The sequence below is a fragment of the Rattus rattus genome, chromosome 4 (genome assembly GCF_011064425.1).
Source record: "Rattus rattus isolate New Zealand chromosome 4, Rrattus_CSIRO_v1, whole genome shotgun sequence".
In the NCBI taxonomy this organism is placed as follows: domain Eukaryota; kingdom Metazoa; phylum Chordata; class Mammalia; order Rodentia; family Muridae; genus Rattus; species Rattus rattus.
In genome coordinates, this window is record NC_046157.1 from 138,393,309 (window position 1) to 138,537,487 (window position 144,179).

At 41.1% G+C, this 144,179-nt stretch overlaps 2 protein-coding genes across 9 annotated transcripts; one reads left to right on the top strand and one right to left on the bottom strand.

The window, feature by feature from the left end:
- The first annotated feature begins 15,469 nt into the window (after positions 1–15,469).
- On the top strand, positions 15,470–83,806 carry Creb1 (cAMP responsive element binding protein 1). 6 transcript variants are annotated; one of them, XR_004387729.1, is made up of 10 exons: positions 15,470–15,580; positions 33,114–33,235; positions 39,654–39,800; positions 40,507–40,548; positions 47,048–47,148; positions 50,244–50,386; positions 54,178–54,360; positions 56,261–56,411; positions 78,036–78,442; positions 79,786–83,806. XR_004387729.1 is itself a non-coding variant. In XM_032901223.1 (9 exons), exons 2-9 carry the CDS (start codon positions 33,122–33,124, stop codon positions 78,178–78,180), a joined length of 1,026 nt encoding a protein of 341 aa, XP_032757114.1. In that variant the 5' UTR covers positions 15,470–15,580; positions 33,114–33,121; the 3' UTR covers positions 78,181–83,806. The 6 variants fall into 6 exon arrangements, 5 of the variants coding, with proteins under 5 accessions (XP_032757114.1, XP_032757115.1, XP_032757117.1 ...); XM_032901223.1 differs by having other exon boundaries at positions 78,036–83,806; XM_032901224.1 differs by lacking the exon at positions 40,507–40,548 and having other exon boundaries at positions 78,036–83,806.
- Positions 83,807–88,548: 4,742 nt separating this feature from the next.
- On the bottom strand, positions 88,549–97,357 carry Mettl21a (methyltransferase like 21A). Of its 3 annotated transcripts, XM_032901229.1 has the most exons (4): positions 97,169–97,357; positions 96,657–96,824; positions 95,477–95,588; positions 88,566–89,349 (listed from the first exon to the last, which is right to left on the bottom strand). In XM_032901229.1, exons 2-4 carry the CDS (start codon positions 96,801–96,803, stop codon positions 88,952–88,954), a joined length of 657 nt encoding a protein of 218 aa, XP_032757120.1. In that variant the 5' UTR covers positions 96,804–96,824; positions 97,169–97,357; the 3' UTR covers positions 88,566–88,951. The 3 variants fall into 3 exon arrangements, with proteins under 3 accessions (XP_032757121.1, XP_032757120.1, XP_032757119.1); XM_032901230.1 differs by having other exon boundaries at positions 88,549–89,410; positions 95,460–95,588; positions 96,657–97,357; XM_032901228.1 differs by having other exon boundaries at positions 96,657–97,357.
- Between the last annotated feature and the right edge of the window lie 46,822 nt (positions 97,358–144,179).

The window sequence follows — 144,179 nt, forward strand, 5'->3', positions numbered from 1 at the left end:
AGAATTTGCAGCTATAAATGATCTTTTTAAAAAAGATTTTAAAAATAATTTATGCATGCGGTTGCTTTTCCTGCATGTGTGTGTATGCACTGCGTGTGTGCTTGGTGCCTGGGGACACTCAAGGAGGGCACAGGGTTCCTTAGCTACGGAGCACCACGCGGAACCAGGTCTGCAAGAGCAGCAAATGCTCTTAGCCATCGAGCCGGCTCTCTAGTCTTCTAAGTCACTTAAAAAAACTGTGTGGCCTCACTCCATCTTTCCTCATCCTTGTCTGCTGGCTCACAGCTAGCACCAAGCTCCTAAGTGATGCACGGTTTGCAGAATCTTTACATGCACTTCTTTTAAAACCACGTTTCATGCCCCTTACTTTTTTCCACTTTTGCTCATGCTCGTCTCATTTTTACTGTTAGCTTCTTCCCCAAGCACTAGTGGGGTTAATAAAAACATCTCTGGGGACCAATCATAATCTCATGAGTGGCTTGAGGGCTTTACTGAGATTGGGTTATTTCTACTGTGATTTCTATGTTCCTAGTATATTTATATCAGAAATAGATATGAGAAGAGTCTCTGCAATTGGGATCAGGACTTAATCAATTTGGGCTCCTGGTCAAGCAAAGCGATTGATTACAGGCCTTTGCTCTGCTTTTCCTGACCTTGTGTGAGGCAGAGCAGTGGTCTCCCTGAAGATACAAACCAGAGGCTTCAAGGGCCTCATCTATCCGTGAAGATAACAGAGGAAGAAACTGGAGAGTTCCACAGGGAGTTTGGGTATCATTACTTATGCAGTCTTCAAAGCAGCTAGGAGACAAGGATCCTCATGGCTCTGCAAGCAGCAGCAGCAGCAGCAGCAGCAGCAGCAGCAGCAGCAGCAGCAGCATACAATTCTGACCCAAAAGAACCCAGTGCCCAAGGGTTTAGCTTCCTGTTATGGATCTGTAGGTGCTGTCTGCTGGGCCTTGTCTCTCTGCTTGCTCCGTCTTCCTTAAAGGAGAGAAAGAGCCATTCAGCCACCTCCCACGCCAGCTTACTCTTAGAGTCTGAAGAACACTTTTCAAGGACAAGGTCACTGTGACTGCCTCAGACACTGACGCTAGAATGTTCCTCACAGACAACCATGTCCTAATTGCTAAAACTTCTAAATATTTATGTTATCTGGTAGAAAATATTTTTGTATTTATGATTAAGTAAGGACTTTGAGATAGGCAATTCTCCTGGGATGTATGATTGGACAATCACAATAATCCTTATAAAGAAAAAGAGGAGTGGGAGTTAGAGAGAAGAAGTCAGGGTTTGCTCTCCTGCTGGCATTGGAGATGGAGCATGAGGCCACAAATCAAGAAACTCAGGCAGCTTCCAAGGGCTATAACAGCCATTAGAAACAGTGTCTGGTAGAATTCCAGAAGGTGGGCAGACCTGCCTACTACTATCTTGGTTTTAGCATAATGAGATGAATTTTGAACTTCAACACTCCAGAACAAGTAATAAACATGTTTTGTTTTAAAGCATTAAGTTGGTGTTAATTAGTTACACTGTCAGTTAGAAAATAATGCAAACCTCACTCCCATTAACACGGGGGCAGGAAAGGAACTAAGAGTCACTGAGATAATTTATCTCATTTGGAAGATAGGAAGTGGATGGAGGAAACACAGCAGACCGGGCAGAGTAGAAAGTCGGTGCCTGACCACACCTTCATCAAACCACTCCTGGATTCAGGAAAGCAGCACCCAAGGATGGGGAAGGACCATTTACTTGAAAGTTGTGAATTCAGCTAGTAAAGTCCTGATGGTGGACATGCTCTCTCCTGCTGTGAGAGAGGCACAAGAAAGGTTTTCCACTCGAAGCTTCTGCACACTTCCCAGTTTTCCTTCAGTGATATCCAGTTGTAAAGTCCTGGTCATGTACACCACTGGGTGACTTCAGTGACTTGTTCTTTCTTATTTAATTAGTTTTAACTTTTGTTTATTTTTATTTTATGTGTATGAATGTTTTGTCTGTGTGTATGTAATTGCAGTATGTGTATGTAGTGCCTCTTCTAGAGGCGAGAAGAGAGCTTTAGAGTCCCTGAAACAAGTTAGAGATAGTTGTGGGTCACCATTTGAGTGCTAGAGACAGTACCCTGGTCCTTTGCAAGAGAACAAGTGTTCTTAACACTAAGCAGTCTCTCCAGCTCAACCTTACTCCCCCTCAAAAAGATTTATTTTTAATTAAGTGTATTTGTGTATGTGTGTGTGTGTGTGTGTGTGTGTGTGTGTGTGCCTGTAGAAACCAGAAGAAGATGTGTATCCCCCCCCCAAAAAAAACCTGGAGTTTTTAATAGAAGCATTGGGAAATAGGAGAAATAACCAATGATTTCAAGTATTATCTCAAGTCTAACATTCTGTTACTTTCAGACAGTGAGGTCTTGCTGATTATAAACTTCCTTTTATGAAGTTACTAGGACCTTTGCAACCCCAAAGCAGGGAGTAAATTGAGAAAAGATCCATGAAACAAGGCTCGAATCTGTCACCCTAGGCTATCATTCGGTAACAAATTACACAAATATTCCGTGACTCATGTTACAGGTTTATTTCTTACCCAACGTGTCTGTCATGTAGGTAATTCTCTTCTTTGTTGTTCTCATAATGGAATCCAGGCCAATGGATCTTGCCTTGGTCTAAGGCAATGCTAATTTTTGTGAAGAGAAAGAGATAAATTATATGATCTCTCTCTTAAGCTTATATGTGGAATTGACACATCATTGACCAAAGCAAATCACATGGTCACTTCTGAGTCCCACTAGACAGAGACATAAAACACAAGAGCAAGTCCAATATGGGAGAGAAAATGTAATTCACACAAAGAGAGAAACGATACGTGCTTTTACATGTATTTTGTTATAGCCAATCTCAAAGGCAGTTCTTGCAGGGAAAAGAGAAAGAACTAGCCGGGCATCTGTGTAACAGGTTCAGAAAGGACTTGGCATGGAGTGGGAATTATGGGATTTCAGAGATGCAATATTCCTGTCTACAAGTCTGCTGCTGGGCACAGCTTGTATGCACACGGCTGCCTTTTGGGTGGGCCCTGGAAAGACAAGAGGAGGGTGAAGTAGGAGATGGCCATTTTCCAGTCAGCTTCCTTCTCATTAAATGAATTTTCATCTCACCAGCCACATAGTACAGTTGTTTACAACATGCTTCTCTTCCTCCGCCCTGCCCCTTTGCTAAGACATCAGGAGACTCGAGCACTAGACATACCTTTTTAAAATTATTTATTCACTTTGCAACCCTTCCACATCAGCCCTTCCTTTCCTCCCAGTACCCCTTCACAGAAGTCCTCCCCCCCACTCCCCTTAGAAGGAGGAGCCCCCAGGGTGTCAACCCCCCATTCCCATCCCCCAACTCCCCACCCCGCACATCAAGTTGTTGCAGGACTCCACACATCCTCTCCCATTGAGACCAGATAGGGTTGTCCCTTTGTGGGTATGGGATCCATAGGCAGGCAGTCAGGTAACAGTCTCAGGGACAGACAGCCCCTGCTCCAGCTGTTTGGAACCCACACGAAGACCAAGCTGCTCATCTGCTACACATGTGCAGGGGTTGGACATTTCTTGAGCATAGGAGACTCACCCCCATGGTGGCACACTTCCTCTAACAAGGCCACACCTATTAATAGTACCAGTCCCTGGGGGCCAAGCACTTAAACACATGAGTCTATGGGAGCCATAACTATTCAAATCACCACAGGCAATAACTCAGTCTTAGCACGGGAGTTCACGTGCATTCAGATAAAACTGTTCTGTTGGAGGGTTTGCTGTCATGAGAGATGTTTTGGTAACACTGGAAAGACAGGTTATGGTAGATTCATTCCCTAGCAGGAATGCCTGTGAGCCAAACACAGGTATGGGATACCATGTAAGGGAGACACAGCCAGGCTCTGCGTTTGAAATGAGTAACATTATGCTTAGCCTGCAGTGTTGAATTCCAGGGTTTCCTCTAATTAACCATATTGAGGTATCTAACTTATGTGTTCAGACACTTAGAGGGGCTTTCTCGGGTTTTCATTTTCTGATACACATGCACCAGTGGCTTCCATGAACAGAGTAAAGGAGAGAATCATTGTATTTAACTCCTGCTACCACGACTCGTTTCCTCCTCACACTCCCTTTTGCAGTGACTTAAGAGACATTTTTCATTTGTGTATAGTGACAATAGGAAGGGAGAAATACATTATTTGGTTTCTACTTTGAAACTTTATTTCCATTGATAGTAAAATTCTAAAGTATTACATCTTTTTTGGGATTTCCCCCCATATTTGAGGGATAACTGACGAGTAAAGTTTGTGTATATTTATAAAGCAGAGACTGATGTTGACATATACGAATTGATTCAATAAGCTGTTAGCATTTCCATTGTCAAACATTCTTTTTTAAAAACAATGTGGTGATAATAGTTAAGATTCACTCTGCAGTGTATGGTACATTATTACTAATTCCAGTCACCATGCTGCGCAAACGTTCCTAGAACTGAGAAGCATATTTAATCTGCCCACTTTCCTACGAGTAAGAGTAAGGACCACTAACGACAGAGTCTTGAGTGTAAATGTCCCTTTTCTGTGCAGATTTTCCTTATTATCTGCTTACTGGGATTTTTTATGTTCTGTTGTTTGGTATATATGTAAAGGAAGCTTGTCTAAAATGACAGTGATTTGGTACATGTGTTTATATATGTTGTGTAAACTACAATGTCTCCTCTTCTGGGAAATGTCTTCCTAACAACCAGATGTAGAGAGCGGGAATGGCTATGCCTCCTCTGTATAAGGGCTCACACTTGGGAATCAGAGCTTTCTCATGAGAAAGCTCAGTCCATGAAGCACCTGCTGTCAAGCCTAAACCTAATTCAAACCTCATGGTCTGAGTAGTAGAAGGAGACAATTGAGTCCATAGACTTGTCCCCCGTCTGTCACATTCACTGTCGGCTCATGACCCCAAACAAGCAAACAAATGTTTTAAAAAGTCTGTTCAGTCACAAGCTACTGGTTGGAACAGACACATCCTCAGTTCTGAGGTCCTTATCAGAGACCCTTTGGCACTCATATTCTTAAATATGAATGAAGGTGATAAACAGCCTTCCTAACAGATCTGTGATCCTTTGGATTAGACCGTCCATGAGCCAAACGTGCAAATACATTACTGCCTAATGCTCTGTAGATGTTACTGTCTCCTCTGTGGTCAATGGCATGGTGGTGGCGTTTTGTTTTTCAGCTGAGGCTTTGAGCTGGACTAGTAGAATGCCTTTGTAACTGTGTATCAGAATTTCTTGCGCCTTTCACAGGAAGCTGGAACTGAATCATCTCCAGAACTTTTATATAACCTGGTCTACCATCTTTAGTTCAAGATTAAATAAATACCATATGCTCTGGTGGCCTACATCATATGAGATGTGAAAAGCTATAACTGAAACACTCCCTAAGTGGGTCGCCACAGCCAGGGAGTCTTACTGGAAAGACTCTCTCTTAGTTAGAGTTTTCATTGCTGTGACAAAACACCATGACCGAAAAGTTCAGGAGGAAAAGGTTTATTGGACTTACATTTTCACACTGTAGCTCATCACTGAGGAAGTCAGGACAGGAGCTCAAACAGGGCAGAAACCTGGAGGCAGGAGCTGACACAGAGGCCATGAAGGGGTGCTGCTTCCTGCCTTGCTGCTTCTCATGGCTTACTCAGCCTGCTTTCTTATAGAACCCAGGACCAGCACCCAGGGATGGGTACCCCTCACAATGGACTCTGTCTTCCAGGATCAATCACCCATTAAGAAAACGTCCTACAGGATTGCCCACTGCCCAGTCTTATGGAGGCATCTTCTCAACTGAGGGTTCCTGCTCTCAGATGACTACAACTTGTATCAAGTTGACATAAATCTAGCCAGCCCAGATCCACAATACAAGGTGAAGCCAAAAGAATTTAAAAGTCCCATCTCTTTCCCTCGGGGCTTGCCTGTTCTTGGTTGTCCCTTCCATGTCAGAACCTGCTGCAGCACAGAGGCAGGGCATCCGTCATGTATGTTCACTGTTACCCATTCACGACATTTTCTAACCCATAATCTGTAAGTACCTCAAAGCCAGGAGCAAGGTTTTATTCATTCTTTTAGTCTCAATACCCCCTTTGGCCCTAATAGAGCCTTTCTCTGTTTATCGGCCTGAGCGGAGGGGAGGAAAACCATTGGAGCGGGAGAGGCTGACTTAAGTAGAGAGAGCATCCAGATGTGGGGTGACAGATGTGGGGGCAGGGAAGGCCCTAAGGATTTGTTCTCAGAATTCTGAAAGGTCAGGAATCCCAAGGCTACCTCAGTTCAGTGTACTACTCCTATTAGATTGTGCTTTGAAGATCCCTCAAGTGTGGCAACCCCGTGTGGAGCAAATGCACCCAAGCCATCTTCCCAGCAGCTCGTTTTTTGACTCTGAGTCACAGCATTTCAGACTTCATTATTATCTTACCTGTTATGATGAACTTCAGCCAGGGATCCTTGATGTGACCATCGGAGTTGTTTTGGGGTCATGAACCTTATTCATACTGGTCAACTCAATCAATAAACATTGTGTTCAGACTGTTTCAAAGATCAGCCATTCCCCCATATCCTCCTCTCCCCCAGCCTCCCCAGTCCCTGAGACATCGCAGCATTGAAATCATACCAGTTAGTTGCCCTCCAATACCCTGAAGGTGTTCTAGGGAAAGGACAATTAACGCTGCATCTCTTGCTTTAAATCAAAACTTGGAAACTGTTAAGCGTAGGGAGGACAGCAGGTAGAAAAGCCAGGGGAGGCTGAGAGTAAGGCCTCTTGCACCGAACAGCCAAGTAGTAGATACACAATGGAACCAGTCCAATAGTCTCCTAGCAAGACCTATCCACAGCAAGACTGGACCCCTCTTCAGTTCTTCAAAGGCAGAGAGAAGTGAGGAAGCTGCAGAGGGAACGTTTGAACTTACCTCGAGTTGGTTTGTTTCAGGCCAGAGAGGAGCAGTAAGAGCGTTTGCTCAGGCTCGGTTCCCAGCACCCATATCAGACGCCTCTCGATTGCCTGTAACTCCAGCCACAGATGGAGATACACACACAGGCCCATGTTGCTTTTGCGTCTGCTAACGCAACAGTTATTCTGCAGCCATAAATCTAGGAATAATTTTGATTTCTGGTTTTATTATTTAGGAAACATATCAAATACATAGACAGTAATTACTCTGATGGATCTAGGTGATAGCAATTGAAAACCCTTTATGCCTACTTATTCACGTAAAATTTATACAATAAAAGAGGGTTGTTATATTTTGCTACTCTTTATGGCACACAAATATGAAAATAAAGGGCCACAAATCTACGGAACGCACATGCCTCTTATGAAGAATAGAAATACCTTGGGTATTTCATTTGTATTTATTAATAGAGAGAGTATATACATCCATGTACACCGTTTCTTCTATATTGTTGTCAAAACCAACTAATAGTGTCAGAGACACCGACTGTACATTTCTCAGTGTTAACATGATGAAGCAGTAAGTTATGAGGTCTAAAATAAAGAGCCAATGAAAAGAAAATCAATATTAGCGTGAATTTATTCCATGAACATAAGGAAAGTCCTCACAGACGGCTGTGAAGCAGTTGAACTTTCAGGAGAGGCAGTCACTATAGATATATCAGAAATAGCAGCCAAAGCACAGAGCCTGGAAATGAACCCAGGTGGCTGCACTCTCATGGTGTAACTATCATGGATGGGCTGTTTCTTACAGATGACCAAAGAAAATAGTCTCAAGAGGTTTATTATCTCCAGAAGTTTATTCCTGGGGGGAGGGAGGAGGGGCTTTGGAAGGGGGTCACTAGAAGTGGGGGCAGCAATCTAGATGTAAAGAGAATAAATTGAATTAAAACAAAATTTAAAGCCTATTTCTGGTGAGAGCTATGTTGAAATGATAACATTTGAATATTGCATAACCTCAGTTGGGAGAGCAGTGATAGGGTTTGACAATATTGGCTTTTACTTTGAAAAAATTATGAGTGATTAAGATTACATATATAGTTTTATATTTATTTTATATTTAAGAATTCCATATAAACTATATTATAGATTTACATATTATAATATATAATTATACACACACACATCCAGCTATGGTGGTACTCTCCTGTAATTCCAGCACTTGAAAGATGAGCAGGACAATCAGGGGTTCAATGTTACCCTCAGCTGTTCCTCAGTTCAAGGCCAGCTTGGGTTATTTGGAAGAATCAACAAACAAATGCTATTAAACAACCTCATAGGCTACAGAAGTAGTTTGTGGAAGGGAGAGTTAATATTTTTCCAGGTTTTACTAACGTCTCATTTGAAGAAATTTCTGTATCCACCCAACTTTCAGCGACCAACTTATCGGTCAGCAGCCTTCAATATCCAGGCAAAACCTTCTACCAGCAAAAACGATTACTACTCGATAAAGACTCATAGGATGATCAGCGATTTTTGAACAGTGAACTACTTTAAAATTAATGTATTATACTAATTACTTGGCTTTCTCTGGCCACAGCAACTCAAGGGAGGGAGGTTTATTTTGGTTCACGGCTAGAAGTTCAGTCCACAAGGTCGGAGAGATGGTCTGGAGGGCAGTAGGAGCAGAAGGTGGCAGGTCGTGCTGCAGTCTCAGTCAGGAAGCAGAGAGAGATGAACAAAGGTGCTCATCCCACTTTCTCCTCTTTACTCAGTCTAGGACCCTGGCCCAGAGGAAGGAACAGCCCACATTTAGGGTAGGCCTTTTCAACTCAGCTAACCTAATCTAGAGAATTCCTCATGGCCATGCCTAGTGTTCATTTTAAATTCCATCAATCAAGACTAATCACTAAAGGTATGTCCATTTTTTATTTTTAGACACAATGAATTGACACACTTGTTGTGTAAACATGACTGTTACTTGCACTTGGAAATAAAAACACAGTGTGGAATTTGCTTTATACAATATTAACTTTAATGAGGTGATTTGAAACCAAACTTGTAATATGATTTGTTCTATTAAAAAACAACAGATATATTTTTTAAAAGTACAAAGATCACCTAGAACATACAGAAGATGTCTAAATTTTCCTCAAGGGAGAAATGATCACAATGACATCACAGGATTGTCTTGAGGGTGAAAGGAAAAGACTCATATCCAGTGCAAACACTGACCCTCTGGAGGTGGCAGGGCATAAGTAGGTGATGTAGTTCACATATGCTTGGCCCAGGAAATGGCACTATTTGGAAATGTGGTCTTGTTGGAGTAGGAGTGACCTCATTGGAGTAGGTGTGTCACTGTGAGCATGGGCTTTAAGACCCTCATCCTAGCTACCTAGAAGCCAGTCTTTCGTTTGCCTTCAGAACAAGATGTAGAACTGTCAGCATCTCCTGCACCATGCCTGCCTGGATGCTACCATGCTCCCACCTTGAAGATACTGGACTGAACTCTGAACCTCTAAGCCAGCCCCAATTAAATGTTGTCCTTATAAGAGTTGCCTTGGTCAACTTGCAAATCAAAACAACTCTAAGATTCCACCTCACATCAGTCAGAATGGCTAAGATCAAAAACTCAGGTGACAGCAGATGCTGGTAAGGATGTAGAGAATGAGGGATATTCCTCCATTGTTGGTGGGATTGCGGACTGATACAACCACTCTGGGAATCAGTCTGGCGGTTCCTCAGAAAATTGGACATAGTACTACCTGAGGACCTAGCTATACCACTCCTGGGCATATACCCAAAAGATGCTCCAACATATACCAAGGACACATGCTCCACTATGTTCATAGCAGCCTTATTTATAAAAGCCGGAAGCTGGAAAGAACCCAGGTGTCCTTCATCAGAGGAATGGACACAGAAAATATGGCACATCTACACAATGAAATACTACTCAGCTATTAAAAACAGTGACTTCATGAAATTCGTAGGCAAATGGTACTAGAAAATATAATCCTGAGTGAGGTAACCCAATCACAAAAGAACACACATGGTATGCACTCACTGATAAGTAGATATTACCTCAAAAGAATGCCCAAGAATACAATTTACAGACCACATGAAGCTCAAGAAGGAAGACCGAAGTATGGATACTTCAGTTCTTCTTAGAAGGGGGGAACAAAATACTCACAGGAGGGAATAAAGAGACAAAGTGTGGGTCAGAGACTGAAGGAAAGGCCATCCAGAGACTGCCCCACCTGGGGATCCATCCTATATTCAGTCACCAAACCCAGGCACTATGGCTGATGCCAAGCAGTGCCTGCTGACAGGAGCCTGATATAGCGGTCTCCTGAGAGGCTCTGCCAGAGCCTGACAAATATAGAAGCGGATGCTTGCAGACAACCATTGGACAGAGAACGGGGTCTCCAATGGAGGAGTTAGAGAAAGGACTGAAGGAGCTGACGGGTTTGCAACCCCATAGGAAGAACAATATCAACCAACAAGAGTCCCCAGAGTTCCCAGGGGCTAAACCACCAACCAAAAAGTACACATAGAATGACCCATGGCTCCAGCTGCATATGCAGCAGAGGATGGCCTTGTTGGGCATCAATGGGAGGAGAGGCCCTTGGTTCGGTGAAGGCTTGATGCCAGGGCAGGCAGGAGGGAGAGAGTGGGTAGATGGGTTGGGGACAAGGCAAAGGGATTCCAGAAAACTGATATTGTATGGTGTCAGGTTGAATTTTAAGCTGTATGAGAAAAGCCTCAGTAAAACGTCAGACTCACTTGGTGGAAAGATGGGAAGGATGAGTGTAGGCTCTCTGAAAACAAGCCTTTTAGTATAAAGGAAGAGTTTAATGTGCCTGAAGCAGGAAGGAAGGGATGTCATGGCAGTTTTCTCTTTGTAACAATCCAGGGAAGAGATGAAGGTTGGTGTGGACCGGGCTCATGTGCACTGGGAAGTGTCAGTGCACAAATATATCTGGGGATACATTTTTAGGGTACCAGTGAGGTTCCCTTTCGGAAGAGATGTGGAACAAAGATAGGTTGTACTAAGCAGCCAACATTTTAACCTCACTAATTAAGACAGGAAAGGTGGAAGCCCCCCGATGGGAACTACCCCTCCATTTTGAACAGACTGACTAAAGTCTGGTATAGTAGCCACTTACTGTACCTTAGATGGTCACAGCCTTGCTTGTGGTTCTTTGGGGCCTTTGGCTACTGTCCTACTGCTGCTGGACAACTGACCTGGCAGTAGACCCAATAACACTGCCTTGTGCCCAGGCAACACATCTTCAAAGAGTTGGACATCCACACAAAATAGAAGTTTGTGTGCATTCCTGAGATGGAGCGAGAGTGGTGTTAGCATGCCTTTGGCTGAATCCTGGCCTGTCCTTTTCTCCAATTTCCTGAGATTCTGCTCTCTAAGAAAATAGTACAGAGGCCTTTGCCTCAGGTTCTGCCTCCTGGGAGATCATAAGCTAAAGACAATATCTAAGTGGATAGTCATGTTGGGGTTGGGTTGTTTAAATGAGTCAGAGTTTGGGAGAGCGATTTAGAAAGATGGAAACATAAGTGTTGTTAATATAGGCACTGGTAGACATGAAGGTCGGCAGGTACCATCGGAGACTGAGGATACAAAGGAATGAACAAGCAGACAGTTTGACTACTTTGGTCCCTGTGAGAGCAGAGATGGTAAGTTCTATTTACTGCTGCCCCTCCATTTTCTAGAAAAGTGCATGGCACAAAGTTGGTGTTCAACAGAGAATTTTAAGTTGAATAAACTAGATCATCCTGGTCTTGGGGTTAGAAAGGAAAGAAAATCAAGCCATTGGAGTGATGGACTGGAATAGGCAGGTTCAAGGAACTTGAACCCCATGAAGGTGAAAATTCCTCTCAGCAGAAGCAAGAGAGGAAAATAACAGCAAAAGGAAGCTGTGGTTAGAGAAAAGCTCTCAAGTACACTTTCTGCCTGAAGCCTTTCATAGTCCTCTCATGGGATGTTTCCCCTCCTGCACCTCTTTGAAGACACTGCATCTTTTACTGTGTCAAGTTATATCCACGTGGCCTACTTTCATCCTTTCTTCACCCCTAATAAGGGACCTTATCTTCTAAGAGACCTGAAAAATAGGGGTGACTTCAAGTCCCAGAAACACAAATTGTCTGTTTGAAAGTTTAGCATTCCTGGTTTATGTATATGGTATACAGACTGAAGCTTAAGCCGGGTATACATGAGAAGGCCAGATTTCAAACTTAGATTGTACCCAAAAGTACAGCAGAACAACTTGCCTTGTGTGAATGAGTTCATCTGGGTACAGAGACAGAAAACAATATAACTAAAGTGTTTAGGTCCTCTTGGTCTGACAGTATGATGCAGGTGGAAAAGACCAGACAGGCCTACATTAGACTGTGTTTGACAAAGGTGGGAAAAACTAAGGCCTAAATAAAGGTCAATGTGAATAAAAGGGAAAGGTGCACATAAAGGCAGGGTTGAAAGTTTGGAGGATGTCTTAGTTTGCTTTCTACTACTGTAATAAACACTGCCCCCACGCAAACCAACGTGGAACAGAAAGGGTTTATTTCAGTGTACAACTCCCAGATCAACAGTTCAACAAAGAGAAGGCAGGAATTCACAGATATATATAATCATAATCCAGGGCTACCTGAGTAGGGGGTGACACTGCCCACAGTGAACTGCCACTTCCCCTTCCCATCAATCATTAATCATGAAAATGTTGCACTGGCTTGCCTATAGGACAATCTGATAGAGCCATTTTCTCAGTTGAGGTCTTTTCTTCCCAGATGATCCTAGCTTGTGTCAAGCTGACAACAAAAAATGGTCCCAGAGGGTGATATATGACATGGACAGAAAGTTGTAGGATGTTAGCATTATATAGAAGGCCAGAGTAAGAAAAATAGCAGGATGACAACAAACACAAACACTTAAAAAAATGTTTGACAGAAGGACAAGAGAGCCAAAGAAAATTAGTAATAGCCAACACTTCTATGAATTCAAGACATGTGAAACACTGTGCTTAGTACATCTCGATTACCATCTCTCATCTTCACAACAGCATTAGGATATAGGTGCTACTTTATTTTGCAGACGGGGAGACAGAGTCATAAGAGCAAACTATTTACCCAGAGTCATTAGCTAATGGCTGGACTAGTACGACAAATTGTCTACACTGACATCTTACCCACCAACATACTGCTTAGCTTGCTTTCTTATACAGCATATTACTATCTGCCCGGAAGTGGAACCACCCACAGTACGTTGGGCACCCCCACATCAATCATCAATTAAGAATCTCCTTAAAAACATGCCTACAGAGCAGTCTGATTGAGGCAATCCCTCGGTTGAGAGTCTCTTAGGTATGTCTAGGTTTGTGTCAAAGTGACAAGAACTAACTAGCCAGTATAATATCCTTAAAGACTTCTCTAATGTTAAGGAGACAGATGGAGGAGATATGAGAGGCAAGTCCAGAGAATGGAGCTTTAGCCTGTGTTTATGAAGCAAAAAGAAACCACTTGCAGGGCTTTAGGAAGCGCAGTGACCTGACTGGATGGATCTGTGTCACTACAATTCATTTGACAGCAAACTGGCAAACAGACTGGAGTGAGTCGGGGACAGGTTTAGAGGGTGCGCCCACTGCAGGACTCCAAGCCAGAGATGAAGGCCGCTTAAGAGTGGTGGAGAACGCATGTGGACACAGCGAACACCACCAGCATTTCAGGAAGCAGACAATCTAGGGGATACTAATTGGTATCAGAAGTGGGCTCGGTTTCTAGCGTACCTGAATAGACGTTCTTTACTGAGCGAAGGAGCGTGGAAGGGTAGGAGAGGATATGAAAACTCAAGGTGAGTAGGACTACATCCTCTCATCATCCAGCCACATGGACCAGAGGCTGCTGGGAAGAGGGATTTAGAGTCTGAGGGTGAGGCCTAAGACTGGAGAGTCTGGGAGAAGGCATTTGAAGCAAGTAGAAGAGGATGAGACCACTTAGGGGAAGAGACTACGGTAGGATTGTGGAGGATCAGGGCTCAGACGATTCCAGCACAGGAGTTGGAGAAAGGAGAATCTAGTTGTTGGGGTTTAGGGTTAAAAGGAAGACTGGCAAGAGAAGAGGGGAGAGTGTGTTTGGAAGAGTCAAACAGCATCAAATGCTCTAAGATGGACTTGTAAATGCAAGACGCAAAACTACACAGACAAGAATGTGACAGTTCAGAGCCACTGCAGATGGAGAGGGATGACAAGAGACGGGTGGAACTTGGGGAGGGGCTTAAGGAGGAAGTTTCTCTATTTTATGTGTTAGCCACACACACTGTGTACTGTGATGTAAGTGCTGAGGTCAAAGGGCAACTTGTGGGAGCTGGTTCTCTCCTTCTACCACGTGGATTCTGGCAGTTGACCTTAGATTATCTGGCTTGGCGGCAAGGGCCTTTATCCTTCTCGCCAGTGCTACAGAAGTCTTTTTAAAGAGAGGAAGAGGCATTAGCATGCTAACGGTTCTGGTTAGAAACAAAAGGAAAGTCAAACTACTCTTCAGTGCAATGTCGTGGGAAAGCAGGAACAGATAGGACACACAGAATGAAGACAAACTCAGTGTTACAAAAACGTCAATAAAGGCCGGAGTCCAACAGGAACAAAACTGTAGGAAGAGGGTTGAAGAGCTGGTGGTTAGGGGCGACTCAGAGAGCGGTTGCGGTAGATTTGGGGCTACGGAAGTCACAGTCAAGTTCGAGGGTGCAAAAGGTGGAACCTGCGCCGCTGCAGCAAGGGCTGAGAAAAGGCGACACAGGATGTGGCGGGCAGGTGGAGTGAGGGTATATTTCAAGTGTTAACAGCACCATGGGCCAGAGCTGATCATTTCTCTGGCTTCAGAGGGAAGACAACGTACCCAGGGGCTATCTCCAAAGTGGAGCTGAATCCCATGTGCCACGTGTGCCATAGCTTTCTTCCCAGCATAGAACCAGCTTGGCCCCGTGCTGATAGTTCTCGGCATATTCCCCTGGCCGGCGGCCGGCGTTTGCAACCTTCCAACGCCGTCCGCAGGGCTCTGGGCCCAGGCGGCGCGTCAAAGTTCCCGGGCGGCCTGCTTCCGCCGCAGGATCAGACCGCGCGGGGGTTTCCAGCAAGTCCCCGCCACCCCGGGGAATCCCCCCATCTGGCCACACACAAACCCCGCTTCCTTCAAATCTCCTCAGCGGGCGTTCGAAGCCTCCACCCGCCATAGCGAGGATAGGACCGTTCCTCCAGAACGGGTCTTAATCTGCCTTCACCCGCCTTCCCCAACCAACCCCTTCGCAGTTCCCGGAAGAAGCCGAAGGCTTTCGGTAGGTTCCGCAAGTAGCGCGGGGGCGGGGCCTCTCGAGCGGCTCCGGGTCGAGCTCGGCTGTTTCCGTGAGTGGCCGCTGCGCACTCGGCACTGGGCGGCGCTGGCTGGCTCCCTGGCTGCGGCTCCTCAGTCGGCGGCGGCTGCTGCTGCCTGTGGCCCGGGCGGCTGGGAGAAGCCGAGTGTTGGTGAGTGACGCGGCGGAGGTGTAGTTTGACGCGGTGTGTTACGTGGGGGAGAGAATAAAACTCCAGCGAGATCCGGGCCGCGAACGAAAGCAGTGACGGAGGAGCTTGTACCACCGGTAAGAGGAGCAGGAGGAGGAGGCAGGAGCCGGAGAGAGCCGGGGGGACGGAGGGGGGCCGGGGAGGCGCCGGACACCCGCGCTCGGGGCCTTCCCCTCGCAGGAGGGGCCGCGGTAAAGATGGAGCCTCCGCCCGAGCCCCACAACACCGCCGCCGCTCGCAGCGAACAAAGAATAATGGCGGCGGAGTGGAGCCAGCGGCGGCCGGGCGGCAGCGACTCTGCCTGCAGCCAGCGGCGGCGCTCATGGCGGGGGGCGGCCGGGGCGGGGTGCGAGCGAGCGGGCGGCCGGCCGCGGCAAGCTGGCGCCCGCGTTCCGCCGCCGGGCCGGGCCGGGCGCGGAGCCGGAGCGGAGCGGAGCCGCCCTGGGGAGGCCGCCCGCCGCCGCCCCCTGTTCCTCGCCGCAGCCGCCCGCCTGCTCGCTCGCTCGCTCGCTCTGGTTGTGCCGGGCTGGCCGCCCGGGCCGCCGCCTGGGTGCCCGTGGGGGGTGGAGGAGGAGGAGGAAGAAGAAGGAGACAGTTGAGGGCAGAGGAGGTGAAGGTGCTGCCGCCTTCGCGGCGGTGCCCGCTCGGCGAGCCGCAACGTCCGACCTGCTTTTCTCTCCGCTCTTTGTGCAATAAAGTTCGAAACCCAAGGTTTTCTCTGGTGCTGTATTTTATTCTTGCCCCTCTCCCTTGCTCCCACGCGGTTGGAGAAAATGCTGTTTTCTGCCCTAGGCTGTTTTAAGGGTTTGGAGGGGTTTTTTTGTTTGTTTTTGTTGTTTTTTTACTATTTTCCTCATTCCTCGGTTTTGAAGATGAAGAACGACTCAGTAGTCATGGGAATACATTCTTTTGGGAAGGAAAGAGGTGCTAAGAAAACATTTGTAATAACTTTTTGCAGAAACTGTTGGGATCTTGTAAAAGGGAAGCTGGTGTTTGAAAACAGTTTCGGTTTTAACCCTTTCCAATAAGATAATAATCACTTGAGGTCAATCATTCTGAAAGCCTTCTTAGAAACGAATATTAGCGGAGATACTTTTCGTTTTATATCATTTGAGGGGAGGCAGCCTTGCCAAGCTTTTTTGAGTCATCCGGATCTCCTCCTAGCCTTGCTCACTCACTACCATGCTTCTCACACGCTTCTGTCTGAACTTTAATGGAGGATTGATAAAATTCTCACTCTGAAAATAGCCATCAAAACTATCCATTATCTGTTTATTGCAGTGGGTAATCCCAGTCTGAGGTTGATGGCAGTTTAAGCTAGCACAGGTTTTGTTCCTTTTTTTCCCTTCACCTAGAACATCTGCAAAGGGGACTGTCAAAAGTCATTGACACCTTAAAGATCAAAAGACACTTTTAAAGGGCATTGCAGTATGACCTATTTAAACCTGCATTATCTTCTCAAAGTTAAGAGTTTGATCCTAGCCCAGTTTGCATCACATCTGCCTTCTAAAGATCTAACGTAAGATACCTTTGGGCCATCTATTGAAATCTTGTACCCTCATGATCCATTTCAATTTCCCAATTGAAAAGCAAAGCCCCAAATTTTAGTTGATTTGAAAGGTGCACAGTTTCTTTCTTTCTTTTTTTTTTTTAAACAACCAGTTACTGTACAATTGAATCGTGATTGGTCCATACAGAGCTTTTGATTAGGAATAAATATTGATTGGTAATAGACCATTGTGCTCGATTTTTCTGTTTCAGGACTCAGACTTAATGGTTACTTTGCTAGTCTTTAGCACCTCAATTTGCCATTGCAAAGAAAATTAAGATTCAATAGAAGGAATGGTTCCATAGGATTGGGGAGATGACTTTATTTCCACACAGTGAAGAGGTTATACATGGTAATGATGATGATAAAATAGTTTTTTCAAAAGATTTCCTACAAGCCAATAGAGATGATACATGAAGATGATTCTTCCCATGTGAGAATAAAAAGAATTTTTCCTTATGTGTCCTTTCATCAGTGTTGACCAAAAGATACTTTAAATTTTATTTATGGGCTTTTTTTGTGTGTGTGTGTGGAGAATCAAATTGATTCTCAGCAACTGCAAGTGAAACTTGGAGCACTTTTTTGTGTTCATTTTCAAGCATTCACCTGGAACCCGGCACTAAATTATAATTCTTGCAGAGGTCAGTGAAAGTTATGGCACCATGTGCTTTCCTCCTCTTCCTTCTTTCTTTTAGTTATTCTTTTTTTTTTTTTTTGATGGACCTGTGCATTTAGAAAGCTAATGAATTATTTAAAATAACTCACCTAATGGGTACTAAATGAGCATTTCTTTTGGAGTTTAAAACTAGTATTAAACACTTTTGAACAGAATTTCACACAAGGGCCCGAAGAAACAGACCTAATCCATAATAATCTTTTTTTCTACTTTCAGACACCCATTTATCAGGTCTGAAATTAGAGATTTTCGTTTTCTTAGAGAAGAGAAGTAGTTTTGTCACTTTCAAGCCCTTGGTCTTATTTGTTAGTATGTTTTCTTGAAACATTGTTCACTTGTGACAATGCTTACACTATGTCAGTAAAAAGTAAAATGTTAATTACAAACAAATAGGTTGGCAGATAACAGCCATATAAACTCCCCTGTTATACATTCCTGCCAACATCTTTCTTGCTGTATTACTTCCAGTGGTAACCTCATTATTTTGAATAGGTAGAGCTCAAATCTTGAGCTTAAGCATATAATAGATAATCAGAAAATAGATAATTACAGCAGTTTATTCCTAGTGCATGTGTGAACTTGATTGCCCTGCTGAACACTTGACAGTAGTCACTGGTGTGTGAATATTTAACACTTACAGTGATAGGCACTACAGTGAAAGAGCATCTGTCTGGTTTGGGAAATCACAAGTGTGGGTTTGAATCCTAGCACTGCCAGTCCTGTCACATGCCTGCACTTGGGGAATTTTGTGATCATGGGATACTGTCTGCTTTCTCTGCCTCAATTTCTTCATTTGTAAAGTTAAAATAGTAGCATATACTCCTGGAGGTTTTGAGATAAGTAGAAAGCACTTTTCCTAAGGTGGGTTTAATGTCATATTAGCTTTTACCTTTTACCTTTCGGGCTTCCTACAGGTGTCATAATTTCTCCAAACGTTGTGTTTAATATAGTTGGCCAGAAAGACCAACAAATCCAATGAGGAATTTTACTATCTTTATGATCAGGGAACCATTGGGAACAGATATTTGTCATTAGAAAACAATCAAAGGAAAGAGAACGCTGTCAGTGAGCTGAAAAGTAGTCTTTGTAGTTTCAGTTTTGTTTAATTATTCAGATGGTTATAATACAAAACATAAGGTATAGCAAAATATCCCATATTCTGTGCTATCCAGTGTTGCCCACGTGTTTTCCGAGATGCTCTGTCCATAAACAAGTAAACATATATGTGTATCTCCCTCTTTATACCAATAATAGCATGCTCTCCTCCCTTACCTGTTTGACACTCATTTCCCAGGCTACATATAATGACTCAGCAGTTGGTTTGTATAAGCATATAAAGACCTTTTAAAAAAGATCTTTAAATTGTATGTGTATATGTGTATGCTTGAATGTATGAATGGGTATAGTGTCTATATAGGAGCCCAAGATGGTCAGAAGAGGACATCAGATCCCCTGGAACCACAGTTGTGAGCCAGCATGTGGATGTTGGAACTGAACATGGGTCCTCTGCAAGAGCACTGTACTCTTAACCACTGGACTGTCTCTCCAACCTGGACCTTTTAAAAGAAGCATGTACATAAGGATATACTTAAATTTATTAACCTTTTAGTAAGCTGATTCTATTTCTAGGTCGTGCACGACCTTTTAAATTGTAATGCTACCAAGCTTGGTATTAGTTCATGCCTTTAATCCCAGCACTTGGGGCAAAAGCTACTGGATCTCTGAATTCAAGGCTAGCTTTGTCTGTAAAGTAAGTTCCAGCAAGGGCTACATCCTGAAACATGGTCTCAAACACAAACATTATTTAAGTAACACTCATTTAAGTGAAAAGTAATGGAGTAGTTTATGAGAGGAAATTGAGGTTTAATTTAAACTGCTTTATTTTTAGCTCCACTTTATAAAAGCTTTAGTTAAAAGATTAAGATGTATGTAGGGACAAGCAAGCTATGAATTTAGACTGACATTGCTTCATTAAAATTTTTACCATCCTGAACTTTCACTTAACTATTTTGACCAAAAAAGTATTGGAAATTTTCTCTGCTGGTTTAAAAAAAAATGTTTAATTTAGTTCAGTGTTTTGTTTGAAATGGAGAATGGTTCTTTTCTGTTTATTTTGGTGGTTTGAGGAGGGTCTTGTGTAGTCTAGACTATCCTAGAACTCATGTAGCTTAGGCTGGCCTCAGACTTGAAGTTATTCTGCCTTAGCGTGTAGCCTTTTATGTGCTGGTATTACAGTATTTTTTAAAAAGCATTTCTTGGTGTAATTAATCAGTGAATTTTGTATTTCTTGCTTAAACAGAAAACAAGTAGATTGACGCACATCTGTCTCCTGGGAATCACACTCACACTGCACTGCTTTTTTAATTGTTGAAAGCCCTTAGTCAGCTGGACTATGTAAAATGCATTTCAACCCCAGCTCGGAACAAGTCTCAGTAGCTCTTTGTTTCCTTCTTGGCTCTTTAGAGCAGCTTAAAGATATAGTAGGTTTTAAGAATACATATTGCAGATTTTTTAAACAATGTGTCCCACTGTTTTCGTCTAGTTATTAAATAAAGCTGTCATGATAGAGTTATTTGTATGGTTAAAGGCTTAAGCTGAGAATGACAGGGTTGTGGGTCATGCAGGCTACAGTTTTACAAGACTACTTTTACCGTTATTTGAAAGGTTTTCTTAGTATTATAAAATATTAACATGCTACTTTTACCTGCTGCATAATTAAGGCGTGCACAAAACGTTTGTATGGATTTGGTAAGAATAGGGTAGATGATTGACGTTTAGAAAGGCAGGTGACCGGAGGGTATCTGCAAGCTTTCAGTGAGGTAGATGGTTTCTTGGTGTCTTTAGGTCTTCCTTCAGTTTAATATTTCTGTTTGAATCATTGGTTTTTGTTTTGTTTTGTTTTTTATCCCAGACTGGGCTTCTCTGTGTAGTCCTAGCTGTCCTGAAACTTGTGCTGTATATAGAACAGGCTGGCCTTGAACTCATAGGTTCACTTGTTTCTGCTTCCCAGATGTTGGGATTAAAGGCATGACTGATAATAGAATAATTGTTTTATACACACAGATGCTGAGTTTATTTTTTCAAATACAGTAAATGTAAATTTACTTTATCTATAAATGCAGGTTTTAAAGATTGAATGAGGATAGCCATTTTGTTTTCCCCATCACTAATGTATTTTTTCCCTTAATTTGAGCACATGCTTGTCTCAGGTTCTGATTTTGTTTAGCTTATGTTCTCTTTTCTTAATTCTTCCAGAGAAGTTCATTTAAAATATATTTTATTATTATTTTATCTAGATTTTTGATTATCTAGTGAAGTACCTAAACTGTCTTTCATAGTCTCCTTCATTTTAGGAGATAAACTTACCTATAATTTCTGCACGTATTAGATAGTCTAGCCGTGGAAAATTGTCCAGAACTAAGTACTCAGTTCTCCCCCCCCTCCCCCCCGGAGCTGGGGACCGAGCCCAGGGCCTTGCGCTTGCTAGGCAAACACTCTACCACTGAGCTAAATCCCCAACCTAAGTACTCAATTCTTGAGGCTATTTACACAAATATCAGAGCAGTAGTTGGGACTGGTCATGTGACTTAGTGAGCGCACTTGCCTATTGTGAACGAGGCTGGCCCTGGGTTTGATTTAAATAGATCAAAGCAAGGTTTGTCGAGGAGGTGATCTAGGGGATTAATGGAGAATTTTTTTTCTAAAAGGAGAAAAGATACTTAGTTCAAGAAGAGTGAGCTGAGTGGGAAGATAAAATAGATAAAGATGTATCTTAATGCTGACTAATACCAGTAGTGATGGACATTTCTTTCCCAAGCATCAATGGGTCCTTTTTGAAACGTAAGATTTAGTCCATCAGTTTTAGTTGTACCCTAATAACCTGGTTATTTGCATGTGAGAATCTGATTGTACTTATGATATATATGTAACAAACAATGTTTAATTCGGCCAGGATATAATGAAACATTTTCCAGAAATTTATCTTTGCTTGTTTTAGCAGTTGACAAAAAGACTTGAAAAGTCTTTTATTTTTCATTTCCAAAGTGATAATTTTTGCTTATTTGAAGCATTTTTATTCTTCTTAGGGTTTTTCTTTTTTGCGTGATTTTGTTTGTTGGTTTTGAGAGAGAAATCTTCCCTTGTAGCTTGGCTGTCCTGGACACTTTGTGGACTAGGTTGGCCTTAGACTCAAGATATCTACCTACTTCTGTGCTGGAGTTAAAAGTGGTATCATTTTCTTGAATCAATAGAAGCCTGTAGTTTGCTGCAAATAATAATAGTAATATCCTGCTGTTGTGTGTTGCTGTTTGTCAACCTAATCTGTTCATGGACTTTGATGATCATCAATTCATAGTTGGTAGAACAATCACAAGAAAATTTGTTCAGGAATTTAAGAAAATAATTCCTGAATAATTGAGGATGTTTAGATGCTATAAGTAAAAAAGTCCCAATATGTCTCCTACCCATAAAGAATTTGCAGAACGGTACTGTAGGGTGTGGTGATGCAAGGATAAGTCTCTGCTATCAGGAAGAGCTATAGAGTTTAGAAAAGAGTTCACATGGGAAATCTTGATGGGCAGGTAGCATTTGAATGGAATGTTGAAAATTTTGTATAGTTAGGAGTAAAAAGTATATGATAGGCAGGAAAATGGATAACCAAAGGAGGACACTGAAGTAGAATGAACTTGATATATATACAAATTGGTGAAGAGAATGTTAGATTAACTACAGATTGACATTTTAAGGAATCCTGAATGTGAATCCACATGACACAAGTTTAAGTTTTAGATAAGAAGCAAGTGTGTGTGTGTGTGTGTGTGTGTGTGTGTGTGTGTGTGTGTGTGTCTGTGTATTATACATATATATGTATGTGAACATATACAATGACTGTCTTAAAATTAATTTTTTTTTTTTTACTTCCAGTGTGTTGTACTATCAAGGACACCATAGCTTCTCTGTCAACTTTTTTGAAATGTTATATATAATCTTCCCGTTTGGTAGGTACAGTTCCATGATTTTTAGAGTTGTTAGCCAATTGTGCATCTACTGCTACAGTTAGCCCTAGGACGCATTCACCACCTTAAAAAGAAACCATTACCCCTTAATTTTCCCACACAGCATCCCAAGACAACTGCTAATCTGCTTTGTGCTTTATTAATTTGTTTTTGAACATTTCATATGAATAAAAGCATACAATGTATTATCATGGTGAACTAATTAGCATAATGTTTTCAAAGTTCATCTATGTAATATCTATTAGTATTAATTTTTGTTGCCAAATAGTAGTCCATATTGTACTCAGTCTTTTACTCATTAGTTCATGAACACAGTTCTCTGACTGAGTTATGCTATGTAACCATTGTCATTCTCTGGTATAGGTAGGTATCCAGGGAAGCGTTGGGTTGTGTGCTGACCCTGTTACAGCTGTTTTCTAAACTACTGCGCATATTTTATGAGCAGTGTACAAGGGTCTTAATGTCTCCATGTCCCCGCTAACACTGCTGTCATCTGTCTTTGCCATTATATCTGTGCTATGTCATGATGGTTTTGATTTGTATTTTCCTAGTGGTATATATCTTTGAAAATTATATTTATTTAGATAACTTTGCTTTACCAGGTACATGATTTATATTTTTTCTCCCATTTTATCTATTGTCATTTCATTTTTTGTTTTGTTTTGTTTTTTTTCCAGACAAGTTCTCACCATATAGCTCTGGCTGGTCTTGAACTTGCTCTGTAGACTATGCTTGCCTCAAACTTACAGAGATCTGCCTGCCTCTACCTCCCAAGTTCTAGGATTAAAAGTGTGTACCACCACACTTGAGCCATAAAATTTTTCATTTTTATTTCTAGTTCATCAATGTTATTTTTCTTCTATTGCTTGTACCTTTAGAATCTTTTTCTAAATGTCACATTTTTCCCAAGTAACTGAAAGCCCAGCAAACAATAACATTGCTTAATGAAAAATAGCTAGCTGAATGGATGCAGGACTATGTTCTACTTTCTTCTGTTTTTCTCCATTAATCTGTGTCCTTATGCCTTTTTTTTTTTGGAGTGACTTATATAAGAAAATGAAGATGAAAAACTAAGAAGTGGCAATTTTGAATATAACATAATAATTGGCTGAATTTTTTGGTAAATTTATGTCAGAGTAGGTATAGTATATTTTAAACTACTTGGAACACACACACACACACACACACACACACACACACACACACCTTTGTTTAAAGAAGACGACACTGGCCCTGTGTAGTGTAAATGATGTACTCACTGTCATAGGAGAGTGCTTGTTTTTGTTTTTGTTTTTTTGTTGTTGTTGCATTATCTCTGTGGAAAAAGTTTTGAAAGCTCTTGTTTTATTAATAACTCCGAAAGTTTGACCCTAAACAGTATCAACTTTAGTTTATAAATAGCTCACTTGAAGTAAATATTCTAGTATAGATCATGGAAAATGCATTAATTTCCTTATTTTATTAATCAGCTCTTTATCAGGAGAGAGGTCATGCCCCCCACCCCCACTTTCTTGTGTCCCAGTCATTTCCAAATGGATGCTTTTCAACAACTTACCAAATAGTAATGCTTGTTTAGAGGGAATATTTATAGGTACCCAGGTCATAACTATTACATTATACTCGTCTCTTTTGATACAGTGTTTCATCGCTAACTAGATTGTTAGCTCTGGGAGAGGCTGTTCTTATGTGTTTTAATCTGTTACTTCCTGGACGTCCATTGTGCAGGAAACACAGAACATTTCTTTTAGGGCCATAATTTTGAAAGAAAGGGTTAGCAGTATTCTTTTAGAGTTATACAGATTAGAGGAAGCAGTCAAAACATGTTTACTGTACTTGTTGATTTTTCTTTCCCTGAGAAAGGCTTTCTCTGTTTAGTTCTGGCCTTGAACTCAGAGATGAGTCTGCCTCTGCCTCCCATGTGCTGGGATTTAGGTGTGTGACACCAGGCCCAGCTTAATTATGGGTTTTGTGTTTTGTTTATTTTTTTTTTTTAAGATAAAGAGGAAGTTTATTTTTGTAGCTTAAGTCTTTTGTTCTTTGGATTTTCATTAATCCTTATGCTTTCCACAGTGGTATCTTCCTCTAAAGCCTAAGCATCATGCTGAGATTGTGTTGATCAAAATAACTTCCTGAGAAATCAAGTGTCACAGTAGTAAGAAGTATGCCTCCTTGAAGGTTGGACTTGATGTTGATTATTTCAAGACCAAAGATAAAAACACTGAACTTAAAATAAGTCTTATCAAAACTATACATAAAGAAAAATATTTGGTCTGATACTATAATAGTGGATGCATATCATTATATATTTGTCCTGATTCAGCGTGTACCACCAAGAATAAACCATGATGTCAAAAATAAATACAATAAAAATGCATAAAGTTTGAATCATTGTTTACATGCTATTTATCAGCATATCAGATAGAATATCCATGGTCTGTTTTAAATATTGTCTGCTATATCTTATGTTTTTTTCATTTCCTGACTGACTGGTAAGCAACATATTAAAATGACTTAAATATTTCTTTCTATTCTGTAGAGCTTCATTGTTGACTAAACAGATAGTTCTCTACTTTAATAATATTGAAGACAGTGAGGATAGCCCTGAAGCTATCCTTACAGACCTCTCAACATCTCCAATTGTCTGGTTAAAGCCAGAATGTGCGTCCTCTGATCCTTGCCCTATCATGCAGCCCTACCTCTGGGAGCTGAATTTCACTGTTCCATATCTGACCTGTAAATATTTCATCAAGAATTTCAAGACTTAGTTCAAAAATCACTAATATTACTGCTTAAACTTACAGGCCTCTTCTTTAAAAAAAAAAATCAATAAAATCGAAACACATAGGCATTTAATGTCCATTGAATGCAGTCTCACACAGTCGTTTAGGATAGAATACTAAATATTTAACTGCAGGTCGTGCATAACTTTGGGTTCCTTACAGTTTAGTTGAACTAGTTTATAAAGCAGAACTTAACAACAGTTTTGCTCTCTTTCAGTGTGAAAACTTCTTTTATAAAAGTAACTACTTGTCAAAGCTGTATAGTGCTTTTTATTTTTAAGAAATGAGCTTCTAGGGCTGAAGAGATGGTTCATCAGCTTAGAGTACTGGATGCTCTTCCAGTATTCAGAATTCAGTTTCCAGCAACCACATGGTGCTTCACAACCAGCTATAACGAGATCTGATGCTCTCTTCTGGCCAGCACCATAGATACATACAGAACACTCATTCATAAATAAAACATTTTAAAAATGAGCTTTATGGTCCGTTGTGTAGCACTGTACATATAGACATTGCTTAAAGGGTCGGCTTTCCAAAAAAGGCTTAGTGTAAAGAACTGTGTGAGGTGGATGTTTGCAAAGAAAGTTCACTGCAAAGAGGTTGGATAAAGATGTTGCCAAAATAGACCAGTGCCGTGGCTTGTTGGGTAAAAGTGCTTGCTGCCATGCTGGATGACCTGACTTAGCCCCAGGAACCTGCATGGCAGAAGGTAAGAATCCACTACAGAAGTCCTCTACATGCACATGATAAATAAATCTTAAAAAAAAGACACTAATACCATCATAAAAGATGTATGTATAGTGCTATATAGTTGCAGTGGCTTACCAAGTAGCAGAAAGCTTGTTTCTAGAACCATGTGTAGTCTCACCTTAAAGAAAACAAAGCAAGAAAATGTTTTCAGTACAATAAAAACAACACAGAAACTTGGACTTGATAATGTTTGACAATTTTCTTGTTGAAAGAAGCTATATGTGTGAGATATTCATAAATGTCATAAGTTACACAGTGTTTACATAAATCACATAACATTCCCCTAGTTTACTCTCGCTGAATATTTGCTTTGAGAACTGTCTTTTTCTTAAGCTGTGCTACATGTTAAACTTGTTAAAACCAGCATTCCAATAACCTGGTAATTACAAAACGACAGTAAACCATTAAATACTGAAATAAACTTTCTCTGAGTAAAGCAAATAAATCAGGGGATTTATTAAATAACATTGCAGTGTTGCTATTTGCTGTCTCCATTTGGAGTAGTGGTTAGGTTACACTGGTGTTTACTGTTGGTATATATTGTCTATGAAAGTATGAAAACTGAAAAGTCTTCCTTTGCATCTGGAATTTACTTAAGGATTTGTGTGTGCACGACACGTATTTGGGTGCCTGCAGAGGTGAGAAGAATGTGTCTGCTTTCCTGAAGCAGAAGTAATAGGCAGTTGTAAACCACCTGATGTGGGTCCTTGGGACCTAGGTTTGATCATGGAAGAGTAACAAACACTTTTAACTGCTGAGCTATCTCTCCAGCCACTAGAATTAATTTTAGTCATTACATTACAGTCACCTTCATATTCCGTTTCTTGCCTTTGCTATCTAGAGAAGAGACTTTAGGTATAGATTCATTCTCTGAAAAAGGCCTTATTAAGGGCTCAGAAAATTTGAGAAGAAAATGTAATAAACTTGGTATAGTTAACATTTAGTTGATCTCATTGTTTGCTTTGTTCTTTCAAAATATACATACAGCACTTCCCTTTCGTTAGAACAGAATCAGGTTCTGTTCTAACCTTAATTAAGGTTCTGTTCAGAACCTTAATCTCAGGTTTAGACAGTGGAGGTTAATAAGTATTAAGGTGGGTATATATGTAAAGTAGTATGTATATGACGACTGAATATGCTGTTTTCTTACCTGCTTTCAATGAAGGGATACTGTATTTACCACCAGGAGACTATTACTCCCAGAAACTTAGAACATTGCTCAGTTTCTGTTGATTATATACGTTTCAGTTCTGATACATTAGACATACAAAATGTCTAAAGGCAAACGTTTCAAGGTGAACAAGAAAGAACTGTGCAAGGAGATAAGGTAGAGGAGTACAGGCAGTGCCACAAGGTTATTGGCTATGAAACAACATCTGTCACGCAGAACCCGAGCTTTGGCCACTTGTCAGTGGCACTTCGGCAAAGGAGCAAATATCAGAGGTGAAAGGATGAGTTGACAAGGCCTTTGAACTTCACAAAACTAAAACAAAAGAACTAGAAATCATTGTACCCAGTGTAAGGCTGGGTGTGCTTCTGCAGAACTTGTGTGTGTCTGTGTGCTACCTGCTGAGGCCGAGGTGTCAGATCCTTCTGGTGGTGGATTATAGCTGAGAGTGAGCTGCTTGCTAGACACATGATGACTACATGACTGCTGGAAACAAACACAGGTCCTCCGAATGAGCAATACACACTCTGACTGCTGACTCATCTCTAACCCTAGTCAGTTTGTAAATTACATGCTCAAATACGCCTTTTGCTGAAGTTGCCCTAGAAACTTGAGTTCTGTTTATGTGGTTTCCTTAAATCCTTGGAATTTTAAGAGTTGAGGATGAGTTATGATCTTATTCTTATGCTGAAAAATCTTTCTCATTTCTAACAGGTTATCTTCAGTATAACAAACAGCATTTATTTCATTAGTTAGAAAAGCATTCAAAATCTTATCTCACATCTTTAAAAGAATTAAATTTGAATTTAAGGGCTTAAGTAAAATAGCCAGGTTATGAGGCGGATGGATTTGTTTTAAGATTTATTTCATTTTTAAATATGTATACATGTGTGAGACTGGGCATGCTTGTGCAGGTGCTAGCAGAAGCCAGGAGATAGCATTGGATCCAGGGGTTGGAGTTTCAGTTTATTGTTAGCTGCCTCTGGTGGGCGCTGGGAACTAAACTTAGGTACTCTGTAGGAACAGTATGTTCTGCAGGAACAGGATACACTACTGAACCATATCTAGCCCCCTGAAGATAGATTTATTTCTCAAAAACTTGTAGAGTATCGAAGATCTTAAGGACTGAGGTTCTTAAGAAAGTCAGAATATTTTAGGAAGAAGCAGCGGGGGTATACAACCTCTTTTCACTTACTGATTGTGGAAGTGGCAGTTTGGCTTTCTCTGATGAGCTTTACTTTGCAGTTTGATGACAGTTTGTGTTAACTTGCTGTAGACAGGTAGGGAGGTAGTGCTGCCAAGTGTATTTCTAATCCTGCACACTTCTATGCTACCTAGGGGGACTTAAATGCTAGCCTGTTAGACAGGTTCACTGGTCAGCCTTCATAATACTGGATAACAGCCGCACATAATATTGCCACTATTTGTACTTGGCTAATTTTCCTGCCCACTCCCACCTTCTGACTTGGTGAACATTTTATTTGCCTGTTCTTTTATCCTGTTCCTGCACAGCAGAATGCAAACCCTATAAAAGAAAGTTGTTTACAGTTTCACCCAATAGCTTGAACAGTGCTTGCATTTAGAAGCATAATGCATATAATGTAAATTGATCAAATTTAAGACTTGTTAGTAAAGTAGATTAGTGAAGGAAATTATTATTTTGTGAATTAGCCCATTGCAATTTAAAAATTCTAAGTCCAGTAACTTCAAGAGTTATGATTTTAAAAAATATAATTATGTGCATGATGGGTGTGGTAGTAATGGCGATTAGAGGACGACCTTGTGATGTCAGTTTGGTTTTCTCTTCTACCACTGAGGGGCCTACCAGGGATTAAACTCGGGTTGCCAGGATTACATGGTAAGCACCTTTACCTGCTGAGCCATTGCCTCAGCACCAGGAACTGATTTTTTTATTTTCATTTGTTCAGGAGCCCACAAATTGTTTCTGATAGGTAATTCTGTACCTGGATACGACACTGGGGTTAATAGAAAAACTGAAGATCCTACACATAATGCTTCAGAGTCTGTTCGGCCCACACTAGCAGACAAACAGGTAGAAGCTTTTGAAGTGTGACATGAATGTGCCTGCTTCAACAGTCAGCTCAGGCCGACAGGCAGAATGGTGTTGGAAGACCTTCAAGGTGAAAACCAAAAGTGTTGTAGTTGAGTCCAAGAACCTTCTCATCTGTCGTAGTAATTATTACCAGCACTGTTTTCTTAGGAACGGCACTATTTGTGCCATTGCCCATTTGGTTAGCATCTATTTAAGCTAAAAGTTGACCATTTAAAACTGATTTCCTACACTGAGTAAAGGTCAGTAACCACCTGAGGTGGTGATAAAATACTAGCAGTTTAGTTGAAGACTTGTTGCTATTAGAAATCCCATAGTCTCCAATGAGAGAGGATAGTATCTAGTGTGGAGAGGGGATGTGAAAATCATAGCCCTGTTTTGACTGTCTGCAGCTATAACTACTTAAATTTTCTGTTCTTTTATTATGATTTAGTAATCTTATTTACTGAACCAAAAGCTCATCAAGAAGCCTTATACCTTAAATAAAAAAAAAAACAAGGGGTTGGGGATTTAGCTCAGTGGTAGAGCGCTTGCCTAGGAAGCGCAAGGCCCTAGGTTCGGTCCCCAGCTCCGAAAAAAAGAACCAAAAAACAAAACAAAACAAAAAAGGCAAGTAGTCTCAGGCTGTTCTTAATAGAAACAAGGACTACCTTTGACCAATTGGTAGAGTGAAACTATGTGTGGATGGCAACATGTGCATAAATAAGTAAATAAACAAAAATTTGAAAAGGTATGATTGGAAGAAAGTCTTTTAAAAATGATCATGTATATTTTATCTGCAAAGGATAATTTATTGCTCCTGAAATGAGTACTTTGTTCCACATGCCATTTTCACTCAAGTCAAAGGTCTAGGTATGTTTTGGGATAGCCAATCATTTAGTCGCTTTTGGTTTTTGTTTTTTGTTTTTTTTTTTATGAACTATGTTTTTCTTAAAAAATTTTTTAGTATAACAGGTATAATAACTTTGTAAGTTTTCATAACTAGATTATTTCTGGTTTTCCTTCAGAGTAATTAGTTCAACCAAAATAAGCACTTTCTTTCACTTAAAAAAAAAAGTGAGGGGGCTGGAGAGATAGCTCAGTGTTAAGAGCAGTAGCTGTTCTTCCAGAGGACCCAGGTTCGATTCCCGGCACCTACATGGCAACTTACAACTGTCAGTAACTCCAGTTCCAGGGGATCTGAAACTTTCACACAGACATGCAGTCAAAACACCAGTGCATATAAAAATATTTTTTTTTTTTTTTTTTTTTTTGAGCTGGGGACCAACCCAGGGCCTTGTGCTTCCTAGGCAAGCGCTCTACCACTGAGCTAAATCCCCAACCCCTAAAAAATATTTTTTAAGTTAGGTTTGATTGGATGTCAGTGGATATCTCCAAATCACTGTTGAAATACACTTTTCCTTCGTAGCTCAGAAATAGTATTCATGACTTTTGATATTGATGAGTTATTTCTTAAACTATACAAACACTCTTGAATATATGTTCTCTAGAAGGAAAATAGTCTCCAACCAGTACCGATATTAAAGTGTGTAAAAAGAATACCAGACAATCAGACTTGCCGTCCTATAAAAGATAGTGTAGATACCACTTCCAGCTTAATGTTTAATTTCCCACACCCTTTTCATGACCACACCTTCACACTTTGTTTTTTTAATTATAAATGGCATTCCACTGTATTTAATATCATTATATTGTAGACAGGTGTAGGTTGATATCATTTTGCAGGTGAAGGCAGACACAAGATAAAATAAGGCCTGTCACTGGATGAGAAGGAAGGGAGATGGGAACAGAGGTTTTAGGAGAGGGAGAAGCAGAAGAGTGGAAGAGACAACATGGAGGCAGATGTAAACGACCCTCACCTTGCATCTCTACATAGATACAGGTTGATAACGAATATTTCTTAAGGGATGGATTTCTATAGGTCAATTTATCTTATCTAGGTGAGTAGTTTATGTCTTTATCAATTGGTTGTGAGTTTATTGTGTGGATGTATTATGGATTGAGAATTTAACATGTAAATCTGATTGTTGGGTTACAGTTTGTTGAGTCTTGAATTTACTAGGTGGCTGGAACCAAGTGCCATATGGCCCCATGGGTGCTGGCATTAGAAAGAGTACAAGATACCCCGCAATGCCATGCAGCCCCACGGGTGATAGTGTGGGATAAAAGGTTTTACTGCAACAAGTGGCATCCAACATGGGGCAGGAATCCACTAAAAATTGAAAATTTCCAGCCTGAGAAAGTTTTATTTTCTAAGTAAGAGGGGGCCAGCGCCATGTTGAGTCACGTGATGTCGCTACTGCATTCTTTTCATAACCCTCCTAAAAATAGTGTTTGAAGTTTTGTGGTATTTAAAAAAAAATTATAAACCTTGAACTACTTTGTAAACTAACTGTTGAGAGTTTCATATTGATTCATAGTTGCATTTTGCATGTTACTGTGGTAGTCTTGGCAGTTACTTCTCCCATGCCTTAAGAACTTTAAATAACCATGTTGTCAAGTCTTGTGATCTTTTTTACTTTGCCATCTATGTTTTATGGATACTAGTAATTTTAACTTTTTATGTTAATTTGTGAAATGGCATTTTATCTTCAATTTAAAGTATTATAATGACATGTTAAATACATTTTGATAGTATATAGTGACCATAAGGACGAATTTGATTAGTTTTAGAGTTGTTTGGTAAAGCACTGAGATTTCTCTGGTAAATGAGAGATGAGTATAGATATCACTCATGATAGATCCATTTTTGTCTGGTAATATGTAGGCATTGAGCTATGAGAGGGACACACACACCAGAAGTAATCCCTTTTTTCTTGTCCCCAAAATTATTTAGAAAGGATTGCTTCCCCAGTTATCTGAAAATTTACTAAAATCTGCATATAATATTTGCACCTAGGAGCTCTTCTCTCTTGATTCTTGCTGCTGTGAGGTGTTAGAACACTTCACAGATATGCAAAACAAAGTCTAAAAAGTGCTAGAATCCAATATTGACTTACCCAGAATTTTGCAATCAAATAAAAAGTTGTTTTGGTTCTCTGTATGTGTGTAGTGTCTTGTACTCTGCCATGAGCGAGGCACGGAATACTGTGACCGTCTCAGTGTTAGAAGTCTCTGATTAGGCTCTAGTCACTTTTTTTTTAGTTTTTACCTCTGTGCCCCACTATGTGGGCTTTTGATTTGCCCTGTTACCAGTTACCTACTAGGGAGCAGCTTGCTCTTGCTCTGACAGGATGAAATGCCTAGAAGGATCTGAAGCCAGAAGGATCTCAGATCTCAGACCTGCTTGGGAAAATCAGCTTTGCTGCCCCCTTTGGCCTCCTAGCTAGTAAAGGACGATCAAGAGAGGGATCATTCCTCACTTCCTATTAGGAAGAAACACCCAGAGAAGACTTTGTATTTCTTCATTGTTTTTGCTATTTGAAGTTACTAGGGTTTATAGCTAAGCAGATTTGAGCAAGTTGACTAAAAGGTCAGCTGCATTCTGTTCTAACTAGATTTCTAGGTGCATTCACTAACCCAGCCACCACATAGCCTGTTTATAACGTCAGGAAAGCACAAAGCACTGTAGGGCTTGTAACGCTCTTCCGTGTTATTGTAGGTGACTAGATGACCATGGACTCTGGAGCAGACAACCAGCAGAGTGGAGATGCTGCTGTAACAGAAGCTGAAAGTCAACAAATGACAGTTCAAGCCCAGCCACAGATTGCCACATTAGCCCAGGTATAAAATACATGGAGAGATTCCAAGCTGTATCTCTTCTAAGAGTAATATGTTTCCAAGAGAATTTAATTTTTAATAAAAATATACATGAGTGGAAATTTTCTTAAGAACATCAGAATTCCTGTTCAGTATTAGCATTAGCTTATGTTTAGAAATGAAAGTAATGATTAATTAACATGTTAATAAAATGTATCATTAAAGATAAATATAGTATGTGTAGTAACATGATTCAGAAATAATTACTTTTTTATTAATAAATGAATTGGCAATGACAGCTGCCCTGATTTTTGTTGTTTGTTTGTTTTTGTTAGTTTTGTTTTAAATACCACACAGACTTATTTTTGGGACCTGAAGGTGTAGATGGTTTGGAAGGCTAAGAATTCTAATACTAAAAAGCAGAATAAACAAATAAATTGATGTGTGAATCAGTCCTAAGAACAATAGCAGCCGTTCTTTCCTGTGCATTTTAAATCCATTAGTCTGGTTTTAAGTGTCCTGTCGTTAAGGCTGTCATCTCTGTACTTGCTTTATTGCTCTCACCTGTTCTTCATTATTAATATATTTGCTTAAATAGTAGTGAAAACAGTGCCTAAGAAAAAAACAAATATATATTAAACCTGCCAGGGTAGGAATGTGGTATTTCCTTCTCCCATTTTTGGACACAGAATGTCACTGTATATAGCCGTGGGTGGCCTCAACCTCACAGAGACCCACCGTCCTCTAGATTAAAGGTGTGTAGTATCATGCCTGGCTGTTTCACTTTAAAGTGAAGGGCCTCAAAGGAAAATAATCCTGGCAGAGCTTTGCTTTTCTGCTTATCTTCAGTTTCTACAGGAGTTAAAAATCTCCAGTGGAAGTGGCTGATTAGAGTAAGTCCTGGGAAATACAGGGTTCACCACGGCTGGGCTCAGGGTGGGAGTGAGTTAGATACTGGAGCTCCAGGAGGAGTAGTCAGAGTGAGCAAGCTGACTGTCCTTTCTCATAGGAACAGGGTTTCCCTGCAGATCTCGGGAGTAAGACAGCACCACATATGCATGGAGATAAGTTAATATACCAGATGAGGCAGCACTTAGTCAGGACAGGCTTAGTAAAACAGGCACGGAGAAATTGGGGCTCATCTGATCATTTAGCTGAGCAGTCTCCTTGATGATGACCATATTCTATCCAGCTTGGTTGTTCCCTGTGTTGACTTTATAAAGTCATCTTGGAAATTCTTTTTGTTCTCATATCTTTTTCTTAGGGAATTTGTATTCTTGGTGAGGTAGAACATGTAGGTAACATAATCTTGAGAATAAAAGATTAACTGGGGTAAGAATTCTTGGTAAGACATTTTCTTTGGATGTTTCCTATGGTCCACTTAGTGTTGCTTACAAATTTTTAGAAGACTTAATTTCATTTCTTATATCTGATACATTATAAAATACCTTAGATCTCCTTACAGTGAGTACTAATAAATTAGTTCATCTTTCCCCTCTGTATTAAATGATCTTTTTATAGTGGAAACTCAACCTCTGTTTTAGGAAATTTCTTTCAATTAGTTGGTGGTGGTTTTGTTTTTCATGTCTGTCAGGATCCTTGTGATCCAGATGCTATGTTTCTGGGACTGGTTTTGTAGTGGTTTGATTTTGTTTGTTTCTTCATTTTCCTTATATTTTCCTCGCAATTTTTAATCTTTTTGCCCTACTTCCTAGGAGTGTATTCACTCCATCCTGCCTGCTGAATTTTTTTTTAAGTAAAAAGTTTATTTACAAAACATGGGTTTGTTTTGTTTTTTTTAAGAAGCCATGCAACTTTGTTTTAGAATTTATTTTATTATGTATATAGTATTCTAGAATATATTATGTATATAGTATTCTAGAATTTATTTTATTATGTATATAGTGTTCTAACTGCACGAATCCCTGCAGCCCAGAGAGGACACCAGATCTCATTACAGATGGTTATGAACCAGCTTGTGGTTGCTGGGAATTGAACTCAGGACCTCTGGAAGGGCAACTAGTGCTCTTAACCTCTGAGCCATCTCCCCAGCACCTGACTGCTGAATTGTTACCATGTTTCCAAGGTTGTTCTGTTTGTTCCCTGGGTAGTCTTGGTATTTTCATAGTATCCTGTGTTTTATAGTATCCTGTTTATTCTCAGAAAAGGGGGTTTATTTGGGGGGTTATTTTTGCCTTATTTGGTAGTTATTTTGAGTTTCTGTTTCTCATGTGGCCATATACCTCATCATCCTCATTAACATTTGTTTTAATCTCCATCTTTCTGGTTGAGGCTTTCACCAAATTCTTAAATCTTTGTGAATGTCTGCTCAGGATTAAAGTAGAGGGAGACTAGGGAGAGGATTGTAGCTTCAATGGTAGAACATGTACTTAGCACATGTAAAGCCCTGGGCTCATGTCCCAACGTTAAGTGGTTCATAAACAGATAAAAAATGACTAAGAAGCTACTTTGGAAGCTTTGTGTATATATTTGTAGGCCAACAGCTCCAAACCAGGAACTTAACTGTAGGACAGCGGTGGTCTTAACTCTTTGTACCTTGGATCTTGAATTTGATCAGGTACTAACACTCTGTTTATATATAAAGGGCCTGAGAGCCAAGTGAAAGAAGAGGGCTAGGATGTCATAGTGACTTTCAGTGAACTTAAGACCCATTAACTGTAATTCTGCACTCTTCTCTCATAGCAGGCCAGACTTCTCTGCTTCAGGATTAAGAACGGATTGGATTCATTTGTTTTTAAAGAGCTTTCAATGCGCCCTTTATTTTCAGCCCTTCTCCTCATGCTTCCATTTACAGTGTTGGAGATCTCGAGCATCTGCATCTGTGTGGTCCAAGGCAGGCTTTCCTTCCTCCATGATTGAACCATAATATAATTCAGAATTCAGAAGGGAGCATGTTTAGTTCACTGCTAGGCAGCCTTTCAGCATGGAAGACTTAGAATGGAATATGTAGTTGACCGTGAGTTTTAAGAAAGCTTTTCTCTTTTCTTCTTGTCCAGTTACAATTATACTTTTTAGTTATTCATCTAAATTTGATACTTATATATAATGTATCTATCATATTTATCACCTCTGTACCCTTTTATTCCTGCCATACTCTTTCCGAGATACCTTCTACTTTATTGTCTTCTCCCGGTGGTGGTGGTGGTGGTTGTCACCCACTGAGTGTAATGGATGCTTACATGAATGTGAGTGGGGAGTTACATAACAACTTGTCAGTGGCTGTCTCACTAAGACAATATCTGTCCCTCTTCCAGCAACCATTAACTGCTAAATATTTCCTCAGGAGTTTATGAAGTCCTACCTCCATCATGGTAGAATGTTACAGACCCCATCTTACACATATTTTATGCAGGAAATCAGTCGTTGTGAGTAACAGTTTGCTAATGTAACAGCACTGTCATGCCAAGAACTCAGTTTCCCAGCGTTCCTTCCCATCCTCTGACTTATATTCCTTCCAACTCCTCTTTTAAAGTGTTCCCTGAGCCTTGAGGAAGGTGTATATCATAGATGTTGACACAACCTCTTGTTAATTCTGACTCCAGATAACGTTTTAATGCCAGTTTTTAAATACTAGGAAAACATTGTAAAGCTAAGACAAAATGATTATGATTTGTCAATGAATAGGAGGGGGAAGAAAGCAAGAGATAAAGGAAGAAAGATAATCAACAAAAAAATACATCATATTTTACTTTTAGAATTTCAGGTTTAAAATACCTTTGGTTTTGACCATGAGAATGTACCATTTTAGTTCATTAGGACAGTGCATGATTAAGTAGGCTGGGCTCACATGTGGAGTAGTCCTTCCTCAGCCTCCCAGATGTTTAGCACCACACACAGACGACAGTGTCAAATTTTAATAAGTCTAAGCAAAAAGTAATAGTAGGGCTTTATTAAGCAATAAATAATTAAAACAAAAATAATGAACTACTATGTAGCCATATTTTAGTAAGACTAAAGATATTTATAATATATTTTAAAACCAAAAAATAGGTTTTATGGTAGTATGTTGTAAAAGTTGAATGTGTCTGTGTGTCTTAAAAAAAAATCTGTTAAGCATGTCTTACTTTTAACCAGGCCATACTTCCCAAGGTTGTTGTGAATATGGCCCAACACATTTGTAAGTGACAATATTACAATGAAAAGATAGGACACCTGTGATAGGAGAGTGCTTGCCTAGCAGGCACAAGGCCCTGAGTTTAATCCATGGCACAGAATAAAAATAGCATGCAAGAATAGAATGCAGCAACAGTGTCCTGGTAGTTCTGGTAGTAGGAAAATATAGGGTTTTTAGCCAGGCCTTATCAGCCAGGCTTGTGATAACAGCTTCTTAAGAGTCTGAGCAGGAGGATCATAAGATCTGCCCTGATAATCAAGTGAGTCAGTGTCTTAAGATTGGGAAAAAAGAGGACTGACCAGTGACAACATTCCATGCTAGATTACTTGTCTGCTACCTGCCCGTACATACATGAAAGAGGGCTTACTTAAGACTTTATGTGAGTTCATCTGTCTGTGTAACCTGAGTGTGCAGAGCCTTGATGAGTACGTAGGGTAGAAACCACTGGATCAGCTTCTGTGCACCCTGAAAGGACGTGTGGGAGACAACACTGATTCTGTGATGGCTTCAGTACTCAGACAGCTTCCTCCTGTGGACTTCAGACGGCACACTCAGCTCATAACGTCATGTTATGGTGTGGCTGAGTCTTTCAAACCTGAGGGGACAGATCCTTAGTTCCCTCCTAGATTTGTCATTAAACAGAACAACATGCACGACTCTGCAGACAGTCCTTTCACCACATTTATAGAACACAGTAAAACGAAACATGACTAAAGTGACCAGAAAAGGATTTCGTGACTGTCTAAGGAAAGACACTTCTAGTTTGAATCTGTGTGTTAAAGATTACCTGTCTTCAAGAGGTCTTTCCCCGAGCTTCAGTGAAGCGTCTCGCTGGGTATGTCTTTGGACTCCTACTCAGTGCTACACCTTTCACAACCCCAGCTCTCCCAAACCCTGTCCCTCTTTCATTGTCTCATCTTTAATTCCTCTCTTCAGACACCCATTCAGAAAGCCCTTGCTCTGCCTCTAGATGTTCATACATGTTGCTTCTCTCAGACCTGTCCTTACCACCTGCTACCCTATTTCTGGCCCTCGTCATCCTACCCTAACTATATAGGCTTTCTCATGGCACACCACCTCCACTTTTCTCCCCCTGAAGTATATATATGTTATTCACTAAAGTGATTGATCTAGAATGCAAACTTCACCATGCTATTTACTTCAAAAAGCCTTTCAACAATTCTTCCTATATTCTCAGAATAAATGAAGTTTTGTGTTTGAAACATGGCCTTGAATGGCTCAGGCTGGATTTGGTTGGACTTTACAACAATCCTTATGCCCCAATATCTTTAGTATTGGAATTACAAATATGTGCCATTTTTACTGACTAAAATACAAGATTTTTGTTTGAGACATGCCTGAAACTCACAGAGATCTGGATACCTCTGCCTCCCAGTAGTTCTGGCTTGAAAGCTTTTTTTAAATCTGACATATAGAGAGGTGTGGGGTCTTTTTGTTTGTTTGTTTGTTTGTTTTATTTATTTTGTGTGAGTACACTGTAACTGTCTTCAGACACACCAAAAGAGGGCATCATATCCCATTATAGATGGTTGTGAGCCACCATGTGGTTGCTGGGAATTGAACTCAGGACCTCTGGAAAAGTAGTCAGTGCTCTTAACCTCTGAGCCATCTCTCCAGCCCCATATAGAGAGGCTTTTAAAATTAGACCATTAAACCTTTTAGAACCTCTGTTTCTTTATCTCTACTTATGACATAAGCAGCAGTGTGTGTCTTTCCTCCATTTTACATACACACACACATGCATGTACACACACCACATATACACACACTCAAACACATCTATACTTACATGCATGCACACACATACACACACAAACAAGTACACAAACACACACATAGGTCAATAACTTTTTGAAAGCAGGGTCCTATATCTTTCTCTTTTTTATTATAACATTGTTCTTGGTGCATGAGTCCTGGTTACTAAGTTCTATTGTAAGTTCTTATTGCCCAGACTGGAAAAGTTAAGATTTTAAAACATGGTTTAATATCAGGGTGTTCTGAAAACTTTTGTGCTTAAGGCCAGCATGTCTGTTGTTGACTCGGCATATTTTTGTCTTTAAGTAAATATAATCCTTATTACTCAGCCTTTAATTTAAAAAGAAAGAAAGAAAGCTTGAATATAAAAAGCAGGCAGGAAAGTTTTAAATCGTTGGTTTCTTGCACATTGTTAAAATATGTATTAAGTAGGAAGGTCATAGTTTTGCTTATTAGAAGTCACTTTATGTTAAACCTGAGTAGTCCCACAGAGGTTGCTGTGGTGGTCATTGCTTTCCGTGTTTTCTGTAGGTATCCATGCCAGCAGCTCATGCGACGTCATCTGCTCCCACTGTAACCTTAGTGCAGCTGCCCAATGGGCAGACAGTCCAGGTCCATGGGGTCATCCAGGCGGCCCAGCCATCAGTTATTCAGTCTCCACAAGTCCAAACAGTTCAGGTATGTGTGCGACAAGCTCTATATGTACTTCAATAACTTGTTTGTAGCCATTTCTGTCTCCTTTCATTAGTTGTGAAAATAAGGACACATCTAGTTTAGATTTATTTTGCTTGGTAGTAAAGGAGTTATGTTGAATCTGCATAGTTCAGTTATATATGCCAAGTCATATCTAAAGAAAATTACTTTTTTTTAAGCTTCAAAAGAAAAAGCATTTATTTAGAGAGATAGATAGTAATACATGTGATAAGTGGAAATGTTGGGAAAGACTGTAAGACTGATGTACCTAAATTAAGGAAAATCAACTTAAAATGAGACGAAGTTTGTATGGGGAAAGGGTTGCTAAAGATTAATTAATAGTCTTACCTGAGATAGGATTTGTACTAGAGATCACATCGGACATCGAATTGTCTGTTGAGCTTTTAGGTAGAGTATGTAACTCTGAAATAATACAGTATCCAGAAGGTACATCATGAGGGTCATTGATTGTGTCACATATCTGATTCTTTGGAGAGGTTGCTCCTTTGGGGTAAAGGGAATAAAGGCATTCTAGACATCTGAAGAGGACTACTTAGGTCTAGGGACCCAAGAGCAGTAACAGGACAATTCTTTGCAGATCAGCTAATTGAAGGAAAAGCGAGCAAAGACTAAACATTCATGCAAGTAGGCCATAACCCCAGCCTCCCGTTTCATATTTTTTACTTCACAGTCTTCCTGTAAGGACTTAAAAAGACTTTTCTCCGGAACTCAGGTGAGTCCTAGGTCCTAGATTTGAAGAAAATTACTTTTAGAAAGGAAGGTGAGAAATTATGTATGTCTTTGTCCTTCTCTGTGAACATGGAATTTCAGGGTTTGAGTCCAACTGTACGCCTCTGTTGCACTGCTCACTGCTTAGTTACTGCTCAGGTCTCTAACAGCTCTCCTCCAGCTGATAGCCTGCCCAGAATGCACGAACACCTTGTGAAAAGGAAGCTGAACCTCCTGAGGACTGGACAGTTAGACATGAAGCCTAACTGCTGAAATACTGTATAGTTAGTCAGAGAATGCCTTTCTAAAATGGGGACCTGCTGACCACAAGAACTAAGCAAAATCTAACTGTTTCTGTCAAACTTCTTCCTTTCCCTTCTTTCCCCACACTCTTCCTACTATACAGAAACATATCAAGATTCAACAAGCTTCTATTTTTCTTCAGCATTTATTATATGGTATATGTTTAATTTCTCTTGCTCAGCCTTGGCTGTTTTCTTCTAGAGTGGATCTGCTGTGTTTTTCTTGTATGGTAGCCAGAACTGACTGATATTTTCACAAAGGGGAAAGGTGCTTGCTCCTTTGTCCTGGAACCAGGCTGTTCTTGTCATTAAACCCACATCAGGTTTCGTCAGCATTATGTCAAGCTGTAGAGTTGATGTTACCTCCTCTACTTTTTTCTTCCCTTTGTACTTCTGGTTTGCTTTAACACTTTCAGGGTAGAGAACTGTTGTCCTGTGAAGACCTGTAGTTACTAATTTCCTGAAGATACTAGGAATGGACATTACTAACAAGCAGTGACAGTATTAGCCAAGTCAAAGCCTTGTTTTGAGAAACCACAGTGATAAGTAGTCCTGTGACTTAGCCTGTATTTTAGGGAATACAGTCTTGCCATCCTCCATATGGTCTCAGCACTAACTCCATACCTGCATTCTTCTCTAGAGCTTGGCCTGCTAGTCAAGAGTTTCAGAGACCAGACCCACTTTGGATAGTAATAGGTCAAGTGATGCTGAGCACAAACCACCCTTCCTTCTCCTTCACTTACAGAAAGTTTTTGCTATTACAAAATAGGCTACAAAATACATAATACAGTTTTTAATTAATAGAATATGATATTTAATTGTGCCTTTATTCTTACTTTTATTCTTATCTTGGGGCAAAATAATTTAAACTCAAGTATTAAATGTCCTTAACTTTGATAGAAATCTGGGTTTGTCTTTTCAAGAATAACATTTCTATCACAGTGAGCTATGCTTATAACTTTAAAAATACATGTTTGAAAAACATGGACTCCTGAAAGTCTGGACTGTATGGAGATGTAATTTGTGTTTCTTTTTCATGAAATACGCTAAACCAGGAGAATGTGTTAAACTTGCATGGTTATTTGAGCCAGCTAGCAGTGGTTAGTGTTAATAACTAGGAAGTAGTGGCTTACAAGAGGTTATTAAACAGGGTGAGGTATCCTTCAGACTTACAGATGATAGAATGTTAGTGTTATATATAAAGTTTCCAAAACATACAAGGTATGTGTCTCCTAGTGAGAGAATAAGAATAGTAGGACTTCTGCTGATGTATTTCAATATAGTAATATTGGAGACTGAGCTGTATTAATTAATATTCTGTGTACAGCTTCACTTTACTGCCTTAATTTATTCTTGTATGTATAAACCACATCTCACAGATGATGTGAGAATTCTTGCAAAAATGACAGCAGTTTCACAGTGTATACAGGCTTAATAGTGGCACTTAACCAGTTTGGACCACATTTCAATATAGTGCTGTCTAAATGTACCAGAAAAGATTCATAGATTTTATGAGTGTAAATTATGACATCCATTTCTTCAACAAATGTTTATTGATCACGTGCTATGTGCCAGTCATTGTTCTAGGTGCTATGAAAGGCAGCAGTGAGCAAACAGTACATCTCTGTTCTCATGAAGATCACACTTGAGTGAAGAGACACACTATGAGAAAATAAAATGTGTCAGGTGAGGATAAGTGCTGCAGAGTTAATAAAACAAGGGAAAGGGTAGAGCAAGATGCAAAGGGAAGTATGCTGTAATTCATTTAAGGTGGTTGGGGAGCACAGTGAGCAGAAACCAGACAGCAGGAGAAGCAGCTAAGCCAAACTAAAGATGTGGAAATGAGGGTGTTTGTTATTTGAAAGAGTAGTATGTTCCTGCTGGTTCCCTAAGTAAAGTGAGTGAGAAAGGGGAGGAAAGTGATGGAGACTCAGTGTCGATAGACTCTTTAATACTTTGACGTGATGGAGACAGCAGTAAAGGCTTGTACAACACAGTGGTTCCCTTCTCTGGCTATCATACAGACATAGCATCGCTGTGTCTGAATTAGGAATGGGTAGTAGGTTTGGTGGTGGGAAGAATATTTGGTTTTTGTTTTGTTAGCCCAAGACAAGTGTTCCAAAGTTTCTGATCTTCTTGGTGATGGCAAACAAGGACGTTGAAGGGATATTTTACCTAATAGAAGTCCCTTTGTGCTATCATTATGGGCAGGGGGCTTTAGCCATAAATGAAAGGATTATTAGTTTTTAGAAGAAATTGTGGGGAGAAATTGGAAAATGCTTTCTTAACATTCATGGTGAACGGTGTCAGTTTATCTTTTTAATTCAATCTTTAAAGACTTAGAGTTTCCTCAGTTGTTTCCACTCTCCCAGCCTTGCTGTTAAATTTGAGACTAGCTGGGCATGTGACCACATCTTTAACACTGGCAAGGGTAGGAAGAGCTGAGAGAGAATCGGGGCTGGATCTCTGAGTTAAAGGCTGGCCTGGCCTACAAGGCAAGTTTCAGGCCACCCGAAGGTTTATATAGTAATATCTTGTTGCAAAAAAGGAAAAAACCATATCTTTTTGCTAGAGTGCAATACAATAATCATAGACCAGCAATCAAAATACATTGATATATATTGACACTTCATTGATACATGGAAATTAAAATAATTATTTTCTAAGCACAGCTAAAAGGCACTTAGTTTGTTAGTCTTTACATTTAGAGTTAAAAACAAATTGGTAGATATCCAGCCACATTTCCAAAAATGCAGGCCTGCCCTGGGTGGGCAGGGTAAGTATTACTGTAAAGACAGCCCTCAAAAGCTTTGCCTCAGTGCTGGGATTAAAGGCGTGCACCTCCATTCTTGACTTGAATCACTGTTGAAAGATGTTAATGATCTTTTGGGCTTTCAAGAGTCTCTGTAGCCTTAGCTGTCCCAGAACTAGCTCTGTAGACCAGTCTGGCCCCTAGCCCAGAGAGATAACACCTACCTTTACCTCCTGAGTGATGGGATGTGTGTCACCACTGCCTGGCTCTTAGTGATCTTTTAATGAAGTACATTTAACGATGTTGTTCTTACTGTTAGTAAAATACTTAATTCTATTTGAATAAATTATTTAATATTTAGCCTAGCCTAAGAACTTTTTAAATATATAACATTTTAAAATTTACAACTAGACATTTTTGCCCATGAGAAATTTTCTTATTTGTCTGCATGTTTGCCTGTACAAGATGTACCTGCTGATGCCAGAGGGGGGCATCCTGAAGACTGGATTAGGGATGGTGTGAGCTTCCATATCAGTGTGGGACTGAGCCCAGGTCTTTTGGAAGATCAGCTGTTCTTACCTGAGCCATTTCTCCAACCCCAGTTTTCTTATTTGTAAGGGAGATAGCAGATCAAGTTTTAAGATCTGGTCTTTTTTGATCCATTGAGTAAAAAGTTATCTAAACCACAAGTCTTAATCCCAGCCAAACAAAACACGTTTGCAAAGGATTGTATGGTTTTAATAATGTTTTATCATTTCTTAATTTCTAGTCACTGTATAGTTCTTTTAAAATTTTAAGTTATAAAAAGGTAATGGTTTCGGTTTTGGAAATGTCCAGACTGTTACAAACAGCCAAAGGTAAAAGCCTTTTTAAGGACTTTGGGAGACAGACATGGACATGGCAAGAGGTGTGAGGGCACGAGGGGGACTCTGTTACTGGAATGTGATAATTATGAAACCTGTATTAGATTTTAAATTTTAAATAATTGTTTTTAATTTCTTATATTTATGAATAGTTATAAAATTGAATCTTGATATTTTTATTAGTGTAAAAAGCATATATCCTCTGACTTTTTTTTTTGTAAGGCTTTACTTTTCAAGAGCAACTTGATTCACAGCAAAATTGAAAGTTACAGGGTTTCCCCATGTATTCATGGCCTCCACATGCAAAGCTGCCTCCATGTTAACACCCCACACACCAGATGCTGTATTTGTTAGCACTGCTGCATCATAACCGTCCAAGCCCGAGTGAGTGTGAGGTGGTACACGGGCCTCTCAGTGTCGGTTTGCTCTATAGCCATGTGGTTTGGGTTTTTCCCACTTTAGTTAATCCTTTCTGTTTCAAATGACAAAATCTTTTAGATTAGAGAAAGGCAACAAAATCCACTGAGTTGGTGTAGGAAACAAAGTTACAGCTAAAAAAGCAGAATTTTATTTTAATACACATCTATACTTAGTTTATTTGTTTATGTATTTTGATTTTTGTTGTTGTTGAGTCACAGAGCCCTGGTTGACTTTGGACTTGCTATATGGTATGTATAACTTTGAACTACTGATCCTCCTGTCTCCACCTCCCAGTTGCTAGGTTTGTGGGCCTAAGGCACCATACTTACTTTCACATGGTGCTGAGGATCAAACCCGGGGTTTTGTTCATGTTACGCAGGCACTTCCGCCTGAGCTACAGCCCTGAGGTGTGGTAGTACCTACCTAGGCGCCAGCATTGGGATGCAGGGCTAGGGAGTCTGTCTGTGTCATAGTACACTTGCCGTAGTAGTATCCACTCTGAACATATTTATTGGCTATTGACTTTTTCTTGTAAGTTTTTTTTTTTTTCTTTTCCCAGTTTCTGATCTTCTCTTTGTCCATAAGAACATTTGTGTAGAGACACTAGAGTGGGCTGAGTTTAACGGCTGGAGCATTCCTTACTTCTCTCTGCAGTGAGCATATGCATCATATAGCACTGTCAGCAACATGAGTTAGACTGCATGCCAAATTCCTTTGGAATTTCTCAAATTTGTCCAAATATGGTTTTGTATGCTGCTGTTGTTGACTATTTTGAGGTGATGCTAACACGCACAGGCCCTTTTGTCTTGTTTAAGTCTACTTCTCAGTGTGACAGCATCATGTCACATGGAGAAAAGCACACGAGGCCCCTGTAGTATAGACTAGAAAAACTTGGTGATATAAGTTTTGCAAACTTTGAGTCCAGAGTAATCTAAAGGGCTGTGAGCTTGTTGCTGTGACAGCACTGACACTGGAACCACCAGGGTTTTAATGCTTGTGAAGTCTAAAGTGGAAGTACTGACTGCGAGCAGGGGCCACACTCCTTAGCTTTGTGGCCCATAGAGTTGCCTATCCTGCTTGTGCCTCAGCTCTTCTGTCTTCTTCAGTGAACACAGGACCAGGACTCGTCTGGTACTGGATGTTTACTGTATGAAATAATGGACTACATGGAAGCGATAGTATATAATTTGGCACATAATGTTATTGGTAAACTCTAGTTTCTGCCACCCCACATAGTCTTTACCCCAGTCTAAGGACCCGTAACGGAAAGGCACAGCTCATTCATTACCTTGAAGTTCTACTCAAGAATGCCAACTTTTGAAGCATGTTTATGTACAGTAGAGATTGTTTACTGACTTGGAGGAAAGGCAGTGTCTATGTTAGAGCTGTCATTGCTGTGATGAACACCATGACCAAAGCAACTTGGAGGGAAAGGTTTATTTGCCTCACACTTTCACATCACTGTTCATCGTCAAAGAAATTCAGGGCAGGAACTCAAACAGGGCAGGAACCTGAGGCAGGAGCTGATACAGGGGCCATGGAGGAAGTGCTGCTTACTGGCTTGCTCCTCATGACTGCTCAGCCTGCTTCCTTACAAAACCCAGGACCACCTACCCCGGGATGGCACCACCCCCAATAGACTGAGCCCTCCCCTGTCAATTGCTATAAGAAAATGCCCTACAGACTTATCTGCAGCCGATCTTTCTCAGTTGAGGCGCCCTCCTCTCTGATGACGCTAGCTTGTGTCACGTTGACATAAAGATAGCCAGCAGTCTACTATTTGGTAAGGAATCACTGACTTAAACAACTGTAAATCTGTTTGTACAACAATTACAGGAAATCATATTATCAACTTAGGGCTAACTTGTGTCAGAAAACTTAGTTTGCTAGGCAGTTCTATTCTAACAACTCTAAGAAATCATTGCCATGACGATATATATATATTCAGAATTGATTTCTTGGGAGAAGTTAAAAACATTTTCTGGACAGATGTTTCTGTGTCCATGGCATCATTTTAATCTGTAGGAGATGAATTTTAGTGGTATGGTTGTCTCCATTAGAAACTGAAATATGTATAAGATTTATATATATATTCTTTGTATTGGACTTAAATATTTTATGGGAAATAAATTTGATAATCAAGATAAAGTTATTCTTTGTTTTCAGATTTCAACTATTGCAGAAAGTGAAGATTCACAGGAGTCTGTGGATAGTGTAACTGATTCCCAAAAACGAAGGGAAATCCTTTCAAGGAGGCCTTCCTACAGGTATGTGATGTAATAGAGTCAGAGAGTGCAGGAAGGCATAGTACTTGGCAAATAGAAATGTCAGGACACTGATAAAGCTGCTCCAGCAAGTACTTTGCAGATTATTTCTCTTGAGTTACATCTCAAATAAGCTGACATTTGCAGTACAAAATAAGAATACTTACTCTAAATTAGTAAATCCCTGAAAACCATTCGAAAAACAGATATTTCATTATGATTCTTAATAATGGAAAAATTACAGTTACGAAGTAGCAACAAAAGATAATTTTCTGTTTGGGGGTCACCACAATATGAGGTGTGTTAAAGGGTTAGGAAGGTTGAGAAGCACTGCTCTAATATTTGTAGCACAGCATTTCCCTTGTTCTGTTTCTGTAGCTATGCTGAGGGCTGCTCAGGATACCTTTGAGTGTTAGCGTTGTGCTCAGGTACACTGTTGATCTGCTTAGCTACACATTTACAGGCCGTTTTTATGTCATGGGCCTTAACAAAGAGCTGGATTTGATAGTTTAGGGTAGTGCTTTGCTATCATCCTCTAGTTTGAGTTCAACTGTAATGTTACCTACCTAGTCTATGCCTTGCCTTGAAGGAAGGTCAAAGACAATTAGTACATATATCAATTGGTTCCATATTAAGTATATTGAGAAACAACATACCTACTAATCTCATATGCTTACTTAAGAATTCAATAAACTTCAGAATTTTACAGTTACCTTCTGTGTTAGTTTAAATTATGCCTATATAAATTCCTATTTATTTTTAGATTTATTTTGTTCTATGTATATGGGTGTTTTCTCTGCATATGTCTGTATTCAGTTGTGTGCATGATGCCAACAGAGGTCAGAAGAAGATGGTGGATCCACTAGAACTGAGTTACACATGGTTGTGAGTCACTCTGGATTCTAGGAATCAAAACAGGTCTTAGAATAGAGCAACCAGTGCTCTTAACCACTGAGCCTTCTCTCTAGCCTTGCTCCTTTTTTTTTTTTTTAAAGGTAGTTGATGTTTTCCTTACCTTTCTCCACATACGTACTTAGAGTTACCACTAAGCTCTTTTTCTATCCTTACCCAACTATAAATTCTAAATATTATAAGTGAATTAATTTTGAGATCTTAAGAAATTTTATGTTGTAGGATATATATCATGGGCATTTATATGTATAATCATTTCTATTTGTTTTTGTTTTGTGTGTGTGAGTGTTTGTATTTCTGTGCACCATGTGCATGAGGTACCTGCAGAGGCTAGAAATGTCAGGTCTCCTAGTACTGGAGTTAGTGTGAGCTGCTCATGGTGCTGGGAGTTGAGGCTGTATCTCCAGCCCTTCTCTTTTGTTTTTTATATAACGTGTATTAGATTTTGAGACATTGAAGTATATCTCATGTTATTATATAATACCTTTGATCCTGAAGCAAATCCAACAAAGTATTAGAAACAAGTCACATGACTTCTCCTAAATCCTATGCAAATAACTGCCAGTCAGCCAGATGACTCCAGTAGATAAACGTCCACATAAAGATGAAAGGAAAGAACCAACTCCACACATACACTTCCTGCTACCTTCACACTTAAAACAATCAAACAGACAAAACCCACAAAAATACCAGCTTTATGTTTGCCTTAATAGTTTTCTGGCCAAAATCCTAGCAAATATTATTTGAATCAACCATGCTTTACTAATCAAATGAAAGCCCTCAGAAATCATGCAGAGAGGGTTATAAAGGATAATGCCACCTTACCTTATAGTCAGATTTTCACACTGATAGACTGTTTATATGAAGTTTATGAATTCCTGAATTGTAGCCTTTATAGCAAGATACTTATAGCATGCTTGCAAGGTTAGAAAAATGAAATTGATTATACAAAATAGGTTTTTATTGGAACAACCTATTGTTATAAAGCAGTTAATTTGTATACAGCAAAAAGATGCTCCATTTGGTCTCATGTGGTTTTATATTTTTACCAGAAATTGTTCTGAAAAAACAGAAGTCATGTATATCAGATTTGCAAATGATGGAACCATAAGGCTTAACAAAGTGCCCTGGTTCTAGGAGCACGAGTACCTTAAAAGATCACACAGGCAAAGGAAATGGGCTGAAGAAATAGGACTGTAGTGATAACTGTGAAATCTATTCAAACTGCTTGTAAAATGAACCAGCTTTTCAGATATCTGACTCTGGATTTATTGATGAAGAATTTGTTTGAAATTTCTTCTCATTAACCAGTATGCTCTAGAGCAAACAACTAGAATGTGATAATGTCTTAGCTGTGTATTTGGATTCTCATACAAATGGGAACTAGATTACATTGGGAGACTAAATTGTTAGTTTAAATTTCAACCATAATCCTAAATAAGGAATATTTCTTCATGATACAATTTATAAGTATATATAGAGAGAACCAAGCATGCAAGGTGTGTAACTGTAATCCCAGTACTGGGGAGGCTAATGCAGGAGGATTGTGATTTTCCTGAGATTGATAATAAGACACCTTCTTAAAAACCAAAATAAGCCAGGTGGTGGGGATGCATGCCTTTAATCTTGGCACTTAGGAAGCAGAGGCAGGCAGATCTCTTGAGTTTGTGGCCAGCCTGATCTAAATAGAGTGACAGGGTGAGTTTCAAGATACCAGGACCACACAGAGAAACCCTGTCTCGGGGACACACACACACACACACACACACACACACACACACACACACACACACACACACGGCTTGTGAAGGCTGGAGTGGGTAAAGGGAGATGGGTCTTCTAAAAGATTCAAATTCAATCCCCAGGACACATATAGCATCTCACAGCCATCTGTAACTCTAGTCATACGATATACAGTGTCCTCCTTTGGCTTCTACAGGCACTAAACATGTGCAAATAAAACACCCTAACGCATAAGATAAAACAAAACAAAACATACGTAGTTTTATTTATTATCCACCCCACCCCCCCATTACCATCATGCAGTTCTTACATTTAAAGTTCCTACTTTGTTTGGAGTTTATTCATGTGTTTGAATTTTTGTCCTATACATTAGCAGTTTCTAATCTTTATTTGTACTTAGTGACTTTTTTTTTTTTAATTAAAATAGCTCCTTATTTTTCTAGGAAAATTTTGAATGACTTATCTTCTGATGCACCAGGGGTGCCAAGGATTGAAGAAGAAAAATCAGAAGAAGAGACTTCAGCCCCTGCCATCACCACTGTAACAGTGCCAACCCCGATTTACCAAACTAGCAGTGGGCAGTATAGTGAGTAATACGTTTTTCTATTATGAAAAGTGAGAAGGAAAACTGTTAGGTTCTCTTTAAGGAAATGATAAATGCCAAAGCTTTTGCTGGCAATATTGTTTGCCCTACTGTCAGACATTATTGAAGAATTGTTAAAAGGCATTTATGGGAATGTCACTTTCTTTTTTCTTTTACCCATTCCTGCCTTCCACCATGTTTCTTACATGATTCACACATAAATTACTATTTTTAATTTTAGCATGATGTTGGCTTGCAAACCTGTAATTTGTATTCCAGCTGTATTTAAAGTAGATTCCTAAAGCAAAATTTTTCGTTTTTCCAACATCGAAACTTTTGGTATTATTTATAAAGAAGGGTAATTTTTTAATATTTGCTAGTTTTATTTATGAGTGTGTGTGTGCCTGCATGAGTTTATGTGCATCACATGTGTGCAGCAGTTCTGGGAAGCCTTTGGATCAGATCCTGTGGAGATAGAGTGACAGACAATTGTGAGCCACCTAATGTGGGTGCCAAGAACCAAGCCTAAGTCCTCTACAAGAGGATTAAGCGTTCTTAACCACTAGATCATCTGTCTGAACACTAGGGGTGGTGTTCTTGATAAATTGTCTTTACTGTCTGTGATAACTGAGCTAAATAAACTTAGATGGACTTTTTTCCTTAAACTATTGGTAGCTGTAAAGAGGTACATCTTCCCCACCCTGGCCTGGCTCCGTGTCTGTATGTGTGTGTTTACATAGCTTCATACCCAGATTATTTTAAGTGTTCAAGATGGTTCTTCTCTGATATTGTACAAGACTTCTCCAGCATGAACACACGGAGGGTATAACCTATCCCTGTCCTAATTCACTACTCAGGGAGTTTCGCTTGAATTAGAAAAGAAAGACACACAGGAGCTGATGGGGAGGAGGAATGGATTGCCTACCATTCCCTTAGATGCTTCAGTTTAAACGTACTAGGACTTTGAGTTTTCTTAAAGCTTTATTCACCTTATATACCATCCTTTTGTACATGCATGTGTGCCTTTGATGAAAGTGATTTAGCATTATGTTCTTGACTTTTCTTTTCCACTAAGAAACAAAGTACTGAATACTCACATGTATGGCAAACTACTTATTTTGTAACTTGTTTATTTAAAAAAATTTTTTTTTGTTTTATGTGTATGAGTGCTTTGCTTGCATTGTATATCAACAGCACATGTATGTGGTGCCTGTAAAGGTTAGAAGAGAGCATTGGACCCCCTGAAACTGAAGTTACAGGTGGCTGTTAGCCACCATGTGGGTGCTGGGAATTGAATTTGGGTCTTTTAGAAGAGTAGTCAGTGTTCTTAACCTCTTAAGTCATCTCTGCAGTCCTGTGTAAACCTCTTTCTCATTCTTTCCTACTTGTATACATCCCTCCTTTTTCATTCTGCTTTTTTCCATAAGCTGTCCTTTACAGAATCTCAGCTATTACAATTTAATTGTATTTAGATTATTTAAGTTAAAATTTAACATAATTATATTTCTTTGTTCATATTTCTTGGTAGTAATTTAATTATACCTAGAGATAATGAATTTCTTATTTTAATGAATTTGGTTTTGTCAGAACTATCGTATACTTTTAAAGTAATCAAGTGTACAAATAAATATTACACAGTTAAAAATATGTTTAAATCTTAGATGAGACTTTTATTTTCAAAGAATTGTCGTGTGTGTGTGTGTGTGTGTGTGTGTGTGTGTGTGTGACCTTATTGTTTAAAACAACTATATCTGTTACATAAGAGCAGATGTTTTTAGATTTCCAGGAAAAATAACAAAATCAAATGATCTTAACAGAGTAGCCCATATCTTTTCCTTCCATTCACTTTGAGCTTATTGCTGTGTAATCAAGAAAAAAGTAGAATATTAATTAAATACACTTGAATTTGCAAATTAACTCCAGGAGAAATGAAGATTTGATTTTGATAACCTTATGATTCTTTAAAAGTCCTTGTTCCCCAACCCTCTTCATGTATTTTTATTTTATGTGTATTGGTGTTTTTGTGCACCAGATGTGTGCAGTACCAGCAAAGGCCAGAAGAGGGTGTCCCGTCCCCTAGAACTAGTTGCTCATGGCTGTGAGCCTCCCTGTTGATGCTGGGAATAGAACCTAAGTTCTCTGAGAGAGCAGCCCTATCTCCAGACCTTTCCAAGTAATCTTACAAAGTTAATCGTAGAATAATTCATAGACATTTTTTAACATCTAAGATAGTAAAATCTGGAATTAGCTAACATAGCATTATATATGTTAGTATGTTAATTTCCACAAATTTATCACCTTGATAAAGTGACTAACTAATAGTCATGAACTCATAGCTCTTGATTGAACAGTGAATTATCCATTTTCTGTGCACATACCACTCAGGATAGTATAATTACCCAGAGCTCACTGATAATCCTAAATTAATTTACTTCGGTTATACAATAACTTAATTAGGCACATTGGTACCACACTTTTTTTTTTTTAACTTTCCTTTTAATGCAATTATAATCCATTATGAAGAGCTGGGAACAAACCTCAATTGACAGGGTGTATTCCCACCATGTGTGAAGGTTTGATTCTCAGCACTTGCCCATCATATGCGCGTGCACACGAACACACACACACACACACACACACACACACAAAATTTATGAAATTGCTCAGGTAAAATTATAATTTTTAGGTTTTTTTTTTGAAAACTTGATCCTTGGATTTATCTGAGGAGTCAATCATATTTTTCAGTTCCGGTATCCAAAGATCATGTATTTCAAACAAGATAAGAACTTACCTTTCAAGTAACTTTTTCTTTGCACTGTTGTGTAAAGTTGACTTGGATGAGTGCTTAGTGATTTTCATTTGCCAGATAGTAGCTATTGTGCTTCTTCACCAGCAGTCAATAGAAGGCTCTGTGAAGACCCAGACATGGAGCTTAGAACTAGATGAGGTGCATCTAAATGAGAGTCTGTCTCTAGTTTTAAACTTCGTGAGACAATCATAGTAACTGAGATCCAGGGTATTTCACATCTTTCATTGATGAGATTTTTGGTGGGGATGATGGGTAGTAGGTAGGTGCTAGAGACTGAACCCAGGCAGGGCCTTGGACATTAATGTATTAATGCTTTTTCTTTTTCTTTCCTTAAATATTACTAATTTCATTTATTTATTTTGAGATGATGTTTTACTATTTTTCCCAGGCTAGTCTTAAACTTGTAGCTCAAGTGACTTTTTTTTTTTTTTTTTTGCCTTAGCTCCTTGAGAAGTGTCATGCTTCTACATGGCTTTCTAAGTGCACTACTGACAAGTTTATAAATTGCTCTAAAAGTTAGAAAATATAATTCACTGACAGATTGCCTTATTAATCATACTTTTAACAAACATTTATTGGTTGCTTCTTATATTAATTAATTTTCTACCTTTAAAAATGTATTTACAATTAAAGCAGCAGGTAGTAAACCATTATATGAGGGAGTTGATGGTACTGTAAAGAAAGTATTGTTGTAAAGGACCTCCTTGGAGTTGAAATAAGTTCAAAAAGAGTTTGAGTTTCACTTTTTATGTTGTTACCATGCATTATTTATTGTAGTACAGTTCATAGACTTTATTTCTCACAGAAATTGGATATGGTTTCCTGAGTACACAGTTATTTGAATAAACCAAGTCTTCCTTGGTGGTGTTATTTTCTAGAGTAATTTCTCCTAGAATATGCTTTGCTAATTGCATGGGTTTAGTGTGTTTTAAAATTTTTTGTGGTATTAATTAAACTTGTAACAATAAAATTCATTGGGTTTTAGTTGCCATTACCCAGGGAGGAGCAATACAGCTGGCTAACAATGGTACCGATGGGGTACAGGGCCTGCAGACATTAACCATGACCAATGCAGCTGCCACTCAGCCGGGTACTACCATTCTACAATATGCACAGACCACTGATGGACAGCAGATTCTAGTGCCCAGCAACCAAGTTGTTGTTCAAGGTAATAGAATTAAGAATTCATACATACGGTACATTCTTTTAAAAATTACTGTGTATACTCATGAAAAGTAAGTATATTGCAAAGCACTACTAAAATAGTTTTCTTCAGTATAGATTTAGATATTAACAATTTAGATATGTATATATTAATACATAAATAAATATTCCTCATGAAACTTTCCATTATCCCACTTGGACAAAAATGTCATGGCATAAAAACAACTATCTTTTAGCTTTAAAAGGGTGATACCTGTCCTCAGTGCCTTCAGTAGTCAGGGGAGGGAGAACCAGGATGCGTTAGAAGAGAACTGAGGAAGCTGTGGCTAAGCTACATGGCTTCAGGTAACGCCCAGCTTCCTTGGGCCTCTTCCTTTCCCACCTCATTGTTTGCTACAGGTCACTATGGAAGAGCTTTAGTGGATTCTGCTCTCTGTTTTGTTTATCTGTTTTGTTTTTTAATTTTTACTTAAGAGGAATATAGAGATTTTCTCAAGTCATCAGTTTTGATTTCAGATAAAAACATTTCAAAAGAGCACATGTCATTATGCAAGTTTGCTCATTGGAGAGTAAGTTGTCCTTAAGTCCTCGACAGACTAGAGGATTTTGGGGTTTTTTTTCCCAAAATTCATTGAACAGTTCATAGTTTATACCGGATTAAAAATTTATACAGTAAGAAAATAATATTTGCTTCTAAAAATATTTTTGTTAATAATAACTAATTGTGTGTGTTAATGAGAGTCGTATCCCTTCACCATGGATATTACTTTTGGATCATACCAAAACACCAAGTAAACATCTTTTGTTTAATAATTTCTAATATATTTATATTATGTATCTTGTTACTAGACCAATGATATTTGAAAAAAATATTTGCTTATTAGTGGGAGTAAAACACCTTTTCACTTTACATGCAGGTACTCAAAAAATTGTAAAGCAGGATGTCAGTGACTTTGAATTCTCAACGTCAGTTTGAATATGGTAACATGTTTAGTATATAAATCTTTGTCCCTCAAACGATACAATTGGTATTTTAAACTAATACGGATGATTTTATGAAGACCTTCAAGATCTCTCACATAGTGCTAGGGTACTTATTAGAGCATATCATCACACTGTTTCTAGAAGCAAATAATGGACAAATGATTTTTTTTCACATATGGAAATTGTATGGTTAGGAAAATCCAAAGCTGAGTGAGGTGACAACACACTTTTAATCCCAGCACTTGGGAGGCAGAGACAGACAGAGGCAGGTGGATCTCTGAGTTCTAAGCCAGCCTGGTCTACATAGCAAGTTCCAGGACAGCCAAGGCTACATAGTAAGACCCTATCTTAGAAAACAGAAAAGAAAAATATCCAGCTCTTATGTATTTATTATCACTTATATTAAGATATGTTTACATATACCATGATTGGCATCAAATGTCCAGTTTTTCATACTTTGAGTTTTGTTTGAATTAGACATTTATAATAGTTTACCATATGCTCATTTTCTCTTCTATTTTGCTATTTTATGAAAAATCATGTCGTTTTTATGTCGTGGCAAGAGTCTACTTGAGATTTTTAATGTGGCTTTATCCCAATCAAGGGAAGACACTGAGACCTTTATCTAGAAGAATCATCTGTTCTGGGCCCCATTTTCCTTCTAGACTAAAGGTTGACAAGCATGTAAACCACATAATAGATCTCCATTCAGTACAGCATAACTATAAGACCCAGCAGAGACACTAAGGCATCCTTACCTGTACGTGTGCTAATAGTACAGTAGATTGGGATCTTCTTTTTAGCTAGGATCATGTTCCCTGTTTCCCTTTTAATCTAAGTATGTTTAGATTGATTGGAGACATAGTTGAATTAAATTGTTGTGTTTCTGTGTCTTATAACTTGTTCACTCTTCTTTGCAGCTGCCTCTGGCGATGTACAAACATACCAGATTCGCACAGCACCCACTAGCACCATTGCCCCTGGAGTTGTTATGGCGTCCTCCCCAGCACTTCCTACACAGCCTGCTGAAGAAGCAGCACGAAAGAGAGAAGTTCGTCTAATGAAGAACAGGTATAGATATTCCAGACACTTAAATGCTATGGGTCAAGTATGTGTATGAACGCTTCTGTGCACACCTTTATATCTGCTAATAGTAGGTTCTGTGCATTGACTTTCTTTTTCTGGTAGAATTCTGGTAGATTTCTGATGAATCTTGCTAATGCCTCTTTGTTTTAAGTTGCATTTATAAAGTGGCTAATGGGACTTTTGGTCAATCTTCAATCAAAAAGTAATTTTTTTTCATAGTTTTTCCACAAGAGATTTAAAATACATAGCTTTAATGAATTTGTATTTTATTCTAGCCAATAGGGTAGCTTAATTAAATTTTTTCAAAAGATTCATCAAAATGCATATGTATACTAACATTAGACTATAGTTTATTTGCATTAAACTTATTTGTAACAGATATACAGTAGCCATTTTTGTTTTAATGAATACTTTCTTTTGCATTTTTATGCACTTAAAGATTTATTATGCATGTCTTATGCATATGTGTGGATGCCCACATTTATACCATGAAGGGCAGAAGAAAGCATTAGATGTCTTGGATCTAGAGTGACAGAGTGACAGCCACCTGTCTTGTTCTTTGTTTTGGGGTCAGAGTCTTGCTCTGTGGACCAAAGTGGCCTCGAACTCTTGATCCTCCTGCCTCTTTGAGTGCTGGGATTACAAGTTTGTGCTACCATGCCTGGCCTTAGGAGGCATGTACTTTCTTACTCAGAATAATAATTTAACATCTAAACGCTTTTAAAATAGAGTAATTCTAAAAATATGGTATTCCTGACAAAGCCTTAATGCATAGTTAATGTTGGTCTTCAGAAATTAAAGTGTTGCATAGGAGAAGCTATAAAACATAGGTAAAGCCTTTCTTAGAAACTTATTTGCTTTTAGATGAGTTTGCTATCTAAAAACAAATGGAAGTTATTAATATGGAAATGGTCAAAACAAAACAAATACTCTGAGGAGGCCATTGGAGTGTTCACCACACAAGCAAGAACAGTGGAGTTCAGATCCCCAGAACTCATATAAAATGCTTGGTAGGGCCCTGTAATTCCACTCTGATGGCAGAGATGGGGTTCCCCATGCAAGCTGGTCTGTAACTCTGGGTTTAAGAAAACCATGTCTCAAGAGTAAGCTGAAAGCAACGTCGAGGAAGAGAGGAAGATAGCCTTCACACACAAAAACATGGGAAATGGGGTTGGGGATTTAGCTCAGTGGTAGAGCGCTTGCCTAGCAAGCACAAGGCCCTGGGTTCGGTCCCCAGCTCCGAAAAAAAGAAAAAAGAAAAAAACATGGGAAATACCAACGTCAAGGAAGATAGCCTTCACACAAAAAAAACATGGGGGATACCAATGTCGAGGAAGATAACCTTCACACACAAAAACATGGGGAAATACCTAGGGGCAGTGATGGGGGAGGGAGGGGAAAACAAAAAGAGAATCGAGGTATATAAAGATATCAACTCTTCGAAACTGACAAAATTCTTTTTACCCCAAGTGTCTAAATACTATGCTAAAGTAAATGAAACAGAAATTGAACTTAAAAGATCTAATTTCAAATCCTGCATTCACCCTTTAGCTATGATTCTGGAAGAACACATATTAATTTTCTAAACTTGGGTTTCTGCCTTTGAGTAAAATCAAATCCCTCCTTGCACCCAAAGCTCAGCTCTCAGGGTCAGGTAAGAGAGCCCATAGTATCTGTACTGCCCCTTCTCTTCAAACAGTTTCATGTAGGTCAGCATCATCGTTCCTGAAAATAGTCTTAATCTCACAGTCTTAGTAAATTATATCTAGCTATGAAAAAGGACAAAGCCGTTCTGAGATATTAGGGGAAACTTGAAAAGAAGCCTGGTGACCTTTGCTGTGTACCAAACAGCTATAAGTAGTTAAGTTATAATAGAAATGTACTTTTAACTCTTATTTAAATGTATTTAGAAATACGATTTAAATTACACATTAATCTGTTCAGTTTTAAACTATTTGTTAAGAAATAGTTGACCTTTTCTAAAATAAGAAACAATGGTGATTAAGAAGTCTCAAGTAAAGACCTAATTATAAAATTAAAGGCAACAGCACTTACTAAAGAAAATAATTCTAAGGAGACAAGTAATCAGAAATTTTTTTAAGGACTTGAGATTTTGTCTTTGTAATTTGGCTCTGTAAAATAAAAGTTCATCTTCCTACAGGGAAAGACAGAGGCTGTGGGACCATGTTTAGGGGTGGCAGCACCAGCTTCTTTTTTCCTTTCCATGCAGTACTGGGGATTGTCCTGAGGGCCATGTTCATGTTAGACAAGCCCCCCCTACCACTGATTTATACTCCACCCAGTCCTTTTACAGTGTTTAAAACTTCCAGACGGTCTCACTGTTACCCAGGCTGTTGTGAATTCACTCTACGATGCGATGACACCCAGAGCCCTAGCCCATCTCGGATCCTGGAGCAGAGCTTGGTTTCAATAAGAAAGTAGCCAAGCTACTTTCTCCAGTCTTTCTGTCTCAGCTTCCTGAGTAGCTGAGATTACAAGCCTGTGCCAGCCAAGCCTACTAGCATTATGTTTTCTTAGCTGCCCAGAGCACTGCCCACTTACAAACTCGTGTTAGGTTTATAACCAGTAGATACAATGCCACTTTTTCTCCATTTCTCAGTGTTAGAGTTCTGAAAGTCACTCTGACAGAGTCCCTGAGAAATCAATTTAAAGAAGAAAAGATGTATTTTCACTCTCAGTTTCAGCAGTCCATGGTTGCTTGGCAGCATTTTTGGTCTCATGGTGAGGCAAAACATCATGGCCAGGAGCCTGCAGTTGAACAGAGTGGCCCATGTTTTAGCAGACCAGAAGCAGAGAAAGAAAAATGTGTCTGGAGACTGGTAGTGAATCTCACACAATAGAAAGTGACTACCCAAAATTGTCCTCTGTTCCCCTTCTGTGTGCCATGGCAAATATATATTCCCCCAGTTACCTCCCCTGCACACCCAAAATAAGTAAATGTAAAGGGGTGATCATGTAGGAAGTGAGAGACAACAATACCCATATTGACCTCTGGTTTCCATGAGCAGATGTACCTGACAGACATGTACATGTAAACATTACATGTGCTTATACCACATTGATGTGAATGAGGGAATGTAAGTTGTTTTAAGTGATTGGAAATTAATACATAGCCTCCAGGGGCATAACTTAATGACCCATTTCTCTTCAGCTAAGTTCTACCTCCCAAGTTTTCCCATAACTTCCTATACAATTATGAACCTATACGTGGATTAATCTATAAATGAGGTCAGGATCCTCATGATTGAGTAACTTCTCAGAACATTGCTTTTATTAGGAGCCAAGTCTTTTCAGGAGCATTCCAATGAAACCATAATCCACCCTACTACAGTCACTATCTCCAACACACACCAGGTTAGGAGAGCAGTTCTTAAGATAGTTGCTACATAAGATCTACAAAGCTGCCTGATTTAAAAGCAGAGATTGTAATAAGATACTTCTGCTTAGACTTAGTTATACTCTCTGTCAAAGGGAAGTTTTCCATACTCTGAAGTAGTTCTCTTCCTAGGGTACTTTTTAAGCTTCCTAGAATTTGGCTCCTAGAATATCACTTACATGTGTCTAGAAAAGTACAGGCTTCTCCATACACCTGGCAAGTCTAGCATACTCTTATTTAATTTTACCTCTGCGGTTAGCCAGCGTTTCAATGCTCAATACCCTAATCTTCTCTGGTTTATTTTAGGTTACAGTGTATATTAGGCACTAACCTTCACACCTATCTCTTATAGCCAGATAAGATCTTATTCCACTTTGCAGAAGAGAAAGAAGGTAAATACCAGAGAAAAGCTAAATATGCAGTCAGATGTCCTGTATTTGAAGCAACCTGTGCCTGGTGACAAACCTCGTGTTTGTTTCATCCTGCTGTGCCTCTAAGCAGGGTAAAACACACTGTGTCAGGATACATAGCACCAAGAAATAACTGTAGAATGCTTTTCTGGGATATCCATTTTGCTCAGAGTCAAGAGAAATAAACTCCAGTTTTAAGAGGATATAAACTCAAAAAAAAAATTAATACTATAGCAGTTGCTTTAAGCCGTATCTCCAGAATCACCATATTGGTGTCATTGTTATTGTAAGTTCTTCTGTAGACAAATTAGAGCATCATTCACTAGAATAAATGACTCTAGTATGTATTGAACATAGCCTATCTCACACCGAACTGGGGAGAAAAAGGTTGAGGAACCCCAAAACTCTATGGTGTGTGAGTTGTCAATTATTCCAAAGTGAAGATAATTGGCAAACATTTTGTGTTACTACAGCAACCGTCATAAAATTTCAGCTTCTCAGAACAACATGACCTCTTCCTCTCATTATAAGTTGTACAGTGTCAGCTCCAAGTCACCTGCCATAGCTTGTCTTCATATCTCATCCTCATAGCCAGCTACTTCCTAGATCTCCAATGAGTGAGAGCAGCACTTTCAAGACCTAGCCTTTCCATGGCAATAGGGAAAGGACAGGCCCTGAGTATAGAGATCAGACATTTTTTCAGGAATTGGCTCTGCTTCTACCTTGCTTTGAGGCATGGTCTCTCATTTCTGCCACTGCACTGCTAGGAGTGCTGTAGTACAGATCCAGCTTTCTGTGTGGGATGGAACATAGCTAAACTTGTTCAGCGTGTGCTTTTATGCCCTAAGATATCTCCTCAGCCTACTATTGGTTTTTAAATCATATGCTTTGGCTCTGGTGAAAACCATGTCCATCGGTGTCCACTGGCTATAACTCTGGGAAGGACAAGCTAAAGGCAGTGGGCTGTGGATGGGGATTCTTTCCACAGAGAGGGGAGGATTGGGAGAGCAATACAGTTAACTGCCCTTACCGTTAGGTAGCCTACAGTGTAGAGGGGGTTTTGATAGGGTTTTCAAAGATGGAAGTAATAATCCGTTGAGTACATTTCACTTTATTAAATTTAAAAACTTTACTTAAGTAAAGAACAAAAGAAAAATAGCAAAGTAAATATTAAACTGGGATTTTTTAACAATGTCAGATTAGAGTTAAGGATACGAATTGGAGGCTTTACAGAAAATAAATATGGTTAAAAAGTATGAAAAATTTCAAACTATGAATTTGATATTAGGGTGCATCTATTTCATATATATATAATTCACTATTAAAATTAAAATATTTTATTTTTATTGAGATTAAAATTTTCTTTGTGGAGAAAAATCAGAGTATGTATTATAATTTTCCCAAGTCAGTACAAGTAAAAAAAGCAAGTAAAGCATGCTTGTTACAAATAACTTAGAAAGCATAAGCAAAAATTTTAATTGCCTCTAACTGACCCATCTAAAATACTAAAATCCTTCAGTTACCCCCACACACACTCCGTGTGTGTGTGTGTGCGTGTGCGTGCGCGTGTCTGTACATAAATACATTTTGGCTTATAATTTTTAACCTTTTATTTGAAGTACTTTTAGATTTATAACAGAATGAGAAAAATTGAGCTCCAAACCTAGCACTGGAAGGTAAATGTAGGAGGATCTCCAAGATCAAAGCCAGCATAATCTACATAGTCAGTTTCAGAACAGCCAGGGATACACAGAGAAACCCTGTCTCTAAATAAATAAATAAATAAATAAATAAATAAATAAATAAATGAAATTATTATTTATTAAATAAATAGAAAGAAAAGAAAAGAAAACAGAAATTGTGTTCCAAATATCCTTCTTTCAGCTTTCTCTCACCTGAGCGAGCCCTGCATAGCCAGAGCTTGTTGTCAAGCCTAGGAACTGCACTCCCAGACTTAAGGAAGGTCTTAGGCAAGTGTCTGCAGTACTGTGAGCTCAGTAAGAGCAGCACTTCCTTATATACAGGACAGCAGCACTTCACAGAACTCTTCCCCATGCTCCAGCTCTGACTGGCTTTCTGCCCCCTCTTCTGAGCTTTGTGGGACTTGTTATAGAGGTTTTATTTAGAGCAGGGCGCTCAACAGTCACTTACTCAGAGCACTTTGATCAGTTTGGAGCCTCTGTATTCACTGCTGCACACTGCATAAAAAGCTTCTCAGACTCAGGTTAAGAACAGTACTAGCCAATGGGTAGAAACAAATATTTGAAAGACAGTTTTGTACTATATGCCCGTTCAGTTAAACAACAGTACTAGGTTGTCACTCATACCCCAGTACCTGCCTAAGGACTATATCCTTTCAGTCCATGGGCATTCGGATATGTTTAAATTAACAGGCATGAATTTCCTCCTGTGGACCAAGCCTTGAGTTCAATCAAAAAGCAGTTTATTCCCCGCTTGTATAGCAGTAACACCACTGTTTCACATACCTTGGGCATATCTTGCCAAGTAGGATGATGCGGCTGGTGTTTGCTACTTTATGTGTTCTTTTTCCCGCCCTTTATCCTTCCCACTCCCTTACCTCCATTTCACCCCCGTCATTAGATAGGAGAGAAAGCAAAGTAGAGGGGAGAAAAAGAGAGAGGGAGATCTGAATCTGATTTCTTGTTTCTTCTTTGAACATGACTACCAGCAAACCGAAACCAGCTCCCCTGAAGGACCACCAAACCACACCTCTCAGGGCCCTGTCATTTATACATCTTCTGAAAAGTTATCTGCAGCTTTCAAAAACACACCTCTGCTAGAGGAAGAGGCACATCATGGTGAGCTGCTACTACAGTCCAAAGCAGCTCCACATCCCTACACCTGGGAGTAAAATGAAAGCACATTCTATAATAGTTCTCTATCTTTTAAAGAAACCAGAGTTGTCACTACAGGATGGTTTTGTAGCATGCAGGATCTACCCTGGTAAGCTCAGTATAGATTTTTCTTCTCAGTGATCAGCATAGCACCATCAGCATGGTTGGTACAAAGCAGGCAGTGGAGATGAAGTTTCCAGATCAGTTCCAGCTTGATTTCCCTGTGTCCAGCAACTGAAATGTTTTGTTTTTAAAAGTAGGGTGACACTGTCTAGTTACATTAAGGAAATAAGAGCAGTGGCAGTAGCCTGTGTTGTCTTGGGAACCTTTGAAGTCTATCTGACAAATAACTTGTAGGAGGTGTCTCCTCACACTGATCTGTTATTATTTTCATTTATTAACCCACATCTTGTCGCAGTAGCGCTGTCCACCTGTGCATGCTAATACCATTCTACCAGGGAAGATAGGCTGCGGGTGTTTGTTGTAGTGCCATGACTACAGGAGCAGTGAGTTCTGGTTAGATATGAGGGCTGCTCTACAAAATGGAATTTATGCCTTGTATTTTATGTTGCTTTGAGAAATACCTATGGAAATTTTAAAGGGAGGTAGTTAGGACTTACTTTGGTTTGGATTTAGAGATTTAGTGACTTGTCAACTAGATCCATTGCTTTGGGCCTGAAGTAATAGAAAATATTATGTCAGTACAAACATGTGGCTGAAGCTGCTTACCTCACGGCAGGAACAGCAAGGGTTCAGGTCTATGTTATATCCTTCAGAGGCACACCAGAAACCTACTTCCTCCATCTCTACTACAGTCCCACCGCCTCCCTGTAGTCTGTATGAAGCCATAGTCTGTAGTTTGAATCCATCAGTGAGTAAAAGCATTAAGTCTGAGTCTTTGTGTTCTAATCATCTCTGGATACATCTTCACAGACAGATGAACATGGTTAGGATATAGCAAACCTTCCTCCTTGTGCCATAAAACCAGCAACAGTACACAATTGGCAGTTGCTGTGTAAGTAAATAAGATGTTATCTAACAAGCTGGTATGATGGTACATGCCTATAATGGATGCACTTCAAGGTGGGGGAAACAGGGGCAGAAGGTCTGGATTACATAGAGAGACTCTGTTTTCAAAACAACACCATAAGAAGGACGAACGCTTTACTGTCTTCATCAGGGTTTCTACACCTGCACAAACATCATGACCAAGGAGCAAGTTGGGAAGAAAAGGGTTGGTTTATTACACTGTCCACATTGCTGTTCATCACCAAAGGAAGTCAGGACTGGAACTCAAGCAGGTCAGGAAGCAGAAGCTAATGCAGAGGCAGGCCATAGAGGGGCTTGCTTCCCCTGGCTTGCTCAGCTTGCTCTCTTATAGAACCCAAGGCTTCCAGCGCAGGGATGGCATCACCCACAATGCGCTAGGTCCTTCCCCACCTTGATCACTAGTTGAGAAAAAGCCTTATAGCTGGGTCTCATGGAGGCATTTCCTCAGCTGAGGCTCCTTTCTCTGTGATAACTTCAGCTTGTGTCAAGTTGACACACAGAACCAGCCAGTATAATTGACCCCTTGTCAACTTGACATACACACACATCACTATTAAGCCTCAACCCTTACGCTCTAATTCATCCCCAAGATCAAAATAACTTTAAAAGTCCCACAGTCTTTACAAATTCTTTCATATTAAAATTTCAATCCCTTTAAAATATCTCTTTTAAAATTCAAAGTCTTTTTACAAGTCTAAGTCTCTTAACTAGGGTTCCACTAAAACACTTTCTTCCTTCAAGAGGGAAAAATACCAGGGCACAGTCACAATCAAAAACAAAATCAAAAAGTAACCATCCAATATCTAGGATCCACCCACGAGTTCTTCTGAGCTCCCAAGGGCTTAGGTCATTTCTCCAGCTCTGCCCTTTGTAGCACACACCTTGTCTTCTAGGCTCCAGCTGCCTGTGCTCCACTGCTGCTGCTGCTCTTGGTGGTCATCTCATGGTAGTGGTATCTTCGAAACACTGCCATCCGCCGCTGCAACTAGTCTTCACTAATAGCCTCACAGGCTCTCTTCATGGTGCCAAGCCTCAATTCCTCCGCATGATCCCTTCAGTCCTGGGCCATCAATTTCACCTGGAGCTGCACCTTCACTAATGGCCTTCCATGGCCTCTAACAGTGCCCAGCCTCAGCTGCTCTTCACGACCCCTTCGTGCCTTCAAAATCAGTACCATCTGGGTGACTCTTACACATGACCAAGTCTAGCCACAGCATGAGGTACAACCTTGGGTATCTCTGGAACACAGACTCTTTGTGCTCTCAGAAAACGCTTCCGAAAAGATTTCCCTTCAGTGATGCTGGTCTCTTCTTAATTGCCACTAATTTATTAGCTCTAGCTGACCAGCATCAATAGTCCCATTAATGCAAAAGTTTCGCTTTAGTAGTTCTGGTATCTAGTTAATCACAGCTGATTCTTAAGCCCCAGCTAACTAAAACCACAAAATCTTCACAATAATCAAACAACATGGCCCTAACCAAAAAAAAAAAAAAAAAAAATAAGAGTCTTTAATCTTCCCTCTGAAATTTCACAAGCCAGGCCTCCATCTTCTGCACTGTTCTCAACATTATCTTCCAAGCTCCTACAGAACATCCCACAGAGCTCTTAACATCCCAATAGCTCTTCTAGCTCAAAGTTCCAAAGTCCTTCCACTGTCCTCCCTAAAACATGGTCAAGTTATTACAGGAATACCCAACTCCTGGTACCAACTTGTCTTAGTCAGGGTACTCTAGAGTCACAGAACATATAGGTAGTCTCTATATAGTAAGAGAATTGTTTGATGACTTACAACCTGTTGTCCAACTCCCCAACAATGATCAGCAGCAGCTGTGAATGGAAGTCCAAGGATCTAGCAGTGGCTCAGTCCAACAAGGCAGGTAGTCAGTCTAAAAGAGAGACTCTTCCTTCTTCCAATGTCCTTATGAAAGTCTCCAGCAGAAGGTGTGGCCCAAATTAAGGTGTGTACCACCACAACTGGATCTGGGTCTTGGTCCCAGGTGACCTTGAACTCAGATCTCTTTGCCCTAAACTCCTGGGATTCATAGCCACTTTGCCTCAAGATCTTCATACCAAAATCCAGGTCAGCTTCAAGATCAGAATCAAAGGTGAGCCTTCCAATTCTGGGTTGTAGTTCATTCCAGATATAGTCAAGTTGACAACCAGGAATAGCCACTACACTAACCTTTCCTAGGTATCTTGTAAATCCAATCTAAATCCAGTCAAGATTAGATATGCTTCTTCTGGTATTAATTTTCTATCCCAGATTTCTTTTGATTAGTATTTAGAGTATCCTTCAGCAGCCTTTAGTTCCTCACATATACATCCTCTAGAGAACATATAATTAATACATTGCCTAATTTTTTTTAGGAATTAGCAGACTCTGTGCCATGGATCAAATCTTGCTTAGAATCGGTTTCGTTTATCTGTGCCTGTTGATGTGCTGGTATGGCAACAAAGGAACATATTTACTATCTGGTATTTTATAGAAAATTTTGTCTTCTGATTTATCTTTTTAAAAGATGTGTGTGTGTGTGTGTGTGTGTGTGTGTGTACAGGTCCTGCTTAAATATGTATACAAATGAATGTGAAGGCCAGAGCATGGCAACAACAGATGTCTTCCTCTAACATTCTTCACCTTAGTGTTTAGACAGGTTCTCTTACTGACCCAGAGCTCATTGATTGGCTAGACTGGCTGGCCAATGAGCTTGGGGGATCTGCCTGTTTCCACCTGCCCAGCATAAGGATTATAAAAACCAATATGTGCACTCATCCATAGCTTTTATGTGGGTGTGGGGACAGGCAGTTCAAATGTTCAGATGTATAAGTCTACATTCAAAGTTACCCTGGGACACAAGCAGCCTATGGGTTATAGGTTAGACAGATACCTGTTTTAGAATATTTAAAAACAACTGGAAAAGTTTAATATGTTTACCTTTTAGTGCTCCCCTCACCTCCCCCCCCTCTCTCTTTATCATGGTTTAGACTGATGTATTGTTTTTCCTTTAAAAATAATTATGTTTATTTCTCAGAAATACATACTTATTGGCAGTGAATTGTTTCCAGCTTTGAGAAAATACTTGATCACATTTAAGATAGTTTTGCCTCCCTCTTTTTCTGTTCTCAGTTTTACTTTTGATTTCCAGAATACTATGTTATCTCTCTTCCCTTCCTCTACTCTTTTACCCCTTCCACATTTATCCTTATCATTAATTCTGAAAATGTCTTAATAGCTGTTTTAGGGTTTTACTGCTGTGAAGAGATACCACGACCAACGCAACTCTTATAAGGACAACATTTAATTGAGGCTGGCTTATAGGTCAGAGGTTCAGTTCATTATCATCAAGGTGGGAACATGGCAGCATCCAGGCAGGCATGGTGCAGGAGGAGCTGAGAGTTCTATATCTTCATCTGAAGGCTGCTAGCAGAATACTGGCTCCTGGGGAGCTAGGATGAGGGTCTCAAAGTCACCCACAGTGACTTACTCCAACAAGGCCACACCTCCCAACAGTGCCACTCCCTGGGCTAAGCATATATAAATCATTAAGTAGCATTTCAGATAGTTTTCTGTCTGAGATTTCATTTCACATATGTTAGAACGTTTGAGACTATGACAGACTTGGTAATTTTTCCCTTGTTTTTCAGTATATGTAACTTCTAGTGGCCTGTTTTTAGCCACACTGAGCTTTCTTCAGCTCTGTCACTTCTATTTTTATCCCTGTTGCTATTAGGTACTACTTTACTGCTGAGCTGGCCCTCAGATATGCATAACATGCATACTTTCTGAAACATTAGCCTATGTTATTATAGTTATCTGTGTTTTATATTAAATATTTCCAACATCTGAGCCATAGTTTATGAATTTGTTTGCTTATTTAAATCTGTCTAGTAATTGAAAGTCTAACACAAGGCAAAAGACTTTAAATACCACGTCATTTTTTTTAATCTTTAAAGTAATATTTAATTCTGAGCACAGGAAATGACAGTAAACTGTAGATTAATTTTTTAAAAAACATTAGCCATTGAAGTTAGCACAGTCCCAGTCACCAGGATTCTTGGAGATGAAGCTTGATGCGTTGTTGACAAAGTTTTTAACCATGGCTTTTGGGGGGGAGGGTGTTAAAGCACAAAATAAATTGAAGAACATACAAAATGATGTAGTAAACGGTGCTCACAGATCAGCAAAATTTAAAATGTTAAACTGTTACATTCTTAAGAGATGTACTAATTCAAAACAACCTCTGTCAAAACTACAGTGGTGTTCTTTGTAATGGTAAAAGGGTTCATAAAGTTCACATTAAAACACAAAAGATCACAAATTCTCAAAGCAATGCCAAGCCAAAAGAATAACATTAAATATTAAAACACCAGATTTCAAATTATCGGAGAGAGCCCCAGTGACAAAGAGTACATGGTATGGACACAAAGTCAGGGAGGGTCAAGAGTAGAGTAGAACGGAGCAGCTGCACACACTAGATGTGGACAAAGGTATCGAAGCCATACATTGAAAAAGAGACAAGCTCTTCAACAAATAATGCAGGGAATCTTGTCAGTTCACATATAGGAGGTGAAATTGGGTCCTTACTTTGTGTGTTGTACAGCAATCAATTGAAAATGAACTAAAGACGTGATTGTAAGACTCAGAACACAAGCCATGAGGAAAAGCTGTAGGTGCATTCAGTGGCTTTCTTAAAAGGACTGTAGGATCTCAGGTGATTATCACAGGACTTACTCAGTTGAAACACATGAAATCAAAATGTTCCTTTGCAGCAAAAGAAATAATCAGCAGGATGAAAATATAGACTACAGAATAGGAAAAATAAATAGCCAACTACATATTTAAGAAAGGGTTGAAACCTAAAATTATAAAGAATTCAAAATTTAAACTTAGGAAATTGGTCTAGTCAATAAATAGAAAAGTGAATTACATCATGGTCCTCAGAAAAAGACAGGTACACATCCAATAAATATATGAAAATTTTTCACTATTCAAATTAGCTGAATCCAACTGAAAATTATACTGGATTCTATATTATTTCAAAATGGCTATCATCAAGAATAAAGAATAATAATGCTAGAAACAGTAGCAGAAGGATGAAATCTACTGCTAGGGAAATATAAACTGTTCCAAGTATTGTTGGAATCATTTTGGAATTTCCTCAGAAAACAAAATTGTAACTACTGCTTGATCTGTTCTTCAGCTCCTGAAAATCTAACCAAAGAGATTGGAGCCAGCAAAGAAATTCTGCCCATCTAGGTTCACTGCAGCAGAATGCCTGATAGCCACCAAGTCATTCAGGGATGAGCAATTACAGACAAAGTAGTAAATGGATACCATGTAGTTCTATATAATGTACAGGAAAATGGATGGGACTGAGGATTTTGTTAAAATAACTGAGCTAGAGTCAGGAAGACATGAAACATGTTTCATCTTCTATGTAGAACATAGATTTTGAGTGGGGAAGGATCATATGAGAGGAAATGGGGGAGGAAAGGGAACAACGAGAAGAGAGGAGGATGGCAGAACATGAGCTAAGTCCCAATATAAAGGATGACAGTGTCACAAGGAATTCAATTATGTAGTATTCCAACAACTTAAAAATAATATTTAAAGAATCTTTAGAAAGGAATTATGATTAAAGTACAAACAAGGTAGTGTTCTGTAGATATCTGTTAAATCTATTTGGTTCATAACTTCTGTTAGTCTCACCCTGTCTCTGTTTAGTTCCTGTCTCCATGATCTGTCCATTGATGAGAGGGGGGTGTTGAAATCTCCTACTATTATTGTGTGAGGTGCAATGTGTGCTTTGAGCTTTAGTAAGGTTTCTTTTATGTATGTAGGTGCCCTTGCATTCGGAGCATAGATATTTAGGATTGAGAGTTCATCTTGGTAGATTTTTTTCCTTTGATGAATATGAAGTGTCCTCCATCTTTTTTGATGACTTTTAGTTGAAAGTCAATTTTATTCGATACTAGAATGGCTACTCCAGCTTGGTTTTTGGGACCATTTGCTTGGAAAATTGTTTTCCAGCCTTTTACTCTGTGGTAGTGTCTGTCTTTTTCCTGAGGTCTGTTTCCTGTATGCAGCAAAATGTTGGGTCCTGTTTATGTATGCAGTCTGTTAGTCTATGCCTTTTTATTGGGGAATTGAATCCATTGATACTAAGAGATATTAAGGAATAGTGATTGTTGTTTTGTTGTTAGAGGTGGAATTATGTTTGTGTGGCTACCTTCTTGTGTTTGTTGAAAGAAGATTGATTTTTTTTATTTTTTTTTTTTTTTTTTTTAATTTTTTTTTTTTTTTTTTTTTTTGCTTTTTGTAGGTTATAGTTTCTCTCTCTGTGTTGTTTTCCATCTCTTATCCTTTGTAGAGCTGGATTTGTGGAAAGATATTGTGTAAATTTGGTTTTGTCATGGAATATCTTGGTTTCTCCATCTAAGTTAATTGAGAGTTTTACTGGATAATAGTAGCCTGGGCTGACATTCATGTAGAGTCTGTATGCCATCTGCCCAGGATCTTCTGGCTTTCAGATGTCTCTGGGAGACGTCTGGTGTAATTCTGATAGGTCCTGCCTTTATATGTTACTTGACCTTTTCCCCTTACTGCTTTCAATATTCTTTATTTGTTTTGTGAATTTGGTGTTTTGATTGACTATTATGTGACGGGAGGAATTTCTTTTCTGGTCCAATGTATTTGGAGTTCTATGGGCTTCTTGTATGTTCATGGGCATATCTTTCTTTAGGTTAAGGAAGTTTACTTCCATAATTTTGGTAATTAAGGTATTTACTGGCCCTTTAAATTGCCAATCTTCGCTCTCTTCTATACCTATTATCCTTAGGTTTGATCTTCTCATTGAGTCCTGGATTTCCTAGTTGTTTTGGGTTAGGAGCTTTTGGCATTTTGCAGTTTTTTTGACTATTGTGTCAGGGTTTTCTATGTATCTTTTGCCCTTGAGATTCTCTCTTCAATCTCTTTTATTCTGTTGGTGATGCTTACATCTATGACTCCTGATCTCTTTCCTAGGTTTTCTATCTCCAGGGTTGTCTCTCTCTTTGTGATTCCTTTATTCTTTCTATTTCTATTTTTAGATCCTGGCTGGTTTTATTCAATTCCTTTACCTGTTTGGTTGTGTTTTCCTGTAACTCTTTAAGGGATTTTTGTGTTTCTTCTTTAAGGGCTTCTACTTGTTTACGTGTGTTGTCCTGTATTTCTTTAAGGGAGTTATTTATGTCCTTCTTAAAGTCCTCTACATCATCATGAGATGTGATTTTTAAATCCAAATTTTGCTTTTCCAGTGTGTTAAGGTATTTAGTATTTGGTGGGTGGGAGGACTGGGTTCCGATGATGCCAAGTAGTCTTGGTTTCTGTTGCTTAGCTTCTTGTGCTTGCCTCTTGCCCTCTGGTCATCCCTGATGTTAGCTGGTCTTGCTGTGTCTGACTAGAGCTTGTCCTTCCTCTAGGTCTGTGAGCCTGTGATCTTAGGAGTAAGAGCGCTCCTGGGAGATCAGCTCTCTGCAGGCAGGCTTTGGGTACAGAGGGCTGTAGGCAGATGAAGACCAAAATGATCTTGTCCCAGGCTGCTCTGTGGTTCTTGTGTCCTGTGTGCTCCTGGCAGGTACCTCTTTGGACAGTTATTGGAGTGAAAGTGGGGTCTCACCTGTGGGCTTAGGAGTGAGAGCACTCCTGGGAGACAGCTTTCTCCGGGCAGGCTTTGGGTCTGCAGGGCTGTGGAACAGCCTTAGCTCTGGGCAGAAATGGAGACCAGAAGCTGCCAGGTCATTTTTTTAAGCCTCGACATAGGAACATTTTTCTCCTATTTGGAAGGAGGACATTGCTACTGTCTAGGGGAGGAGTTAGGCTGTTCTGATAGGGTCACTGTCACTGAACCACAGGCTTCAGGAGTGTTGAGAACTAGCTTGTTTTGGTGTAAGGATCAGTTTCCAGAGCATTAGCTGTTGATTTATTTTGGTGTCGTTTTTCCACACTGTGGCTTACATAGGGGTTTGTATTTGGGGCTATTTTCCAGGAGTATCTGTTCTGATTAAGGCTCAGACTCCGGCATCTATCTCTCTCTTAGTCTCAAGATGATGTAACTTTTCTCTAAGAGCTATAGTGAATGCTGGAGTAAGGCCTGGAAGGTTGCCCTTTCCTTAATTGCTTTAACCCTTACTCAGCCAGGGTGTGGTGGGCTCCTGTAGTCCCAGCACTCAGACCAGAGGATTGAGATTTTGAGGCCAATAAGGTCTATTCAGCAGGACTGAGACAGAAGCACAGGCTGTTGTGCACATAACACATCCATTTCTTGATCCTCCCACTCAGCTGTGCTCCTTCCCCTGTATCTGTACCACAGAAGATTGTTAAGACTCTGCATTCTTTCCTAGAGAAGAAAGCATTCCAGAGCATGCAAATTTCTATAGTCTCCATGCTCTGCAGAGGTTAAAACTACCCTTCTCAGCAGATAGCACTTAAAGTGAAATGACAAAACACGTTTACTGTTATCTAATTGCCTCTATCCCAAATAAGGTGTTTATCTCCTTAAATTTTAGTAACCTTCTTCCTTACATAATTTGCAAGGCACATATATGCTTCTATTACAAATAATTCATGTTTTCCAAAACTAGAATATTTTTACTTTTTACTGCTAGAATTATTGAACAATAGATATATCTTTTGAATGAATGAATTTGTTTTGAAGCTTGCTGAAAGAATACATTTTTTTTATTCTCTTAATTTGTTAAGATGTTTCAAGCCTCCCTTTTAATCCTGGAAGAAAAAAAAACAGCAGAATTTAATATCTTGACCATTTTTAAGTGTACAGTTCAGGGGTACTATGTATATTACCATCATGGTTTAATAGATTTCCAGAACATTTTTATCTTGCAAAACACTCAACCTAATGGTCATGAGTATAATGTGTGTGGTCACTACCCATGTAACTGAGGTAGGTTTGCTATGAATTTGAGACCAACCCATGCTACACAGTAAGTTCCATGCTAATCTGTGATGTAGAGCAAGATCTTCTCTCAAGACAAGAACCCCAAACCTCTCTGTATTAAACCCCCACTATCCCCATTCCTATCTTCTGGCAGATGAATAAACGTTAATCTTAGAAGCAGAATTCTACAGTTTCGTCTTTTATGATTAGCTTACTTCACAAAGCAGGGTCCACATTATAGCACATACCAAGGTGTTCTTCATTTTAAAGGCCAAGTAACAGTTTATTGTATGTAAGCACCTTATTTTCTTCATCCATTTGTCATATATATGTATATATGAGATTGATGAATTGTATGCTTAATTCTATTCATAGTGTTCTACACACATACACACACCATTCTGTTGGTAGCCTTGGCAGAAATTGGGCCATTTGTAAATGCTATGCATTCTACAGATTTGCTCAGCTATAGCAGTTTATATTCCCAATTGTAGATAGAACTGTGCTAGCTTCTTACATCCTTTCGTTTAATACTTTCATTTAATAATTTCTTATAGTATTGATTGTCATTTTTAGTATAGCTCTCCTAATAGTTGTCAAGTACTATCTTGTGGTTCTGATTTGCATTCCCCTAGTTATTGATACTGAGCCTATTGGCTATCTGTGTATCATCTAAGTCTGTGCTAAAATTTTGTACGTGCGTGTGTATATGTGTGTGTGCACGAGCAACCCTTTGTTTTCACCTTATTTTTTGTAAAAATGTTTCTCAATGAACCTGGAGCTTCTGGAGCTTGACAGCTAGAATGGCTACCTGGCAAGCCTCAGGGACCCCCCTGTCACTGCTCATGTGTTTCTGTACAGAAAGTCTTTACCTGTGCCAATGAATTCAAAACTGTCCTTCACTTTCTCTTTACCAGGTTCTGTTGTCAGATTTTATGTTAGTCTTTGATCCATGTGAAGTTGAGTTTTGTACAGGGTGAAGATCTGTTTGGATTCTTCCGCATCTAGTGATGTAGTTTTATTGGCACCATTTGTTGAAGATGATGTCTGTTTCAGTATGTATTTATCAGTAATCAGGTGTCCGTAGATGTCTGGGTGCATCTGTGTCTGGGTCTTTAATTGGAGTTTTTTGACTAGTGTGTCTCTTCTTGGGCTATTACCATGCTCGTTTTATTACTGTAGCTCTGTAGTACAAGATGGCATCAGGGCTAGCAATATCTCCTGCAGTCCTTTTATTCAGGATTGTTTTAACTATCCTGGGGTTTTTATGTTTCCATATGAATCGGAAAATTGTCCTTTCGAATTCCCTGGAGATTTGTGTTGGAATTTTGATGGGCATATTACTTTTGCTAGGATGGCCATTTTTACTGTATTAATCCTACCGATCCATGACCATGGAAGATCTTTCTATCTTCTGATATCTTCAATTTCTTTCTTATTGTCTTAAAGTTTTTATTATAAAGTCTGTCGATTACTTAGGTAGAATGATCCCAAAATACTTTATATTATTTAAGGCTATTGTGAAAGGAATTATATCCTTGATTTCAGTCCACTTGTCATTTGCATAGAAGAGTTACTGATTTATGTAGCCATCAGCTGTGCTGACTGTCCCCCAGCTATAGGAGTTTGCTGGTGGAGTTTTTGATTCACTTATGTATAACATCATATCATCTCTAAGTAAAGACACGTTGGCTTTTCCTTTCCTATGTGTATCCCCTTGATCTCCTTCAGTCATCTTATTGCTCTGGCTAAATTCAAGTACTGTATTGAATAGATATAGAACAAATGGACAGCCTTGTCTTGTACCTGATTTAGTAGAATTGCTTTGAGTTTGTCTCTATTTAAATTGATGCTGGGTATAGGCTTAGTGTTGATTGCCTTTATTATATTGAGGTATGTCCCTTGTAACCCTAATCTCTCCAGGACTTTGTGAAGAAGTGTTGGATTTTGTCAACTAATGAAAATATTTTGTGATTTTTTTTTTTTTGTCTTTTGGTTTGTTTATATGGTAGATTACATTTATCTATTTACATATGTTGAGCCATCCCTATATCTCTGGAAGGAATCCTACTTGATCAGGGTTGATGATCTCTTTGATGTGTTCATGAATTCAGTTTGGAAGTTTTTTCTTGAGAATTTTTGAAGTTATGTCCATAATGGGGAATTGGTCTGTGATTCTCTTTCTTTGTTGGGTCTTTATGTGGTTTGGCTATCAGGGCCCACATAAAATGATTCTGTTTTGTAGAGTATTGTAAGAATTATTGGCATTAAATATTCTTTGAAAGTCTGGTAGAATTGTATTTGCTAAAATCATCTGGCCTTGGGCCTGATTTTTTGGGGGAAGACAGTTAATGACTGCTTTATTAGAGGTTGTGGGTCTAATTAAACTGTTTATCTGATCTTGGTTTTCCTATTGAGAAAATTACCCATTTCTTTTAGATTTTTACAATTTGGTGGAATAATGGTTTCTAAGTATGTCCTTGTAGTTCTCTGGATTTCCTTGGTCTGTTGTTGTGCCCCACTTTTCATTTTTTAACTTTGTTAATTTGAATATTCCCTCTCTACCTGTTAGTTAATTTGGATAAGGGTTTGCTAATGTTAATGATTTTTCTCAAAGGACCAACTCTGTTTCATTGATTCTTTGTTTTGTTTCTATTTTAATGATTTGGGCCCTGAGTTTTATTATTTCTTTCCCTCTACTACTTTGAGGTGTGTAGTGAGAATTTTGGGATTTTTGGTTTCTTTGACCCCCCCCCCCAAAAAAAAAAAGCACGTTTTTGTTTTGATCCCAGGGGTGCGGACATGGGGCTCCTGCAGACCGTCCACAGCAGCTCTGCTGCCTCGTGCTCTGGTTTGTTAGTGATAGTTTCTGGGAGGGAGGGTGTGATGTTTGGAATTCTGGTGACTTCAGAGGGTTCAGAAATGCTAGGCCCAGAAGGTTGTTGGGTGGTGGTGGTGGTTGTTTGTTAATTAGTCGTGTGCAAAGAAGAAACAAGAAAAAGAAGAAATCCCTGACAGTGAAGATAATCTTGCCCCGAGGAATTTGAGCCCCTAATCAGCAGGAAGTAGTCTGAAGATAATGACGTCTACTTCCCCCTCTATGCTTCTTTCTCCCCTATCTAATGTTAGTGGGTTGAAAGGGTAGAAGAAAAAGAACCTACAAACGTAGCCAAAGTCCAGAAGTATTTCTGCTTTTTGTTCTAGAGCTTTCGTGTATGTTGTCAAGTTACTTTGTATGAGATCTCTGCAAGCACTTTTTCATGCAAGCACTTAAAGCTATGAACTTGCCTCTTAGAACCAATGTGGTAGTGTTCCATGAGTTTGGATGTTGTGTATTCGTTTTCGTTCAATTCTAGGAAGTCTTTAGTTTCTTACTGTCTGGGTGGACCCATCTTTCATTCCAGAGTGTGTTGTTCAGTTTCCACGAGTTTGTAGGATGTCTTTTGCCAGGAATTTTTAGATTTAACATTTTCTTTGATCATTTCTTGTGTCCTGTCTTCAAAACCTGAGATTCTCTCATCATCTTTGTTCTCTGTTGGTGTGGCTTGACTCTGTAGTTCCTATTCCAAGTTTTATCTCCAGATTTTCCTCAGTTTGGGTTTCCTTTATTGACTCTTGTTTCCACTTTCAGGTTTTGAACTGTTTTATCCCTTCCATTCCACTCCTTGTTTGTGACTTCATGGATGTCTTTAAGGGATTTCTTCATTTCCTCTATCATATTGATGAAGGCTATTTTTAAGTCTTTTCTTGTGTTTCAGCTCTGTTACAGTACTCCAGGCCTGCTCTGGTGGGTTTGCTGGGCTCTAGTGGAGACATTGTCCTGGCTATTACTAGTTTTATGCTGACATCTAGGCATCTGGTTTGAGAAGAATGAAATTCTGGGTGCTGGAATCTGATCTTGTGTTTGTTGTGAGGGTGATTTAGTCCTTGGTTTCTGTTGCCCTCTGATTCTTAGGAGAGTGTGGTTGCTCTATGTTGCCTAGTAGGAAATTCTTCTGGGATCTGACACGTCTAGGATGGTCCTAGACTTGGGGTGCACAGGGAGGAGCAAAGCAGGGTATTCCACCAAGATCTGCTTAGACCCTGGGAATGGGGTCAGAGTGAGAAGTCACAAGTAATCTTCTATAGGGTAGGGGTATGTGACTGGGGGACTAGACTTGGAGGAATTTAGGGAGAGTTGAGGATGGGTGCAGGAATGGGGCACAGAGGCCTCGATATGATCTGCATAGCTAGGGATTGGATTTGGATTAGAGGAAATGTAAGGGAAGATCAGGAATTAGTCTACCTGTTGCCCTGGTCAGAGTGGCATCTGGATTCCAGGGGGAGTTCCTGTGGAGTTAGGGTCTGGGATAAGGCAATGAGTTGGGGGCAGGAGGCAGAGGTTAGCAGGCTTTGAAGGAAGCCTCTGCAGGTGTTCTGCTGCAAAGCTGGGAATGAGACTGGGAATTAGATTTGGAGAAACAGAGGGGAAAAGGAGATCTGCAGTTGGCCTACATACTTCCCAATAACCTTCCTTTATAAGAGTCTTGCATTAAATCTGAAGCTCAAGGATTGAGCTAGGCTCTATGGCCAGTCCATTCCATGGATCACTCTGCCTCTGTCCCAGCCCACTGTTGGCTTTTATCAGGGTGCAGGGCATATGAATCCAGTCTACTGCTAGTGCATCTGGCACTTTCCCTACTGAGCCAGTTTTAGGGAGTTGAAAGTATGTTTTCTCCATAGTGCGTGTGCACATGTATGCAAGCAGATAAGTAAAGGAAAAAAGTAGGTTCTTACCTTCAACCATGTGGGATTCAGGGGTTGAACTCAGGGTGTTTAGCTAAGCAGCAAGGGGCAACCTAAACATCATTTACTGTATGTATAATATCCTTTGCGTATCTCAGCTGTTTCTCTAGAAACATTCTGTTCTGAAATTAGTGGAATGGAGTTTATAAACATAATGTTTTTGTGTTTTTCATTTTTAGGGAAGCAGCCAGAGAATGTCGTAGAAAGAAGAAAGAATATGTGAAATGTTTAGAGAACAGAGTGGCAGTGCTTGAAAACCAAAACAAAACATTGATTGAGGAGCTAAAAGCACTTAAGGACCTTTACTGCCACAAGTCAGATTAATTTGGGATTTAAATTTTCACCTATTGTGGTGGAAAATGGACTGGATTGGCCACAACCAGAAAGACAAATAAACATTTATTTTCTAAACATTTCTTTTTTCTATGCGCAAAACTGCCTGGAAGCAACTACAGAATCTCACTCATTTCTGCTTTCGCGTTAAACTGTGAATGTCCACAACCGCTTCCACTTCTGCCCTCACGAAGTAATGCAGCGCCAGGAACCATGAGGAGACCTCTGCCCTCACCTCCACCACCCTCAAGAAGTAATCATTTGCTTATTTGTAAATTGTTGGGGGAAATGAGGAAAATGAAATCTTGGCTTTCTTATTTTTGTTTTAGGTTTGTTTTGTTTGTTTTCTTTTTAATGATTTCAAGGTTTGTGCTGAGCTCCGTGATTGCCTTAGGGACAATTACCCAGCCTCCTGAGCTGAAGTAATGTGTGGGACACATGAGGAAAGTAAGTAAGGTGCAATGAAGAAGTGTTGATTGCCAAATTGATGTTTTTACACTTCATTGTGGATTATGTAAAACTATTAAAGACATCCTTTAAATAAGGATCTTAGTGTGGTGTTGAGGAGTAAACGTTCTATGTATGTTCCTCTCTTCAGTACTGACAACACGCTGTCCTTGGTTCTGGGAAGCGTTTGGTGGTAGTTACAGCTCTTCCATAGGGCAGTTGTTGCTTCTTCAGTTCTGTGTGTTCGCCATTTGAATTAAAAGAAGTAGCCAGCTGAGTGGAAAATATGGTATTGAATTTTGAGTTCAGTTAAAATCATAGTATAAAGCTTATTTTGGTTAGTACTAAATCTTAATGAACAGGTGCTGGCCAGGAAGGCAACTCCTTGAGGTATAATAAGGTTTTTAATAAATAAAAACTTTTGTCCTTGCTTTCAAAATCCTTAACTGTCACTCATTTACCTGAAAAGCTATTTCTCATTCACTGGCATTTACACTGTGCAACCAACAGGAACGTTTTCAAGATGCCCAGGCAAAGTGATTGCCCTCAGAAAGTACTAAATTGACAACTTTTCTTATATTCACATATTTTTATCTGAAAATCTCTTGGAATTTTCTTTAAGTCGAAGTTACAAGGATGTGATTCTAAAACATTGTGTTAAATGCACACAAGAAAAGTAATTTTCTTCAGGCATTGGAATGTGTGCTATGGTACAATATTTGGCAAAACACTTTTTTTCTCCCAAAAAAAGGTGGTTCTGCTTTAACTATCCAAAAGCTGGTCTGTTTCTAAAGATGCTCCCTACTTAAATCCTAACTCATAGTCTACATTTGTATGTAACATTGTTTCTGATAAGACTGAATAATAATTCTTTTTTTTTTTTCATTAAGCCTGATAAAATCTAAGAGTTACCTCTCTAAAAGACAAATAAGAGGACAGTGGAGCCAGCGTGTTAGATTACGTCATGTTTGAGGAAGAACTCAGACTCACAAGGAGGTTTTATATTTGCTTTGGGATATTAAGAAAGCTGATCTTTATGTCAGAATATATAAGAGTGTAAAATGTTTGGCCCATTTTTAAAGTAAGACTTTAGGTTGCTGTCTGTAAATGTTGTATGTTGTTTATAACAAGCCATTGTCTTTTTTCAAGGATGAACAGTTTGTGAAGGAACATCATTCTAAGAGTTGAGTGATGTAATAATCCTTATGTCTGGACAGTTCACCAGATTCTCCAGAAGGCTTTCAAACGACTAAAGTTTGATGTTTGTCCTGCTGAGCTTACTGGGAAAGAGATAGCATAAAAACTGTCTGTACTAGCATGTAGATGTATCATTTGCTAAACTTGGTGAAACAAAAAATGAAGCAGAATCACAAATCTGTCAACAAACTGGAATTACTTGATATTAAGTCAAAATGTCAGATTGAGCATTTTAATTTTAAATGTCACAAGTGGAAAATTTGAGGAGGGTGTAGACGTTGTAATCTCTAAGTGTCTGTCTTCAAAAGTTGAAGTTTTCTACATAGTGAGGAAATGGATGGTCCTCTTAACCCTTAGAGACCAAGGCAGTCTCAGTCATACTTCCTAATTGGATGGATATTAATTTACAGAGGCCTGGGCCTTTATGCTTGAAGCATGACTGTACTGGTTTGACACCAGTTACTTCATGTGAGAAATATGTGGTGTTGTGAAATCTGCGTTTGAAATTTCAGTTCATACAGAAAGAAATCAAGCCGCTTTAATGCAAGCTGAATTTTTTTTAACATGAGAATTAGAAAAAAACTTGTTTTTGAGCTACATGGAGAATCTTTATTAAGAAAATGACATAATTTTTTAGACTCTTATATCCAAGATTGTATGTGGCCACCTTACCGGTAATGTTTTTCTCTTCATATTGGCCAAAAGGGAATGAAAATGTCATAGGAATCTGTACATATGCTACTGATTTGCCTAGAAAATAGCAAGTTTGGTATTGCTCACTTTGCATATATTAGTGGCACTTTTATCTATAGGACAGATTAACTCTAATAAAAATGAAATGGGGAGGGGTTTATTTTTGATATATTACTCTTCTGAGTTTTCAAGCTTTGATAGTGTTTAACTGAAAAATGGTTTAGAAAGGGCTAGATCCAATATGTTCATATTTAAAAAATTGATATGAGATACAATTTAAGTTCTTTATCGAAAGCAAGTACCATATTAGCAACCATCATATTGTCCTAGGTGCTGTGCTTGTTTAGATGTTATAGAGTGGGTGGGGAAGTGGCATTTTGTAATATATGTGTACATATATACATACATACAGTATATCATCTAAATGCTCTGAGAGCTGTTATGTCAGGAATGCTGATTATTATAGCATATTGAGGTCAGATGAGACTCCACTCTTCTGTGCATTCTCCTGCATCTCTTCTGGTGTTTCAGTGACTGTATTACTCCAGCACTCACAACTGGGTTTTCTCTTTTCTTCCAGTTTTTATTAATTTTTGGTTTTGTTGTTGTTTGGCTTGATGCTTTGAGTATGTTACCAGTCACTTGAAAACTCCTAAACCCCAAAGCCGCTTTCCCCTGCTTTGTTTCCGGCAGCTATAAATTGGTAAGAACATTTTGATAATAGCTTTTAAGAGACTTGTTTCAAGAATCATTTTGGGCAAAAACTTGTGGTGTTTCATTTGAACAGGGATTTTTGTCAGGACGCGTTTCGATGGTAGGTCAGCAAACAGTGCTAGTGTCTGAAGCACAAGGCCAGTCAGGCAGGCTGTCCAATCAAAAGTCCTCTTGGCTGACGTTTGTCTCTGTCTCTCAGGACTCCTCCCTACTGTTTTCAACCACTTAGGTGACATGGATTTATACAAATATTGGGGCTCAGAAACAAACATTCATATAACCCGGAATGCTTTTACTTACTTGAAGTGACTTCAATCTAAATGTTGTCTTTCCTATTTAGGAAGCTTTAATTCTCTGTGGACGCCAGTCAGCTAGTAACGCAAGTTGGTTTCTCTCCCTATAGCTGCTTCATTTTCAGTTCCTTCCAGAGGCTTTTGTTTTGCCTTTGTAACACTGAAAACTATTGGCATATCACTCCCCGGGGCCCAATACAAAGGCTGTATATTTACTTGGGGTTGTACTTACAGTAATTCTTTGTAAATGTTCAGTAGAACTTGCACTTTTTTTAAATGACCCAGTTTGGGTATCAGCAACTTGGGAAATTCCTCATCAGTGAGTTCTCAGCTGACCCTTTTGTCTTCCTCCTCTTCAAATCATGACTCCTTAATGGAAGCTTTTCATTGATTACAATATCATAGATAGCCTTAAGCATGCTATAAAAGCTAAATATCTGGGGATTAGATTTGACTAATACTGAAGGAAAAATAAGTACTTATAATTTTAAATCTCATCCTCACTCCATCTATGTAGAGTATGCCAAAAAAAAATATTCAGAAGATTACAAACGTTGTTAAAGTAATTAATTTGTCATCATGGAAAACCATGTAATCATTGTTACTAAAACATTTTAATTTGGCTTTGTTAACTTGAGAGAAATGCTGCCTAAACTTGACTGGTTTCTGACTGAGGGGAGTAAAGACTGCTTTGTTAGGCCTGTAGGTGAGTCATTCTAGAATAAACTTGTTCACTGAAATGTACAAAGCACAACTAGAGTTTTGGGTGGCTTGTGTGTGTCTTGATTACTTTCAATGTTAATAATGTTGACTTTTTAAGTTAACAGTCACTGTTATGTACTAGGAACTGGTTTCCTTGACTTTCTAGAATCAATGGCCAAGAGAGGCATATAATCCTTGAGGGGTTGAAGGTATCATGAAGTTGAGTCAGTATGGAAGAATTTCAAACAAATCAAACAGGGTGCTGAAGTTCCGCTGACTCATCTGCTCATGGTATGCTTACTGATTAGTGAATGTAGTTTTAAGCCTTTGTATGTGTCCTCAGGGGCAGACAAACTTTAACAAGGACCAGATAACATTTGAATGGAGGAATTATATTTCAGGTGTTTTAGCTTGAAATTTATTTTTTAAAAAAAGAAAAATTAAAAAAAAAATAAATAAGAGAGCAAAGTTTGGGAAGCGAGTTGTCAGTGTGAGAACAGATGCTGATGATGAGCCGGCCTGTCCCACTCTGGTGGGGCGGGGGCCAGCTGGGTAAATATTAAATTGTTACCAGCAAGAAAAAGGAAGAAGAGTAATCTATAGGAAGTATCCGAGAGGGTCAAACAGTAGGAAACTTCCCAGGCATGATCTACTACTTGCCCATAGAAGTATAGCATTTCTAAGCTTCTATCTAATGGACATCTCAAGAGATGAGAGTAAGTCTGAGATGTTGAAAATCAGTAGAGAAGAAAGATCACTGCAGATCATAATCTATGTTGGCCACATGAAATGATTTATTATATTTGGGAAGTTTTATTTTCTTATGTTTTTTAAAATTGAATTGGTAAGTGCTTTATAGACGTATTTTTACCCAGGTGCCACTTCAATGTGTATGTAATAAAATTATTTATATTAAAAGTGGGAAATTTTGTCAACATTTTTCTGTGTGTGTAGATTTATTAGGATGGTGAAGAAGTGTGCTAGTTAGCAGTTTTCTGTGTAAAGCTGTCTTCAACTGATCTGTACACATCGGTTATAATGCCCCAGTGGAAGGGATCATTTCCAACCTAGACATGTCACTTGAAACTTTTGAAAAACAAAATAACCAGGGAAGTCCTAGAATGGTGTTTGGCTTTTTGGGTTTTCCTTGAGTACTGGAGTAGAAAATACCTCCCCGGAACTGTTAGCACAAAACAGGGTATGAGCTTTAACTCTGATGTTCCTATTGGAGAAGAATACTAATAACTATGAGAAGGGACATACATTTCTAATAACGTTCCCACAATCTAGAAACGTCCCTGTTTAAATTTTTTACCTAAATCTTTTTGTGCTTTATGTGTAAAGAATAAAAGTACCAAGACACCATGCATTTTATTAACACTATGTACATACTGGCTGCTTTGTGTTCAGAATGGTAGCAGTTACTTTGTATATTAAAGTGATCCTTGTGAATTTGTGAAATATTGTCATAAAGTGCTTTTCTTACTGTAATCTTTGTGGTATCAACTGTCATAATGCCCTTTTTACACAGACATTTATGTGCAGTCACATAAACATGCTTTTAAAATCTCTGTAAAGTCTCTTTTTTGGGCATGGGACACACCCCCCCCCAAGCCTAGTATGTGTTTACCCTCATTTTCTTGGACTTGAGTTTATTTTGTCAAATGAGCAAAGATTGCATTAAATAATCACAGGCTTGTAATGCATAGGAACAGAAAACTATAATTTACACAACACATCTAAACACTCAATTTTACTGAATTTTTTTTGTCAGTAAGGTTGAACAGTGATCTAAAACTCCCAAGTACTGTTCTCCTATTGAGTATCTAATGGAGACGTCCAGCAGCTTACAGTTAGGAAGTGTGTGCATGCCCTGAAAGAACAATAACTCTGATCACCTTTATTCTGAATTATGTGATTATATAAAATGCAAAAGGTGGGCACGATAGCATGCCCTTGTAATCCCAGACTCAGGGACACAGAAGGCAGAAACAGGCTAGGTTGGGCTGTCTGTGGTCTGGAAGCTCAGGTCACATGGATTTCCTTTCTCCTTTCTGCAGAGCAACCACACCTAACAATTACTGAGACATAGTAAGAGTGAAAGGGTGGAAGCTGGCATGGTGGGACACACCTTTAATCCCAGGATTTGAGAGACAGAGGCTAGCCTGGTCTACATAGTTCCAGGCCAGCCAGAGCTACATAGTGAGATCCCTTAAAAACACACACACACACACACACACACACACACACACACACACACACACACACACACACACACACACACACACACACACACACACACACACACACCCTGAAAGGATGGTGTCGATTTTATGAGGACAAGAGGTATAAACCAGAGTTGTGCCAAGCAGTTTAGTCCTGTGATCATATTACTTGTAAGCTATTGGACCTCTGGAAAGATCACAATGCCTATCTTTGTGTGACTGTCACTTGACCTTCATTTGAGGACATTGGAACTAGAGTAACAAAAGTACTTCTCAAAATCTAAACCATTCCTCCAAGAATACAACTTTGTATAGTTGGAATCCCTTCCCTCTACAATGAATTCTAGACTTTGTGTGTTACATTTACAGGGAAGCACAGGTCCCAAACAACAAATTTCTCCTCCAAATTTGTCCCTTCTGGCATTTTCCATGTCATGAACGGTACCACATTCCATTAAGTTAACTGTCAAGCCCAGGAAAGCACTGTTCATCCATGCCACCTTGCCTGATACTAAATTTTCTTCAGATTTTAAGCATTCTCCATACAAAGACTAATATCAAGTAAAAGGCCGGCTTATTTCCAGGGATGAATATTTTTATTTTTTAATTGATAATGTAATTAACAAAATTGTAAAGTGGATCATTTGCATTCACATATTGGGCATCCCAATCCTGTGCAGTCCACGAAGATTTCCATCATCTAGATAAAATCCTACACCTACTAGATGGTTAACTTTCCCTTTTCTTAATTCCTCTGGCAACCCACAATCTGCTTTATGTGAATTTAGCAACTCAATATTTCAAATAAATGGAATCATAATGTGTGTATGACTTTTGTGTCTAGCTTTTTTTTTTTATTAAACATGTTTCTATCACACTGGGATTAAACCCAGCACCTGTTCATACTAGTCCAGTGTTCTACCATAGCCTACATCTTCAAGTATGCTGGGCTTGAACCCTGGGCTCTATCTAGCATGCTAAGCAAGTAACCTAACACTGAGCTGATCCCTTAACTACTTTTATGTCTCTTTGTTGGTTTTGGAAGAAAAACTGGACTAGCAGAGCCAGTTTTTCACAAGGCTATGATGTGTATAGACTTTCCTAGTCTGTTAATTTTCCCTTCTATTCCCATAATTAGCATCCCACATTGACTGAGGTTTTTTGTTTGGTTGTTTGGTTGGTTAGTTGGGGTATTTTTGTTTTTGGCTGAAACTGTCTCAGGATTTTTAAACTTAACCCTTTCCTGGCTATGCCAAGCAGTATTTACAATTTTACAGCATTAAGAACCTTTGACAAGTCTTCAAATGTTGAAGCACAACTGAAGACTGCTAGATTATTCAGCTTGTGGGAGTGTGAGAACATTTTCTCTAGCTTGCTAATACAGCCTCTCACTACACTGGACCCCCCCCCCCCGTTCTGTAGAGAACTTGAATGCTTCTTTTCTATGGGATGGATATGAGGAGCAGAAAGGTTACATGCAACACAGAAACTCACGTCTTTTAAAACTCAAGTCAGATGCTGGACTCCAGTAAACTTACCAATCCTGTGTTGGGTTGTTTTTGTTTTTGGGGGGGAGGTTTTGGGGGGGTTTTTTGGTTTTTTTTTTTCTTAAGCACTCTAAACTGTTCTGTTAAAGAACTGGTAGAAAATGCTTTCAATAAAGAACAGCAATTATCTAAGGATATATAGCAAAGTGCAAGAGACTGAGACAGGAGGATCAATTTAAGGTCATCCTGCATGACATAGTGAGACCAGGTCTCAAAGGGCAAAGAAAAGTATAGTAGTGAAATAGCATTGATTCTTGATTGGTAAGTCTTACACACATTCAGGTAACTCCATTGTTGAGGGTATGCTTTGCTATTTTAACAGCCTGAGAATCTATTTCTTGAGACTGATTGAATTAGAGAGAAAGGAAGACACAATGTGATACATTTGGATGGCCATAATGTCCTTTTTTTTAATGCACCAGTGTTACTGAGCTGCCTCTTATGACCACCTAAAACTCAATGTATGCTGTTTCCAGGATAGACTATCTGCTAAGACAAGATTGCAGGCAAGCTGGGAGTGATGGCAGGAGCTGTTCCTGGTCCGCCTAGGCAGCATGGCTAGACTGTCTGAAATAGTAACAGTTAGGATTCTACCCCCAAATCTAGCATTCAGGCCCTAGAGATAGCTGCAGTGATAAGGACCATTTGTGCTCTTTCAGAGGACTAAGTTCAATTTCCAGCACCCAGGCAGGTCATGACCTGTAATTCTAGCTCCACAGGTTGCAACAACTCTAGCTTCTGTATGCACTGTATGCACATATCTGCACACAGGGACACATAATTAAAATACCAATTTTTTAAAATCTAATATTCAATTCTTTGTAATTGAGTGAATTACAAATCTGATTTCTATGTAAAGGAATACATTTCCTGACAGTTGCAACCCTCTACGGGTATTTTCTTTAGCCCCAGGTTGTGCCCTTAACAGCTACTGACCAGAACACAAAGATAGAGTACTTTTCTGGTTGCTGCCCAAAATCTCCATACCAGGCCTGCTGTTCTCTCTCCCTCTTGAGGTATCATCTTGGGAGTATTCCCACTTAAACTTTCTGAACCCTAATACACATGTGTGCGCGACACACACACACAATCTTCTGTTTGCCTAGAGACAACCATGACCAATAATACAATTACCATTTTAAATAGATATAGAAGGCAACATTGGCAGGCAGGTACTCTCAAATCCAAAATATTTAAAAGAAAAATGAGGTCTTACTTTGAATAGTCTTTCCAACAAATTTCTATTACCAAATGCCACTGTGCAGTTATAATATCTATGCTCTAAACTGCTTGAGTTTTTAGTTAGTAAAAGGAGAAGCCTGTATTGATAACTTTATTCATAAAGTCTACCCAGAGAAAACTAAAACACTAGTACCCTCTGGCTGGGGATGTAATAACTCAGGGCTAGTGTTTGCCCAGTGTCTGCGAAACCCTGGTTTGGATCCCTAGCACCACAAAACATCTATACCTATACCTATTCCTATACCTATACCTATACCTATACCTATTTCTATACCTATACCTATTCCTATACCTATACCTATTCCTATTCCTATACCTATACCTATTCCTATACCTATACCTATTCCTATACCTATACCTATACCTATTCCTATACCTATTCCTATACCTATACCTATTCCTATACCTATTCCTATACCTATACCTATTCCTATACCTATACCTATTCCTATACCTATACCTATTCCTATACCTATTCCTATACTTAAACCTATTCCTATACCTATACCTATACCTATTCCTATACCTATTCCTATTCCTATACCTATACCTACTCCTATACCTACTCCTATACCTATACCTATACCTATTCCTATACCTATTCCTATATACCTATACCTATTCCTATACCTATTCCTATACCTATTCCTATACCTATACCTATTCCTATACCTATTCTTATACCTATACTTGGGATTCACCTTGATTACCTTGTTATAATTTTTTACTTGACCCAGGGAAGCACAATGAAAGAGGCCTCCCAGCAGCTTGCAACCCACCAGGGAGTCTTAAGTCGAATGTGTGATTATAGGTACAATATAGAGTTTGCACCTTAGGAGCTAACCTTTGTGATAAAATGAGATTTAACTTTTAAAAACTGACATACTAAAAAATAAAAAACAAACAAACAAAAAACACTCTTAAGAAATAGAGCAACACTGAAACAGCAAAGTTTAAACCAACAGACAAAAGCATGATTCTGGAAGAAATTTTTAACCTACAAGTTTAGGTAATTTCAAATGTAAACTTTTATTTTTATTATTTCTTTGCTTATATACTTAACCCTGAAATCTGGTAAGAAGGTATGATATGAGACCCAGAAAACTCATCTTCAACTCAAGGTGCTTAAGAACCAAATAGCCAGGTGGCATGGCTGCGCTGGTAATCCCAGCACTGGAGGCGGAGGAAAGAGAATTAGAGGTCAGCCTGGCCTACAGTTTCAGACCAACCCAGGGCTACAGAGTAAGGCTTTATCTAACACACACACACACACACACACACACACACACACACACACACACACACACACACACACACACAAGAGACTCCAACAGTACAAACATTTCAGGGAATACATGTAATAAATGGTTTACACTCAACAGACAAGGAAACTGAGACAAAATACATCCCAGAATATATGACTGACTCACCAGTTTAGGGACACCTTCATATCATTCTTTATCAGTGGAAATTGCTTACCAAGTGAGCACACAGGGTAAAGCAAAGAACATGTCCATTTACAGTCAATCTGACTGACAGTTCCGGCAATGAGGCAAGGCATTGTCTACAAAGTACACACGTGCTTTGTTCCTTGAGCAGCTCTGAGAGGAATGACTTGCAGTCTGTCACATCATTAACACCGCTAAGAATTCTAGCTGTAAGACCTTAACTGATGCGTTTGATTCTTAGAAAATACTGCCCACTACAAGTCCTCCCTCTGCTTTCTCTTCTGTGCTTTGTAAATGTGTACATCCTTCTCAGGATCGTAGTAAACCTTACTCACAGTGAACTGCCTCTCCAGCATTGTTAAGAAGTGATTATCCCGTTCATAGCGGATTCGGCAAGCTAGAAGAATCATAGAGTTGTTGCTACAGAGATGTACCAGTGTTTGAAGAAGGTCTGTGAAGGTATCTTCTAAGTATATGATATCAGCTCCAAGTATGAGATCAAATTCTCCAGGTGAAAAACTGTCCAAATTTTGTCCCCAAGTCAGCTCCTTAACAACCACCTTAGGTTGGATATGGGGAGGTAAGTTGGCCTCAACGTTTGACTTAAGAAATTCTAACGCTACTTTTCGGTCCGTGATAGTCACATGAGCACCTACAATGTGGGACAAACAGAAAGTAAGGTGAATATCATACAACCCTCGTAGACAGGGAGTCTTATCTAGTTAACACGGGGCACTCTCTAAGTGCCCACTTGTTGTGTAGAATACTACACCCTTCCGCAGGCAGGTAACCAGACCAGAGCAGAACTCGTTATGCTGTGTAACTAAAAATGAAAATTCAGCTTGCTTCTGTAGCACACCTGCTGTTTGCCAAAGTGGTTCTAGTACATTGTACAGTCAGAGTAACTCAAGCCAATGCTCCTGAATTCTCCAACCTTCATGCATAGTCACCATTCAACTTGACTCACTGGGTCATAACCTTCAAATCAGTAGTAGGACTCATCGTAAAATACAATCCAAGAAAGGAAAATCAAACAGCACAATATGACTATCAGGATAAAGAGATACAAATACAAACCAAAAAAGTCTGTTCTAGAGGAACTAAGGTTAAAACAGACTCACAAGGGACAACTCAGCTTACTGTCAATTTCCAGGCCACCCCCAGCATGTTACTCCAGAGCGGCTGCGCTGTCTGTGTGATACAGCTGTAACTTATGAGAACCTGTCCTCTGAATTAGCGTACAGACAGAGTGTGCACTAGGTAACATCTTAGAAGGCTAGTTCATGTTCTCCAAATGCTATTCTACATGCAGATGAGGAAATTAATGGTACAGTATTTTATTCCTCTGTCTTTATGGTTATTGAACAATGTACTGTAATATTTATTTTTTTCAACAAATATGGGTAAAAGACTGAACCACATCCAACCATTACAAAGTGGAGTCAAGTGTAGTTTTATCATCAGACAAACTTAAAATTGTTCTATTCCTTCATAATTGTACCTTTCCTTCGTACATTCTTTTCTAATCTCCCAAAGGACCCAGCTCCTTTCCAGGGGCAGCTCACACCGGAGCTTCTTATCTTGATAAAACACTAAGACGGCAGCAATTGAATCTGAGGTTCACAGCTCCAGACGGAAATGAATGCTCCAGCGGTCTGGGTCTTCGAGCCTGGGCCTGTACCACTCTCATGACTCACGGACAGGGTTGCCCAATAAGCAGAAGACTGTCTCTGATAACGAAAACTGCAGGCAGCCTTCCTGGTTTGACTGTGCCCTTATATCTGTGTAGTTCTTAGCAGGACACAGAGCAATCAACTCTATTCATTTAAGCTTCACCTCAGCCCTTACTTTGATAACTCTCTAGTGCCTGCCCTGGGTGGGAAAGCAAGCAGATCTCTACAAACTAGGTACTGTTCTCTTACAAGGTATTCCAGGGCTGACACAGGATGTAATGTCAAATGAACATTACCTTACATCTACCAGTTTACAAACATGCAAGTGACCACCACCAGCCAGGAGACCAGCAGAGTGCTCACTCCACCACAGAGTGGGCCCCGCACAGGCCCTGGCAGGAGAACCCGCATTTTACGTAGGTTGGTTACAGCCTCATGAATAAGGTAAGGAAGGGCCTGATGCTGGACCAAACAAGCAGACAGTGATGAAATGTTTTCCTGTAAGGTAAGTTCTGCTGGTAGAAAAGCAAGCTAATTTAGTCCATAAGCAAAATGACAATGAGAATGGACCTAGTGAAACCACAATGGGCTGTCACTCAGGAATGGAAAAACCATGTATAAACCTTTGCCATGACTTTTAGTTTTTATTTATAAATACTGCTTTACTTTTGATTAAAGATTCAGACATATACCACATGCTAGAAACACAAAGTTGAACAAGAAAATCCTTACCTGGAGGGGTCTCCTGAGTGAGAGAAAGCTAAGAATAGCTGTGATGCAGTGGGAGGCAGGGCAGCAGGAACACGAGCACCAGAAAGCAAGTGTTCAGAAACTCCTCAAGAGAGGGAGAGGCCAAAGGAAGGAGAACCTGAACTCACATGTAAGCTGAGGGCACATGAGCTGGGAAAGGAAAAGGCCGTTCTGGGTAAAACTGCACTAGGCATGAGTAAGCAGAGTGGACCTGGGCACTGCACAAAACATGGAGAAGCTGATGTGCTACAGAATGAGATTACAGAGCCCTGCCAACAAGCCCCGGATGGAGTCCGCAGCAACAGAAAGGAGTGTTTCCACACAGATCCCAACACCAGTTCACCGTACACTTTAGCTGACTATCTGGCAGCTGCTCCAGGAACTGAGTCTGAGAAAGCAGAAGGACCAGGTGGGAGATGGCTATGGTCACGCATGGAACACACAGTGAAGGCTCAAGTCAGCACTAAAAAGACAGTGAAGACAGACTCACTCCACAGAGGCCAGGGGTCTGAATTTGAAATCTAACCACAATCCATTAACTCTGTAGTCCCCTTCATTACACCAACATGAAGAGAACAGTAAGTCGATCAGGCCTACTTGTCACAGAGGGTTGTTATAAGAACCTCAACTCCTGGGTGACTACTTAGACAATGATGTTCAGAAGCACAGGTCCAGGGCTCAGCAGAGAGCTGTAATAGAATGGCAGCCAGTCAACAGAGGGCATCTTCCTAAGCATTGTGTTTTAGGACAGGGTCTCCAGATTTAACTGGGCATCAAATTACAGATTTTAAAATGCAGATTCTCTGACCCAACCCAACCTACCAAATCCTTTCTTCAAAAGTGGGATTTTTTCCCCCACCTAGAAACAGTTCCCAATTAGCATAAAGGTTCAGGGGATTTTTAAACTAAAACTCTGAGCTTGAAAGTCAAAACTAGATTCAAAGTCTCACCATGATTCATAGCTTTGCAACCTTGGGGAGATGACTTACTAGCCATTTGGCAACACCTAAGAACTCATGATCAAACCTACTTATGACACAGGTCTACTCTGATGACCCTGAATACACAGCCCATCCCCCACAGGAGCTGCTCCTTCACTTGGAAAGCCTCACACCCAATACTGACATTCCGCAGAGCATCTCTTACTTGTTCTAACCTTCCTATGAACCTGCCTTTACCTTGTTCTTCACTGCAGACTTAGAACAGAAGTAAGCTTCCCAAAATGACTGTCTGTCTGCTTACTGTATGCTACCGACACTGACCTAGCAGGAACTTTCTAAGTAACCCCTGCAGTCAGGGACAAAAGACTAAGACCACCAAAGCATGAACTTTAAAAAGGGATCAACCCCTTTTCCAATGCTTCAAAATCACTACATGTTTTAGTTCTGTTTCTATTTTTAAAACTTTCTTACTCTCAATTTTTAACAATTTCTCCAATCTAATACTTCATACTGAGTAGGGAAGTCCGGCGGCAACATGGCAACACAAATGCTTATGATAGGCATAAGAAGATATACATACACATGTACAGACACACAGACATATATAGCCATAATGACAACTGTGATTATGTAAATACAGACAGAAAAAGCAAATAAAAAGAAATACATCAAAATGCAAACAGGACACCTGTTGCAAAGATAATTATCTTTGTAATAGAGTTTTATAGAGAAAGATATCCAAAAAGTATTCAATATGGTTGGTTCATTTTTCCTTTTAAGTTTTAAACTTTCTGTGTGTGTGTGTGTGTGTGTGTGTGTGTGTGTGTGTGTGTGTGTGTGTGTGCATGTGTGCATGCGTGAGTGTAAGCAAAGCTGGACTTATTGTCAGTCACCTGATGTGGGAGTTTGGGAACCAAGCTGAGGTCCCGTGCAGGAGCATAAGATCACAACATGCTCAGCACTGCTGAGCCATCTCTAGCTCCTAGCTTGTTCATGACTAATTCCCAAACCACCCAGGTATCCCAGGCGAGTGGCTAGTACTGTTCAAGAGTCAAGGACAACAGAGTGAGTTATGGTCTCATTTCTCAAGAGCTGCAACCTGACACAGACACATGAAGCAACTGCTCTCCTTCATTCTAAAATAGTGTCCGAAGAACCTAATCCTGACCTCTTTAAGCCCACGGCTCTAAACTTCTCATTAAAAAAAGAAGCACCCAGAATAGCAACCAACACACACACACACACACACACACACACACACATCTACCCTACACTGTTGGGGTACACTGTGTGAAATTGTATCTGTCCTTCCTTCTCTACCTAAAGCAGCAATAAAAATCTGATGAACAATTATCTGGGCAGGAAGTGGAAGGTAGGACTTCCTGGGAGGGGGAAAGGAACTCAGGAAAGGAGGAGGAAAGTCCTTTTGCCAGGAGACAAGGAGAAATGGATGTGACTATGGGCCTGGAAGGTGTGGCTTGCCACGTGGGTGGATGGGGCTAGGTGGACGGGTTAACCTAGATGACTGGTTGAGAGTCTGCCGGCTAAGACCTAAGCTTTGAAACATTAAAAGGTCTCTGTGTGGTTATTTGGGGAAAGGCTGGTTAAGGAATAATTGCCACTGTATTCATTTCTAGCATTAATTAACACATACAGAATATAAGGATCTTTTAATCTATACCACACACAGAAACACATACACATACATACACACACAACATACATATACACCCACTCATACACACCACACACTTATACACATCACATATAATACACACACCATGCATACATACACACACACGCTACTCATATATACATACATACATATATACACGCGCACATCACACACACACACACACACACACACACACACACACACACACACACAGAGCACAGCTTTTGTCAGCTAAGCAGCTAACTAGCTGATTACATAAAGATGGAAGCCAGCCCATCTTGAGCCTCACTGAGGAGCAAACACTACCACTACCCCATTTTACAGATGGAAAAGTCAGTATTTAGAGGCTAACATTGTGCCCAAGGTCAAACAGATGGAACAAACAAGGTGTCAAAATTAATTATAACGGCAACTATAAATTTATGCATTAACATGTCTCTATATCAGCCAACAAACTTTTGGAAGAAGCCTATGTTTACAGTAGAAACGGGGGAGGGAGGTGGAGTTAGCATACCAAGAACCTCAGTTTGAGCTGACATTTCTTTGAGTCCAGGAGCATTGCTGACAAGGACACTAAATGTGGCTTAATATCACAAAATGCCAGTTTCAGTTGAAACACAGAATTACAAATAAGGTATGACATCCATGGTAATGTTTATAAGGACCTTTGGAGGATCAAAAATGACACGCAGCCAACAAGAGTCTCGCCAATGGCTTAGTTTGCTTCTAGACAGAAGTGTACAAATGTGTCATTTAAAAGGCTAACCGTGGTTTTGTGTGTGTGGGGGTGTTTTGCCTGGAGGTGCGCCTGTGTACCTCTTGCACAGTTTTCACATGGCCAGAAGAGGACGTTGGATCCCTTGGCAGTGAAGTTATAGGCTTTTCTGAGCAGCCATGTGGGTGACAGCATCAAACCAGGTGTTCTTAACCACTGAGCCATCTCTCCGGCCTCTAAGACACATGTGTCCACCATCCCTGCCAACGCTCTCTCATCAAGACTGAACAAAACAACACAGAACAGGGCACTGAAACAGAAAGGAATCAGAAAAAAAAAAAAAAAAAAAAAAGGGTGGACAAGAGAGGCTTCAGTTGGGCCTAAAGCACAGCTAGAGCACAAATACTTCAAGGCTCTGTAATTCCAGGCACAGTTAAACAAGGAGTCAGAAGTTGCAGAAAGATGTCAACAGTGGGTAAACAAACAAACAAACAAACAACAACAACAAAAACCAATGAAAATTTACAATGCTCAAAGCAGCCACTCACAGTGGTGCATGTCTGTAACCCCAGCTACTCAGGAGGCTGAGAAAGGAGGACCACAAGCTCAAGGCCAGCCTGGCCAGCACTGGAAGACACTATCTCCAGCAAGAAAAATAAAATCAATGCCTGTACCAGATGAACACTGACAGATAAGAGTGGTATCGACTAAGAGTTATAGACCATTAATATAATTTCTTAAAATGTCAGTGGGGGGCACTTGAGGGACCCACCCTCCCTAGGAGGAAAATACCAGCTGTTTCCTCAGCAATGAAGGACTATGGCTGTCCGTTCTTACCTCAGGGATTGAGTCTGGTAAGTCTACCGACCTAGCACTTTAAACCAGAGACTGGATACAAGGGTTACTGTCTACTAAGTCAGCAAGCGGAATCCCAACCACGTGGCTTCTGCTAGGAAAACAGCACGCGTACCTGTACCTCTCGATGAGTCCTGCTCACTAAGGGAGAACCAGACTATTGCACTTACCCAGCAGCGCGGCCACGATGCCCACCAGCCCTGTGCCAGCTCCCAGCTCCACGGCAGAGCAGCCCCTGAGCTCCACGGCACCCATCTCCAGATACGTGGAAAGAACAATGGCCTGAGTCAAAACACAGTGTCAACAGGACTGAGGTCAGCAGGTGTGAGGCGCTGTGTGCTTCACAACGCCAAATGCTGGCGGGAGGTCAGTGAACAACATATTCAGTCTCCCCTCCTTTCTTCTCTCTTCCCTCCCTCCCTGCCTGAAAAGTACAATTCCCAACACACAGGAACTTAGTTGCTGTTGCTGCTGCTGCAGCTGCTGCTGCTACAAGGTAACATACTAGAGCAAACATAGGCACAGTGTGCCCCAAGCCCCTTATGGACAGGACAAGCTAGCCAGGGGCCAGCTTCATCTAAGAAACTTCATTTCCTACTGTGTCACAGCACATTTCCATGAAGTTTACAAAACTATTCTGGAAGAAATAACGTAAATCTTGGATTTTTTTCAAGGTACTGTCTGGTTCCTAAGGCATGCTACAAAGAAGCATCAAAATGCTCACAGCTGCGAGTCGCTGTCCCACACGGTCCCTGGGCATCAGAAGGTAGGTTTTCACCAAAAGTTTTGGAATTCACACGATGAATGAGCATTTGCTTACAATCTCATCATTTCACGCCCCTCCCCCCACAGCTACATCCTAGGAGTATAACTGAGGTCTATGCCAATTAACAGCTGAAGACAGACCTCATCAGAAGCAGAAAAGCAATCAGCAATCATCCTTTCAAACCATGGAAAACTGAAAACCGGACGTCAGTTTTGGGCTGTCTCTACACATTCTCTGCGTGGTATCTTAATGAGTGCCCAGTGCAATCAGGCCCCTGCTTTCTTTTCAGTCTTCCGGTCCTCATTGGGCATCTAACGACTGGTCATCGCACTTCCCTCAGCTCTGCAAAGTGCAGTGTTTGTAAGGGGGCCATGGGGACGACTGGTGGGCAAGGACATGCAGGGGCCCTAGTGTCATAACGTAAATAACGTAATGGATGAACTACCATGAATGTGCTGAACGACCCAATGTTTCTGCAGACTTTACATGAGTGGAGGGTAGATATGAATCATGTCTCAAGAAAGCCATCGATTTTCTTTTTAGAATACAGTCTTATTTTCAAAGGCCCTGCGGTGCTGACTTACCGCATCCCAAACCACTGCAGCCACTCCCAGTCGCCCCCAGTCCTGACGGATCTGGATGGTGCGGTTTGCAAACGAGAAGGTGGCAAGAGGCTTATGGAGTTTCTGGAGCCCTATTACAGTGCTCTCCTCATACGGTACCAGGGCCATTTCTTCTAACTCTGCTGAGACCTGTCGTGCAAAAAGAATCCTGAGTGACACCCGAGTCAGAAGTTGGGCTGCCTCTTAAGTAACTTGAAAAGCTGCTGAAGCTATTGCAAGTTCAAAGTAAGAAACAGGTTGAGGTGCGTCCGATGTCTTCAATAGCTTTTCCTCTGACTCCTATGGGAAGTGAAACTAGCTCTGAGTTGGTGTTAATTAATAACTGAGAAACAACCTAGACATCTCCAACTCCTGAGGCACCCGTTTGGAGCCTCATAAAGGCACACAAAGTGACAGTGACGGCCCCGGGAACCTGATCTGTCCGGACTCGGCTCCCACATTTTTTATTTTGTTTGTTTGGTCCTCCAACCTACATCTCCACGTGCGGCTAGGACAAAGGAGTCAAATGTAAACTTCGGCTAACTCTTAACGGTTCGCCCTGCCTTTTAACCCTAGATGGCTCCCTATGGCAGAGTGGAGTCATTTTGGGAACCGGAGTCGACGATACTGGTCGACAACGCGCGGGACAAAAAGCACAGTTGCGGGACTCCCCGTCCCGCACGCCACCTCGGTGCCATAGATGAGCTTTCCTGATGCCCACGAGAGTCCCGAGAACCCGGAGCAGATGGAAGCAGGACTCCGCAGGCACTCCTTGGGGACCCTCGGGTGGACGCTCGGAGCTGAAACAGCCCGCAGGCCAGCCAGCCAGCCGCGCCACCAATATGGATACTCACGGTTCCGAGAGGTTACGCGCGCCGCGCAAGCGCACTAACCTCACCTCGTCGCTCCACCTTTAAAGGCCAGATTGGCAGAAGGCAGGCGGAAGCTGGTCCGGGAAGAGAGACGCGGGTTTCCGGTCCGCTTTTCCAGAAGCGCTGCTTTCCCCTAACCCATGCCAGGTGGTTCCTGTCTACGTAGGGCCCCACAGCTGTAGGGCGCCAGGGAGGGCGAGTGCGCAGAGTTGTGGGTGCCTTGCGAGGGAGAAACGCCACCGCCTCGCACCGGCTGAGCTCTTGGTCCGATCTTGCAGTTAGCCGGCAACGTTGGCTCCCACGGATGCGGAGCAAAGTAGAGTACTAAGCGGAGTCACCGTGTTCGGTGGCCATGGAGTGGGAAAATCACCACTGAGCATCTCTAACCAAGGCGCGGGTGGGGAGTAGACGTGCGGCGCCCAGGCCGGGTTTTGAACCGGACCACGTGCAGCGGACTCCGGCGCTCGCGTCGCTCCACGCCCACACCCAGCCGGCCGAAGCGGCCACCTTTCTTTTTTTCTTTTTTTTTTTTTTTTTTTTTCCCCGGAGCTGAGGACTGAACCCAGGGCCTTGCGCTCGCTAGGCAAGCGCTCTACCACTGAGCTAAATTCCCAACCCCTTTCTAAACCCTGCCCTTCAGCCCTGGCTGCAAACCCCCGCCCCCGGACCTGGCCACCCGAGGGTCTCCGCGTGTCGGGCCATGCGGACCCCCGGGTCCCACGCCTCTCCCAGCCGGCAGGGGGCGCGCCTGTCCTCCGCATTCCAGCACAGCTGCGGGAGACTGGGGACAGGCGACCTGCAGTAAACCAGTAAGAGTCCCTTCCTCAAGTTACTGAGTTTTCTGTTTGAGTCTTTTCTTCCTCTCCATTTTTCTCTTAGTAAGTTTTCTCCTCACTTGCTCCATGGATCTGTGCTGTCACGGCCTCTCAGCTTCCTCTTTTCCTTTTCCTATTAAATCTCACTTTTTTTGCACCAGTAGAGTTAATCCGATTTCATCAGTGAATACGCACAAGTGAAAAGGTCACAGCCCATTGATATGTAGTTATTAGAAGAAGAAATACCTTTCTTCCGTGTATTTTCTGCCTCATTTCTTTTTTTTGGGGGGGGGACCTACACTAGGCACAAGAAAGTGCAGGCTTTGAGGCCAGAAAAACGTTCAAAAATTTAAATGGGTTGATTTCCCCAGATTCCTGGGATCTAGCTAGCCATTCTGTCTTCCCACTCTCCAGCTTTCCACTGAAAATGTATACACACACAGGAGAGGATTACATACATTTAAAACTTCCTGAAGCTCTCCAGCACACTGCCAATAAGAGTATTTGCAATATTACAATTACTTACAGTATTCTTTTTGCTCCCAGTGTTGTAATTATTACTGACTTGCTCAGCAAAGGCACACGTACATTTAGGAAAATCAACGTCTATAGCAGTGTAGACATTAAAGAGAATGCAAACAGAAACCACTGGTGAGCCTCTAAATACGTGAGAAAAAAACATTTAATCCTTGGGGTGGGGAGGTGGATGAGCATTTGTGAGAATACATATTTAAGCGCTCAGCCTGCTACATGCCTGTCTTTAGTGCCCCTTTGCAGGGATTCTCATATTCTTAGTTCATACTCAACTGTACAAATCGCTCTGGCAATCAGAGCATGCGTGAAAGCCTCTCACAACCGTGTAGTTACTCCTTTCTCACTACTCCAGGACTTTGTTTTGTTTTAAAACAGGGTCTCTCTTCTTTACACAGCCTTGGCTGTCCTGGAACTCACTACATCGACTTCGAACTCAGATCCACCTGCCTCTGACTCCCAAGTGCTGAGATTAAAGGTTGTGTGTGTCATCAAGTCTAGTGAAGACTTGTGTCTCATCATTCAGGAGCTCTTTAGCACCAGGTCTCCAATTGGAGCTTCACAACTGAAAGGGATTGAGAAAAGAAACCTTTGTAATCATGGAGAACTGGGCATGTGGCAGCATTACTTAGGTGGCACTCGTACAGGGGTGCTAACAAGTTGAGAGTCTTTCGATGTGAGGTAGAGGAGCTGGAGAGACGACTTGGTGGTTGAGAGCATCTGTTGCACGTTCAGTACCCAGCACCCACATAATGGCTCGCCAACATCCAAGAATCCATCTTAAGTTCCAGGGACCCAATATCCTCTTCTGGTCTCTGTATGCACCAAGCAGTGCACATACATATGTATACTCAAAAGTCATACAGAATTAGAAATTATTAGAAAAGTTTAAATGAGGTACATGTTTTAGTGTAGGTGTTGAGCTGTTTGGCAAGGTATATTTGGAGACCCTCAAAGCTTGTAAGATCTTCCTTATCCTCGTGACTCCCAAGTCTCAGTGTCAGCTATGAGGACTCAGTTCCTTAACCACGGCGGAGCTCTAAGGACTGAGAGGACGCTTTGTGAGCAGCTTCCTCTGGTTTTGGTTGTTCAGTTCTCTTTCAGGCAGGTTCTCCCTCTATAGCCTGGCCTTGTCTTGAATTCATGACAATCCTCCTACCTCAGCTTGCTGAGTGAGACTATATGTGTGAGCCTACCTGGCTTTCTGAGGATATGCAGAAGGGTCTACTTTTCGCATTGTCTGAGGAGGATTCTAAAGTATATTTAAATATAATGATTATGCTTTTTCCTTCTAGAAAGAGGCTCCTTTCTGTGGTCCTTTCCTAGATATTACAAAACAGATAGGAAACAAGCTTGGTGCCCGCTCCAGACATGTAGCCTCCTTGTGCACTTTCACAGAGTGATGGCTGGCTGCCTTCCTGCACACTCTGGGTAGGCTACATACAAACAGGCCAGAGGTGGTTATCTGACAGTGAAGGAGTTCAGGGAATGCCTCATTACAGTGGAAAGTCTGGGAATGGTATTTTCTACTGAGGTTACCAGGGGCTTTCCCTCCTCCCTCTCACAGCTTGCCCTCAACACTTCCTCCCTCACCGAGGCCTGTGCTCCTGTTACTCTCCGTAGTCCAGGATCCTCTCTTAAGTTTCCAGGTCTCATAAGACGTAGGGGTATTCATTTTCCTTTCCTCTGGTTCACCCGTGCATAGAATAAAAATGCCTTTTCTTTTGTTAGTCTTCTGTCAGCTTGTTCAAAGACACGATTATTAAATATAGATAAGTGGGAAGTTCCCTCCCGGCTGCAGTAGCTCTAGCTCTCTTGCTCACTTGCTGCTCGCCCCCGTGTGTGCGAGCGCGTGTGCGTGTGGGGGGCGGGGGAGGAGAGGGTGGGGTATGTGTGTGTACAGCTGCATGTGTGCTATGCCACCTCTGGAATTCAGAGAAAAACCTTGGGTGTAGCCCTCCTTTGGGACAGGATGTCATTGTTGTCCACAGCTGCCTATGCCGGGTCAGCTGGCCTGCAAGCTTTGGAAGTCCTCCTGCCTTCTCCTAGCTCACTGTAGCAACACTGAGGTTATAGCTGCATGGCTTTAATGGTCCCAGGGATCCCAACTCTTACTTGGCAAGTGGTTCACCCACTGAACCATCCCTGCCCCCAGCTCTACCCGTAACGCCTTTTTATTTTTATCAACAAAACAAAAATTACCTACTGCCATCATGTACCAACTTCAAGAAGAATTGCAGAGAAGGGCACTTCTGTCCTTCCTGTTTTCTGGAATTTGGCCATGTTTGAGGTCACAGAATCAGCAGTCACCTTGCTACAACCTGATTCGTTACTCTTCTCCTCACCTCCCACCAAGCTGGAAGCCCAACCCAAGGCTTTATAGAGAAGGATTGAGTTCCTGTGGGCATCTACTTTTGCTGCCTGCCTGCCCATAGTCTATTTCCTATTTTCCTGGAGCAGTTCTCTCCTGCTAATGGTCAAAATCCCAGCTTTTGGGCCCACGTTCTGAATCCATGCCCAGTCTACAATTTACAAATGTCCCTCTATGTACAAAGTGGTTACATCCAGATAAGCTCATTGCCGGTGAGAAACACTGAGTCGAGAATGCACAGAATGCCCTGCACTTAGGGACAGCGAGCACTTAGCGACACAGAGGGCCGCAGAGCCCGCTCTGCTGCCCAACAGAGGCTGCAGCTTGCTGCCCCATTCGGCGTCCAAGGGAAGTTCCTGCTGCATATATCACCAGCCTGGGAAAAGCCCCGAGTTCAAAGTATGGTCTCTATTAAATGTGCGTCATTTTTACACTGTCGTTAGGTCAGTGTTGTTGGAGACTGTACTAGTTTTGAGGATTTACTGCTCAGTTTCCCATCTGTCAAATAAGGATAATGAGATGACCATTATAAAGTGAGGAAAGAACTTAGACTCCTTCCCCCAAACGGTTCACACCATACAACAGTTGCTATAACTGCTGCGTATTTGGGGTGTGCTATCCTAGGACCCAGGTCTAAGGTGGGTCCCGGACCTGGCCTCTGGGCACAACCTCCCATCTGAAATCCACATGGATTAGAAGTGAAAAGTGTGGCTAAATCAAGGCTTGACCAGAGCCCATTCTGTGGCTTTTTGACACTCTCAGAAAACCAGGCTGTTGGCGAAGGAGAGAACCTTGAATCGGACCAGTTAGTTACCTGATCCCAGGAGAGCCGAGCTGGTAGAGAACTGGTTAGAGGACTCAGAATGTTTATATTCTGTCTACATGATTTACTTAAAAAAAAAAAAACCCACACAGTTCACCTATTCATTGGGATCCTGGGTTGTTATGTATCAGACGTTCAAGCAACATTAAACAAAAAAGGGTACTTTTTCCGTCCTCACACAGGGAGAGGCAGCTTCTGTTAGTGACCTCTGACCACCTGGACCCAGCCAACCTAGAATTCCCCCCTGTGTGAGTCATTAAATTCTTTAATTACATTAAGCCCTTTGAGTTGTTTTTGGTGGAGTTCTTTGCAGAAGGAAAACAATCCTATGCACTGAACAATGAGCCCTGATCCCTTGAACAAAGGAGATATAAAATCACACTTGTAGGGGCTGTTGTCAGAGTGCTGTGCAAACAGAGAAGCAGATGCTTACAGAAACCCAGAGGCAGAGCTGCCAGATGCTAGGTATCTCTAGTCCTAAGCCCTTCGTGGAGAAATGTGGGCTCCTGGGTCCCAGGGGCTCCTTGGGTAATGGGATAAAGTGCCCTTTTTTTCTTAATGTTACTTGAGTGTCTGAAACATACTACTCAGGATCCAAATGAATCGGTTAATTGTGCTCTTTTTTAGTAAATCGTGTAAGTAGAACATAAGCGTCCCATCAGTTCCTCACACGTGATTTAGTGATGCTAACTGGACATCACATTTGCCAAAACCCTGTCCTGAATAGGTGTTAGGAAGACACCCTATTCCAACCACAGAATCAGCAAATGGCTAGAGTTAGAAAGGCTCTGTGAGTAATTTACGGCACAGCAGGCCGGGTGTGGTGCACACGCCTTTAATCCTACCACTCGGGAGGCAGAGGCAGGCGGGTCGTCAGATCTCATCTACACAGTGAGACTGTCTCGAAGAAGAACTTGTGGAATAGAAGCATGATCCCTGTTCCATCTGTCCATCGTAGGACACAATAGCACACCAGCACAAATGCCCTTGGTCCTGTCCCCTCCCTGGTCCTGAGGAAGCATACACTCCAACTTGTTTCCTGTCCCCTTCAGGCTCCCTAGCTTCCTCTCAACCTTCTCTCTACTGTGCTCTTTTCCTTTCCCACTTGGTCAGGATTGTAAGTGGCTCAGGCTTGCCTCAGGGTTCTGCGGCCTGGTCCCAGATCTGCAGTCTGTCTTCTGCTCTCTGAACCCTGCTCAGATTGTGTGTGGGGGCCAGAGGGGGGTTGATGCTATGCCAAACCTAGCCAGCCCCCAGATCCTGACATGGCCTCATCCCACCCTGTCCCTCACACTTTCCCACAGCACTTAAAGGGGTCCTTCTGGCCTCATGGTTTTCCTCCTAGGACATCAGGGGCAGCTGTCTCTGGTGTTGTCTTTTTCCTGCTTCCTCGGTGCTGCCACTAGGTTTTCCCTAGGCTACTGCTGGTCTCAGGAAGCTTGCTTTTCATTATTTCCTACAGCCCTGCAAACTTGGCCACTTACTGTGATCCCGAATCCAGTTTGTTCAAAGGCACCTCTTAAAGCAACCCAAGTCCTCTGCGGCAGCCAGTGATGCCTTGGGAAGAGCAGGGAGTTTGATGTGACAGGGCCTGAACTTGCGCTGTTCTCTAATAGTCACTATAGCTCCCTGAGCTTGTCTCCTGATCTGGGAAGGATGGTGGGTGATGAGGTCCATCTTGCAATGTAAGGAAAGCCGGCCGGACAGCACAACGCATACTGATCCTAACACACGCCAGAAGTAAAAATTAGGGAAACACGTTTAAACAACTGGCTCTCCTTTTCTCATTGTGCAACCTTTGACAAAACAAGCGTGAGTGTAATGGGGAACCCCACGTTCTTTTCAAATTTAAGGACTTGCTACACCATTCTTTACCTTACACCCGAGGCCATACAGTATCTCATTACTGTTTTAAGAGTCTCAATGACCTCACTCCATAACTAAACCATTAAAATCTGCTCAGTCAGGACCAGATGCTAGGCAGCTCTTTCCTCCAAAACGAGACTTCCCAGTTCCCTCCTGGGACCTAGTAAGACCCAGAAAGCAAACAAAACTTACAAAATTAGTAAAGGCCTGTTCTCGAGGTTATAAAAATAAAAGCAGCGAGAGTTGCTTAGGAGAGCAGCAGGGTGCTGCATTCTAGTTGGACAACCACCTCCAAGGAGATGGCTTTCATGAATCACCACTCAGGCTTGGGTGGGCCTTCGAGTGATGCAGCTGCCTTTGAGTCACCACCACTCCTGTAACCTCAAAAAAACTCACTGCCTTACTACCCTGAACTTGGGTGGAATCATTCTTGGTATCTATTGTCAGTGCCCTATCTGGGGTGTTTACATCTTCCCAGAAAAACCATACAGTATCAGATTATGAGTTCAGCTCATTCTAGTTCCTGTTCATTTCATGATAATCGGTCCAGAGGATCTTACTTGATCCTGCCACAGCAGGACAGCAATGGTCATGACCATGTTCCCTAGGTCTTATGTCCATCGGGCTCCAGGATAGCAAGCCACTGTATGAATTTCCAGGGCTGCTTTGAAAAAAAAAGGACAACAAACTAGTTAGCTTAAAACATGTACAGGTACACACAAAGAATTTTGGATGTCACAATCAGCAGGGCCATGTTTTCTCCATAGGTTCCAGAAAAGGGTTCTCCCTTGCCTCTGGTGGCCTTCCATGTGTCCCTTGGCTGTAGCAAGAGAAACCCAGGCTCTATCTCTAATTTCACATTCGTGTTCTCCCTCTGCATCTGTCTCCAAAGCCCCCTCTTTTTATAGGACACCAGTCACTGGGTTTCAGACCCACCCAAACTCCATATTACCTCATCTTTACTTGATTATATCTGCAGATAAGTATAGCTGGTCCCTGACTTACAATGATTCAGGTGCAGCAGTGGGGAGAGCAGCATGCATGCAGTGGAAACTACTTCCATTGGCAAGTCATCCTTTCCCAGGCTAAGTGTATTTGGTAAGTACCTTGCGATGCTGGCCAGTGTCTCCCAGTCAACATCTTGAACTTAAGGAGAAGCAGTGCACATGCCACTGTGTGTGTACTGCCAGCTATGATGTTCATAGGTTGGGTACTTTACTAAGGCAAGCACTCTACTGCTGGGCTGTATTCCAGCTCTCTTTTTACTTTTTGGGGACGTGGAGACGTCTCACTGAGTTGCCTAGGTCAGCCTCAGACTGACTCTGTAAGCCTGGCTGGCCTTCGTGCCCTCAGCCTCTCATGCTGCTGAGACCCCAGGCCTGTACCACCATGTCATCTCTTCAATGCAGTTTGACTTAAAACATTTTCAACTTACGACTGATTTATATAGGGAGCAAACCCCACACATTATGAAATATCTGTATTTGTAGATAATGCCTTGTTCACAGATTTGAGTGTGTGGTGGTTTGAATGAAAAAAGCCCCCTATAGGTTCAGACATTTAACTTGGCCTCCAGTTAGTGATGCAGTTTGGGGGAGGCATTGGAACTGTTAAGAGGATCAGCCTTGCTGGAGGAAATATGTCCCCTAGGCCACTGGGGGCTGGCTTAGAGAGTTTATAGCCTTGCCCCCAGTTTGCTCTCTCCACTTCCTATCTATGATAGAGTCATGCTCTGTCAGCTTCTCTGGCTGCCAGTGGCCATGTTTCCCCTACCATTATGGGTTCTTCCTCTGGAACCATAAGCCCACATAATCCTTCTTTCATAAGTTGCTTTGGTCATGATATTTTATCACAACAACAGAAACATAACATTCTTAGGACTTCAAGTATCTCTGTGAGGCAGGGAGACAAAACAGCCAGTAACCCAAACTGCTAAGACAAACAAATAAGGACAACAATTCAATGAAAATATTTTTAAACTATGAATTTGTAAACTATGAAGTTTAAACTCCACAACTTTATACTGAAACAGGCATGGGCCAGAGTTCAAATGGTCAAGATCACTTCTATACCTATGTAAAAGATGAGATAGTAACATCTACATCGTTGAAGAACTGGGGAGTGATGACGAATGAGAACATGTCAATTGCCACAAGGAACAACTACTCACAATGGTCACTTACTCCCCTGGACTCTGTAATTATTAAGTCATAGCATTATTGGATAATAATGCTCATTTTCTGTTTTGTTTTATTTGTTTTTAATTTGTCACTTAGAATCAGAGCTTTGAAAAAACTAGAATACTTTAAATAAACCCCTTGTGAGCCCTAAATCAAGCATGGTGGTATACGTGGGCAAAACTCAGCTGTAATTCTATAAACTATAAACATTGCACCCATAGCTTACTTTTTAAGTTAGGGCCACATGATAATATCATGTTACTGTGGCAAGTTACTACAGTGGGATAGAAGAAAGTAATTTTACTTACACCAATGTGTGTATGTGTGTATATGTGTGTATGTGCATGTGTGCATGTGCTTATGTGTGTGCACAAGTTTCCCTATATGCATGTGGAGAGCAGGTGGCAATCCTGAGGCACTTTCCACTTTTGTTTGAGACAGTCTCTCATTGACCTGGATCTTCTCCACAGAGGCCAGGCTAACCAGATATGGAGTTCCAGGGGTCCTGCTCTGAGCCCACCCCCCAATCACTGGGATCACAAGTACACACTACCATGCCATCCATTGCTCTCTATGGATGCTGAGGACCAAGCTTAGGTCCTGACACTTGCAATGCTCGTGTTTTACTGACGAGTGAGCTATCTCCCTAACCCCTTAAACTTACCAACTTAGAGTAGCAAGAAACACCCTCTGTCAAAGTTCAAGAACTGTTTACATGGCATGGAATCCAAAATTAGTTTTGTTATCAAAAAATTCTGGCTGTGGTGAACTTTCCTCAGTGCAATCCAAAGGAAACTGGCTAGGCTATGAATCTCCAATACACAGAAAGTAAGGACGTATCCTTGAGTTGCTGTGTTTCAGAATTGTAATCCATGCTACTGATATTGGTGTGTCTTTATTGACAGTAGCCTGCAGTGTAGTTAGGATAAAGAGTATTCTGTAATCTCAAGTTAAAAACAAATATATTGAGATATCAACCTTTTAAAAAGATTATTTAAGGTAACTGTTTAAATGTTTCCCTTCGGCTGGGTATAAAATTAACTCAAATAAATCAGTAGCCTTCCTCTACACAAAAGAGAAACAAGCCGAGAAAGAAATTAGGGAAACGACACCCTTCATAATAGACCCAAATAATATAAAATACCTCGGTGTGACTTTAACCAAGCAAGTAAAAGATTTGTACAATAAGAACTTCAAGACTCTGAAGAAAGAAATTGAAGAAGACCTCAGAAGATGGAAAGATCTCCCATGCTCATGGATTGGCAGGATTAATATAGTAAAAATGGCCATTTTACCAAAAGCGATCTACAGATTCAATGCAATCCCCATCAAAATACCAATCCAATTCTTCAAAGAGTTAGACAGAACAATTTGCAAATTCATCTGGAATAACAAAAAACCCAGGATAGCTAAAACTATCCTCAACAATAAAAAAAGGACTTCAGGGGAATCACTATCCTGAACTCAAGCAGTATTACAGAGCAATAGTGATAAAAACTGCATGATATTGGTACAGAGACAGACAGATAGACCAATGGAACAGAATTGAAGACCCAGAAATGAACCCACACACCTATGGGCACTTGATTTTTGACAAAGGAGCCAAAACCATCCAATGGAAAAAAGATAGCATTTTCAGCAAATGGTGCTGGTTCAACTGGAGGTCAACATGTAGAAGAATGCAGATCGATCCATGCTTATCACCCTGTACAAAGCTTAAGTCCAAGTGGATCAAGGACCTCCACATCAAACCAGATACACTCAAACTAATAGAAGAAAAACTAGGGAAGCATCTGGAACACATGGGCACTGGAAAAAATTTCCTGAACAAAACAAAAAACCAAGGGCCTGAACAGAGTTCTGAAGACCCTAAGAGACCACATATGCCAGTCCAGACTATTATACCCAGCAAAACTTAGTCAGAACGGATTGAAAAGAATAAAAAAAAATAAAAATAAAAAATAAAACAATCCATGATAAAAAAAATTTTGATCAATATCTCTACAAATTCAGCCCTCCAAAAGACACTACAATGAAAACTCCAACATAAAGGAATTGATCATACCCAAGAAAAAAAAAGGAATAAATAATCTGAGACCAGCAAATCAAAACAGGGCACACACTCACACACACACACACACACACACACACACACACACACACACACACACACACATGCATACATCCCACAAAAATACTACAAATAGCATGAATCAGGGTGAAGAGATGGCTTAGGAGTTAAGAGCACTGTTTGCTCTTCTAGAGGACCTGGGTTCAATTCCCAGCACCCACATAGCAGCTCACAACAGTCTGTAACTCCTCTTCCAGGGAATCTGACATCCTCGCACAGATGTATATGCAGGCAAAACACCAATGTAAATAAAATAAAATAAATTTTTAAAAATTAAATAACATGAATAAACAAGTAAGTCTCATTGATATTTCTCAACATCAATGGTCTCAATTCCCCAACAAAAACACAGAATATCAGAATGAATCCAAAAACAGAACCCATTCTTCTGTGGAATCCAAGAAACATATTTTGACATTAAGAATGGACAACAACTTAGGGTAAAAAGATGGGAAAAGGCATTCCCAGCAAATAGATATGAGTAAGCTGTGTAGCCATTTTAATATCTGACAAAATAGACTTCAAACCAGAACTAATCAGAAGAGATAGGGAAGACTACATACCAAGAAAAATTCACCAAAATGACATTTCAATTCTTTACATCTATGCACCAAATACAAGGGTACTCAAGTTCATAAAAGAAACACTACCCAGCTTAAATCACATACTGATTGATCCTCACACAGTGGTAATGGGAGGCTTCAATGCACAATTTTGACCAACAGATCATCCAGACAAGAACTACAAGAAAAATATTGGAGACAACTGACATCATAAACCAAATGGGAGTTCCGGCATAGGGCGCGTCGAGCTCGGTTCCACCCAGGCCCTCCATGGCCTCAGCCTGTGCGGGTGCCTGGGTCCCGGTCCTGCAGACCCTAGGAGCCCTCTCCCTCGCGGCAGCCACCGGCCCGTCCACGCGGCGATTCTGCACGGACTCTTTAGCCAAAGATGCGCCTGGATGGCGGCGGCCTCTGCGCGCGGCCTCCACTACTCCACCGGCCCCCTACTCCCCAGGGTCGGGCCACGGAGAAGTCCCTGCTAGGCCTTCGAAGACATCTCCGGGTGGCGGCGAGCGTGGCTTGGCGGGAAGAATGGCGACCACCTGAAAGCCAAGGCTAGCCCTTTGGGGCTTCTGCGGCCTGAGGCGGCAGGTCTGCGCCAAGAACACTCGGCCATCCCTGGGAGGGGACCGACCCTGAACGAGCTCTCAGACCTGGATGAACAGAGGCCTCGATTGGACTGGACGAAGGTGAGAGGGCCCCGAATAGCGGAGAGAGGAATGATCGATTGTTGGGCTGCAGGTCTTCCTTCCATCCTAGAGAAGCCGGGATGCGACAATCGCCTGTGGCCAGTCGGAAATGCTGGCGAAGACTTGCCTGCCGCCGTAGAAGGCCTGTGTATATAATATGAAAAGCTGCTCTCAACCTTTCCCCCGACCCTTTTTTAATTGTTGGCTAAATCTGGACATGTAGCTGTAGAGATTGCCGACGTAGGGTAGAGGTAGAAGATCACGCGTGTACCCAGTCGTCATAAAAAGAAGATCAGAGACTCGTCTTCTACAAGTGACTCTGAAGTGGAATTGTTGAGGCCGCCTCTAGAAAAACCCAGGAGCGACACTGGTTCCTGTTTGTTCAGTAGTTTAGAGGACCCAGCAGGAGGAAGAGGAAGTCCGGAGCCAGATTGGTCGTGTGAAGATATCTCTCCCTCTCCTCCCTCTCCCTCTCCCTCTCCCCCTCTCCCCCCCCCCCCTCCCCTCCCCCCTGTCCCTCTCCCTGTCCCTCCCCCTGTCCCTCCCCTCCCTCCCCCTCCCCTGTCCCCCCGTCCTCCCCTCCCTCCCCCCCCTCCCCTGTCCCTCCCCTGTCCCTCCCCTCCGTCTCCCTCCCCTCCTCCCTTTTCCTCCCCTCCCCTCTCCTTCCCCTGTCCCTCCCCCTGTCCCTCCCCTCCGTCTCTCCCTCTCCTCTCTCCCTCCCTCCCTCTCTCCTCCCCTCTCCCTCTCTCCTATTGTATTGTGTATGCATTTTATTCCTCATTTCTTACGCCCCCCCCACCATGTTTATGTATGTGTGTGTGTGTGTATTTGAGTGTGTTTGAGAAAGCCAGGTTTTTTGGAAATGTTTTTCTAGCTGCTCTGAAGTGCCTGACATATTTTATAAGTAGTAGTAAAACATTTTCTGTAAATACCTTTTAGTTAGGGTTCATTTGAAATAGTGTTTGGAGAGGAATAGCCCGACCTCTCCTGAGGTGACCACATTGTGTTTGTGCCCTGGTTCCCAGAAGGAAATCCAGAGTTCTAAGCCATTGTGGTCCGTGGGTGGAAAAGGAACCACTGTCCCGTTTTGTTTGGCTTTGCTCTGTACATAGTGGTATGTAAAGGACAAAAGGGTCCTAATTTACAACATCTAGTCACGAGATATTAAAGAGGTTGCCAGTGTATGACAAAGTAGAATCAGTGGAACAATGCACTTTTTTTTTACATTTTGTGTTAAAGAATTTTTAATTACTCTTGTTACATGTATGCCATTTACTGGACTGCTGTGTACATAGTGGACAACAGTCCTTATTGAAACATCTATCCAGATGTTTAGAAGTGTCCAACATATGTTAAATGTACAGGTAGTGAAATACCACTTTGTAAATATCTTTTTGCAAAAACTCATAAATCGTCGTCTTTTGGGAGTGGAGTGATGGCCCCCTCCGACCAGTACTGTTGTCCGGTTTCGAGGAGGTGCTGGGAGGCAGTGACAGCAGTCATGTAGCAGTGAGTGTTTATGGGACCTTTTCAGATACCATTTCTATATACTTGCATTTTGTTTTGCTGTATGAAGACTGTATATAACGGACAAATATGTCTAAAGTTTTCAACATCTAGACATTAGATGTTAAAGAGGTTTACAAGGTAGTAAATTAGCACATAGTGTGTCCCGTTAGAATTCATAGAAAATACTGTTCTGTAAGTGGCTTGGGGTTAGGAATTTGTTCAGCTGTTTCTAACATTACACATGCCTATATTAGTCTACTGGTTTGAAGGCAGAGAGAGGGGAGAAGAAAGTGGGTCGAAGCCCAAATGGTTATATTTAGAAGATACCTCAGATAATATCCATTGCTTTACATACAGTTTTATTTACCAATGCCATGTGAGTAGCAGATAAGTTCTTACATAAAGCACCCAGTCTATCTAGATATTTGAAAGTGCTTGATATATTTAAAGGTACAAGTAGTAAAATATTTTGTGTATATAGTTTTTTAAAACTGGAGAAATAGTGTGTGTAGAAATAGAATTGTTAACCCACCCTGAGAACAGGGTACTGGCTGTACTTGTTTAGTGGACTGAGGAGGTGGAAGGGAAGAAACTGCAAAAAGATTCCATTAGTGCTAGACATTTCCAGCTTACCCATCACCCTGTATGCTGTGTGCATCTCATGTAACTGCTACACTGTATCATATTGTACATACTGGACTAATGAGTCCTAGGATATCTAGTCTCTAGGTATTTGCCAATGTATGACAAAAGTAGTTCGTCACCTCACACATTCTGTACACTGTTAGCTCATAGCAAGGCTGTCTTCTGAAGAGTTGTGAAAGTGTATCATCCAAGTGACAGGTGCCATGTCACAGGACACAGGAAAGGGGCTGAAGGGGAAAAAAGGTCGGAGACCAGAATATTCTCACCAGAAGGCACTTTGAGACCTAACAGGTTACATGTGTGTGGTTTCAACACTACTGTGTATGTAGGGTCCTCATCTGAAACATCTAGTCCTTCTAGGTGTTTAGAAGTGCACAAAGTATGTTAAAGTAGACATAGTAGGGGTTGGGGATTTAGCTCAGTGGTAGAGCACTTGCCTAGGAAGTGCAAGGCCCTGGGTTCGGTCCCCAGCTCGAAAAAAAAAAAAAAAAAAAAAAAAAAGTAGACATAGTAAATAACACATGTTGTAGCTTCTCCTGTTTAAACTCATGGAATGCTGTCTTTTGAAACTAGAAAGAGAAAACTGCTTCTGAGCAATGCAGCCTTGCTTGCGAGGGTTTGGGAGGAGGAAGAAAGAAAAAGGATGAAGGGCCCAATGCTAATGTAAGTTTGGTAATGCAAGATTAGCCATTGTTCCTTATATCTGTGCATCTGATTTTGCAATGTATAGAAGATGTGTCCAAATATGCAGCACCCAGTCTTCCCGGACAGTAAAGAGGTGTCAGTGTGTGACAAAGTAAAGTTAGTGAACAGACATGTTTGTAAATTATGTGAAAATTTGTAGAAAGTAAGTCATAGAACCATTTAGGAAATGAACGTGTTCATCTCCCCACAAAGACAGGGCATTGCACACGTGACCCCTGGGTGGAGAGAACAGGAAGAGGGGCTAGACCAGAACCTTGGTGTTGAGAAGGCAGTTTCTGACTGCAGCCTTTGTTGGCTGTGTAGTGTATTCACTGCAGTGTACTCATGCTGGGGAAACGGGAGTGCGTATTGGGAACATCAGTCTCTAGATAGTCTTCAGAAGTGCATTAATTGTCTTGGTGTGTTAGGGCACACCTTTAATTCTAGGCTGAGGCAGGTGGATCTCTGTGCTCTGGGTCAGCCAGTGCTATCTATAGACTTTGTCTCAAATAAGTAAGAAAGTATGCATGACGAAGTGGTAGCATGGCTTGGCATGGAAAGGTGCTCGCCACCAAGCTGGTGACCTGAGTTTGATTTCCAGGATCCACGTGATAGGAGGAAAGTCATTCACAACTTGTCTTTTAGCCTCCACACAAGTGCAGTGGTACAGTGTGCACACATGCATACAGTAATGCATAAACGTAAAACTGCGTGCCATGGTTAAAATAAGAGGGCTGACACCACTTTTTGGATTGTTTTATTTCATAGGAATGGTCACACTGGGGAAGTGGAGGTTAGACTTGGCCTTTGAGCAGATGCTGTTACCAGGTGTGAGGTGGGCTAGGGCAAAGACTAGTGCTGAGAAAAAAGCACCGTAGCCGTTGGTTCAAGCTGTCTAGCCATCGGTTAGATTTGCATTTCAGTTAACCAGTTGCCAGACATTAGAAATAGTCCCAGTGCCTAAAGGATGTTAGCAGTAGCAAAAGAGTCACTAAAAGTCAGGCTGGTCTTTGGGGAAGGCTGTCTGGGTGTGGCCTTTGTTAATGTCTCACTAGCATCATCTGTGCTTAGGAGTTGTGCAGAGAAGAGGATGGGAGAGGGGAAGACTGTAGTCTACTACATCCAGAAGACAGCTGTCTGTACCCAGGGGCCCTATGTGCATCTTGGTAAAATATTTGTGTTCGTTCTGCACAGTTCATTCCTCGTCATCTGAACGTTTTGTCCTAAAGGAGAATACATGGCTAAAAGTACAGCTAGTGATATGATAGAACTGACAAGAGGGTTCCTCTTGAACATGGAACTGTTAAGCCATGTCTGAACAGTGTGGGGAAATTCATGTTGCTAGGCTGACTGGAGGGGCAGAGAGGCTCTCAGGGCGAGGTCTGCAGCTGTGTGGAGACTGACATCCTGAGAGACCCCACTGTGGATGCATCTCCCAGCTGCTCCATAGGAATACATTTGATCGGGGAACACCCCTTCTGCATATGTTAGTGTCTAGATCTGATGATGAGCTTAGGAATGCTAGACTTAGTGTGGTCTGTTGCTTTGTGTTTCCCTGTGAGCTGAGCACTGAGCGAATGCAGAATTCAGTTGTAACTTTGCCAGTACGTCTATCGAGAGGCCTGCTGCCGTTTTTGTCTTCTATGAAGTTTCTTTTGCCAAGGAAGACAGGATTACAATTTTGTCTGACAGATTGAGATGGCATGGTACATTCTTGGTTATCAAAGTCCTCGTGTAGCGTGGGGTTTTTAGTTGGTGAATATTCACAATGTGGAGAAAGCATGGTACATAGTATATAATCTCCATTACCCAAGTGTATGTACACTTGCAGGATCTAGAACGACACATCGAGCTGAGCTTCTTGTGACTGGGTGACTTTGTTCTTGCCCTCTTGTGTTTTGTTTCTTGTAATGCACATATTAAAAAATAAATGAAACCTTCTTTAAAAAAATAAAAAAAATAAACCAAATGGACCTAATTTACAGACTATTCCACCCAAACACAAAAAATATACCTTCTCAGCACCTCATGGAACATTCTCCAGTACTGACCACGTACTTGGACACGAAGCAAATCTCAACAGATACAAGAAAATTGTATGTGCTACGAACTCATGGAAACTGAACAATGCACTACAGAATGAAAATTGGGTCAAGACAGAAATTAAGAAACATCTTTAGTCATCAGGGAAATGCAAATCAAAACAACCCTGAGATTTCACCTCACACCAGTGAGAATGGCTAAGATCAAAAACTCAGGTGACAGCAAATGCTGGTGAGGATGCGGAGAAAGAGGAACACTCCTCCATTGTTGGTGGGATTGCAGACTGGTACAACCATTCTGGAAATCAGTCTGGAGGTTCCTCAGAAAATTGGACATTGAACTGCCTGAGGATCCAGCTATATACCTCTCTTGGGCATATACCCAAAAGATGCCCCAACATATAAAAAGACACGTGCTCCACTATGTTCATCGCAGCCTTATTTATAATAGCCAGAAGCTGGAAAGAACCCAGATGCCCTCAACAGAGGAATGGATACAGAAAATGTGGTACATCTACACAATGGAATATTACTCAGCTATCAAAAACAACGACTTTATGAAATTAAATGGGCAAATGGTTGGAACTGGAAAATATCATCCTGAGTGAGCTAACCCAATCACAGAAAGACATACATGGTATGCACTCACTGATAAGTGGCTATTAGCCCAAATGCTTGAATTACCCTAGATGCCTAGAACAAATGAAACTCAAGACGGATGATCAAAATGTGAAGGCTTCACTCCTTCTTTAAAAGGGGAACAAGAATACCCTTGGCAGGGAAGAGAGAGAGGCAAAGATTAAAACAGAGACTGAAGGAACATCCATTCAGAGCCTGCCCCACATGTGGCCCATATATATACAGCCACCCAATTAGACAAGATGGATGAAGCAAAGAAGTGAAGACCGACAGGAGCCGGATGTAGATGGATCCTGAGAGACACAGCCAGAATACAGCAAATACAGAGGCGAATGCCAGCAGCAAACCACTGAACTGAGAACGGGACCCCCCATTGAAGGACTCAGAGAAAGAACTGGAAGAGCTTGAAGGGGCTTGAGACCCCATATGTACAACAATGCCAAGCAACCAGAGCTTCCAGGGACTAAGCCACTACCTAAAGACTATACATGGACTGACCCTGGACTCTGACCTCGTAGGTAGCAATGAATATCCTAGTAAGAGCACCAGTGGAAGGGGAAGCCCTGGGTCCTGCTAAGACTGAACCCACAGTGAACTAGACTGTCGGGGGGAGGCGGCAATGGGGGAGGTGGGGAGGGAACACCCATAAGGAAGGGGGGGAAGGGATGTTTGCCCGAAACCGGGGAAAGGGAATAACACTCGAAATGTACATAAGAAATACTCAAGTTAATAAAAAAAAAAAAAAAAAAAGAAACAAATGAAAGACATTCTAGAGTTGAATGAGAGTGAATACACAACATACCAAACTTATAGAACACAATGAAGGTGGTTCTCGGAGGTGAGTTCATAGCATTAAGTGCCTACATGAAAAAAATGAAGAAATCTCAGTAACTTGACAGCAGCACATGTGATCACTCTAGAACAAAAGGGTGGCTCAGCAGTTAAGAGCACTGACTGCTCCCAGCAACCACATGGTGGCTCAGCACTATCTGCAATGGGATCCAATGCCCTCTTCTGGTGTGTCTGAAGAGAGCAATAGTGTACTCAAAATAAATTACTCATATAAATAAAATAAATAGGTCTTTAAAAAGGAAGAAAGAAAGAAAGAAAGAAAGAAAGAAAGAAAGAAAGGAAGAAAGATCATACCCATAACAGTAGAGGGAATAATAATAAAACTCAGTGCTGAAATCAGTAAAATAGAAACAAGCAAAAAGATACAGAATCAAGGAAACAAAGGGTTGGTTCTTTGAGAAAAATCAGTAAGATTGACAAACCCTTATCCAAATTTTAAAAAGGGCAAAGTTAATAATGAAAAGTAAGGCGTAACAACAGACCACAAGAAAATCCTGAGAATCATAAGGACATACTTCAAAGACCTGTACTTAACAAAATTAGATCAAAATCAGATAAACAATTTCAATAGACCTATAACTCCTAGTGAAATAGACTCATCCATTAAATGTCTTTCAACAACAACAACAAAAAAGTCAAGGGCCAAATAATTTTAGCACAAAATTTTACTAGACTTTCAAAGAAGAATTAATGCCAATACTTCTCAAATTATTCCACAAAAGAGAAATATTGCCAAATTTGGTTTATAAGACTCCAGTGGCCCTGGTATCCTGGTATCTTTCAACAAAGAAAGAGAATTACAGACCAATTTCCCAAAATTCTCAATAAAATATTTGCAAACTCAATCCAAAACACAAATCAAAGATATCATCCACCATGATCAAATAGGCTTCATCTCGGAGATGCAGGGATAGGTCAACATATATAAATTGATCAATGTAATACACCATAAAAATAAACTAAAAGACAAAAGACATAGTATTTTCATTAGATGTACAAACACAGTTGATAAAATCCAACTTCTCTTCATGATAAAAATCATGCAGAGATTAGGATTACAAGGGACATACCTTAACCCAATAAAGGCAGTTTACCACAAGTCCATAGCCAACACCAATTCTAATGAAGGGAAATGCAAATAAGTTCTACTATAATCAGGAACAAGACAAGGTTGTTCACTCTCTTCCTGCCTATTCAGTTAGTACCTGAAGCCTTAGCTAAGGCAATAAGGCAACTGAAGGTGACCAACAAATTGGAAAGAAAGAAGATATGATAGCAAAATTCCCTAAAAATTCCACCAGGAAACTCCTGGAGCTGAGAGACACTTTCAGCAAAGTAGTTGGATACAAAACTAACTCACACAAATCAGTTGCTCTCCCATATACAAACGGCAAATGGACTGAAAAAGAAATCAGGGAGCCAACACCTTTCATGATTGCCTCAAATAATGTACAATATCTTGGGGTATGTGAAATTTTACAATAATGTGAAAGACATAAGTGATAAAAACTTTAAGACTCTGAAGAAAGACAATGAAGAAGAAATCAGAAGATGGAAAGATCTCCCATGCTCATGGATCAGTAGGAGTAACACAGTAAAAATGGCCATCTTCCCAAAAGAAATCTACAGATTGAATGCAATCCCCATCAAAATTCCAATACAAATCTACACAGACCTTAAAAGGACAATTTTCAACTTCATGTGGAAACAACAAAAATCTAGAAGAAGCCTGAGTAATAAAATAACTGGGGGGGGGATATCGCTATCCCCAACCTTACTGTAGCCCCCATAGAGCTACTGTAATAAAAACAGCATGGTAGTGGCACAGAAACAGACACACTGAGCGACAGATTTGAAATCGATGTCCCAGACATCAATCCACACACCAATGGACACCTGACTTTTGATAAAGAAGCCAGAAACACACCTGGAATAAAGACTGTATCTTCAATACATGGTACTGATCTCACTGGATGGCTGCATGTAGAAGAATCCAAATAGACCACACTTACTACCCTGCACAAACTCAACTCCAAATGGATCAAAGACCTCAACATAAAACTATACACACTGAACCTGATGAAGAGAAGTTGAGAAACAGTGGCAAAGGACACTGCCATTTGGACAAAGTGGGAACCTACAGAATGGGCAAGGGTTTTTATCAACTCCCCACCAATAGAGGACTAATGTCCAAAATATATAAGAGAACTCAAAAAAAAAAACAAACCCTAGATATCAAGAAAGCCAACAGCCCAATTAAAAATGTAGTGCAGATCTAAACAGGGAATAATTCTTAAAAGAGGAAACTCAAATGGCTGAGAAACACTTAAAGAAACATTCAACATCATTAGTCATCAGTGAAATGCAAATCAAAGCTACTTTGAGATTTCATTTTACTCCTGTCAGAATAGCTAAGATTAAATAAAACAGGCAACAGCCTATGCTGATGAAGATGTGGGGTAGAGGAAGCACCCATCCATTGCTGATGAGAGTGCAAACTTGCCCAGCCATTGTGGAAATCAGTGTGGTGTTTCCTCAGGAAGATGAGAATCCATCTACCTCAAGATCCAGCTATATCATTCTTGGGCATATACCCAAAGGACACTTCAACTGACCACAGAGACACTTGTTTAACCATATTTATTTATTTTGGCTCTAATCATAATAGCCAGAAATTGGAAACAGTCTAGATGTTCATCAACAGAAGAAGTGATAAAAGAAACTATGACATGTTTATACAATGGAGTATTACTCAACTGTTTAAAAAAAAATAGAACTTTGCAAGTAAATAGAGGGAACTAGGAAAGTTCACTCTAAGTGAGACAACATGTATCCGGAAAGACAAATATATTAGACATTTGCTTATATGTGGATATTAGTTGTTGAGTCATTGATAACCAAGTACAGTCTATAGAACCACTGAGATTAGGTATAGAGTAAGGAACTAGAGGGGAAAAATAGATCTTCCTAAGAAAGAAGAATAGTATAGTTATGGATGGAATGTATAGGGAGCTGGAACGGAAGGCTCCAGTGGGAGACGGTGTCAAGGAAGGGAATATAGGAGAGACAACCTAAATTAAGGGCCATTTAAGGGTTAGTAGGAAGGGCCTGTCCCAGTCAGCGCTGCCCTACTGCGGTAGCATCCCCACGTGGTTGAAGTTGACTTCTCATAACATGAAGGAACAAATTTACAAGTTGGCCAAGAACTTCTCCAGTTCCTCCTGCTGACTTGTGCTGAGGGTGAGTCCTGGCTGTCTCTACTGATAGAGAGCAGAATTCACCAGTTGGCTCGCTACTATAAGACTAAGTGGGTTCCCCCACCCAATTGGAAATATGAGTCGTCCACAGCCTCTGCTCTAGTGGCGTAAATGTTGTGTACACAAGCAATAAAATCGCTTTGGGTAATTAAAAAAAAAGAGAAAGAAGATTAAGAAACAAAACAGCCAGTGCTTGGAAGCTAGATGCTTGGTTTTGCCAGAGAACTCCAAGCTAACTCTGCCCTGTGCCCTGTTAGCCCAAACATCATGACTTCTCTAGACCAACAAGAGCTCATTTGTCTCTTCCTGTTTCCCCTCATGTTGTGCGTCTTCTGGTCTCTGGCCTCTCCACACCTCACAGCAGAGTAGTGCCCAGATTCTGGGTAAAAACAAGAAATAGCTGAGTACTCAGGAAGATGAACTCATGTGGCAGGCAGGAGAACTTTCTGTGAGGTATTCCTTGATGTCTGCTTCAGCCAGACATGATGCCAAACACATGACCCACCTCGGTCATGTTCACTCAGCATTTCTCTAAGAGAGCAAAACTGGAAGTTCCTTAATAGGAAATGTTTTTAGAAGGAACATATGGAGACTCCAAGTGGGGCTAAATATAAACCTGCGTTCACAGGGCTGAATCAGGAGCAAAGAAGGTTTGAACAGAAAGAGCTGGATCGAGAAGCTTTCTCTCAAAACAGGCTTTTTCGTGGGAGTGCATGTGTTTTGCTGAATATATGGATTTATGCAACAGGAAAGTGACATATAATTAAAGGTGAAAACCAAGAAAAGCATCTTCTGGAGCCAAGGACAGATTTAATGCCAGTCACATTACAGAAGCTCTCTCCACTGGCTTCCTCAGAAGACGCCCTCTTTCTTTCATTATGGGCTTGAAGCTGATCAAAGAGCCCAGACTGTTCAGTGACATATCTCAACATTAAGACTGCCTTTAGTGCTAAGCAGAGTGGCATGTGCCTGTAAAGGCAGCCCCCAGGAGGGGAGGCAGAGAGAAGTAGACTGCAAGTTTGAGACACCTTGGATCCCAAAGTAAGTCTCAAGCAGGTGTGAGTTACAGAGCAAGGCCCTTTCTCAGAGCTGAGGGCAAGAGCTCCATCTCTGTCAAGTTAAAGACACTGGGAGAGATCACTACGTTATCAGTGACTCAGTGACTATAGGACAGCAATGGCAGAAAGAAGGGAGGATTACAGCGCTTCCCTACTATGTACAAGAGCAGAGTTTTGATCCCTGGCACTTACACAGACACACACAGACACAGACACACAGACACACACACACACACACACACACACACACACACACACACACACACACACACACACACACATACCACTAGCCAGCAGGGAACATGCTTCCAGTATGATCAGCAGATGCTTAGAACTACGGAAAGTATTAAAACCTCTCTCTCTCTCTCTCTCTTTCTCCTCTCTCTCTCTCTCTCTCTCTCTCTCTCTCTCTCCCTCTCCCCCATATGTATTTGCATATGTTTAACAAAGATGAACTCATGAATTAGACACAATAGAACAATTATTATAACAGCATGCTCTAATGAAATTCACAAGAATATGGTCTCTTAATATCTGTAATACCGTTGCCTTCTATCTCACAGGAAGTCCTTTGTCTTCTCTTTGTCATGTCCAAATTGCCACCATCACTACTCTGATACTTGGAGGCTATTACTCCACAATTATTCCATAAAACATGGATGAGTTGACTCCCTATATTATGAAGCTATCACATTGAACCTGATCACTGACAATCCCAGGTTTCTGAGAGTGACAGGGCCTTTCGTGGTCCAGTTGTATATCACACAAGAGCCTAGGAAATGGGATGGATACTCATGGTCATCAAAGATTGACCCAGGACAACGGTTCCTATACTCACAGCTCATGCCAACGAAAGTTAAAGGTGTGGACTCAGGTGGAAGTAAGCCAAGTGGAAAACTTTACTAAGAACTATCACAGGAAAGAGAAATTCATGAAGAGAAACTCCTAAGAATTGGGAGAGGATTCAAAGATGGGAAAAAGCTGTTGGAGTTTCCCTGGCTGGCCTAGAACTCATCTCTCCCTGCTACCTCCTGAGTGGTAGGGTCAAAGGTGTGCACCTCCACACCTGGATTGTGTCTTATTTTTATGAGTTTTGTCATATAGTTGCTTCCTCCAAATTCAAATATTCCTTCCTGGCTTGTAAGATCCAGGAAATAATACCCCTTAAGAGGCCCAGGAAAAATATAAGAATTACAAGACTCAAAAGGCCCCCCTCCCTAGCACTGTCTAGGCAGTAACAGTTGCTGGGAAGAGCGGACTTTGAGGCTGCGAGTTCTACAGGATCTCCAGGGGTACAGCTTTCCTGGCATCGCTGCTCGTGCTGGGCTGGTTTTAAGTCATTCGTGCCTTGTAAACAATTCCTCCCATATGGTTCTGAAAGTAACCTCCAATAAACCCATTAGTTCACTAAGCCGGACTTTCTTTGATCTGTCATCAAGGCCCTTATATCTATTCCCATCTCTCCAGGAGAAGTCATATAACCATTTTAGTTTAAGTACTTACATTATTTTGTATACATTTCCCTTATTCAACGACTTACATGTTTATATTGTATAATGGATACTCAATTGGATCACCATGAAGCAAAATCTAATGCTGGGGTACAGCTCTACACTGTGGAGCTAAGCCACCCTGTTAGATGTTTCTTCAGAGAAGCCCTTTTATGCCTCAGCAGCACCAGGCCGGGGCCCCCAGACTCTCTCTTTCCCACACCAACATGCTCTGCAGGGCGAGATGAAACACAGGGGAAATCTCAGTTCAACACATTTGTTCCACAGGAGACGTTGAACATTTAAGCTGCAAAAACACCACTTTCTTCAGCAAGCAATTCCAAATATTTAAACAAATCGGTACTTGCTTGAGGTAATGGCCAGGAATCCCCATGTATATCTAGTAAGGATGGAAATTAACAAAACATCTTGGTAATTTGAAAATACAGAGCGAGGGTTCAAAATCAATCTCAATCAGTTTGTCCTTTAGGGATTTTTCACAAGTTTATAAAGACTTTTTAAAAAGACTTAAATACTTAAAAGCTTCTTAGTCAAAAACATTGACTTTGTACATATGGTGTCTCTTGTGAGACAAACTCTACTCGATGATAATGCGACACAATATAACAAAAAGACAAAATCAGCTGGGTGGCAGTGCTGGTTCATGCCCTTATCCCAGTACTCCAATAATGAATGTCTGAGAAGCACCTGAAGAAATGTTCAGTATCCTTAGTCATCAGGGAAATGCAAATCAAAACAACCTTGATATTCCACCTCACACCAGTCAGAATGGCGAAGATAAAAATCTCAGGTGACGACAGATGCTGGAAAGGATGTGGAGAAAGAGGAACACTCCTCCATTATTGGTGGGATTGCAGACTGGTACAACCATTCTGGAAATCAGTCTGGAGGTTCCTCAGAAAATTGGACATTGCACTACCTGAGGATCCATCTATACCACCACTCCTGGGCATACACCCAAAAGATGCCCCAACATACAACAAAGACACATGCTCCACTATGTTCATAGCAGCCTTATTTATAATAGCCAGAAGCTGGAAAGAACCCAGATGTCCTTCAACAGAGGAATGGATACAGAAAATGTGGTACATCTATACAATGGAGTACTACTCAGCTATCAAAAACAATGACTTCATGAAATTCGTAGGCAAATGGATGGAACTAGAAAATATCATCCTGAGTGAGGTAACTAGTCACAAAATAACACACATGGTATGCACTCACTGATAAGTGGATATTAGCCCAAAATCTCGAATTACCCAAGATACCATCCACAGACCACATGAAGCTCAAGAAGAAGGATGACCAAAGTGCAGATGCTTCACTCCTTCTTCAAAGGAGGAACAGAATATCTCTATGGAGATAAATTTTGGAGCAGAGACAGAAGGAATGGCCATTCAGAGTCTGCCCCACCTGGGAATCCATCCCATATATATAGAGCCACCAAACCTAGACAATATTGATGAAGCCAAGAAGTGCATGCTGACAGGAGTTTGATATAGCTGTCTCCTGAGAGACTCAGTCCGAGCATGACAAATACACAGGCAAATGATAGCGGCAAATGATAGCAGGAAACCATTGAACTGAGAACAGACTCCCCGTTGAAGGAATCAGAGAAAGGACTGAAAGAGCTTGAAGGGGCTTGCAACTCCATAAGAACAACAATACCAACCAATCAGAGCTCCCAGGGACTAAACCACTACCCAAAGACTATACATGGACAGACCCATGGCTCCAGCTGCATATGTAGCAGAGCATGGCCTTTTGGGGCACCAATGGGAGGAGAAGCCCTTGGTCCTCCCAAGGCTGGACTCCCCAGTGTAGGGGAACGTTAGGGGGTGGTTGGGGAGGGAGAACACCCTTATAGAAGAAGGAAAGGGGGACGGGATAGGGCACTTATGGACGGGAAACCGGGAAAGGGAATAACATTTAAAATGTAAATAAAAAATATCCAATGAAAGAAAGAAAGAAAGAAAGAAAAAAGAAAGAAAGAAAGAAAGAAAGAAAGAAAGAAAGAAAAAGAAAGAAAGGAAGAAAAGAAGGAAGGAAGGAAGGAAGGAAGGAAGGAAGAAAGAAAGAAAGAAAGAAAGAAAGAAAGAAAGAAAGAAAGAAAGAAAGAGAAAGAGAGAAAGAGAGAAGGAAAGAAAAAGAAAGGAAGGAAGAAAGGAAGAAAGAAAAGTCCCAGTACTCTGGAGGCAGAGCCAGGCAGATCTCTTTAAGTTCTGGGGTAGCCTGGTCTATAGAGCAAGTTCTAGCACAGCCAAGACTGTGTACAAGGCTGTGTACAGTGAAATCCTGTCTCAAAAAACAAAACAAAACAAAACCAAAACAAAAGGACAAAATAAACAGGCTTTGTGGTCTCTCAGAATGTATTAGTAGTCACTGAAGTATTATTTATAATATAGAAACGTAGGATTCAACCTGGTGATCAAAATCAATGTTTCCTTTGCAGTTATAAATCACCATGTAGCCATCATAAGTTATATTGTGAGAGACTCTAGAAAATATTCACATTAAGGGAATAAATGGGAGCATGTATTTAATGAAACTGTTTATAAAATATAGTCATGCTAATAGTCTTAAGTAATCAGGGAAGTGTGACAGTTCAGTCCAGCATGTGAGGCAGGGGGAACAGAATGGACATATTTCCTTTAGGGAGAAACAAAATCAAACATGACAGACAAAGGGCCCTGGGAAGTATGCCATCGTTTCTTATACTGTATTTTCCCAGGATGATAGGTAGGCAATACCCTCAAAGCTGATAGATGAACACAGTTCATCTAGATGGATCATGATAGAATAGATTACTTATCCACAGAAGGGAAGGACATTACAACATGGATTAACCTTGAAAACAGCATGCTTAGTGAACCTCTGAATACTGCAGGCACATATGTGCACCTGCACACATCTGATAATAGTATGTTTGTGGAAGTGCGCAGGACAGATAAACCTCTAGAGACAGAAGAAAGAACTGGCCGGGTGGGCGTGGAATGTCAGAGAATGAGGAGCTGTTGGCTCGTGAGCATGAGATTTCTTTCTCAGAGGATGGTTGTGTACTTCTGTGAACATGCTAAGAACCAATGTGTCCTTCCTCTGGGTGAATGTTATAGTATGTTGCTTTTATGTCACTAAAGCTATTTTTTCAAGAGTCGGCCTTGGACTTAGATGTAACTCAGTGAGCAGGTGCTTGCCTAGCTGCTTGAGGCTCTGAATTCTCTCATGAATGCAAGGCTCTGAATTCAATCTCCAGGAGGAAAAGAAAGGAGAAAGCAAGGCATTAAATCTTTAAAGTTAATAATCAGGCAAATAAATATATGACAACCTCATTATCAATCTTGTGGTTTAGGAAACAGGTTTCAAAGTTTCCACTGTAAAATAATTTTACCATAATGTTTTGCTTATGCTTTCAAAGTGAAGTTATCTCTATGTCTTCTTTTTACTTTAAGGAACGATACTAATTACAAAAAACTTGATCCTTTTCTTTACTTTCTAAGAAATACAAATAATATGGTTAAATTATAAATTCAATAATAACCAGAAAACTATTTGCCAAATTAATGAGTCTTATTTTTTTTTACCCACACTAAGAAGTATTTTACTTTGCCTGCATTAGAGCAACTTAGTATTATAAGAGCAATTTAAATATTAATGGAAGGCTCATGAATTAATATTTACCAACTTATATATTGCTTCTATAATATACTCTGATAATCTGAAAGTGTGCTGTGGTTCAATACATTAATTTTGTTTTAATATTCATTAGTAAGTTTTCCAAATAGGTACAAGTCATCACTGGGCCATGTGATTGTTACTACTATCGTCTTGGCAGGGACATGAGGCTCTGAGCATGCTTGATTATGTTGATTGATGTGGAAAGAGCCATCTTAACTGTGATCAGGACCATGCCTTAGATCAGAGATCCTAGACTATGTAAGCAGAGAGGGGCCTGAGCATCAGTAACAGGCACTCACCGCTCTCTTCTCTGATTGAACACTTCAGACTCCTACTGTCTTCATTCTCCACCATGATCCACTCTACTTGAAAGTGGGACCTAAAATAAGCCTCTTCTCCTTCCCATAAGTTGTTTTTGTCAGAGTCGTTTAACACAGCAAAAGAAAAAGGAACTAAGGCAGTGTGATTACTACCAAAAAGTTTGGGCTTAGGGGCTGGGGAGACGATGGCTGTTTGGTGGAGTGCTTTTGTCGTAAGCATGAGGTCCTGGGTTCCATTCCCACATCAGACATTTTTTAAAAAGGATCCAGGTGTTGTGGTTCACACTTGTAATCCTGCTAACGACCAAGAGATCCTCTATAACAGAAGCCATCTCCCCAGCCCTAGATCCTGGTAGCCTAGAATAATGCTCAACCATACTGAATTATTCCAAAGCTGGAATTGAAGGACTAAAGAGCCAACCTTCTCTTGACTGAGGATCCTTTGGGGCTAACACTTAGCTCTCCTCTTTAGATCCTCCTTTAACTCAGAACTAATATCAGCAATGAAAACACCATCAGTTTACGAAGAACGACCGATTGGAAATGCTGGTTGGCTAAGGGCCCCTGTTTACTAATTATGCCTCATCTGGAAGTCTGACAATCAAAAGGAGTTTCCTCCACCCGTTGTTATTTCTCATAGTCACACCATCTGGCTTATATAGCCAGAAGAAGTGTTGGCACCTACATTTGCCAGAATGACTGCCAATTTGCAAAACGTCTTACTTTTTCTTTGCCAAGAATGAAGTGACAACTGATTTCAAAGTATATAAGTACTTACAAAGTAAATGACTTTAATACTTCATAAAGCAAATTACTTGGAGGAGGAGGGTTTTATCCTTCAGAGATACTATTTGAAAACAGGGCAGAAAGAGTATTTTGATATTATCATATATCTCAAACTATATTTCTTCAGTAAAGTTACTTTATTGTCACCAAATATCCATTGGAATTTAACACATGACGCCCATTATATGAAATGGCACAGGCACTAAAGGGACCCTGAGGTGTATTAGTCAGGGAAGGGCTCTAGTGGACATAGAAAGAGAATGTTGGGGTTTAGGGTTTACTTCACCCCCTTCAATGGAGCAACTACTGCCTTCTCAGGCCTTCCCAGTAAGACAGCAAGTTTCACACATGAGCTCCTTGTGGTGCTGTAGCTCCCTCTCGAGCTCCTGTCTTGGAGGGCATGAGACCACATGACCGTCTCCTGAATACTCGCCCAGAAGTGACACTGGTTACCTTTTTAAGTTCTGCTGGTACCAGGAGCTCACACAGCCATGCCTACATGCAAGTTATCCCTGCCAAGATGGCCGTTTCTCTACAACAAATACCCAGTAGAGAAGTGCAGGAACAAACTGGGGGACTCTGACATCCATATTGTCTAAAGCCAGCTTCCATTGTCAGAAACGTCCATCATAGGAATTGAATGTTATGATAGAATATATGCATTAACTTTACAAATTAAGGTTTAAAGAGGAATCTGATAAATGGAAAGGCATTCTATGTTCATAGGTAGGTAGACACAAATTGGTCAGTATGTCATTTCCTCACAACTTGATTCACGGATTCAGTGTGACCCCAGTCAAAATCTAGAAAGTTACTTTGTGGTATAACGAACATCCTAGACTAATGCACATGGAGAAGCAGATGAACTTGCAATGACAACACAATATTGAAATGCTACAGGACTGACCTTACCTGGTTTCATGACTTACTGTAAGGCTGCATAATCAAGGCAGCAACAGTACACGTACCAGACTAGAAAATCAGGTCAATGAACCGGAAACAATAGAGTAAAAACATAGTCAACTGATCATTTATGGGTCTGCTTGCAAGTATGTGTGTGTGTGTGTGTGTGTGTGTGTGTGTGTGTGTGTGTGTGTGTGTGTGTACATGTGGAAGCTGAGAATAGTATCACTTGTTATTTCCAGGAAAACTGCCGACTTCCTTTGAGGGAGCCACCCCCCCACCAGACCTGAAGCTTGTCGATTAGGCTACACCTAATCTGTCTGGGCAGCAAGCCCCAGAGACCCTCCTGTCTCCACCCACCCCACAAGCATGACACCAGGCTTGACCTGGCATCTGTGTGGTCTGGAAACCAAAGCAGGTCCTTCTGTCCACAAGGCAAGCACCTTACTGGTGGCTCCATTTCCCCAGTCCTCAGAGGATTTTGATAAATGAACAAAGACAATGTAATGGAGAAGGGGAAAAAGGTCATTTTCCACAAGTGGTGCTATCACCAGATAACGTCATCGCTCTGAAAGGAAAATAAACCTAGACACAGGCCTTACCTCTTTCACCAAAAAATAAAAAAATAAAATAAAATAAAATAAAACACTCAAAACGATTCATATGCCAAAATTTAAAACATGACACTATAAATCTCCTAGAGATGACACAAAACAAGCTAGACGACCTTGATGTGATGGTTCTGTTTATACAAACACCAAAAGTACAATCTACAAGGCAGTGGACATGCTAGACTTCATCAGCATTAACAATATGTATGTGAAGACAACGAGAGGGCAGACTGCGGGAAGACTCTCTTCTCCTGCAGTGCTAGGTATCGAACCCAGGGCCTCTGGAATGTTCTACCACTAAGCCAGAGCTGCACCTCAGCTCCAGAAGATATTTTCAAAGCCCACACGTGACAAGAGATTATTGTGGAGAACATAAGGCTGACTCTAATTCACTGAGGTGGGGTGCTGGAGATTACATGGAACTAAGAAACAAAAATAATAAGGAAACAAGCCAACAGAAAAATGGGCCGAAAACCTTGACAAATACCTCATCAAAGAGACTACGTACCCACGTAAAGTTCATTCTGCATAAGAAACAAGTAAATATAAATTAAAGCAGTAAGATACCATTACTGATGTGTTCGAAATTCTGAACAATGACAATAACAAAAGCTAACAGAGGAGCAAAGTAACACTCCTGCTGAGGGTGTAAAATGACAAGACAGTCAGCTCGGTAGACAATTTGATAACATGTCAAAGTCCATACACACTCATCCCATGATCCCATGACTACAGCCCTGGAATTTTCCATGAGATCTAAAAGCATATGTTTACACAAACCCACAGCTTAGCTCAGAATTGCCAGAGCTTGAAATCAATCTTCAGGGGGTGAATTAATGAACAAACTGTATTGTAACCAGACAGTGGGATAAAATTCAGAACCAATATTTTAAAGCCTTGAAAAATTAACCTCATATTACTACTGAGAGCAAGAAGCCAGCCTGAGTTGGGAGACAGTTCCGTTGGTAAGTGTTTGCTGCCCAAGTGTGAGAATCGGAAATCAGATCTCCAGCATTAATGTAGAAAGCTCTCCAGGCATGTGGTCTGAGCCTGTTGCCCTGGTGCTAAGGAAGGGGAGACAGGATCCTCGGAGCACACTAGGTGAGTCTTGCTTAACTGGTGAGCTCCCAACAATGAGAAACCCTGCCTCGAGCTAAGATGGAGCATGATAAAGAAAGACACCTAAACTCAACCTCTAGTCCCCACATGAGCCCACATCCACACTCATACATGCAGAACACATGTACATGAACACATGTATAACACATGTACACATACACATGCATAACACACGTACATGTATACATGCATAACACAAGTACATGTACACTCAAGAACACACACATGCATAATACATATACATGTACACATGTACACTCACAAACATACACACATGCTTAACACATGTACACGTGCCTAATATAGGTATATGTACACATGCATAACACACACAGAGGAGGAGGTTGGGGGGAGAGAAAGCCAATCTAAAACGAATGTGTGCTGTATAAGTTTTTACTACTTGGCATACCAGAAAAGGGAAAACTATGAATACAGCAAAAAGACCTATGGCTGCCAATTGTAGGTGGCAGGTAGGTAGGATAGACCAACTAGGGATTACAAGAGATTTTCAGCACAGAGAGAATACTTTGGGGTGTGTGTCCATTAATTTGTTTTTATTCACTTGACATCCTGGTTGCAGCCCCCATTCCTCCCAGGCCCCCTTCACATAGCCCCCTCCCCCACCTCTTCTCCTCTGATAAGGGGGAGCCCCCCACATCTCTAAGAAGTGTAAGGATGAAGATGAAGCAGAGACTGAGGAAATAGTCAACCAGTAACCAGCACACCTTGAGACCCATCCCATGGGCAAAAGCCGGTCCCTGACACTCTTAATGATACTCTGCTATGCTTGCAGACAGGGGCCTAGCATAACTGTCCTCTGAGAGGCTCCACCCAGCAACTGGCTGAAACAACCACAGAAGAGACCCACAGCCGATCATTGGATGGAACTCAGGGAGTCTTATGGAAGAGTAGGGGAAAGAATTGAGGGACCTGGAGGGGATAGGGACTTCACGAGACCAACAGAGTCAGCTAACCTGGACTCCTGGGGGCTCCCAGAGACCGAGCCATCAACTAAAGAGCATACACAGTCTGGACCTAGGCTCCAGGCACAGAGGCAGATGTGCAGGCCTTCATGTGGGTTCCCCAACAGCAAGAATGGGGACTGTCCCTGACTTTGTTGTCTGCCTGTGTATCCCGTTTCATTCAGTGGGAGATGTGCAGTCTGCATTGACTTGATGTGCTACAGATGTCGGTGAAGATGCTTTTAAAGAAGCTGTCGTGGTGGCTACAAGCCATGACACATTTGTCCTAACCCACAGATCACTGAGATGCACTCATAAGGCCATGGGAAGGAATGCCGTACACCCAGTTCCCCTGCAGCAAAGCTCTGCCTAGGGGAGAGATCAGGCTTCAAAGGTACCGAGCGACCTGGTGTCTAAGACCTTTAATGTCAGGAGACTTTGATTTCCACTCTGCCATTATTAAGGTTTTTATGCATATTTTAACTCAAAGGCTTCAGAACAACGCAGCATTGATTGTTGACAAGTAACAGTCAGAGACCAGCAAATGCATTCAGCATGAAGGAATTCCACTTCTCAAACAGTACCGCCCCAGTGGCAGCATCGTTATCTAACGGAATTTTATACTTGTTCCCACGCACCCTGATGTTCATGAAACACAACCCAGGGATTTCCACTCCACGCTTGCTCCATTTCTCCCAGGGCTATCACTCAGTTATCCAGAGATAGCAGAGCTAGCCTTTCATGCTGATATCACATACTAACCATGCCACCCCTTCACTAGGAAAGAGAAACCTACTGAGGGCTGTGAACTCTATGCCTCCACCAACATTCCATTAATGTGATGTTCCTTCCCCCTCAACAGTGCAGTCCCAGTATTACTGTGTATGATTCACATTGGTTATTTAATCCATGTTATTATTTACTTAAAAATTTTTAGATCCAAAGTAACAAAGGCAGCACAAACATCAGTGCTGGGGAGCTGTGGTGGTTTGAAGGAGAATGGCCCCACAGGCTCATATTTTGAATGCTTCATCACCAGTGAGTGAAACTGTTTAAGAAGGATCAGGAGGTATGGCCTTGTTGGAAGAGAGGTGTCACTGGTGGTGGGCCTTGAGGTTTCAAAAGCCCACGCCTGGCCCTGTGTCTCTCTTTTCCTGCTGCCTGTGGATCAGGATATAAAGCTCTCAGCTACTACTACCCCAATTCCATGCCTGTCCACTTCCCACCAAGATCATGGACTAACCCTCTAAGAAAAAGTGTAAGCAAGCCCCCAGTTAAACGCTTTCTTCCATAAGTGTGACCCTGGTCATGCATGGCGTGTGTGTCTTCACAGTAATAGAACGGTGACTAAGACAGACAAGCCTTAGGAGGGCAGGCAGAGAACTAAGAATTAACTGTTTCATGAGATTAGCTTCAACATTCGGCGTTCTTTGGATTCTGTTGATGGAGTATACCCCTCCAAATGGGCAGCGGTTCTAAAGAGCACCTAAGTATTTAAGAAGTCATTGGGATCTGAGAGCTTTGCCCTATACTCTGTGCTCAGTGTATTTTGCTGTGGGTTTTCCCTTTGAGAGAACTTGGGAAATAAAGAGACAAAAACCCAGATTACAAGAGATGCTCCCTCCATCTCTGCTGCAGCTTTCACTTGAGGCTCTTCTTTATCTAACACTTTTATTCTTTTAATTCAATTTAAGATAATCGAGTTTTTGCAAGAATCTGAAGATACTATGGTAATTGTTCTCACTCAGTGATGCTAATGAGTACATTAGAATAAAGCTACAAAATAATTGGGCGATATGTACTGGGAACTTAAAATACCAATTCCAATGGTTCAATCACATACATTTGGACAAACAGCAAAAAGCAACCATGATAATCAACATGTCAGCAGAGGTGGAATAAGAGAGTTTTATTTTAGCATTGAATTTTCACTTTTTTAACTTAAAAATTGAATGTGACCAGATGTAGTGGCCTACACTTTTAACAGTGCTCAGGAGGCAGTGGCAGGTGGATCTCTATGAATTCAAGGCCAGCCTGGTCTACATAGTGAGTTCCAGGTCAGCCAAAGCTACAGAAAGAGACCCTGTCTTAAAAACAACAACAACAATGTTTAGAACAGAGGCAGAAGGAACGCCCATTCAGAGCCTGCCCCACATGTGGCCCATACATATACAGCCACCCAATTAGACAAGATGGATGAAGCAAAGAAGTGCAGGCCGACAGGAACTAGATGTAGATCTCTCCTGAGAGACACATCCAGAATACAGCAAATACAGAGGCGAATGCCAGCAGCAAACCACTGAACTGAGAATGGGACCCCTGTTGAAGGAATCAGAGAAAGGACTGGAAGAGCTTGAAGGGGCTCGAGACCCCATATGAACAACAATGCCAAGCAACAGAACTTCCAGGGACTAAGCCACTACCCAAAGAATATACGTCGTTGACTGACCCTGGGCTCCAAATTCATAGGGAGCAATGAACAGCCTAGTAGGGGCACCAGTGGAAGGGAAGCCCTTGGTCCTGCCAAGACTGAACCCCAGTGAAGGATTGTTGGGGGAAGGGTGGTAATGGGGAACACCCATAGAGAAGGGGAGGTTAGGGGAATGTTGGCCCAGAAACTGGGAAAGGAATAACAATCGAAATGTAAATAAGATATACCCAAGTTAATAAAGATGAAAAAATCAAAACAACAACAAAACAACAACAACAAAAGCAAAAAAAAAAAACCCAAAAAACAAAAATGTGTGTGTGTGTGTGTGTGTGTAAATTCAAGAACATGTACACAAGAGCACTCATGCACATTTATGCACATAAGTTTACATGTGTGTAGAGGCCAGGGAAAACAGATATCTTCCTCAATCTTCTTCTCCACCTTATTTTTTGAGACAGTGTCCCCCATTGAAACTTAAATTCTCAATTGGCCACACTGACAGACCAGCAAGCTCCAAGACTCCACTCTGGGGCTACAGACACAGGCCACATACCCTCTACATAAGTGCTGGGGTTCAGATTCTATTGCTTATGCAATGGGAACCTTACTGATGGAGCCAACTCGTTAGTCCCTAGAATTGCATTTTTTTTTTTTATGTTTCCTTTTTCTGGTGAGAAAGCAGTGCTCACTGATTATGACTAAAATCCACCTCCATCATAAAAAAATTAGTGTTTCAATAAAATAAAATACATTTTATAAAGACATAATACCACTTATTTATGTGCATGAACACGTAAGTATACAAGCCTCCACCAAGCAAATACATTTACTAGAGTCTAAATGGATCAGTGTGACAGCATTAATGGGTTATAAAATATGGGTTAATTTTATGTTGTATGTATCTGTGTGGTTTATGTGCATGTGTATGTGTCTGGGTATGTACACCTATGTGCATGTAGTTTATGTGCATGTGTATGTGTCTGGGTATGTACACCTATGTGCATGTAGTTTATGTGCATGTGTATGTGTCTGGGTATGTACACTTATGTGCATGCATCCAGAGGTCAGAGGAGTGTGAGGCTCAAATTCAACCTCTACCTGGACCTTCTGAAATGAGATTAAAAGAAGGGATGACCAATGCAAAAGCAAGAGGAATTTAATCATTCCAACATGTTGGAGCCATCCCACTTCAAGGGGAGACGACCCTGAGCAGACTCTAACAGGGAGTTATTTACCTTGCAAACAATTGGGGCAGAGTTTTCCCAATGATAACTAGGCAGGGTACTATGCATATTTATTTGGTGGAGCAAAACAACGTTCAGACCAACTTAGCGTATGGTTCAGGATTTTTGGTTGGGACTCAGGTAGCTTTGTGTAACAGTTTGGCTTGTAGCTGTTCCAGGAACTAAACCAGCTTTTTTTTTCCTGGAAGGGAGGAGTCCTTCTACTCGGAGGTTTGTGGTGGGAATTTTCCCACTGGCTCCAGATTGGCCCCAACTCTGGCTCATTCAGAGGATATCAGATGCCCCTCTCTAAGACACGCTCCCCTCTTCCTGTGAGGCAGGGTCTCTCATTGACCCTGGAGCTAGGCTGGCAAATGTCAAGCCCCAGACAATTTTCTGTCTTTGCTGTCCATGCCACTGGGGCTACAGGCACGTGTGTGGCTACTGTGTGTGTGTGTGTGGCTGTTGTCTAGCTATTTTACAGAGATGCTGGAGAGCCTAGCTCAAGTCTTTATGCTTGGACTTAAATGCTCTTCCTCAGAGCCGTCTTTCTCAGCCATGGGCACTGCTCCTGGTTTTATTTAGTTTTTAATTTTCTAAGCACTGAGCTTGAGTTATTTTTATCAGAAGGGGGAAAAAAAGCAGACTGTTAAAAGTCAGAGAAAAATCTTTTTCCTCTGCCAAGCATTGTATTCAAGTCTAGTTATTGTTCTACATACAGTAACTGTCAAGCTGTCAGCTTTCCAGATCTACAAAATGAGGGGATTAGATCACACAGACACTAAGTCATCTTCCTGTTCTAAAAACCTCGAGGTCAGTAGACGGCTCAGCTGAGGGCTGATAAATATGGCCATGTGTGGTTTAATGATGTTTCAATGACAAATGATATAAATGAGGGTGTGATGACTATAAGACTATAATAGAACTGAAAATTTCCTATCACTTAGTGACATTTGAGGCATAACATGTTTCCACATGTCTGTGGTGCTACTCTGGACCAACATCTCTTTGGTCACGATAGAAAATACTTGATAACAGATGACTATCTTAGAGAATCATTCACTAGACTGTTTACTGTTCTTAGTGTATACTGCTTCCAGACTAAAACAAGCATTTCCTTGGTTAACAGGGAGACCACCCAGTGTCTATTGCCTGTCTGAGTGACTGATCTTTTCCCTCCAGGCCTGTGAGAATCCTCCATGACGTTCCTCCACAAAACTGCCTACAGATGCATTTCTTAGAGTAGATCCTCATCATTAAGAGACGCATGACTGTAATTATTCCAGACCACATCTACTGGAAATCTGCAAAGGCTCTAACCTCAAGGAGTCACGATACGATCACTAGAGCACTCTCGCAGTGAGGACCCTGGGCAGGGCTGCTGAGTGTAGAGGCTGGTGTGCCAGCATACCTGGGGGCTTCCAAGTGTCTCATCTAGGGAAGGTTTCTCCTTAGTAACCCAAGGTCTGATTCCGTTGGCAGGCTGCACTGGAACATCAGTGTATAGTTCTTGAGTCCCCCTGTGAGCCCTTGAGTGGGAATAGAGGAGGTAAGGATGTTGAACTTTGGAGGGAGAGACAGGGGTTAGGAGGCTTCTATACAGCTGGCTGGAGCCCAAAGGGAAAAGAACCCCAGTCCTGTCTCCTACAGTTCTTGTTTGAACCCCACCCTTCAAACTGCCTTACTTCCTTCAGAATTTATTATGTCTTTGTTGCTTCTGGGGTTTTGAGACAGGGTCTCACCCTGTAGCCCAAATGGCCTAGGACTCATTATATAGCCTCGTCTGCCCTCCAACTCATAGATAATAAGCCTCCTGCCTCAGCCTCTCTAGTGGTTGGAGTTTCGGAAGTGAGTCATTATACACTACTCCCTTCAAAAAGTATTTAACACTGTCCATCCCCATGCTAAACTACTGGGCTTGAAAATTAATTGTACTGGCTCTGACTTCAGGGAGTTTGTAGACTAGTGAGAGGGTGAGGTGCGAAGGAGGGAAAAATCCAAATCTGTTTGAGGTTAAGAGTTATGGAACATGGTATGAGATGACTTTCTAGCAGCAAAACCCTTCAGGCAATCTGTCGTTCTGGCTGAAAATAGGTTCTGCCCTGAGTCCAGACATGTGGTGGGGAGAATAGCCCATCAGGGACTATCCTTGGGGGTGTAAATAGGACATCAATCCTCACTGCTCCAGAGAAGCAGGAGCCAGAAGAGGAGGAGAATGGGCTTAAGGGCCGAGCGTGAAAGGAGCAGAAACACAACTGTGAATGAGTCTTTCATGGAGGCTATGGGGCATTCCTCTGCAGAGGTTCCAGGGGCACGCAGTCACTGGCACATTAAACGGCACCTCTACAGGAAGTGTTTCACAGGGCAGAAGGAGAGCAGCAGTCCAGCTTGAGGGCTGAGGGTGGGACAGGCTCAGAGAAAAGCAGGATGGAGATATGGCAACCCTGAGGAATGTGGGAGTGGCTAGGAACCACTATCATTACCTCATGGTGTATAATCATCATAGACGTGCCTAGCTGGGGAGGTCTGGGCATGGCCAGCTGGGCTGTTACTGACCTTGCGCTGGAGGCAATTGGAAACAAAGGACTCGCTGTCAGAATTCACATGAACTGGCTTGTTTGCATAACTCTGGGAAGGCTCCTCTGCCTTTCCTTGTCTCTCTTCTCTATTTTCTTTCTTCTTCTTGTTTTAAGCAGTAGTGTTGATTTCCTTGAATACCATCATCTATATCCAAAACTGCATTTTCCCTAAACTAATCAGACTCTAACATTGGTTCTCAACTTCGCTAATGCTGTGACCCTTTGATACAGTTCCTCATGTTGTGGTGACCCCCAACCATAAAAATATGCCCCTGCTATTTCATAACTGTAATTTTGCTACTGTTATGAACCGTAATGTAAATATCTGATATACAGGATATCTGCTATGTGACCCCTGTAGAAAGATCGTTTGATCCCCAGAGGGGTTGAGAACCACTGAGGGGTCCATGAATCCTCCAGGGATTCATGAACTTTGCCTTTATCCCCTTTCTATCATAGTTTCCGAGGACATTATTATTGCTCTCTAGAAGTGTGTTGTTGGCGAGATGCTTTTAAACCTCCACATTTAGAAACCTTACTGCCCAATGGTAGCAAACGCTTTCCTTCATACAACCGCATTGACATTTAACTTCTGGAAGAGGGTAAAAAGACTAGGAAGCTCAGGTGCTGGGGGTTGGCCATAGTTTGCATGCTCGTGTCTCCTCCCAGATCCATGATTTGAAACAGCTACTAAAGTGAGAGCATTCAGAGGTGGCGTCCTGAGGTAACTGCATCACGAGAACAGAGCGGTGGCAGAGTCAGATACCTTTAATACAGCCTAGCAGAGTTCTTCCTTCCGCACTCCCTCTCTGCCACTGGACAGTGTTTCTCTTCTCCGGAGGAGGTGCCATTCGCAACTCTACCCTGGAAACAGCAACTAGGCGCTCACCAGCCATCCAAACTGTCCATGTATGGGTGTATGGGTGTTTTTCCTACAGGTATGTACGTGTACCACTTGAGTGCAGCACCTACTTAAGCCAGAAGCAGACATGGGATTCCCCGGAACTGTATTTACACACAGTCGTTGTCTTGCGGGTGCTGGGAACCAAACCCTAGTCCTCGGGAGGAGCAGCCGGTGCTCTTAACTACTGAGTCATTTCTCCAGCCCAGAGAATAACAATTTTATTCCCCCTCATGAATTATTTAGTGTGATATTTTGTTCTAACAGCATGAAAGACCTACAGTAGAGTCAGGAAAAAGATCTCAGTGACAGACTGTCAGGCACATCCTGCCCTCGGCACACCACAAATTTTGATTCAAAATCCTTCCGCTGGCTTAAAGGATTATTTATGAAAGGTGGTCATCATTGAACAAAAAAAAACTCCGGGAATTTTTTTCTAAACTAATCATGGATGATCTCTGGTGAAATAAGGTTTCTGGACATTTAATATTACAATTTACAAATGCCCAAATCTCTGGATTTTGTCCTTTGACATTTGTTTACTACTTCCAAATTTAAACAGGTGACAATCCCTCTGTGGATTTGGTAATTACTTCTTTCTGACACTTTGCCAGGAGTTAATACTATCTTAAGAGGGTTTTTTTTTTTTTTTTTGGTGTAATGTAAATTAACTTGTTTTCAATATTGCTAATATTGAAAAATAAATTCAGAATGGATTTTATTTCTCTACAAGGCAGATAATTTGCATGTTTTGTAAATTGTTTAGCATGGCAGAAATGTTTGGTAATTTAAGATTTTTTGTTTTTCCCTTACTGAATCTCTCAGAAAATGTCTGCAGTATGGTAGTGACATTTCTAATTTCTGTTTTGAAGGTATGCTTTGTAGGAGAGTCTGGGAAAACTATCCTTCATGAAACCAATGAGTACTTCACCAGAAAGTATGACCCACTTTAAAAAAAATTAACTACAGAGCATGTTTCAAGTGTCGATGTGGGTTACCGGGGTACAAATTATATTCTGTGGAAATTCGAGAAAAGCCACGAAGTGCCTAAGATGAATACATCACTGTGATTATTCTCTTCAGGAGTTAGAAAATAACTACTTACAGTAGTGTGCCTGAGAGTAATTGCTGTTTGATGGAGAAAAACTGGGGGAAATAATTATAAGAGTGAAGAAGATATTTCCTAACCATCTGTCATTTAAAAATAAGAAACAAAAACGGGAAACAGTGTTTTCTCAGAAAGGCCTGGAAGCCTATTCCAAAGGCAACATTCTGATGGTGTGCGCAGAATAAGAGAGTAATTCCGTGATGCCCCCACACCGAGGTGTGCCACTGTGCACAGGACATCTGAGACTGTGACTGAATGATGGCCACCCAAGGATACTTTACTACCCGGTCAGTTGTCTTTATTTGACATTTCTGCACAGCCAAAGAGAAAGAGCGCATCCAAATGAAACGTCAGTGATTGAAGCAGGAGACACCGACAGGAAGGTATTTCCTCCTACGGGGAGGTGGGAAGGGGGTAAAAAGGTAAAGATGTAGTAGGGAACTTTAGCGTCTTTAATTCCTACGTCTAATGCATGGGATCTTAGTGAAGCGTGAAGGACTACATTGTTGCAGGGTTTATTCACATAATATTTCACTGGCGTCCTCCTCTTTGTGGGCAGACCTGTGTAAGTCCGTGGGTAATGGCTTCTGTAGTTTGCCTCCTGAACCGTCCTGTCTTGGAGCCCAGAACTGTCCAGACGGCTTTGATGTTCTTCCACCACACAGAGTCAGTAGCAGACAAGATCACGCACGAGGCATGAGGAGCTGGAAACAATGCTGCCTCTGAAAAACTCTCCGTTTCCTTTCTCCTGTCATGAACACTGGGGGTGGGGACAGCTCTGGGCGGGACTCTTCTTTATCTGGCTGCTGACCCTAGCCTAGGCCTGCCAAGCACTGCCACAGGAAATACCTGTTAGTGGGGGGCGGGGACTGGAGAATACATGTTCCGTGTGAAGAAAATGAGGGAGGGGTGTGCGTGCCTGCGAAGATTCTACTCTCCTTATGAATTGACACTGAGTATCTGAGGTGGGGTATATCGGTTTTGTTTCCCTTTGTGGTTTTGTTTGTTTGTTTGTTGTTTTGTTTTCTGGTTTTGTTTTTTCCTCTCTGGCATCCATTCACTCCTTGCCTTCTTGTCATAAGTGGGACTGTCATCAGCACACCTTCCTTCTCTGACGTAAACAATTATCCTGACATGGAGATGGGACTGGGGTACATGAAGATGAATTCTTCCGGTAGCAGCCTGTCCACTGGGGTTGCATGGACTACTCCATTTGGTCTTCTGTCCTTTGGCAGATGAAAACTGAGGAAACAGAGAGTTCTTCAGAGGCAGCATTGTTTCCAGCTCCTCACGCCTCTTGCATGATCTTGTCTGCTACTGTGTGGTAGAAGAACATCAAAGCCGTCTGGACAGTTCTGGGCTCCTTCCCTCCACGTGAGGTCTCCGCCAAGGCAGGACGGTTCAGGAGGCAAACTACAAAGGTCTTTTGTCCTTTGGCAGATGAAGTCTCAACACTGTACCTAATGAGGGGCTGAACCTGTCCTTCTTTCACTCTGTCCAGGCCGCTCAACAGAATACACCGGAAGTGATGGCTTTTGGGCCAAGCCTAATTTCTTCCTCCTACCTCCCCATGAAGCCCCGGGTCACGGTTACATCCAGCTTCCCTGAAGCCACCATGTTATGCATGTTCTCAAGCTGCTCAGGAGAGGTGCCTGGAGAAACGGTGGCCCCTTCCCATGCCAGCTAGTCTAGACACCTTTCATGACAGAGCCTTCCCGGGACCGTTCTCCCGCTGTCATCTGACTCAGCGTGGTGAGCCACCTCAGTAAGGATTAACTGATAGTTCTAAACCTCAAGAGGGATTGCACAGTTGTCATAGTCCACTGTGGTTTAGTTATGTGGCTCTACTAACTAATGTGCTGCCATGGGTGCCAGATAGCTTCAAGTCAACTTGACGTGAGCTAGAGTTATCTGAGAGAAGGGAACCTGGATTGAGAAAATGCCTCTATAAGATCCACCTGTATGGCATTGTTTAAATTAGTGATCAGTGGGGGAGGGCCCAGCCCATTATTTCTGTGCAAGTGGTCCTGGGTTCTATAAGGAAACAGGCGAAGCAAGTCATGAGGAGCAAGCCAGTAAGCAGCGCTCCTCCATGGCCTCTGCATCAGCTCCTGCCTCCAGGTTCCTGGCCTGTTCAAGTTCCTGTCCTTTGATAATGAACAGCAATATGGAAGTGTAAGCCAACTAAACCCTTTCCACTCCAACTTGCTTTTTGGCCATGGTGTTTCATCGCAGCAATAGAAACCGTAACTAAGTCACCAAGCCTTCAGACATGTATCTGAATAGGAATTAATAGGAAACAAATCGTTATAGGAAATAAAACTGTATAATCTGTACAAGACCTGATAAACTTTTGAGATTTGTTGAGACTGTCTTTGTGACCTTGAAGTTTGTTTTTTGCTATTGTTTTGTTTGTGTTTGTAAAAAAGAAAAAGAAGGGTCTTGTTCACGTGGAACTTGCTATGTAGACCAGGCTGGCCTCAAACTCACAGACATCTCCCTGACTCTGTCTCCCACGTGCTAGGATTAGAGGCGTGAGCTACCGTGGTCAACCTGAGGTGATACATTGTTATAATTGCTCCATGTGTTTGTGGGAAAATGAATATATGCTATTCATCACTGTGGGGATTCTCTATGTCCCTGTTATACCAGTTTTGCTAATTGTCTTCCCTTAATGGCCTGCATCCCCCCAAGGTTTTTTTCCTAGGATTTACTACTTCCTGACAAAAGTGCCAGACATTCCCCAATATGACTTTGGATGGTAGCTGGTTCTCATTCCAACAGGCTTTTGCCTTTTATATCTCGAAATGCTGTTGTTAACTACGTACGAATTTATGAGTAAGCGTGATTTTCTGCATGATTACCATGTACCATCCCTGTTACCTGAGCTCTGTGTCTCACACTGTAGTTTGTCTCGAATCAACAACTGCTAAGCTGGCACTTTTCCACTTCTGTGCTTGCTCTGTGTCTCATAGATCTCCAGATACACTTTCTGCCCCTAAACTCATGTGGCGTCCTTCCCACCCAGTCCCTCAAGGCAGCACACCATTCAGTGCTTTTTACCCTGAGCTGTACCTTTAAAAACCACCCAGGAAGCTTTAGGAAGTGCACACTGCCTTCCTTCCCTCTCTGCCTGATCCTACAGAGAAATTAGCAATCTCTGAGGAAGAAGCAGTTTCCTTGCTGTAAGAGTAAAAAGAAAAAAGAAAGAGGATGAGACAGTGCTATCTTAACCATTCTTTTTATTATTTAAATTTATTTACTTATTAGCATCCCAAAAGCCGCCTCCTTCTCAGTGCCTCCTCTGCCCATCCCTCTCCCCTTCTCCTCTGAGAGGGTGCCTCTCCATAGAATCCCTCAACCTTGGCCCATCAAGTCTCTGCCAGATTAGGTGCATCCTCTCCCACTAGGGCAGACAAGGTAGCCCAGTTGGGGAACCATACCACAGTCAGGCTATAGCTTTAGGGGGAGCTTCCGCTCCAGTTGTTGGGGGTATCTTAACCATTCTTAGGAGTGCAGGTCTGTAGTGTTAAGTATGCTCAAACCACATGGGACTGTCCTACAAAATATTATCATCTTCAAAAACTGAGACTTGTTGATTTCGTGAATAAATTTTTGCTTATTTTCATGTTCATATTTAATGAAAGGAGTATTTTCATGTATCTCTTTTAGCAATTTAAGCCTTCTTATTTTCAACTCTTTTTAAGATATATTTTTACTTTATGTGTTTTGCCCCAGGTATGTCTGTGCACCACCTGGTGCCCACAGAGGCAGAAGAGGGCACCAGACCATTGGAAGTGGAGTTACAGATGAATGTTGGCCACCATTTGAGTTCTGGGAATATAACCCTGGACCCCTGGAAGAGTAACAAGTATTCTTTTCACTGAGCCATCTATCCATTCTGGTTTTCAATTATATACTAACGGTTCTACAAAACTGATTTTTATCTTCGGTGAATCATGTTCCAAATGGGAGTAGGGTTCATAATTCGCCTCATTTTAGGGCTCTTGGTACAGTGTGGGGACACGATTTTGCAGAAGGCTGATATGGAGTGGGAAGAGCTTCAGTCTTTTCCTTTTTCCACTCTCATTTCTTACATCCTCACTACGTCATACCTGCTAATATTACCTTAACCCTATGTGAGGAGGAAGACAGTAGTATTTTTATTCTTTTTTTTTTTTTTTTTGGTTCTTTTTTTGAGCTGGGGACCGAACCCAGGGGCCTTGCACTTCCTAGGCAAGCGCTCTACCACTGAGCTAAATCCCCAACCCCGTATTTTGGTATTCTTACCTTACCCTGATGTTATAGACATCACAGAACCTCCCACTACATCAGGATATGCCTCTAACTCTACTCCCCACCATATGCACCTTCTGACAAACCCATGGCTTAAGTAATGGGTTAGTTAGCCAGCTCTCTCAGTCTCCCACCAACAGGAGTCTCAACTCTCACCCTGACCCTCAAGGCACTCCATAATATGGAAAACACTGTCGGTATTGGATAACCCGAGAGAGGAAAGCTATGGACCCAGAAAGGAGAGGCCAGCATGTACACCCGTGCAGCCCCGTGTCAGTTTTGTTTGTTTACATGACACTGCAGTCTTTACACTTATGCTTTTTGAATCCAATTACATCAGTCTGATTTCTTTTTTATATGCTATTTATTATTATGTTATGTATAATTATATAATATATTATCATTTTATTATACCTTGAATATATATGGAGTCTGAGGATGAGGATTATGCTGCCTGGTCTTATGTCAACTTGACATACAATCCAGAGTTATTTGAAAAGAGGGACTCTTAACTGACATGATGCGGCCATAAGATCCAGCTACAAGACTTTTCTTAAGAGATGATTGATGAGGGGAAGGCCTCGCCCATTGTGAGTAGTACCATCCCTGGGGTGGTAGTCCTGGATTCATTCTCTCTCTCTCTCTCTGTCTCTCTGTCTCTCTGTCTCTCTGTCTCTCTCTCTCTCTCTCTCTCTCTCTCTCTCTCTCTCCTCTCTCTCTCTCTCCATATATATATATGGATTATATATATCCCTCTTCCCTAACCAGGGAGATCTACTCAATGAGTGCTATAGTGTGTGTGTGTGTGTGTGTGTGTGTGTGTGTGTGTGTCTCTGTGTGTGTGTGTGTGTATACAGTAAACAGTAGCCCTTCATGGCCTCTGCATCAACTCCGACCTCAAGTACCTGCTGTGTTTGAGTTCCTGACTTCCTTTGATGATATGAAACTAAGCCAAATAAACCCTTTCCTCTCCAGTTAGCTTATGTTCAGGGTTGTTGTGGTTAGCAATAGTAACCCTAACTAAGACACGGAGGAACTCATTTTTTTCAGGAAAGAAGCTACAATATAAAAGTTTTGAGCTTGAGCTGGGTGTGTAGCCCTTGCCTAGCATGTGCAAGGCCCTGGGTTCAGTCCCCAGTAACACACACACACACACACACACACACACAGATACACACACACACACTCACACACACACTCACATACAGATACACATACACACACACGTTTGTGACTACATAGATGTATTATATAATATATATAAACATTCTACATAGACTATATTTTATTATTAAGTAAAGTGCTTCTCTCTAAACAGCTAAATTTCTGAGTACCATTTATTGAAAATGTGTTCATATCTCGTTATCATTTACTGAAGGTTTGCACATAATTGTAGTAAGTAAATCATAATGATTCACCCATCAGCTGTGCTCTCTGCTCTGATCACTGTGCTTTCATTGCTGCAGCTCTTATATTCTTGATACTAGGGAGAACTTGTCCTGATGCATTCTCTTCTCAAAATGTATTTTTAAATCTTGTCTAGTTTTCCTAAA

Excerpts from the sequence above, each read along its gene's own strand:
- Creb1 (XM_032901223.1), top strand. The coding sequence starts at position 33,122 with ATGACCATGGACTCTGGAGCAGACAACCAGCAGAGTGGAGATGCTGCT. Across the intron at positions 40,549-47,047 it reads GACTTTTCTCCGGAACTCAG|ATTTCAACTATTGCAGAAAG; the intron begins GTGAGTCCTAGG and ends CTTTGTTTTCAG. Across the intron at positions 54,361-56,260 it reads CAACCAAGTTGTTGTTCAAG|CTGCCTCTGGCGATGTACAA; the intron begins GTAATAGAATTA and ends TCTTCTTTGCAG.
- Mettl21a (XM_032901230.1), bottom strand. The coding sequence starts at position 96,803 with ATGGCCCTGGTACCGTATGAGGAGAGCACTGTAATAGGGCTCCAGAAA. Across the intron at positions 95,589-96,656 it reads CTGCAGTGGTTTGGGATGCG|GCCATTGTTCTTTCCACGTA; the intron begins GTAAGTCAGCAC and ends GTTTTGACTCAG. Across the intron at positions 89,411-95,459 it reads TGGGTAAGTGCAATAGTCTG|ACTCCCTGTCTACGAGGGTT; the intron begins GTTCTCCCTTAG and ends TAACTAGATAAG.